Source organism: Amblyomma americanum, chromosome 5, assembly GCF_052857255.1.
Source record: "Amblyomma americanum isolate KBUSLIRL-KWMA chromosome 5, ASM5285725v1, whole genome shotgun sequence".
NCBI classification, from domain to species: Eukaryota; Metazoa; Arthropoda; class Arachnida; order Ixodida; family Ixodidae; genus Amblyomma; species Amblyomma americanum.
This window is the reverse complement of record NC_135501.1, coordinates 168,788,402-168,911,035: the sequence shown is the minus strand read 5'-3', so window position 1 is coordinate 168,911,035 and position 122,634 is coordinate 168,788,402. Positions and strand designations below refer to the sequence as shown.

Genomic DNA, 122,634 nt, shown 5'->3' with positions numbered 1-122,634 from the left:
AGCAGTGGGAGGCAGCCCCGACCAGCAATGGTCTGGAGGACCAGTGTCGCATCATCAGAGTGGTCCAGGCATCCGCCCAAGCCACCGGAGTCCTGAACTGAGGAGTCCGCCTACCTGACTCGTAGAACACTTCAATGAAATAATAAATGTTTTATCTCTCTCTTGTACCCGTTGCAATTACCGTTAGAGTATTTCTTTTCAACTTTTTTTTTTCTTTTGTCATGTACCTGTAGAAAGGAGAGGGAACCATAATGCATGTTTAAGTACACCTTAAGCTAGAATCTTCCTCTTTCGTCTTTCGCCTATTTTCTTTCTCAAAACTTCTTTCGAGGACAGCGTTGACTGCTGCATATTCTAGAAGGCTTGACAATAAAGCCTATTTTTAGTAAACAGGAGCAGGAAAAACTTTTCTGATGTTCCCCATGCGGAAGCAGTCCTTGGTTCAGGACCCCTGCAGTGGTCGCCATCTTGCTGGGTCTTCCCGCCTGCTGTCGCTCTGGAGCTGCAGTCCTTCCTCTCGTACTCTTTCGGAACACTTCGTTATCCTATAAATTGAAAAAGGCAGAAAGCCCATCCCGAGCTGCTCCTCTATTTGCTTCTCTGCAAAATTTTCAATGAACGACCAAGAATAACGAACTAGAAGGAAACTTATTTCATATTTCGCCCTGACGTGCTTTCTACACTTGGTTTAGCCGTAAGGCTGCTTTTATGATACTGAAATATGCGCTTAAGCTAAACCTGTCGTTATGATTCTACTAGAAGAGATTTCCATTTCCCGATTTCGACAAACATTTTTGGTTTTCGCCAATGGAATGAAATGTATGATCAGTAACACAGCTTAATGTAATCAGAAATAATTTTGTTTTAATGCTTACATCTGTTCACTTGGCTGAGTATATTAAAAATTACCGCCTGAGATTCGAAAGTTCGGAACATCTCACCGATTTTTATGGCCGACTTAACTAACTTGCCCCTGGCAACGCATCATCTCCTTTAAAAGTTGGGTTTTGCATCGAACAGGAAGTGTAATCCATCGCAATCAGTATGTTCACGCAGCAGCTCACGAGTCTGGGCATTACCGTCTTTTTGCAATTGCTAGAGGATATATTGTCATTTATATAGTTACGCGGTGTTCTCTATTGGCAGCCGAAAAATGGCCTGCATAATATTAATAATTATTGGTTTTCGGGAAAGTAAATGGCGCAGTATCTCTCTCATATATCGCAGGACACCTAAACCGCGCCGTAAGTGAAGGGATAAAGGAGCCAGTGAAAGAAGAAAGGAACAAAGAGGTGCCGTAGTGGAGGGCTCCGGAATAATTTCGACCACCTGGGGATCTTTAATGTGCACTGACATCGCACAGCACACGGGCGCCATAGCGTTTTGCTTCAATAAAAACGCAGCCGCCGAGGTCGGGTTCACACCCCGGAAACTCCGAAAATGGCATGCACAAAATAGTAATTTCGAAAATTCAAAATTATTTTTTATTTTTGCTTTCAGCCCTCTTCTGACTCTTTCCTGAAAATGGCATGCACAACATAGTGATTTTTACGAAAGAGCGTCACCCATTCGAGTCACGTCACGTCACAGAATAGCGTCACGGAATCGCGTCGCGTCGCGTCACTCAGCGTCACGGAATCGCGACGAGTGATGTGTGTGACGGATGCGGTGCAGTGGAAACACTAGAACACCTGCTTCTTCACTGTGCCGCGTTCACCGATGCTCCTCGCGATATGCTTGGGGCCTATAGGGCGCTGGGCATACTACCAGACTCCCTCAAGACGCTATTGTGGCCGCAAGGCACTGCGCGCACCCGTGAGCGAACCTTGGTGAGCCTCTCTGCATTCCTCGAACAGACGGGCTTGACGTCCCGTCTGTTCTCCGCCAGGTAGTTACACGTAGTGACGAACCGCTCTGCGAGTTCTACCTTGAATGATTAACAACTGGACGCCCCACTCCAGTTGTAGTCAACACAGTGCTGTGCGCGTGTTTTTATTGCTCCATCATGAACTAATCACGCGCACAACCTGGACACATTTCGTATTGTGTAAATAGTTTGTGTATATTACTTCACCCCTATCCTCTCTTCCTGTCCCCTCACCTCTTTCATTTCATTTCTCCATTCTGCCTGCTATCCTTTATTTCTGCTGCCCCAGCTCAGGTGCTTCAGTATCTATGACAGATGCCGGGGATAGCAAAAATCGTTTCCTTCCTTTTTATTATTATTTTAATAAAAAAACACTTACTACTACTACTCAGGAAAAAGTAAGAGGGCTGAAAGTAAAAATAAAAACCAATTTTGAATTTTCATCTTTCGCACGCGCCAAAATATGAGGGTTGCAGCTTAGCCTGTAAATTACTCACACCAAAGATTAGAGAGCGTTACCTGTAATTAGTTTATAGTGGACGGTACATTGAACGATACAGCCAAACCACTAAAAACCTAATGGTACGCTTTAACTTTCATGAAGAAGGTGCTTAAATTTTGAAAGTGCGGGTTGTCGAAATTATTCCGTAGCCCTCACTCTAGGCGCTATACCTCCACGACGGCACCTCTTTCTGCCTTTCATCTTTCATTCCCTCCTTTATCCATTACCTTACGGAGCGGTTCCGGTGTCCACCGAGATATGTGAAACAGTTACTGCGCCACTTGCTTTCCTCACAAACCAATTTTCAATTTAAATTTCACCTACAGCAAGGGTTATAATGTTTAAAAGGTATGAACCGTCAGTGGTGTCCCCCTCATCCGCTAAGGATGCAGCGCAGCTATCGTGAAGGGATGAAGCAGTTCAAAATGTTGGCATCCTTGCACGCGTCTTCATGTCAGGAGGGCAGTGTCAAAGGCTGCAAAGGTAGGAAAACGCGTGAAAGCAGCGTCCGCGTTGCTGTCTCCACTATCTCCATGAACTGCCTCTTGTAATGTGTGAATGTGGAAGCCCTGGGTGTATTCTTTGCGTGCGAGTGAGCGGATGTGTAGCTGGAAAGTGTACACCAGCCCGGACTTGACACTGAGCCGCAACCTTGCGGCTATTACGTGGAACACAACACATCACACATAAGGGAGCGATCATTACATCCTCTCCGTTACAGTACCGTACAAACAAAGAACGACCCTTCACCTAACACAAACTCACCAACTGAGATGCGGTACGCGCCGCACTGGCGGCCCTTTCCTGACGCTCCCATCACAGACATCGACCAGTGGGTGGCATCACTCATGAACGATGTCTCCGCACACACTCGAACCTTTGAGACCACACCAGATGTGCCCAACCTCGACACCCGCCTGACCCACCTATGTGAGGCCCACCATAGCATCCTAAAGCGCTCGAAAGGGCAATAGCTCAATCGGACCATTAAAAAACGGCTAGCCGCACTGCAAACACCAATTACTGGGCACTCTGAGGAGCCCTTCCGATCCAACTGGGGACAGATTTGCGATCGTATGGCTGGCAAGCTGTCCCCCAAACGCATTTAACAACTCCTCCGTCACTTAATTGACCCCACGCAATCCAAAACAACCACACAGCACCACGTCACACGCCTTATACACAGGACCAACCTCTCTACTGACGCACTCATCGACATACTTAGGAACACACATACAACTCCCGGTACCTCAAGCCCCTGCCCCCCTATGCCGGCACTCCGGATGCCAATCTCGACGCGGAGATTACGGAAGCAGAAGTCAGAGCGGCCCTCCTGACTCTCCGCTCTAACTCCACTCCAAGAATTGACTGTATCTCCGATAGCATGCTCCGCAATTTGGACGATCAGTCAATTGCTCAGCTCACAGGGTACTTCAACACATGCTGGCAGGAGGGCACCCTTCCGCAATCCCGGCGTCACGCCAAAATCTTATTCATACCCAAGCCCCACAATCCCCTCACACATGCAAATCTTCATCCCATCTCACTAAAATCATGCCTGGGCAAGCTTTTGGAGCATGTCGCACTCGCCCCACTCACACAACATATGGCGGAGCTGGCCCCCTACCCGCACAGCATGTTGGGCTTCCGTCCCTACCTGTCGGGCACAGGCGCTTTGCTCCCGCTCACACAGGATATTTTCGACCTCCTCATACCGGACCACACAAAAGCTGTCCTCGCCTTGGATCTCTCCAAGGCCTTTGATCGCCTAGACCGTCAATCGATCATGGCGACGCTCTCCCCCTTGAACATAGGTGAATGTATGTACACCTATATTCCAGCATTCCTTACTAACCGCACAGCCAAAATTCACTTCGGTCCCCAGACATCCCGCCCATACACCCTTAGTGGGGTTAATTTGGCACCCCCCAGGGATCTGTCCTTTCCCCTTTTCTCTTCAATGTCACTCTCATCCCCCTTGCCCGCAAACAACAAACCATCCCTCACCTTCGGCATACACTCTATGCTGACGATATCACTCTATGCACCACCCATGACAGTGATGGAGAGAATACTCTGCAGTCGGCCGCTACACTCACCCAAACACATGCGCGGAGTATCGGACTCTCATGCTCTACGGAGAAGTCGGCGCTCCTCAAACTCCGCCCCACAACCCGAAACTGCCCCACAGACCCCATAACCATGACACTGAAAAACCTTTACATCCCGGAGGTACACGCACTCCGGGGACCAGGCCTCCACATCCAGAAACACGAAAAAAACTATCACCATCCACACACTCAAGCAGACGGCGGTGTCGATATCCCACTTAATCCGCCGACTTTATGGACACCACCGGGGCATGAAGGAGCATGACCTAAGTCGTCTCATTCATGCCTATGTCCTCACCGCTTCCTCTTCACGCTTCCCTACCTGAAACTCCGGGGCACAGAAATCTCCACTCTGGATGCCATGATCCGAACAGCATTTAAGACAGCACTGCACCTACTCCTAAATACTTCAACAGAAAAACTCCTCCAGTTAGGCCTACACAACACGATAGGTGAGCTTATTGAGGCCCACCGACAGACACAATACATACGTCTCGCGAGAACCACCACCGGCAGAGACATCCTACACAACTCGGTATCAGGATACCAGCCAAGGATCCCACACAGCTCCATTTCCCCCACCACATTCACCGCGAACTACTTATTCAACCTTTCCCCAAAACATGCACCCCACCTACAACAAACCCCGCCGCAGAGCTCGCGCGCGGGCGCTCCACAAACACTATGGCAAGGAACCAGATGCCGTGCGGTTGGATGCCGCATGCACAGGCGAGGACACGGTTTCAGCCATCATGAACCCTTCCCTGCAACCGATTGCCACTCTTCACATATCCCCCACTGCCACTTCAGAGTTGGCTGAAGAGGCCGCCATTGCCCTAGCCATCACGCGCACGGAGGCCTGGTATATACTATCGAACTCTAAAACTGTCATACTAAATTTTGCTCGCCGGGGAGTTCACGTCCCTGCATTTCGCATACTGAACTCCCTCGCCGCACACCCACTCGCTGCCCACTCCGGGAATCAAAGAAACGAGGCTGCCAACGCTCTAGCCCGATGTTCTCTCAACCGGGCACCGGCGGCCTCCGATCTAGGGCTCTCACGGGAGCGCATGCATTCATTCAGGGGACTGACACCGGCCTGCAAAGCCGAGTGCCGGCTGTATCCCCCACCCCATCCCTCCCTCGACAATTATCACCAGACACTTTGGAAGCGGCTCCAAACACGCACCTTACCCTGCCCTCAAATACGCTTTCGCTATCACCAAGTCCACACAAACCCCTCCTGTACCCTGTGCCACCAATCCAAAGCCACTCTCGATCATATTATTTTCCTTTTATTGGTCCTCGAAAACAAAAAATACAAAAAAACGTAAATGAAAGAGAGGAAGCCCGGACCAGCAACGCTTTACCGAGCGGATCCTCCCCCGCGGGGCCTGGAGCACCTTACCACTTGGGAGGCTTGGGAGACCATACTGCGCTCCGAGGACTCGGCCAAACAAGACATCGCCGCAGGCCAGGCTGTCAGCGTCATGAGCCTCCGGGACTTGAACGTTTGAGCGCAGTGGGGCCGTGCGAGGGCCTAAGGACCTGCGTGTCCTAAACTCCCATGTGTCTATAAAAGTTTTCACCACCACCACCTCTTGTAATCATATATCCAGTTCGTTTAGTTGCAGCATCGCTGAAGGAAGGAAATGAATATTTAAAGGCCACTGTACGGTAACGGTAACGGGGGAGAAGCTGGAGGCGGTGGCTTCCTGGCCTTACAGGGCTGAGCTCCAGGGGTTCTCGCCCATCTGGCTAGGGCTCCTTGTCACCGGGGGCATCTGTTGCTAAGCTGACATCGTCGCTTCAGATGACGTGGTTGTTGCGACGCGCGTCTTGTCTTTTATTCTTTCCTCGTACATCTCTTTTAACTCTCCTACTGTCTGAACGTGGCAGCGATTGTGGCTCAGCTTGAGCCATTGGGCCGGCCCGTGCTCTTTCCTTTTCATTCTTCCTGCAGTCACATCATCATCAACTGTGTAGCGTTATTGCCCGATCAGGCATCTGCCTTGATGAACGTGTTTGTTAAAAAATGCATTATTGACTATTTTTTAAAGGTCTTCAAATAGGATTCTGCCAATTGTGCCAATTGCCCAAATAATGACGGCACTCGGCACAAAATACCGCTATAAATCGTTGATCTCGAATGTTATAGCCGAACAGGTTCATAGAGCGGAACAACGCCGTCACTGGGTTGTTACGCAACCTCAGAAGGTTGCCAGCTGGGTCTTCGACATATCCTTACCAGCATGACGTAGACGTCAAGTGCTGCGAGAATATTATATGTAAAGTGGCCTATGAGAACTATAGCAACTCATTTTTTTCTGGTATCCTATGATAAAGTATGTTTGCAGTACGAGGCCATTAGTTATATCACGTTTAGTTTTGGGTCGATAATACTCGTACCATGTCATCGTGGTCATTTAGAAGGTTGGTGACGCCATTAGAGCTCTGCATTGCGCGGTGAATTACGCTTTTATTGATGAATCTTTCTAATGCTAAGTTATTGCGAAAGGTGGGTGAATCCCTCTTTTTGAATATTCATTTTTTGGATATTTTTGGATACTTTTGGATACTGATACTCAGTCTGAAAATTTATAATTATTTCTAAACGTGGAAGGCGCTGTGGGCTTTTGAAGAACATTTCAAAACGCAGCGTTACATTCTGTTATCGTCAAAAGAAGCAAATTGTATCTGGAAGCCCACATGCCAGGCATAACCGAAAGTTTTACGTGGACAAAAAATGGTGAGCGTAAGATGTTCGTTTATGTTCGTGTTGCTATGTGCGCCTATTGAGCACGAGCCGCAGTTCTAGCCTTAGTTCTTAATAATGTTGCGTGTTTTCAATCCTAACGAATTTCTAAGTTTTCGATATCGCAACACCTCATGCGCCATAGATCCACATGTATCTTCTCCATTGAATTATGTCAGCCTGAACTATGTACTAGTCGGTTTGAACACTAATAAAATAAAACTTGGTAAACGTGTCCAGCGGCGCCAACATCGATGGTGATCATAAAAATAGGCATAAACGCTTGAGACATTTTTCAATCTTTAGCTTGCCTGCAAAGTCGTCATTAGGCTATGGTTAGCTGCGAAATATCTCAATGTCGCCGCATGCACCAAGGAGTTTCTTACTATTTGCATCACTGAGATGGACGCCAATTGGTTCCTTTTCTTCTTTTTCTTCTCGACTACTGATCCGGAGTTCCCGGGTTCGAACACAACCGCGGCGGCTGCGTTTTTATGGAGGAAAAACGCTAAGGCGCCCGTGTGCTGTGCGATGTCAGTGCACGTTAAAGATCCCCAGGTGGTCGAAATTATTCCGGAGCCCTCCACTATGGCACCTCCTCCTTCCTTTCTTCTTTCACTCCCTCCCTTATCCCTTCCCTAACGGCGCGGTTCAGGTGTCCAAATATATGAGACAGATACTGCGCCGTTTCCTTTCCCCACAAAACCAATTATTATTGTTCTTTTTCTTCACTGCCACACCTGCAGGTAGTATCACTCCCAGGGCAGAACTAGTAAAGAAGAAGCAGCTCATGACCGGAGCCTCTGCCTGCTGGCGATTTCCAGGTTTCCGCGGTTCAAACCCCACTGATCATCAGCACTTAGAATATAATTGGAGCGTCCGTTCATGTAAAACCAGGCTGTGTGAGGTATCAAAGACGCCGCTGCGGTGCGGGATTCCTAGTTTGAATTTATATGTATGCAGGTGTTGGTCAACACCGACAAACCTATGTGACGCATGCGGGCACGTTGAATCTGTTGACATTTTTCTCCTCCACTGTCCAAAGTTCGCACTTAGAGAAAGATTTACCTGGAGGTCCTTCTCTCCAGGCTAGGGCTCCCGCTATCTCTGCCGGTGTTATTATCGTTTGGTGCGAGCGCCAAAGGATTTGCATTGGGCTCAATTTGTGGGATTCTCCATGATTACATAATTGCAATTGGTAGGTTGATTTGCCAACTCTTTTAAAACTGTTCGAGTTCTTATTTGTTCACCAATATGATGTCTGTTAATTTACTTTAAGTATTCTTCTGTCGTTTTTTACTGATAAAATTTTTTCAAAATCCACGCTCGGTGCTAAAAGTTTGTCGTAATCACCTATGAAAATTTCCTTGTTTATTCCACTACACCTTGGTCAATCCCCCCATGTGGGTATGTGCCATGTTTTAAGAGGAAGCAGAAGAACAAGAAGAGTCTTCTGGTTCTGCAACAACACAGCAACAACAATAACAATCCTGCCTTCTCGGTTACTGTGCGCAATCGTTTCCGCTCGCTCTCGTCTTTTGAGCGTTGTCTTCCGCCTCCAGTATACTGCGTGGCGCCGCCTTAGTTGTCGAACCAACCGACCTCACTCTTCCCTTTCACACCATATCGCAGTCATCAGCACAGGTGAGCAGGACACCTTGTTCTGTAAACTGTGTTCTCAAAGGGCCTCACATTCGACACAGTGACGACAATGTAACGCGACAATATGCCGCCATTCGACAATCTAACGCTCATACAACGACAGCGATGTTACTACATCTTCTAAGACAGCTAATGCAGACTCTTCTTCCGACCTTCGCATTGCCTTTCATAGCCATCCGCCAGAGTCCTGTCGCGTTGGGTGTTGCAGGGTACAAATATTTAATTCAGTTGCTTCCCAACAGTTGCGTCTACGATTATTGATGAACTGTACGAACCATGCTCACGCCTACGCCACACACACAGTCGCTGTCATGTCCTCTCCGCAGGGCAGTACGGAAGGTATGGGAGTTCAAGTGGTGTTTTAAATGCTGGCGATTAGCCCACCAGATTGTGTGCGTCCAGTTAGTGCGGCGGACAGATACTGTGTTGTTGACAAGTATCCCTGCAAAAGTTATAACTGCCACTTTTTCTGGAGTTCTGTCTTTGAGGTATTGTAATTTTGACTCGAGATTCGGAATGCTTCGTAATTTTCTCGGCATTTCGTCTCGAACTTCGCCGTGATTATAACGTGTTGCATACGTTAATATATGCGCCACATTAATGCGAGTTCATTTTGTCTGGTGTTTGCCCCTTGATTTCAGAACCCTCACTGAGATTCACAACTCCGGCATGCCGGTCATAGGTCCGTGCATTCCGGAGATGTCCTCTGGGTCTGGTAAGCGCAGTAGGCTGCGAGAATTTTAGCACAAGTCTACAAGCCAAAGCTGAAGGAAAGAGAACGCATAGCTGCCTTTCATTATGTGGATATATTCATGTCTTTTCATCGAAATTATAATGGGGAATATGCACCCATCCTTTTGCGTAGTCATTGATGGCTTGCTAAATATGTTCTCCCTTTTAATTCAAGACCAAAATGCTTCAAGGATATTTGTGCTGGGCACATTTTGCGCTACAAAGCTTCGTTGCCGTCGAATATAGCAGAGTACTGTAATTGGAGACACGCCTTCACTGGTAGGAAAAATGACAGGTTTTTAACTGTTACATCGAATGGCCGAGTGATAGCTATTCTTGCCTCTATTGTGATTTTGCTCTTTCTTGTCTTTTCGCTTAAATTGTTGCATCCAAGAAGGTCAGATTCCGAGGGTGGGTTAGGCCAAATATGCGGAGTGGCCCTGATCAAATTTTGAAGGCACCATCGTATTTGGAACATTCAATTTAGCCTGGATAATGATTTTGGTCCAACACCAGGAAGGTCAAATTTCGGAAGTGAAGGTTCGCCAGATTTGGAAATAGCCAAAGCCAAATTTGGCGGCCACCTTTGGATTCGGCTTATTCAAGTTAGGTTGCATATTAATTATAGTTGAAATCCCGTAAGGTTAAATTTCTGGAGCGAACGGCCAAATTTGGATATCACCCAGTCCCAATTTGGAGGTAGTCATCGAATTGGGAGCACTCAAATTAGTAATAATAATAATAATAATAATAATTGGTTTTTTGGGGAAAGGAAATGGCGCAGTATCTGTCTCATATATCGTTGGACACCTGAGCGGCGCCGTAAGAGAAGGAATATAGGAGGGAGTGAAAAAAGAAAGGAATAGGTGCCGTAGTGGAGGGCTCCGGAGTAATTTTGACCACGGATCAAGACGACCAGGAAGTCTTCATCCCCGCGAACCTCTTGGAAAGAAATAAAAGTTTTCTCTCTCTCTCTCTCTTAACGTGCACTGACATAGCACAGCACACGGGCGCCTTAGCGTTTTTCCTCCATAAAAACGCAGCCGCCGCGGTCATGTTCGAACCCGGGTACTCCGGATCAGTAGTCGAGCGCCCTAACCACTGAGCCACCGCGGCGGGCTATTCAAATTCAGTTTGATATTGATTTCGGTTAAAATCAGAAAGCAAATTTAGGGGTGGGGTGGGCCAATGTTGGTAATTACCGGGACCAAATTTCGGGACACCATCGCGTTGGCCATAGTCAAAGTCTGCTTCGGTATCTTTGTTAAGGTTGTTGCTACAAGATCGATGAATCGAAAGGTCACTTCGACGCCAAATATACACACCGACTGAAACTCGAGTTTCTGCATCGAATAGAGCCATCGCTCTAAAAACCACATTACAGATGGACCTCTGTACAGATATCAATAGTAGAGCGCGATCCGAGTACCGCTACCGTGAACTGCTTCCGCGAAGCACTCCTGTGCGTGAGCAGATCGCCCTGAGAGCGCCAAATGACGCCAGGTGCCAGTAAGCAGCGCGCAAGCATGTCGCGTCGGAAGGAATCAGCTTATGCGAACTCACAGTGCATGGAAGCGGATCCTGTAGCGGATCCCAGACTGCGCTATGCAATCTCTGTAATAAAGGTTACCAAGTCTGGCCAGCACGCGCTTTCGAGAGTACAACATCTGTGGTCATACCGAAGAAAGAAGCGACCCGCCGCGGTGGCTCAGTGGTTAGGGCGCTCGATTACTGATCCGGAGTTCTCGGGTTCGAACCCGACCGCGGCGGCTGCGTTTTTATGGAGGAAAAACGCTAAGGCGCCCGTGTGTTGTGCGATGTCAGTGCACATTAAAGATCCCCGGGTGGTCGAAATTATTCCGGAGCCCTCCACTACGGCACCTCTTCTTCCTTAAATCTTTCACTCTCTCCTTTATCCCTTCCCTTACGGCGCGGTTCAGGTGTCCAACGATATATGAGACAGATACTGCGCCATTTCATTTCCCCAAAAACCAATTACAATATATATAAGAACGAAGCCAAGACTCTTTCTGACCGTAGTCATTTAGAGATTGATATGAGACTGCTGGCTTCTTTTCCTGTCTTTTCTACTCCTATGTTCTTGTCTCCACCTGGGCTCCTGGCATATAGATGGGCTTTGCAGGGGACTCTGTCAGGCGTTGGGCAACTTTTAACATCGAGCAATAGAGAATACTTAAAAAATTCCAATTGGAAGACGTGTGCCACTCAGCACACCTTGTAAACAATGCACCGTATAGGCCTTAAGTGCGCTGTCTGTGAACGCTGCATCCCGCGGCAAACATTCGAGGACTGCGTGAGAGCAATGGTTTAATTGCACTGACTCCTCTGTTGTCTGGGTTGCAGGTGTTGCTTACAGCGAATTTCTCTTGGTCTCGTGTAAGCATTATTACCACACCTTACCTATTGGGCCACAGCAGCAGCCTGACTTCTGTATAGATAACCTTATATAAATCACCTGAGATGGAACACGTATCGATAATATTTATTCAGATTTAGAAAGTATATGATCAGTGACGCACCAGCTGAAGAATGCTACCACACGCGTTAAACTCCAGCATTTACATTTTAAGGCCTAGTTTAGAATGTGCATGCGTTCTGTGGGACATTTTTGCTATATCTAAGACGATCATCGCGAAAATTGAGAGGCGTGTAGCGTCTTTCGTTTATACTAATTATGGTCACACTATTTCTTCTGTGCTAAAGACATCTATCGGAATTCACTATCCAACTCAGGCGGAAGACGTTGGACTTAAAATTGTTACTTTTCCTGCTTGATCAGACCTTGATGCTTGACCCTAATTCATGAGTACGGCCTCTTACCACTACACGGACCTGAAATTCTCATCCACGGTCTCTAGCCCACGACTTCACGCATGATGGCTTGTAAAAATTCCCCTTTTTTCCGCAATGTAGTGGGCTAATGGAATGTCATACCACCAGCCAATTCTCTCAAGTCGTTACAGAACGTTCAGGCTTTGTCAGATGCTTGTCTGCAGCCGCCACAATTCAACGCGCTTCTTATTTGACAACTCTAGTTTGTATTCGCATAATCCAAGTCTTCTGTATGTGTTAATTTTCCGCACTGTTACCAAATTCGTTAGTGTGTTTTGTGGGGTTCTCTTTCTGTGGCTTCTTTTTAAGCGGAAAATCATTTTAGCTTCCATTCGTTGAATATTAAGACTTGAATATTCCGGAAACCGCGACGAACTTTAAGCCGAACACGAGAGATAGCTTTGCTGCAAACATTAGCCCGAACCTATCCAAGTGGCTGAGCATCCGCCTCGCATGCGGGAGGTGCGGGGTTCGATTCCCTGTACCGCCGGGTGCCAACCGGTGAAACAATCGGTACAAGCTTTCCCCTGGTCTCGTGCTCGCTTTCATTAGGGTGAAATGCTTGGGAAATGGTTCTTTGAACCCACCTTGAGAAGTCTAAAATACATTACGTCATGGCGCTCTTTGGCCACAGATGCCCTTGCGCCATAAAAATCCATAATAATCGTCCTGAAATATTCACAAACTACCCATCCCAATGGTACCGACTAGATAAAAACTTATTCCCGAGCGGGATTACAAGAAACGCCGGTGCAAATACAGCAGTTACATTTCCCCGACGTATTACACCACTAGGTCCTCGTTGCCATCTCTGGCGCTGCACGTGCGATATCATATCATCATCATCATCATCATCATAATCAGCCCTACTACACCCACTGCAGGGCAAAGGCCTCTCCCATGTCTCTCCAATTAACCCTATCCTTTGCCAGCTGCATCCACCCTTTGCCTGCAAACTTCTTAATCTCATCCGCCCATCTAACCTTCTGCCGCCCCCTGCTACGCTTACTTTCTCTTGGAACCCACTCCGTTACCCTTAAAGACCAGCGGTTATCTTGCCTTCGCATTACATGCCCTGCCCAAGCCCATTTCTTTCTCTTGATTTCGACTAGGATGTCATTAACCCGTGTTTGTTCCCTCACCCACTCTGGCCGCTTCCGATCTCTTAACGCTACACCTATCATTTTTCTTTCCATGGCTCGCTGCGTTGTCCTTAACTTAAGCTGAACTCTTTTCGTTAGCCTCCACGTTTCTGCCCCGTAGGTGAGTACCGGTAAGATTATGCTGTTGTACACTTTCCTCTTGAGGGAAATTGGTAAACTGCCACTCATGATCTGCGAGAATTTGCCATATGCGCTCCACCCCATTCTTATCCTTCTATTTATCTCCCTCTCATGATCCGGATCAGCTGTCACTACCTGCCCTAAGTAGACGTATTCCGGCACCATTTCTAGGCTCTCTCTGCCAATTGTGAACTGTTGTTCCCTTGCTAGGCTGTTTAACATTACCTTGGTTTTCTGCATGTTAATTTTTAGACCCATCGATCTGCTCTGCCTGTCTAACTCGTTGATCATGATTTGCAGTTCACCTCCTGAGTGACTCAGCAAGGCAATGTCATCAGCAAATCTCAGATTATTTAGGTATTCTCCATTTATTCTTATTCCCAACTCTTCCCAATTCAGGCCTCGAAATACCTCCTGCAAACATGCGGTGAACAGCATTGGCGAGATCGTGTCTCCTTGCCTGACGCCCTTCCTTATTGGAATTTTATTGCTGACTTTATGGAGGACTATAGTAGCTGTGCAGTTGCTATATATATCTTCCAGTATTTTGACATAAGGCTCGTCTACCCCCTGATTACGCAATGCCTGTATGACTGCTGAGGTTTCCACTGAGTCGAATGCTTTCTCGTAATCAATGAAAGCTATATATAGAGGTTGGTTATATTCTGCGCATTTCTCTATCACCTGATTGATAGTGTGAATATGATCTATTGTAGAATATCCTTTACGAAAGCCTGCCTGATCATTTGGTTGATTAAAGTCTAACGTTACCCTGACTCTATTAGCGATCATCTTAGTAAATACTTTGTAGGCAACGGATAGTAAGCTGATCGGCCTGTAATTTTTCAAGTCCTTGGCGTCTCCCTTCTTATGAATTAAGATAATGTTTGCATTCTTCCAAGCTTCTGGTACAGTCGAGGTCATAAGGCATTGCGTATACAGGGTGGCTAGTTTCTCTAGCACGATGTCCCCTCCATCCTTCAACAGATCTGCTGTTACCTGATCCTCCCCAGCTGCTTTTCCCCTTTTCATTGCTTCTAAGGCTTTCTTTACTTCATCTTTCGTAACTGTCGGGATGACGTATTGCTGTGCACTGCTTTCTTTCTCATTAGCGCTCTGATTACATTGGCTACTGTACAGGTCTGTGTAGAACTCTTCGGCTACGTTAACTATCTTATCCATATTGCTAATGACATTGCCCTGCTTGTCTCTTAATGCATACATCTGGTTTTTACCTATGCCTAGTTTCCTCTTCACTGTTTTTAGGCTACCTCCGTTCTTTATAGCATGCTCGATTCTCTCCATATTAAACTTCCTTATGTCGGCTACCTTGCGCTTATTTATTAACTTTGATAGCTCCGTTAGTTCTATTCTATCGGTAGTGTTAGATGCCTTCATGTTTTGGCGCTTCTTAATCAGATCTTTCGTCACCTGAGATAGCTTCCCGGTATCTTTTCGAACTGTCCTACCGCCTACTTCTACTGCGCACTCCGTAATTATTGATGTCAGGTTATCGTGCATTGAATGAACATCAAGATCATCTTCCTCAGTTAAAGCCGAGTATCTGTTTTGCAGCGCTATCCTAAACTCCTGTGCTTTCCCTCTTACGGCTAACTCGTTAATGGTCTTCATCTTCGCTAGCTTCTTCCGTTCCCTCTTCAAGTCTAAGCTAATTCTAGACCTTACCATTCTATGGTCGCTGCAACGCACCCTTCCGAGGACGGCCACATCCTTAATGATGCCAGGTTTAGTGCATAGTATGAAGTCGATTTCATTTTTAATCTCACCATTGGGGCTCTTCCAGGTCCACTTCCTGTTTTCTCGTTTGCGGAAGAAGGTATTCATGATCCGTAAATTATTTCTATCCGCGAATTCGACTAATAACTCTCCCCTGCTATTTCTAGAGCCTATCCCATAGTCACCTACCGCGTGGTCGTCAGCCTGCTTCTTGCCCACCTTCGCATTGAAGTCACCCATCAGTACAGTGTACTGCGATTTTACTTTATTCATTGCTGATTCTACGTCCTCATAGAAGCTTTCAACGGCCTGGTCATCATGGCTGGATGTGGGTGCGTAGGCCTGCACCACTTTCAGCTTGTACCTCCTATTCAGCCTAATTGCTATAGCTGCTACCCTCTCGTTAATACTGTAGAACTCCTCTACGTTGCCAGCTATATCCTTATTAATGAGGAAACCCACACCTAGTTCTCGTCTATCCTCTAACCCGCGATAGCACAGTATGTGTCCGTCCTTTAGTACTGTATACGCCTCACCGGTCCTCCTAACTTCGCTAAGCCCTATCACATCCCATTTAATTCCCGCTAGTTCCTCGAACAGCACTGCTAGGCTAGCCTCACTAGCTAAAGTTCTAGCGTTAAACGTTGCCAGGTTCAGATTCCAATGGCGGCCTGTCCGGCGGCCTGCGATATCATATAGTAATTACTTTTATCCCATTTTTCGCCCACCACCAACATTTGCGAAAGCCGCTAAAGAAATCATGATAAGCGCTTACCGGGAAGTGAAACGTGGAGCGACTGTCTAACTCTGGGTTGACACCTAAACAACGCATGTAGGGAGGGAATTAAAAAGGGAAAGAAAGAGGCGCCGTTGGGATGGGTTGGCATCTTGACTTCTATCAGCCTCCATGAATTGCCAGCGCGCTGTTTTGGCTTCTTTAACATAAAGCTCTAAACGAGAAACTTTTTTTCTCCGCTCGTTCGCGTTCCGGGGGAAAATAACAACACCATGGCTTCCTGCACTGAGTTGATTTCGCGTGGTTGTGCGAATAATTTAGCGCCTAATTGCTGCCATTGAAGCCTTTAGTCAGAAGAGGAGAGTGTTACTTTTAAGTGTGCAGAGAATGTCTGGTATCCGCCATTCTATATGGCATGCTCTGTGATTCCCACGTGCGCTGAAGACACGAACTAAGCCCTACACAAACCATGCCCAACTTGAATCGTGCAGGGGGGCCTCCGAGTACAATACGTTCATCACGGGCATCGCCACCTTTGTGCTGCTCGTCGGAGTTGTCACCCTGGCCGCTTTCGTCCTCGTTTCAACGCTGGGTTGGTGAGAACGTCGATGCGAAAGATGCGAATATCACCCACTGAGAGCTTGTGACGGTCGCCATGTAAATATAAGCCTCGACTTCATCTTTTTCTGTGTAAACGGCATTTTTTTATTGATCTCCTAACGTAGAGTAGCCGTCCTACGAATCATAGGCTTAGTTATTAGCGCGGGAAATATTCATCATAACAGCACTGGGCGAAGTACATGAACGAAAAATTCACTGACTAATAAACTGATGCACCTATATACATACCATATAGATAATCATGATGTTAACTATGCATACAGAGGTATGAACGTAGTGCATGTGCCATATTGACGGTCGACACATAAAGACATGTTTTGAACACAACACTAGGGTAGCTTGCTCACGGTAATTAGTGTCACTGCTTAATTAAATGTTATCTATTCACAAAGAAATGTAGTCTATTCACAGATCATTGCTTCATTCACGAAAAATGAATGTTTTTCTAGCCGGAAAAAAGGCTTAGCGAATAGGCGATGAACTATAACGGCCTGACGTTTTGCAGATGACGGCAGCGTTTACAGCGATGATGTCGAAAGCAACCAGGAAGGCAAAGAGGACAGTTTCAAAAACATTGGCGCCACCAGCCGACGATGTACCACACCTCGGCGCTTGCGCAACAGGCCGAACATCTGACGAGGCGGCGGCGATAAGGTGCCCTATGGAGGAGGGAAAAAATTGGTGCCTCATCCACCAGAGCATTCTGCGTGCTCCACTCCTCTTTCTCGCTCGTATGAACTACAAATACACCGGCTGTATATTTTACGCCTTCCGCTACGACAGGCTTGTTATGATGAGATAGGGTATTCTACACACATAAAGCGTCTTCATTACGGTGCCCCATATAAATGGCGCCATAATCAGTCGTGCGACCCAATACTCTCATGATCAATGAGTTTCGCGACCTTTCGTACCATTGCAAACCTGACTCGGCTTCATTGCATCCATTAAGCCCGTACACTTGACCACGGCCGCCTAGCATATGACCCCCATGAAAAATCAGCCCTTCACAGCTCCCGCTAAAACCGCCTCACATTAAGTGAACGCCATTTCACTTTTGCTGCGTTTGCGTTTACGTGTGAGGCCTACACCAATCAGCACCCCTAAAGCATCGGAGCTGGTCAGGGCACCTTCCGAGCAAGCTCAGGATATGGAAGCCTGCTCAAAGTATGTTCGGGCGGTTGCCGGAAACGCATTCCCCGATAAAAATGTACCTTAGCTACGAGCCTCCACTCACCGCTACCCTCCAACACTTATGAAATCGTCTATAGATTGTTTATAGACATCATATGAACCTTATTGCATTTCTATAGATGTTTCTTTTTGTCTATTCGTAGTTTATAGACTGCTATTGAAAAACGTATATTATAAGTGTACGGCCATAAATCTATAAATAGTCTGTAGACTCTGTATTGGTATTCATTGCCTGTAGGCTAGTCTAAAGGATTTGTCTATAGGAAATCTATAGATTTTGTCGATAAAAGTTTATGTTGAATCTACGGACTGTCCGAAGAAATTTTTGTAAGTTAAAAGCCTCCATACTCCAGAGCGCACGCCACACCGGACCGAAAAATCGACGGGAAAATGCGAAGACTCAAAGGTAACGCCATCAATGTAAAAGTGGAATACACAACCAATACTGCTAAGCATATCTCTCGCATCACATCGCATGGTCACAATCACTGTTCTTTTTTTTTTCTCCAAGCCGAGTGCTTCCTATGACAAGCATAAAATCGCACGTGCTGTAGATACTAGGAAGCAAGGAACTCCAGCTTCAGGTTTGGTTTGTTGCGGAGTCAGCTAAAAATGGTTTATCTTTTATAGCCCGCCTCCAGAGCACCAGGCAAGGGGAAAGCTTGTACCCACTGCATCCTCGGTAGGTACCCGGCGGCACTGGGGATCGAACCCCATACCTCCCCCGTGTGAGGTGGTCTGAGCATCCGCCTCGCATGTGGGAGGTGCGGGGTTCGGTCCCCAGTTCCGCCGGGTACCCACCGGTGATACAATGGGTACAAGCTTTCCCCTGGCCTGGTGTTTGGCTTTTCTAGTATGAAATGCTTTGAAAATGTGTCTTTGACCTCCTCTTGAGAGGTCGATAATACCTGATGCCATGCTGCTCTTTGGCCATAGATGTCTTTGCGCCATAAAAATTCATAATCATCATAAGAGCCGGCCTTTAGTGTCTCCGGCTGGAAGTTCACCAGTCCCGATATTTCAATATTCCCCATATTTTGTATAGTAGTATCCGTCTGTGTAGAAATTATTCGCTTCCTCAGCACTCAACTGAAGGACTGCAAACAGCAACAGCAACCTGCCTCATTGGTCGGGCATCATACATGCAACGTGCTGTACCCTCTACTGATGAACCCGAAACAAATGACACGAAGCAGAAAGCGCGAACTGGTGATGATGGATTCTCATTTTTATAGAGAAACAAAGCGTACCGCGCTGTTAGAAGTTCCAGAGTTACTAATTAAAAAAATCGGAGTATGCTAAGATGGGTTAAAATGCTAGAAAGTTAAAAATAAAAAACAAATAAGGAGATGAAACAAATAACAAAACACAAAAACCAAAAGCGCTGGCGATGGAAAAAATACATTCACCGCAGGATCCCATCGACTCGCCGCGGTGGCTCATTGGTTAGGGCGCTCGGCTACTGATCCGGAGTTCCCCGGTTCGAACCCGACCGCGGCGGCTGCGTTTTTATGGAGGAAAAACGCCAAGGCGCCCGTGTGCTGTGCGAAGTCAGTGCACGTTAAAGATCCCCAGGTTGCCGAAATTATTCCGGAGCCCTCCACTACGGCACCTCTTTCTTGCTTTCTTCTTTCACTCCCTCCTTTATCCCTTCCCTTACGGCGCGGTTCAGGTTTCCACCGAAATATGAGACAGATACTGCGCCATTTACTTTCCCCAAAAAACAATTGTTATTATTATTATTACATCGGCCCATCATAAGGTGATTTTACATCCCCATTTCATCGTTGTCCTTTTTATACAACACGCTGTGTTAACTGCAGCTGTAGGCCGAGGCTCAAACATTGGTCAAAAATATCGTCTTTGTACTGAACAATAGTTTCGCAAACTATTGTTCTTCAAGTCCAGATGGGACAACGCATCTCCTTTGTAAAATCAGCTAGGCCTTGCATGCTTCCATGCACAGCACGCCCATGCTGCGCTAGTGATAGCCAGGAGCTAACGTAAGATCGGAATCAACCGTATTCGATTTCGAATTCCCTAAATTTCGATCGTTTTTGTGAACCTAAGTCATGTTTACAACGACAAGCGTGGAACTCACGAGTGTATAAAATGTGTGTGTAGATTTTTTCACACTTAGAGGGAACACGGGTTGTTTGGTGCACCTCAAACATTTTGTAAGGGATATTTATTTTTGTATTTTTCTAAGTGGGCGTGAGCGCAGAAAGCATTTTATGGGACAGATTCTGCACCACGTAGAAACAGTAGCTGGCCGAGGTCATCAAGGGACACCATATCAACGCACGCTTTACTTTTCTTTCATTATTCACGTAAAATTGTTCCCATTGAGTTATGTGTTGTCCTTCAATGGGCGGCCCACAGATGGCACTAGTTGGAGACGTCCATGAAAGCTGCGTCTGAACCCGGCGTCCGAACCAACGATTATTATCAGTTACAGCAAAGCGAAAGACAGAAGTTCGATCCCTGACGCGGCGGTCGAATTTCGATAGAGACGAAATTCTTGAGGCCCCTGTACTCTGCGATGTCAATGTACGTTAAAGAATCCCAGCTGGTCGAAATTTTCGGAGCCCCTCACTACGGCGTCCCTCATAGTCTGAGTCTATTTGGGATATTAAATTCCTATAAACCAAACCAGTTACAGCACAGCATGGAGTACCCGAGTTTGAACGCGACCGCCGCGTATCGAAGGACGCGAAAAGCAAAAGGCACGACATGGTTTACGCAAAAAGCGTACAGGCGCAAAAAGATGGAGACAGCACACACACAAGACAAGACTGGCGCCAACTTCCAACTAAGTTTATTCATGGAAAAAAAACCCTTAACAACCACACGAGCAGGCAAAGATAAAAGCGGAACAAATACATGCATTGATGTATAATGGCGGTGACATAACAAAAGCAAACGTGCAAAATGACCCATCAATGATCATATCGCTGATAATGAACAACTAAGGAAACTAATCTTTTTTTTTCTGACAACGAGACATATGGCTTGCTTATGCAAATATGACCCCTCTGCTTGATGTAGTAAGCTTCGATGATTTCCTTGATGATTTCGTTCGATGATTTCGTAGTTTCCTTAGTGGTTCATTATCAGCGATATAATCATTGTTTGGTCATTTTGCACGTGTGCTTTTGTTATGTCACTGCTTGTATTTACCAATGCTTGTATGTGTTCTGCTTTTATCTTTGCCTGCTCGTGTGGTTATTAAAGGGTTTTTTCCATGAATAAACATAGTTGGAAGATGGCGCCAGTCCTGTCTTGTGTGTGTGCTGTCTCCGTCATTTTGCGCCTGTATGCTTTTTGCGTAAACCATGTCGTGCTACAACCAACTAGCTCAAATCAAAGGCTTGCTGCAAAGTATTTCTTCTCCATTGAGCACTGTCCTGTCTTCCTCTCATAACCACACTGCAATTTCTATACGTGCGTGAACCCCATTGCTGCAGCGACATGCCGTTCCCGCATGATGACCTACTACACAAAACGTGGACTGGTGCCTCCGGAGGTTCAAGGTATATTTAGTGTCGTACAACCATCATGGGGTCATACGAGAAGGATTCGCAAGATCCTGAAGTCTGAAGCGTGGCGTCAAAACAGGTTGTTTAATGACTGGTTGCGCATCCTGTTGGACCATGCGACGCCGGCGCATGGATTATACAAGACTACAAGCGGCTGGCGGCACAGACAACGGAATTTTTATGGCACAGGACTAGAGCAAGCTTCACCAAGGTGAAGGAGGTGCGACAGTCTTTGGCAGGTCCCAGGTTGCTTGGTGATATGGTCCTCGAACCTCGTGTGAAGTCAACGCTCGGGAAAGGCCCTAAATTCAGCTTTGAGCCTCGGTTGAACAAGCCCGAGCTTCTTGCCCTTACAAGGAAGGTGGCAAAAAGAGCAAGAGTCAAGAATGAGGACCGAGTGGCTTCGGATGCCTTGGATTGCCTGATGCATCATGTGAGTCGCAGCCGCCCTTCTTATCCTCCATTTAAGAATATCAAGGACTACCTGAGTGAAAACAACCTTGAGATACTTCAAAGCGACAAAGAAGGTGACTTTATTGTCCTTTCCGAGAAGCTATTGAAAGAGAAAGCAGTTGAAACTCTCCAGAAGCACTTCGTCACATTGCTGTTCAATCCCCCCAAGGTCAAAAACACCGCAGTAAAGTTGCTAACTGATATGATCGAATATGGAACCGCTCTAGAAATTGGTGAAGGATGCTGACAGATTTCCTGGATGTTTTTGTTTTTCGCGCAAGTCTCACATACCTGAATGCCCCTTGCGCACGATAGTTTCAGTAAAAGGGTCCTGGCAGCTGTGCGTAGGCCGTTTTCTTCAGCGCCATTGAAAGTCCCTAAAGCTAGACGTCCACTTTTCTATCCGCAGCTCTAATGAGGTAGCTCAAGAACTTAGAAATGAGTTGTCCAGAGCACAGTCGGCTTTTTCGATTGATGTTATTGACCTCTACTATTCCATCCCGCTTACCGAAATGGTCATTTCTATCAAAGAGAAGATCGCATGCACTGGCGAACTATCATTTCAGGACGAAACAGGTATGTTGGGCAGAACTGAGACTTTGGAAGCGCCAGCGGCCGTTGACAAAAGAAGACGACGACACAGTGGGTCCATCCCTGCAAATTTGTCTATCATCTACGATGACATTTATCCACGTAATGCAAAATTACTGCCTTTCTCATGGTTAAATGGTATGTTGCAGGATTATTTGCCGACCTTCAGCTCACATGTTGCAATTGCGACTAATGGCTCGGTGTGTGCAGAAAAGGCAGGTGTAGGTATTTACTCCCAGTCCCGTGACTGGTCTTTTTCTCTCCGTCTCCAAGATTTCACTCCTATCTATCTGGCTGAGTTTCTAGCAGTGGTTCTCGCTCTGCGCAAGGTACCAATTTCTTTATCAGCAGTAATAATAATTACGGACTCGTTATCTTTATGCACTTCCCTCTCGGCGTCCACTGAATCGCAGCTCTTTCGGATTCTAAAATTTCTGATCCCTCCACACATCACATCAATTCGATTTCTTTGGGTTCCTGGGCACAGGGGTCTTCTATTAAATGAATCAGCTGATGCTTTAGCAAAGGCAGCCCTGAGTGGACCGATTGTTGACCCACTTCCAACAACTGCTTACATCACGGCGGCACGCTTTCGACTGGTACACTGTAATGAACGAATTGGGCGCATCAGCGCTTACTTCCTTGGACGACTTCCAGCACCTACTGTTCCCATGGAGAAGCTCAGTCTGGCGATCGCGCAATCTTGAAGTTTCCTTCACGAGGCTTCGTTGCCGAGTGCCGCAACTAAATTTTTCCTATACAGGCCTGGTCTGGCGATCTCCCCATTGTGTCCGTATTGTGCGGAGCCGGAAACAATAGAGCACTTTCTTCTTTTTTGCCGTCGCTACTCATCGATTAGGAAGCGACTATTAGAAGTTCCAATACAGAATCTCAGTTTGCGCCTGTCTTCTGTGGTTGTTCTGTCTCTTGGCGCTTCTATGCTTGGCCATACCAATGGGAATGTTTGCTCTGCCGTTCAAAATTATCTACTAGAATCAAAACGTATACCTTCATGAGCTTTCGTCCTGCCCATCCCATTATCACCTTCTGTATTTCGGTTTTTACAACCACTTATAGTAATACCTACCCCTTCTTTGCCTAAATTTTAGTTTTTATGACCCCCCTAACCTTCTGCAACCACCTCGGCTACGAAAACAGTGCGATCCAAATTTTGGTAGGTCCTCCCATGCTTGCCACATGCAACTGGTCATTTAAATAGTCACCGCCTGGTTATGGCCAATCCCCCTTGTGGGTATGTGCCATTGTGTGAGGTCAACAACAACAACAACAAGCCGACGACGTGCCGAACGCTAAAAACGCTCCTATGTCGAGCCATAACGGGTTCCTGGTTTCTGAAGGACCTCTTGGTTGAAGGCCAGTTGACGTCTTATACTACAGCTGTGATGATTTCTTAACACTTTTAGAATTGTACCTTTCATCGACCGCCATTTTTTCCAAGCATCAGTTTCATGTTCAGCGCGATGGTGTTTGTATTGGGTCATCCCTTGCACCTATATTGAGTGACATTTATTTATGGTGTGTTGAAAAACGTGTTATTGACCGGCTTTTACTGACCTCTAACGTTGTTAGGGTATTCAGATATCTGGATGACTACCTAATTGTGCTAACCGTTCACGTAGGTTCAAAATCAAGCGCCATCCTTGAAAACATTGTCACCATTTTCAAAAATGAGTCTAAAGGGCTTCTTTTTACGCAAGAAGTTCTCGCGACAATAGCCTGCAGTTTCTTCACCTGAGACTTGTGCTTAGGCAAAATACACAAGTTTGTTGGTCCTTCAACCCCTGATCTTGCAAAGAGCTCCTCCCCTTCGGTAGTGCACATTCCAGGCTAATGAAGCGTGGAATCGTTGCGACATGCCTGAATGCATCATTGGAAAATGTTTTGAGCATGAGCTGGCACAGAGCTTTGATGCACAAAACTGAACGGATTCACCAAGCAGGGTACCCAAAACACCTTATCACTAGTATCAGTGAGAACCTTGTTAAGAAGCGCAAGCCGATGTTAAATGGTGATCAGGCCCAAAAAAACAAGGATAAAGAAAAGCAACCGACAGTGGTAATTCCCTATATTCATCGGCTTTCACACAATATAAAGGAATTAAGCAGCAGGCATAAGGTCAATGTGGTTCTTTTTGCTCCTTGCAAGAAGTCGCGCCTTTGCACCTTGAACAAAATAAGAATGGTCAGGCGTGCAAAAAGAACCACCAAACACGCGCCACTGATTGTACGGCTGACGTTGTGTACGTCGTGCCTCTAAGCTGCGGTCAGAAATACATTGTCCAGGCAGGCCAGTGCTTTAACGAAAGGGCAAGGCAGCACAAGATTGCTATAAAAAATAGTTAGGGTAGGGGAACCACATGGCCACTCACTGCAAAAGCTGCAAGTGCCGTCCGGGTTTAGAAAATACTAAATTCATTGCAAGGTCTAAAGACAGATTAGAGTGTGAAATCATCGGAACTTATTACATCAAGCAAAGGGGTCATATCTGCATAAGCAAGCCATCTGTCTCATTGTCAGAAGAAGAGATTAGTTTCCTTAGTGATTCACTATCAGCCATATAATCATTCCTTGGTCATTTTGTACGTTTACTTTTGTTTTGTCATGGCTTGTATATATCACTGCTTGTATTTGTCCTGCTTTTATCTTTGCCTGCTCGTGTGGTTAAGTTTTTTTTCCATGAATAAACTTAGTTGGAAGTTGGCGCGAGTCCTGTCTTGTGCGTCTGCTCTCTCCGTCTTTTCGTGCCTGTACGCTTTTTGCGTAAACCATGTCATGCTACAAGCAACTAGCTCAAATCAAAGCCTTACTGCAAAAGGCACCCATGTGCTGCGCGATACCAGTGCGCGTAAAAGATCCCCAGGTGGCCGAAATTATTCCGGCCCTCCACTACTGACCCACTTTCTTCCTTTCTTATCTTCTTTCACTCCCTCTTTTATCTATTCCCTTATGCCGCGGTTAGCGTGTCCACCGAGATATGTGAGAGAGCTACTGCGTGATCTCCTTTCCTCAAGTAGCAAATTTTCCTGTCCACGGGGAAGCAATCTGCCTCGGCATCACTTTCGAACTCTATAGCGCCACACCCAGAAGGTGGTGCACTTCCAAGGCCGTACTAGAGAACCTGCGCTATTGACAAAACGAAAAGTAAAATGCCCGGGCCGGCCCAATGGCCTATGCTGAGCCACAATCGCTGCCACGTGCAGACAGTAGGAGAATTAGAAATATGAGAGGAAAGATGGAAAGAAAGGACGCGCGTCGCAACCATCGCGTCATCTTAAGCGACAACGACGATTCAGCAACAGGAACTCCCGGTTACAAGGAGGCCCCGCCACATCTGCTAGAGCCCCTAGATCCCAGCCCCGAAAGGTAAGGAAGCCACCACCTCAACTCCCTAAGGCGCTTCGCACTATCGTGTCAGGAACGCCACGCGAGCTTTTCTAGTCGACTCACCCTTTCGTTAAAGCACTGGCCTGTCTGGACAATATATTCCTGACCGCAACTTAGAGGCACGACGTACACCACGTCAGCCGTACAATCAGTGGCGCGCGTGTTCGGTGGTTGTTTTTGCAAGCCTGACCATTCTTATTTTGTTCAAGGTGCAAAGGCGCGACATCTTGCAACAAGCAGAAAGAACCACATTGACCTTATGCCTGCTGATTAATTTCTTTATATCGTGTGCAAGCCGATGAATATAGGGAATTACCACTAATATTGATATTGATATTGTTCTTGCTGCCTCAATCCACGAAGCAGGATTAGTCAGCATTTGATGCAGACCGAATGACATTGAATAGAAATGAATGAGGAAACTAGGAATGTTGAGAATATTCAAGAGATTTGGACGTCAGGAATACCCGACGTGGTGAATCAGTGGTTAGGGCGCTTGGATACTGATCTGGAGTACCCGGGTTCGAACCCAACCGTGGCGGCAGCGTTTCGATGGATGCAAAACGCGTAGGCGCCGGTATGCTGTACGACGTCAGTGCACGTTAAAGATCCCCAGCTGGTCGAAATCATCCCGGAACCCTCCATTACGGTAGTACTTTCTCGCTTTCTTCTCTCAGTCTCTCCTTTGTCCTCTCCCTTATGGCGCAGTTCGGGTGTCCGCTGATATGTGAGACAGATACTGCGCCATTTCCTTTCCCGAAAAACTACTTTTCCTATTTCGTTAGGTTTCACCCGCCGCGTTGGCTCAGTGGTTAAGGCGCTCTGCTACTGATCCGGAGTACCCGGTTCGAATCTCAACGCGGCGGCCGCGCTTCGATGAGACGAAACGCAAAAGGCGGCCATGTGCTGTGCGACGTCAGTACACGTTAAATATCCCCAGGTGGTCGAAATTATTCCGGAGCCCTCCAGTACGGTACCTTTTTTCCTTTCTTCTTACGCTCCCTGCTTTATCCCTTCCCATACGGCGTGATTCTTGTGTCAGCCGAGATGTGAGACAGATACTGCGCCATTTCCTTTCCCCGAGAACAAATTTTTGCTCTACTTTTTTTTCCTTCGCGCTGAGAGAGAATGAGTGCTCGTTGCGACGAAAATGAAGTGGCAGCTCGTGCGAGTGCTCGTGCAGAGCTGCGCGTGCCGTTTCGAAGAGCGGACAGTCGGAGCCGCCGCTGGCTGACCTTCGCCCGAAGGACTTTAAGCCTGGGATCCTGAACCTGGTGAGTCCCTCGTTTTTCACGCCGTCACCCTATTCTTCTTATCTGCGCGGTGGTTCAGAGGCAGCGGTGTCCGGTTGCTGAGCACGAGTACTCGATTTAAAGCCCAGACCTGCCGGTGCCACCGAAACGCGAATGTCTCATGTGTTCTGAGCGATCTCAACGCACATTAACCCTAGGTGGGAGAAATTATAACTAAGCCCCAACAGCGGCGTCTCTTACATTGCCTGCTTTGTCCGTCTCTCTGTCCCTTCATGTGCGGTGAAGCTGGGGCCCACAACAAGAATGTGAATGTTTCTACTCCTTTGTTTAGCTCATAACAAATTTTCAAACGTTTCTCATGAAAGTGCAGGCGCCAGATGTGGAGCCAGATAGCGAGCCGGCTACTACGCGTGGCCACAAATTCTGGCACACCAGCCACCGCTTGCTTCGTTTTTGTTGTCGTGCAGGCTTCTGTTCTTTGAAATCATTATTTCTTGAGCATGGTCACTACCTCTTTATTACATCGTCATGTGCGTTCATAGCTGAAGGGATGACGACCGTACGAGAAAGCAGACACCGGAGGAAAGAGCACTTTAGCGCTCTTGGTCTTAGGGAAAGTTTCCGCGAAGCAGGGCGCGTATTCGACTTCTCTGGGTAACCGCTTCATGTTGCGTGGCGTCCGTCGCGAGTCGACTAGAAAAGGTCGCGCGGCGTTTCTGACAAGATAGCGCGAAGCGCCTTAGAGAGTTGAGGTGGTGGCTTCCTTACCTTTCGGGGCTGGGATCTAGGGACTCTAGCAGATGTGGCGGGGCCTCCTTGTAACCGGGGGTTCCTGTTCCTAAATCGTCGTTGTCGCTTCAGACGACGCGATGGTTGCGACGCGCGTCCTTTCTTTCCATCTTTCCTCTCATATTTCTCTCTCCTACTGTCTGCACGTGGCAGCGATTTTGGCTCAGCATAAGCCATTGGGCCGGCCCGGGCATTTTACTTTTCGTTTTGCAGTCGCAACAACAGCAAAGCGCCTCAGCTTTCTCCCTTCTTCGAACCGGTGGAGCTTTTGAGGGAGCGAAAGCAGGAAGAGAGAAAGATATGACGTAGTTGAGCGTTTCGACCACCAGGTGACTTTTCCAGTACACTGATATCGTGCAGACGGCGTAATAATAATAATAATAATAATAATAATAATTGGTTTTTGGTGACAGGAAATGGCGCAGTATCTGTCTCATACATCGTTGGACACCTGGACCGCGTCGTAATGAAAGGGATAAAGGAGGGAGTGAAAGAAGAGAGGAAAAAGAGGTGCCGTAGTGGAGGGCTCCGGAATAATTTCGACCACCTGGGGATCTTAAACGTGCACTGACATCGCACAGCACACGGGCGCCTTAGCGTTTACAATTTTGCATTCCACCTATATCGAAACGAGCCTCACCGGTGTGCCTCAATAACAGGGCACCTTTCCGCGCAGGCAAACTGAGCTATGGTTTAACTACTGCTGAACCTGGTTAGAGAGCAAAAGCTATGCTATGATGTATCGGGTAACTAGACGCGGCTCGGCGTGTGTAACGTTGAGTGCGTTCCGCACATTTACCGGATAGGCTGCGCGCCCGCCCTGCCACCGTGTCAGATGGCAGCTAACGGTTGATCTCGAGAAGATGATCACTCAATGAACGCTGCGGCCTTTTCTACCGCCCTCTACCGGCGAATAGATAGGCCAAAGGTCAGGTGCTGAGACACCATGGTGGACCACATATGGTAAGGCCTATAGCCAAACTTGACCTCTGGTTCACTTGAAGGTCAACTGGCAACACACGGCGAAACGGCTTTACACAGAGCAGTGAAGCTTTCGCTTCAAAATGCAAAATGATTGGTTATCAAGTAGTCGAGGGAGCAGTGATAGCCTCGTTTTTCGGCGGACACAACCGCGCGGGAGGGAAGGGAGCAAAGGCCCCTTTCTCCTGTGCGATGTCAGTGCACATTAAAGCTCCCCCAAAAGCCAAATATGCCCCGCCGCGGTGGCTCAGTGGTTAGGGCGCTCGACTACTGATCCGGAGTTCCCGCGTTCGAACCCGACCGCGGCGGCTGCGTTTTTATGGAGGAAAAACGCTAAGGCGCCCGTGTGCTGTGCGATGTCAATGCACGTTAAAGATCCCCAGGTGGTCGAAATTATTCCGGAGCCCTCCACTACGGCACCTCTTCTTCCTTTCTTCTTTCACTCCCTCCTTTATCCCTTCCCTTACGGCGCGGTTCAGGTGTCCAACGATATGAGACAGATACTGCGCCATTTCCTTTCCCCCAAAAACCAATTATATTCCAGAGCCTCCACTACGGCACATCTTCCAGCTGTTTAACTCCCACTTTCCTTTCTCTCAAGGCCTGGTTGAAGTCTCTGTCAAAGTTACTGCGCCTTCTCCTTTTCTAAGAAACAACCAACCACTACTTCTGAGCCTTGGGACGCAAGGCCGAATCCCTGCCATGGTCGCCGCGTTTCGATCAAATTATATGTTATAATTGGTTTTGGGGGGAAAGGAAATGGCGCAGTATCTGTCTCATATATCGTTGGACACCTGAACCGCGCCGTGAGAGAAGGGTAAAGGAGGGAGTGAAAGGAGAAAGGAAGAGAGAGGTGCCGTAGTGGAGGGCTCCGGAATAAGTTCGACCACCTGGAGATCTTTAACGTGCACTGACATCGCACAGCACACGGGCGCCTTAGCGTTTTTCCTCCATAAAAACGCAGCCGCCGCGGTCGGGTTCGAACCCGGGAACTCCGGATCAGTAGTCGAGCGCCCTTACCACTGATCCTCCGCGTCGGGGCGTTTCGATCAAAGCGAAACGTATGATGCCGTGTGCTGTGCGATGTGGTAAATGTGCACGTGTGGCCAGTCTTCATTCTTTCATTCCATTTTTCATCCCTTCCATCCCGGCTCGGTTCCTCGAGTCCACCGAGCAGTGAGATAGTTACTGCCTTGTTTCCTTTTCTCAAAAGCGGTTTCTGTTCCTCGAACGCGGCCGCCGCCTCCGGGACTGGACCTGTGCCCATAGTCTCGGCATCCGTAATGCATAACCGGAAACATGGCCGGGAGGTATACCTAGAATCAAACGTGCTTGCGAGTTAATCGTTTTCAGACGACCACATGCACTGGTGAATGCTGGCCGACGTCCACCAAATGTTCAAGTGAAGCCAGTTACAAGGGAGACATTTACTCTCGCATACTTACAGAAATAACGTTGCTGAGAAAATCGATGCGAGGCGTATATTTACTTACATGTAAAGCCGAACTCAGCTGAAGGAGTCGCACATGCTGGAGCTCAGAAAGTTCTGATGGCGACTTTTCCGCACCCACAAGTGGGGAGGTTATTTCAAATAACGGTTCGTGAAGACCTCGCCAGCGAAGAAAAAAAAAGAAATGGCTGTGATTAAGTCTGGTTAACCCTAGTTGAATTGCGAAAGCTTCGTTTCCTCGGTACACCGTCTACGCAGCGTCTGATTCCGACGCTCTCGAGAACTCAAGCCGGCCTCTTCCGCAGTTCAAGAGTCACTCCGGGACGTGGCACGACTTCTTTCAGCAGCATCTCAGTTACGACGCTTCTCGAGTCGCGGGGCGCATTCTTCTGGCGTCTCTTGAGCGCGTTCTCTCTTCCACGCTTCGTTCGGTCGTTTGCTGCGTCTCTTTCGCGCTCTCCATAACGACAATACACTGAGGCGAAGCGCATATATATATACATAGCACCCCCCCCCCACCCGCAAGGCAAAACGTCCTCTCCCTCTACCCCAGCGGAGCACATCTGGTGGAGCGAGTGGCAACGGCAGCGGCGTCGACGGCGGCGCCATCTGTTGGAGCGCGGCTGCGGCGTTGCTAGGCAACGGCGGCTCAAGGTCGTTCATCGGCCACGGCACACAGCATACGGCATACGGCTGAATTTCGCGATGAGCCGAAATTGCCCGCTGGCTGGCGTAGTAAAGCTTTCACTTTAAAAACCCGTGTTCACAAGCTAGCAACATTTTCGGAATTGGTGCACTGTCTCACTTCTCGGAGGACCCCTCAACCATGCCATACGGGAGGGGAGGAAGGAGTAAGAAACAGCAGAGAGAGAGAGAAAATGTGCTGAAGTGGATGTGCATCGGCGCCCCTCGCGCATATGCTCGACACAAATCAATCTCTCCTTGCAAAGCGGTCCCATTCACGAATCCAAAGAAATCAGAGTCATCGGACTCTTCATACAAAACCAGCAACGCTGCGACACAACACTCGCCAAGCTCAGGCAGGTGGGGGCCGGGTGGGCTGCATGGATCGCCAGGTTTCCAATAAGTGCGGTGGAATAACAATGCAAAGACGCCTTGCGGCTGGCGAACGCATTCGTGACCAGTCCAATGTTGTATTTGACTCACTATCTGCAGCTGCGGAAACAGTAAGAGGATGCCCTCAAGGTCATGCTCTGCAAAATCATGAAACGAGCGCTAGACCTCCTGGTCTCTACCTCAACCAGCCACTTCATGGCAATGGGGGTGGTGAAAACTTTCAGGGTGCTTCGGGAGCCCCACCTCAACAACCAATTCACTCGTCTCACAAAGACAGGGTCGGGTCGCCGCCTTCTAGCCCGTTTTCACATCCAGCACACCCAATTCACAGAGGAGAGATGCCGCCTTACTGTACATTGGAGACGCGCCCTCCACGTGCGGCCTCTCCTCACTAACATGTCCTAAGAGGACCATAATGGCAGGCGCCTGGCGCGGGAGCAAGCCTTGGACCGCCACTTTGGGAGCAAACCAAGAGTATTCTACGTGGACGCCTCCGGTCCGGACCACAGGGGATGGTACACGGCCGCGGTCGTCCACGTGGGCAAACAGTAGACGCTCTTTCTTTCAAGGCCCAGTCAGCAATTCACGCATAAGAGGTTGCCAAAGCCCTGGCAGCATCCAACTCCTCCAAATACATAATCACCGACTCGCGAGGGGCTTGTCGAAACGTCGAGCAAGGGTGACCTACTCCCCTGGCTTATCGCATCTACCGAAAGTGTAGCCGAGACTCGGATCCCGCGCACTGATCTCTCGTTTGGGCTCCAGGTCACCAAGGCTTCCCCGGAAACGAAGCACCCGACGCCGCCGCCCGCGCGCTCTCTCTCCGGGCGTTTCCCTCGGGACCCGACGATGACCAGGACTCCGATTTCAATCCGGTTTACACTTTTAAGGAAATATGCGATTACTACAAATCCACCCACCAAACTCTTCCCACCCGTGCAAAAAGCTGGGGAAAGCCAACGAACGGGTACTCCTGCGTCTGCTCACTAACACGATGCTGTGCCCGGCAACGCTAAAGCATTTCAATCCTCAATTCGACGGGTGGTGCTCCCGCTGTGGGGTGGTGTCTGAGAGCTACCACATATTGTTAGCCTGCTAGCAGAACCCATCCCTACACCCTATCCCAAACCTCACGGAGAGGACTGGGAGGAGACCCTGTCCGGCTGCTGCACCCTCGAGGCCCAGAGCGCATTAACGCAGCGCGCCCGGGCTGCTGCAACCGCCAATGGGGTGCCTGACCAGGCATCCCATCTAGTGGCTGTAAGGGCACGACCCTTCAGGTCATGACCCCCAACACCTCTTTCTATGATTGCATAAAGTTTTTCACCACCACCACCGCTACGACTGAGCTGGGAACAGGGAACAGGGCTGTAACACGCTTAACTGCCGAAAGAACGGCTGCTGCATTCATTAAAATTATTGGGCCCCTCATACTGACTGAGCTTCTTTGCGTGTTTTGACATTTACTACAGGCTCAGGGTGTTCATATCTGCGTTAGCACGGAGCTGATTCATTGCAATCATATACTGATATGTTCTTCTCAAAGGATGTTTTAATCTCCATGTTGACTGCCGTTATGACGGTCGCAATAAACTTAAACACCACTATAAGCACTGCATGTGGAGTCATGTATACGCCAGTACTTTAGTTTCCAGGGAAAATACGGTGTTTTTTAAATGTGTTCCAAGTATTTTACATGCCTGTTTTGAAGTCAGGCACGCATGCCTTTTACTTTTTTGAAAATTGAAGATTGGTTTTGGGGGAAAAGGAAATGGCGCAGTATCTGTCACGAATCTCGGCGGACACCTGAGTAAGCGAAGGAATAAAGGAGGGACTGAGATAAGAAAGGAAAAAAGATGTTGCGTAGTGGAGGTCTCCGGAATCATTTCTACCACCTGGGGACCTTTAACGTGCACTGACATCGCACAGCACACGGGCGCGTTTACGTTTCGCCTCCATCGAAACGCGGCCGCCTCGGTCGGGTTCTAGCCCGGGTACTTCGGATCAGTAGCCGAGCGCCGTAACCACTGAGCCACCACTGCGGGTCTTTTACTTCTCTCTTTTATTTCCTTTCTTTCTCTTTCTTTTTCCATTCAGTCTCGAGCTGTTTCAATGATCGTGTTTTTTTTTTGCTTTGGGCTTTTAGGGACAAGCCACCTAATGCTTGTTCTTTATATGTTAATTGCAGGTTTCGTGACTGTTCACTTCGGTATCCTATCGCTTTTGAAGCTCAGGGTTTCTCGTACAGTGCGATATTTTAAGTTTCTACCCTGCTGCATTTGCTTCCAGGCTGCAGGAGGCTTGTAAATACTATCGATAGCGTGCTTCCGTCCTTTACTCATCAGATTTATACAAATTCGATCCCACTACCTGCGTTAGAATGGAAGCTACGACCGCCATGCGACGACATCCAGAACGGGGCTGTTTTAACTCACGAGCGAACTACACACGTCTGCAAGTGTTAGCTGTAGTACTAAGTGGGTATTATAAATTAAAAGGAAAGCACACATGCCTCTCCAAATTCATGAGATCGCCCACTCTTGCATTCCACATGCGCGTAGCAGAGCAATAAGAAAATTAACTGAAAGCCAAGTAAAATTCAGTGTAAGGTGAATAACAGCGAGCATCGAATTGGCGATGTAAAGGCCAAACTCCCATCTTGCCCATCTGGCAGCCGCCTCGTCGCAAACGTAGCTTTCCTCCAACTATAAGTGGTAGTTAGAGCGTGGAGGTCTTGTTCACTGCTGTTACGTTCCTTCAGTTAGTACAAACTTCAAAAGTTTGCCCCCGTCTAAAATCTCACTACTAAATTACAAGTTAATTAGCCACGCTGAAGGTATTTTTCAACGACCCTTATCACCAGGGAGGCTAAGGTCGCTGCTGGACAGGGGTTCCTCCCATAGTTCTCTGAACGCCTGCTCTAGCCACGCTGTCCCAGCCAATTTACCTCTAAGATAACCCTATCTGACCACCTGTAGTCTCCTACTGAGTTTCTAGTTCTTGGTACTCATTTAGCTAAGCTGACAGAACGGTTTCGTCTGCAGTTTGCTTTCAACTTGTCTCTTTCCTCCCTTCTTCCCAGTCTTGAAGCGGAAGCCTGGTCAACGCTCGAATCGGCAACCTGAAGTGAAACTCAAGTTCTCTTCGCTGAACATCTAAAGGCAACTACATCAACAACCATGCCAAAAAAACGCGCGCCTTTGACCGTGCCCTGCACCAGAAGTAAAGAGGCGCCAGTTTGTCAGTTGTTTCAGCGTATCGCCGAGTACAATGAGGTTCTCTGGTACATTGACCTTGAGATAAGAGAAGAGAATGGCCTGGGAGAATTAGCCATCGCTACTGCCCCGCGAAAAGGGGTCATCTACCCGTGGGGAGACCCACCCATTGACTGCGAAAGCCTCGCCATGATTCTCCTCGGAAACGTCCTCGCCCACCATTACTGCATTGTGGCCGTGGAGCTCACTTTTGTGGTGGCCAGGAACTCTTTCCTCCTCAGGCTTCTCCAAGCCAAGCACAGCGTAAGGAGGCTGATAATCTCGGACGTACCGTACTGTGAAGCAAACGCGCTTGAGGCCTTGGAGAACCTTACAATCCCCTCAGACCAAATTGATTCAGACGCCACAGAACAATACTTATGCTTCTCCATCAGATCGCCACTGCTTGTACTTCCTCAACAGGATGGCAGCATCGCCCTTTCTACGCTCGATGTCGCTGATCTAGAATTGAGCACCGTATGCAAACGGCAGTTCATTGACTTGCTTTTACAGAACGACACAATCAGTGATCTGACCGTTGGAGATTGCGTGTTCACTTACGGATATAAGGACCTCCTGCTCGGCTTCGTCGTCTACCTGGCGCAGGAACCCTCGGCGCTCAAGAAGTTGACAGTACGAACTCCTGAGGCCAGCAGGCGTGCACTGGAGTCTCTGGTCGAGGCCACTGCAGCGACGACGACACTGGAAGAGTTGGTCGTCGACATAGATATCTACGATGTCGAAGACAAAGCCCTCTTTGCCGAAATTATCGCCCGGAACTGCACTCTGCGTACGTTAAGTGTTACCTGGGCAAGAAACTGCATCGTGTCCACTCTCCTCTATGGTGTCGAACTTGGCACCGGAGACGCGGCTACACGGGTCGAACCCTGGCTGTTAGCGCTCCCAGAAAACACCACACTCTTAACGCTTTCCGTAGACCTCTTGGGTTTCTCAGAAGAAGAGTGCTGCGCGTTCTTTCGTGCCATGGCACTCAACAAATCCCTTAAAAAAGTCTCCATAGGCTATCTTCCAGCATGCGCTGGCCTTAAAGAGATATGCGAAATTATTCGTGATTCCCGCTTGGCGAAGGTAGTTCGCATACAAGATCACCACGTGAGCATCAGTAGCCTCCCCATGCTTCCCAAATGTCCCGAGGTGACATCGCTCACCATCAGCTCTCTGCATCTAGACAACTTGGAGATCCTTCGTCGATCCTTCGCGATCCTCGCTACCTGCAGCCACGTCACTTCCCTCCGTTTATGCGTGCAATACTGCTTTTTGGATGGGATCCAAGCCTTGATGGCTGCCTACATAGCGCATGCGCGCACACTGAAGGACATAAAAGTACAAGTCTACATCGACATGCAGGAGCGCGAGGACCAGCGGCACGACCCTGACAACGAGAAGCTCCTTGTGAACGCGCTGGCATCGAATCTTGGCCTAACCAGAATCACAATCGAAGAGCTGCCTCTGAGCGAAGACAACTCCAAGTTTTTCGCGAAAGCTGTTATCAACAGCCAAAACATCTCCGAGCTCTCGTTCGCGGTGCTCAGCCGCGATAGCAACAATGCCTTCTTGAAGACGCTGGTATCGGGCATCGAAAGCAATCGAAGCCTGCTCCGCGTTAACCTTCCAAGTTGCAAAGGCCGTGACGCAGAACTCGTGGTCATCCGGAACGTCACCAGGCGCAACGCGAGCCTCGTCACCAGAGCAGTCCGCTTCGTGATGGGTGACCACGATCCTTACAACGCGCGCGCGGTCGAGCTCGTCTCGGGACATGAAAGGGTCCTCAGCATCGTTCAAGAAAATGCTGGCGTGGAAGCCACGGAAGCGGCGACGATGGTCAGGCGCGCCTTGGGGCTTCAGTGTTTGACGGGGCTTGACGAATACATGAAGCTGACAGGTGTGGTCAAGCGCCATGTGGTGTGCATTGGTAGACGCGGCGACGCAGTGCAGCTCGACGAACTGAGCTTCGACTGCTGGCTTCATGTGCGGAAGTTCCTGATTGTGGCTGATGTTGCAGGAACTGACTGTCCTGTGAAGTTGTGATCGGTTTGCAGGTTGTCTGGACCATCATTGTGCAGTCCTCTTCTTTTACTGAGCAGCTTAAAATTACAGCTTCTTTGCCTTGTCTCATTATGCGATTTTTTGTGAATGAATCTAAGTATCTCGTAGAAAACTGTCGCAGCACGCTTCACTTCCTTGATTGCATGTTTTAAATTAGTCGTGCCAACAAATCCGCATAGCTTTCAGTATGCAGAAGAATAATATGCTAATAAACTAATATAAACTAGTTGCACACTAAGCATATTTTTCTGTGTATTCTTTTTCACATCACCATTAACGGAATTCCTGTTCACGGCGTTGTCCTTAAGCTGAACTCTATTTGTTAGCCTCCAAGTTTCTGCCCCGTAGGGGGAGCACCGGTAAGATACAGCTGTTGTACACTTTTCTCTTGATGGAAATTGGTAAACTGCCATTCATGATTTGCTAATAAACTAATATAAACTAGTTGCACACTAAGCATATTTTTCTGTGTATTCTTTTTCACATCACCATTAACGGAATTCCTGTTCACGGCGTTGTCCTTAAGCTGAACTCTGTTAGCCTCCAAGTTTCTGCCCCGTAGGGGGAGCACCGGTAAGATACAGCTGTTGTACACTTTTCTCTTGAGGGAAATTGGTAAACTGCCATTCATGATTTGAAAGAACCTTCCATGTGCGCTTCATCCCATTCTTATCCTTTAGTTATTTTCCTCTCATGATCCGGATCAGCTGTCACTACCTGCCCTAAGTAGACATTCATTTACCGCTTCCAGGCCCTCGCTGCCAATTGTGAACTGCTGTTCTCTTGCTAGACTGTTGAACATTACTTTGGTTTTCTGCATGTTAATTTTTAGACCCACTGTTCTGCTCTACCTGTATAAATCGTTTATCATGCTTTGCAGTTGATCTTCGGAGTGACTGAACAAGGCAAAGTCATCTGCGAATCGCAGATTAGTTAGGTATTCTCCATAACGCTTATTCCCAACTGTTCCCAATTCAGGCCTCAGAATACCTCCTGTAAACAGGCGGTGAATAGCATAGGCGAGATCGTGTCTCCTTGACTGACGTCCTTCCTTATTGGAATGTTATTGCTGACTTTGTGGAGGACTATGGTAGCTGTGATGTTGCTGTATATACCTTCCAGTATTTTGACATAAGGCTCTTCTACACCCTGATTATGCATGCCTGTATGACAACGCAGCGAGCCATGGAAAAAAATGGTAGGTGTAACGTTAAGAGACCGGAAGCGGGCTGAGTGGATGAGGAATCAAACGCGGGTTAATGACATCCTAGTCGAAATCAAGAGGGAAAAATGGGCATGGGCAGGGCATTTAATGCGAAGCCAAGGTACTTAAGAGTAACGGAGTGGGCTCCAAGAGAAAGTAAGCTTAGCAGGGTGCGGCAGAAGGTTAGGTGGGTGGATGAGAGAAGTTTGCAGGCAAAGGGTCGATGCAGCTGGCAATGGTCAGGGTCAATTGGTGACATGGGAGAGGCCTTTTCCCTTCAGTGGGTGTAGTGAAGCTTATGATGATGATGATGTTCGCGGCTCCAAATTGTGAAGAAAAAAATGAAAGCTTCCCTAGACATTGGCAGATTAGCTCTATGCTGGTTTGTTTACGCCTTAATTTTATCATTATTCCTGACTGCAATAATATTGACATCGTGATCAGCTCCCACGAGCCTCTCTTTGTTCCTGTCTTTTAAAAGCGCGTGTGTATCAGGGTTATGCAAGCTTGGGATACCCTGCTCCCTGATTCTAGCTTATCTCAGTGCCGCCTTAAGGAACATTAGGTATGAAAATATATTCTTCTTGTACCCGTTGTAATTATCGTTAAGATTGTTTCTTTTCAACTTATTATTTTGCCATGTGCCTGCAGAATGTACAGTGAACCATATCGTATTTTTAAGTACACCCTAAGATAAATAAAAGTTGTTGCTATCCTACACCTTAAGCTAGAACCTAACTTTTTCTTCTTTCGCCTATTTTTCTCCCCAAAAATTCTTTCGGGCCCAGCGTTGACTGCTGCAAATGCTATATATAAGGCTTGACAATAAAGCCTATCTTTAGTGAAGAGCAGCAGGAAAAACTTTTCTCATGTTTCCCGTGCGGGAGGAGCCTTTGGTCCAGAACCGCTGAAGCGGTCGCCATCTTGCTGGGCCTTTCCGCCTGCTGTCGCTCTGGAGCTGCACTCATGCACTTGTAATCTTCCGGAACACTTCGTTATCTTATAAACTGAAAAAGGAAGAAATGCCATCCCGAACTCTGCTCTGTTTGAATCACTACAAAATTTTCAATGAGCGACCAACGATGACGAACTAGAAACTTTGATATTTCGCGCTTTGACACACCCGAAGCGCACAAGTTGTCCACCTGGTGTGCTTTTTACTCTCAGCGGCATGGGTAGGCAGTGGCCGGCTCGACGCACAACTAACTGCTCGTCCACTGCTTTGATAATAATAAGAATAATTGGTTTTGGAGAAAAGGAAATGGCGCCGTATCTGTCTCATATATCATTGGACACCTGAACCGCGCCGTAAGGGAAGAGATAAGGAGGGAGTGAAAGAATAAAGGAAGAAAGAGGTGCCGTAATGGAGGGCTCCGGAATAATTTCGACCACCTGGGGATCTTTAACGTGCAATGACATCGCACAACACATGGGCTCCTTAACGTTTTTTCTTGATAAAAACGCAGCCGCCGCGGTCGGGTTCGAACCCGGGCACTCCGGATCAGTAGCCGAGCGCCCTAACTGAGTCTGTGAAACGAGTGCTCTCTAACGCCAAAGGTCACTGCCGTATGTATTGTGATCTACCGTTCGTTTATTGCTATGATTGTTCATCCCTCCAGCAGCGCTGCACCGTACTACGATGTGCTGTTTTGTCGTTGTGCTGTTTATTCCCTGCGGTCTCCTTTCGTGGTGTATGTTTCTTGCTGTGCCATTTTGTCCCTGTGCAGTCTTGTCTCCGTGCCGTTTTTTCCCTGTGCTGTTTTTCACCATGCTGTTTTTTCTCTGTGCTGTTTTTCCCTGTGCTGTTTTTCGCCATGCTGTTTTTTCTCTGTGCTGTTTTGCCGCCATGCTCTTTTATCGGGAGCTGTCATTTCATAGCGCCCGTGCATAGGCTGCCTGCAAGAAAGGAAAACATTCCTGATATCATGATACGTTTTTCTTGTCTTGCAACCAAAAAGCAGTGGACCGAGCAGAAAACACTTCTAAGTACTAAGGTTCCCGGCGTCCATTTCGTTGACAATCTAACTCCTCTGAACAATAATTTGCTGTGGTTGGCAAGGTCATAGAAACTTTAGCATTCCTATAAGTCTGTTTGGCAAAAAAGGCTGAATTTTTGTGCGAGAGGAAGAATGCCACACTGCTATCTCCTGATCAAGACTGAAGATGACTTGGCGAAAATTGCGTGAGCATGCCACATGTCCTCAGATTCTGTTGTATTTTTTTCTTTTTCATGGCTGCTCATACCCCTAACCGGGGTTATTATAGCGCTATCACTTTCGTCAATTTCATGGAAAAGCAACCAAGGCATAAAACTGTCTGGTTTTTTTTTCATCTTAACGCAAGAAGCTTGCGAAACAAACATCTTGAAGTGTGTGCGCACCGGACAACGTTAAATCGTGAATTTTTTTTTACTGGCATTCTCAGAAACTTTGTTTTTATGATGAACAAGACACAGTAATGCTTGATGGTCATAATTATGAATAACTGGGTCGCCGTAACCGACGAGAGGTGGCGGTGTAGCTTTTTACATTAGCAGTCTGCACATCTACAGAGTCATTAAAGAGTGTTCTGCTATTAAGGACAAGTGTAAATCTCTTACAGTCAAGTATAAAGCTTTTATAGTAGCTGTTGTATACCGGCCACCTTTAACATTCCTGTCTACATTTTTTATACTTTTTGAAGAGGTTTGTGTGCATTTGCAATCTCTTCGGTGCCCAATAGTAATTATGGGTGACCAATATTAATCTGCTTTCTCCTGATTTGTGCTGCAGTAAGTTCAAGGATTTAATATACTTGACCAGTCTGATTAATGTCATTCACATACCCACTCGTGTAACCATAGCTGGCCAGACCTTAAAAGATTTGTCTGACCAGGAGCCACGTTGATAACGTGCGCTCTGGAGTTTTGTCAAAAGGGACAAGTGACCACATGCCAATATTTTGCTTCCCGCCCATCACTCCTCAAAAACGAGCATTTCAGGCAACCCTGTCACGATATGTGTCAGTACAGGTGGTATAGCACGTTGTCATGACCTTTTGTATAATGTAACCTTGGAAAATCTCTTAAGTGCTGACCATCCCAATGATGCATACAATTCTCTTTCTTACTGAGGTCAGTCAACAGTATTGTGAAGCTTTCCCTATAAAAGTCATTAGGAAATCCAAGAAAGCAAGATAACATTGGATTACTCATGAATTATTACTTAGGTTAAATGCCCGAAATGAACTGTTCAATATGTTCATTAAGACTAGAGATATCAGCAAACTGTTAGAATATAAAAACTGAGAAATAAATCAAGTGGGGATATAAAGAAAGCCCGCAGAGCGTATTATATATGAACAAGTTTACTGCAGTGTATAATTGCCCTCAAACGTCAAGAGCCTTGTTCAACTCAATTCTTTGCTAGAAAAGTGACACTGTACCACAGGAGTTAGTCGTGGATGGCGCAGTCAACAATGGGGTATCATTGGCGAACGAATTTAACCGCCGTTTTCTTAAGTCTGTTGCGTCTCGCAGTAGCTCAGCTAGTTCACCCATACATCTAAGCACTAATGAAATAGACACTGTCTGTTTGTCCCCGAATACACCAGGTGAGATAAAAACAGCGATAAAAAATATGCAGGAATATTCTACTTGTGGCTACGATGAAATTTCTGTCCGTCCAGGGAAAGCAGCAACTGACATTCTTTCCTTGCCCTTTTCCCATATTTGCAACAATGTAATGAGGCATAGAATATTCCAAGACAACATGAAAATTACCGTGTCTGCGCTCTACATAGCGTGTATCAAAAACGATCTCGCAACTACAGACCTATCTGTGTATTACCTCCATTTGGGAAGGTTTAGGTTTAATAGGGTTGGACGTCCCCAAGTGACTCAGGCTATGAGAGACGCCGTAGTGAAGGGCTCCTAGAATTTCGACCACCTAAGGTTCTTTAACGTGCACTGACATCGCACAGTACACAGGCCTCTAGAATTCCAACTCCATCGAAATTCGACCGCCGCGGCCGGGATCGAAACCGCGTCTTTCTGGCCAGCAGCCGAGCGCCATAACCACTCAGCCACCGCGGCGGCTGTGTGCTTGGGAAGGCTCCCGAGTATGTAATAACAGACTTTACAGCTTCTTATCAAAAAAGGACATCATAGAGAAACAGCAGTATGGTTTTCATAAAGGAAAGGCAGTTGAATTCGCTTTGCTGAATGTTAAAGAAAAAATGGTAACTGATGTAGAAAATCAAATTTACACTGTAGGCCTATTCTTGTATTTCAAGAAAGCTTTTGATTCGATTAAACATGATAAATTATGCAGTAAACTCTGTAACTGTAGTATTCGTGGAATTGCGCTTGACTTAAAAGCTACTTACATAACCGCTATTAATTCGTAAACATTAACAACTTCCCATCATCCTCAGAGCTAGTAGAGTATAGCGTACACCAGGGATCCATACTGGGTCCCCTTATATTTGTTTTGTATATCAATGACATTGTATCTATAACTGTAACACCTGAAATAATCTGACACGCCAATGACGCCAACATTTTTATCAGGGCTGAGACCTAACGAGTATATTAACCGATGGCAATATATGGCTGGCAAAACTATCGAACTTGTTATCTCACAATCAGTTAGTTCTGAACACAGATAACTCCAGCTATATGATATTTAGAGCGAACCATAAGGTGGCATACTCTAGCCTAAGGTTGGAATTTCAGGGAGAAACAATAACACTAGTGACGAAGCCAAAATTTTTTAAAAGAGTTGAATGTTGGGCTAGTTGGATTTATGACAAGTTATACATATTTTTAGCACAACCAGGACAACAACACAAAGAACAGAGACAACCACGAGAGCTAAGTTGCAACTGATTTATTGAGGTAACTACGACAGTATAAAACCGCAGGCGTGCGCAGGTGCAGCCTAAAGTGACACTTGGAAACTGCCAAAAGAAAAGTCATCGCACTAGACGTGATAGCAAATTCATTTAAGCGTTGTACAAGGCAACTGAGATTTCACTCACGCAATCTGATCCACATTTCCTTGTAAAGAAATGCCTCTAAGGTTTCACGAGCGGTTTTTTTTTATTACTTCTTCCTAGGACTGACATGCAACAGAAACGCGGTTCACAAGCTCTGGAAGCAATGCAGTGATCAACAAGATTCGTGCGCTCCCAATTAGCCAGGTCTCTTTCATGCTCCCTGAGTCGGTCGTTAACGCAACGCCCCGTCTGGCCGATTTACACTTTACCACAAAACAGAGGAATCTTATAATCTGTGTTCAAGGCGCAATTAACAAAACGTTTTTTGTGGTTTTTTTGACAGCCCTTTTTTTGTATTAGCATGTGATGAGACCGCAAAGTTGAGCGCGTTTCCTGGGGGCTGAAAACACCACCGGCACGTCAAACCGATCTGCCACCTTTTTTAAGTTGTGGGTGACCTTGTGGTTGCCGGGAACCACTTTCGGTCTATGTTGCCTGTTCAGGGGCTTCATGCACGTTCCGGGCTTCATTTTCTTCAGCAACATTTTCACCGCCGACGCCACGACCGACCCAGGGTAGCCAGCTGAAAACAGCCTACCCAAATGATGATCGAAACTTGCTTGCTATTCATGAACACACGATCTCCGCCGAGCGCATTCCTGGCAGAGAGTTACAATGCCTCTCTTAACAAATTTAGAATGGGCAGGACTGTAAGGTACGAGCTCTTTTTGTGCCCGAAAGGAATACGCCTAACAAATATGCCTTTCCTTGAGTATTAACCTTAGGTCTAAGAACTGGACAATGCCTTCCTACTGAAGCCCATAAGTAAATGTTAGTCCTTTTCCAAGAACTTTCAAATCATCGAGAACAGACATCTCTGTTTGCTCATTTGAAATTTAACATTTTTTGTTCAATAGAATTAAAAAGTCGTCCGTATAACGAAAAACTTTAGGGACTTTGTCATTGTTAAAATGATTAAAACGATCTGTAAAGAGCGATCGATGTAAGATAAAAAGATGCACAAAACCGATGCAATGCACGATTCTATAAAAATAACTTTCTTTAGCAGATAAAACTGGTTGCCAAATTTAATAAAAGTGCTAAAAAGATAAAAGTCTAAATGGGCTATAAAATTATTCATCGTCATGCCTGCTGCATTTCGGAATGCAACAGCGCCATTTTCATCCATGCAGTCTTTGACGGCAGCGAAAAGTTAAGGATGAGGCACACCATAAAAGAGCTCTTCCACATCGATAGAGAAGGCATAATTTATATCACTGTGATCTTGAAAGAAACGAACAACCTCAGTTGAATTCTTTACCATTAAGGGGTCACTTATATCGAGGACATTCAAAACTTTTAAAAGGAATTTACTAACACAGTGTTGCCACATGCCACCTTCGTTCACAATGGTACGAAACGGAGTATCCAGTTTGTGTGTCTTAACGCTAAGGAAAACATGCAATGCACCACTTTCACTAGCAGTAATATCTCTTGCAAGTCTCTGAAGATCTAAACGCTTGCAAAACACGACTGATTAAGTCTTAATTCTAGTTTGCCCCTTTTTCAAACGAGTGAAGTTCTTGTTAACGGCCAATGTAGCTTTTTCATTGTACATGGACCTAGGCAAGGCAACAAAGCCTCCCATCTTATCTGCCTGCAAAAGGCAGAGGTCATTTTGCTTAAAGAATTTCACCACCTTCTGCAAACGATCCTAAGCACCATTAGGTTCAGTCTCTTTTACATTCTTGGCAAGGCCGTCTACACCGTCCAAGAGACACCGTTCCTGGTCTTCCTGAGAAGCCTTCTTCGCTATCCTCCTATTCAAGGCTGTGAGCTCGTGGGGAGGAGCGGAAGGCTCCAGCCCGAACTTGGTACCCTTCTCAAGAAGGCTTGTAATGTTTGGAGGAATAGAAGCACCACCCATGACGATGAGAATCTAGTGGTACCACAACCTACGATGGATTCTTTGAGCCTTGGAGAAACCTAAGAAGCCTTAACACCGAAGGGGAGGCCTGAACTGGAGAGCTTGAACTGGAGACCGTGAACTGACATCGCACATAATAATAATAATGATTGGTTTTGGGGGAAAAGAAATGCTGCAGTATCTGTCTCATATATCGTTGGACACCTGAACCACGCCGTAAGGGAAGAGGGAAAGGAGGGAGTGAAAGAAGAAAGGAAGAAAGAGGTGCCGTAGTGGAGGGCTCCAGAATAATTTCGACGACCTGGGGATCTGTAACATGCACTGACATCGCACAGCACACGAGCGCCTTAGCGTTTTTCCTCCATAAAAGCGCAGCCGCAGCGGTCGGGTTCGAACCCGGGAACTCCGGATCAGTAGCTGAGCGCTCTAACCACTGAGCCACCGCGGCGGGTGACATCGCACAGCAAAACTGAAAATTGAAAATTGGTTTTCGAGGAAGGGAAATGATGCAGTAATTGTCTCGCATCTCGGCGGGCACCGGAACGTCGCCATAAAGGAAGGAAGGAAGGAAGGAAGGAAGGAAGGAAGGAAGGAAGGAAGGAAGGAAGGAAGGAAGGAAGGAAGGAAGGAAGGAAGGAAGGAAGGAAGGAAGGAAGGAAGGAAGGAAGGAAGGAAGGAAGGAACGAACGAACGAACGAACGAACGAACGAAGGAATGTGGAAGTATAAGAAGAAAGAGAGAAAGAAGCGCCGTATGGGAGGGCTCCGGGATATTTTCGACCATCTGGGGATTTTGAACTGGAAATCTTAAACTGGAGATCCTTAACTGACATCGCAAAGCCAAATTAAAAATTGAAAATTGTTTTTTGAGGGAAAGGAAATGGCGCAGTATCTGTCTCACATATTGGAGGACACCTGAACCGTGCCGTAAGGAAAGGAATAAAGGAGAGAGTGAAAAAAGAAAGAAAGAAATAGGTGTCGTAGTGGAGGGCTCCGGAATAATTTCGACCTCCTGGGGATCTTTAACGTGCACTGACATCGCACAGCTCACGGGCGCATTTTGAGTCTCGCCTCCATCGAAACGCGACCGCCACGGTCGGGTTTGAACCCGGGAACTGAAGCTCAGTAGCTGAGTGCCCGAACCACTGATCCACCGCGGCGAGTAGGAATAGATTGTCTTTTCCCGATTTCGACAGCAAACTTCTGATTCAGGGCAGTGGAATAAAATGCGTTAGCAGCAAGATAGCTTAATTGAAAATTTATATGATCAGAACTGGCTCTGCGGTCAATTCTACCAGGCCGAGAAAATCAGAAAGACATTTTGTTTCTGCACTTACCATACCTTGTCACTAGGCTGGGTATATTCAAAATTACCGCTGGAGTTTCGAAACTTCAATACATCCCACCGATTTTTATGGCCCACGTAACTAGTCCCTGGGTATGCAGTAACCCTTTACAAGTTGGATTTTGCAGTGAACAAGAAGTGTAATCTATCGCAATCAATATGGTCATGCTCTGACATGCCGGGCGCTGTAGTCTTTTTCACAATTGCAAGAGGAAATATCCCCATTTAGTCACGCGGTGCTCTCTAAACTCTCTAATAGCAACCGACAAATGGCACAAAATAGCGATTTTCAGGAAAGACCCAGATTGGTGTATGGCTGTTCAACGTCCCAAAGCGACTAAGGCTATGAGGGACGCGAAATAGCCAGAGCAATGCTGAAAGTAAAAAAACAAAAAAAAATTTCTATTCTAATTTTTCGCGGGTGGTAAAATATGAGGCTTCCACCTTAACTATTTGGTCCCTTCCTTGTTTGGCTTCAAGATGTTGCACTGTTTTACAAGAACCATGTCTGACCAACTCGCCCCCCAGTTCATGTTGCCCGCTTAACCTGTGAATTGCTCGCAGCTCACAGCAAAGATGAGAGGGCGTAACCTGCAAATAGCTCATAGCAGCGGTAAAATTAAAGGTACAACGTAACTTGTAAAAAGCTTATGGTGCACTGTAACCCTAAAAAGTGAAGGCGCATAAAATTAGAAATGTGCACCTAAAGCAGGGGTTATCGTGTCTAAAGGGCATCGACCGTCGATGATGCCCCCCTTATGCGCTAGGCCCGCAACGCAGCTATCCTGGAGGGATGAAGCAGGTCAAATGTTGGCATTCTTGCACGCGTCTTGTCAGGCGGCTGGTGTAGAAGGCTGCAAAGGTAGTAAAACGGGTTGAAGCGGCGTCCTGTCGTCGCTCTCTCGATGAACTGCCTGTTGTAATCATATATCCAGTACGTCTTGTTACAGCATCGCCAAAGGAAAGATATGAATGTTTAAACTCGTCTGTACAGTAACGCTGCACTGTTATTGCCCAGTCATGCTTCTGCCTTGTTGAGCGTGTTTGCTAAAAGATGTTGTATGGGCTATTTTGTGAAGGTCCTGGAATTGGATTCTCCACTTTGGGCTTTGCCCGAATAGCATCGGCACTCGCCGCAAAATAAAAACGGTTATAAATGGTTGAACTCGAATGTTATAGCCAAACAGGTTCAGAGGAACCAAGCGGTCGCTATGTTGTGCTGCAAACCCAGGAGGTTGTCAACTGGGTGTTCGGCGTATCTTTCCCAGCATGGAATAAGCGTATCCGTCAAGTGCTACCAGATAAATGGATGTAAGATGGCCCGTGAAAAGTAGCAATTCAGATTGTCTGGTATCCTATGATAAAGTATGTTTGCAATAGAAGCACATGAAACTGCGTCTTATCACTTTCAGTTTTGGCCCAATAATATTTTGTTAACGTGGTCATCTCGAAGAATGGTGACGTCGTTGGAGCTCTTCATTGCGCGATAAATTATGCTTTCACTGATGAATATTTCTAACGCTAAATTTTTGCGAATAGTTGAGTCATTCTCTTTTTGGATGATCTGATACTCAGTCTCAAAAATTAATAATAATTCCTACACGGGGAAAACGCTCTGGGCTTTTCAAAAACATTTCAAAACATAATGTTACGTTATCGTCAAAAGAAGAAAGTTGGATCTACAGGCCCACATAACAGGCATAACCGAAAACTTTTACATAGAAAAAATATTGATGAGCGCAAGATGTTCGTTCATGTGCGTGTTCCTATGTGCGCCTATTGAGCACAAGCCACAGTTCTAGCCCTGAGTTCTTAAACAATTCTGTTACGTGTTTTCGATCGAGATGACAACTAAGCTTTCAATATCGAAACACCTTGTGTGCCATATATCCCCAAATATATTGTCACCGACAAACCTAGCAGGACGCGGGAAGCAGAGCCGTTTACTGGGGCGAGGCTTTCTGAACAGCCGCGCTCATTCGAGACAGAAGAAGACGTTCGGCCACGCGCTGGGAGACAGGTTCGGCCACCAGGGGGCGCCGGCTGAATTTCAGCGGTGTGGCAATATTTACCTTTGAATTATGCCAGCCTGAACGCTCTACTGGTCTGCTGACTCTGTTTTTCACGACACGAGGACGATTCCTAGGTGAAAAATAGGTAATTTCTCCAACAGCGACGATTTCGATAATGATCATAAAAATAGGCATAACCGCTCAAGACATTCTTCAAACTTCAGCATGTCTGCATTGTCGTCGTTAGGCTACACCAACCTCTTAAATATCTCAATGTCACCGTATGCACCAAGGAATTTCATACTATATGTTGGTTTTGTGTGTTTGCCTCTGACAACATGGCACATACCCACGAGGGGGGATTGGACAAGGTTTGGTGAGGAATCCAATGAATTGTGATCGAAATAATGCCAAGGTTAACCGGGAAGTAAGCGTGTATAAATGACGCTGACAATTCTCTTTTTTTTTTAAACATCGAATATTCCATTAGAAAATCAGCTAAGATTTCTAAAGAGAGCAAGCTCTCAAGGCTTTTGAAAAAGATTTCGAAACGTACCATTGCTTTCTGCTGTTATGCTATTTGCATCAATGAGATGGAGGCCAATTGTTGTTGTTTACCTCAGTAAACAACAACAACAATTGCATCCTTTTCTTCTTTTTCCTCACTGCTGCACCTCTAGGTCGGCTCACTGCCAGGCAGAACCGGTGAAGAAGAAGAACCTCATGACCGGAGCCGTTCCTGTCAGGCCTGCCTTCTCGGTTATTGTTCGCGATCGTTCCGCTCCGCTTTTGTCTTTTGAGCGTTGTCTTCCGCCTCCAGTGTACTCCGTGACACCGCCTTCATTGCCGAACCTACCGGCCTCGCTCTTCCCTCTCACGCCACATCGCAGTCACCACTACACCACAGGTGAGCTGAACACCTTGTTCTGTAAACTGTGTTCTCGAAGTGTCCCTAGCTCGAGAATGAAATGCAACGCTTACGCCACGACAGCAATGTAGCTTCGCTTTCTGTAACGCCGCCTCTGGTATTGTAGTGTACAAGTATTTAATTCAGTATTTTCCCAACGGTTCTCTACCATACGTGACGAACTGTACGAACCATGCTTACACATACGCCACACAGGCAGTCGCTACCATGTCCTCGCTCTGGGGCACTACGGAAAGTATGGGAGTTCTAGTGCTGTTTTAAATACTAATGATTCGTACACTGTAGATTTTCTGCTTCTAGATTAGTGCGGCCGACAGATACCATGTTGTTCGCAACTATCCTTGTAATATTAAAACTAGCACTTTTCCTGGAGTTCTTTCAGCTATTATTGTAAACTTGAGTCACAATTGAGAATGCTTCGTAATTTTCTTAACATTTCCTTTCGAACTGCGCCATGATCAAGACATGTTGCATACATTAATATATGTGCCACATTAAAGCGAGTTTATTGTCTGGTGTTTGCCACTTGATTTCAGGATTCTACCGGAATTCAAGTCCAATATGCCGGTCATCGTTCCCTTCAATCAAGATGCGTCCACTGAGTCCGGTAAGCGTAGCATGCGGCGAGCATTTTAACACAAGCGCAAAAGTTTAAGATTAAAGAAAGAACGCACAGCCGTCCTTCATTATATTGATATATCCATGACTGCATCGAATGTAGATTCATGTAATGGGGATCATGCACACATACTTTTTGAGTAGTCATTGGTGGCTTTTTAAATATGTTCTCCCTTTTAAGTGAAGTCCAAACTGCTGCAAGGATAGTTTTGCTGGGCAGTTTCGGCACGCTAAACTTCATTGCCGTCGAACGTAGCAAAGTGCTCTAATCGGAAAGATGCTTTCATGCACTGGTAGAAAAAATGACAGGGGTTTAACTCTGTTACAATGAATTCTCGAGCGATAGTTGTTCTTTCTTTTATGATTTCGCTCTTTCTTATCTCTTGGCTCAACTCGTTCAAACCAAGAAGCTCAAATTTCGAGGGTGGGGTAGGCCAAATTTTAGAATTGGTCCGGGTATACTTTGGAGGTCATCGTCATATTGGGCACATTCAAATTAACTTAGATATCGATTTTGCTCCAAATTCGGGAAGGTCAAATTTCGGGAGGGGGGTGCACGAAATTTGAAAATGTCAGAGGCAGGGGGGGGGGGGGGGGGGGGGCAGGTCACTGCGAACATCGAGCAATAGCGAATTCTTGAAAAATTCCAATTGGAAGATGTGTTCCTCTCAGCAGACCTTGAAAACAATGCACCGTATAGGCCTTAAGTGCGCTGTCTGTGAACGCTGCATCATCCCGGGGCAACCATTCGAGGACTGCGTGAGAGAAATGGTTTCACTGCATTGACACCTCTGTTTTCTGTTTTGCAGGTGTTGCTTACAGCGAATTTCCCTTGGTCTCGGGTAAGCAGTTTTACCCCACCTTACCTACTAGGCCACGGCAGCAGCGTTATTTCTATATAAATAACCTTATATAAATCACCTGAGTTGCAACACACGTATCGACAATATTTATTCAGATTTAGAAAGTATATGTTCAGTGATGCACCAGCTGAATAATGCTCGCACGCTTGTTAAACTCCAGTATGTACAACATTTTGAGGCTTAGTTTAGAATGTGCATGCCTTCTGTGGGACTTTCATACTATATCTAAGGCAATCCTTAAGACACTTCAGAGGCGTGTAGCGTCTTTTGTTTATACTAATTATGGTCACACGATTTCTTCTTCTGTACTAAAGACTGCTATCGCAATTCACTATCCAACTCATGTGGAAGACCTTTACCTGAAATTGTTATTTTTTCCTACTCGATCACAAGCTGATGCTTGACCCTAATACGTGAGTACGGCCTCTTACCACCGCACAGAATTTACATCCACGGTCTCTAGCCCGCGACTTTACTAATGCTGGCTTGTTAATAATAATAATTGGTTTTTGGGGAAAGGAAATGGCGCAGTATCTGTCTCATATATCGTTAGACACCTGAACCGCGCCGTAAGGGAAGGGACAAGGGAAGGAGTGAAAGAAGAAGGGGAGAAGGAGGTGCCGTAGTGGAGGGCTCCGGAATAATTTCGACCACCTGGGGATCTTTAACATGCACTGACATCGCACAGAACAGGGCTTGTTGAAATTCTCCTTTTTTCCCCCAAGGCAGTCCACATTTAGAATTTCATACCAGTCATATTCTCTCAAGTCGTCAGAGAAACTAGAATGGAATTTTCAGCGTTTGTCAAATGCCTCTCTGCTGCAGCCACGATTGAACGCGTTTTTTATGTAACAACTCTACTTTATGTTCACATCATTCTAGTCTCCTTTACCTATTATTTCTCCGCGGTGTTGGCGAATTCGTTACTGGCTTTTGTGGAGCTCTGTTTGTCTGGCTTCTTTTTAAGCGGTACATCCTTTGACCTTCCATTCCTTGAATATGAAGGGTGAATCTTCCAGAAACCGCAAAGAACCTGATGCCGAACACGAGAGAGAGATTTACAGCAAACATGAGGCCGAACCTACTCGAAATATCCAGAAATTAACCATTCCAATTGTATCTACTAGATAAAAACTTATTCCCGAGGGGATTACAAGAAACGCAGGTGCAAATACAGCAGCTGCATTTCCCTGACGTGTTACACCGCTCGTCCCTCGTCGCTGCCTCTGGCGCTGCACGTACGATATCGTAGTCTTCACTTTTATCCGATTTTAAGGCCAAAACCTTTAATGGTTCATGCTGGCGACACTGTCCGTCCGTCCCGCTCTTCAGCAACTCGATAAGAAAAAAGCTTTGTGCACGATGGCATTCGAACCACCATCCTTCCGTTCCGCTGACGAGCGTGCTAACGACTACACTACTTCCTTTTTTTGCATGTCTTTATTGCCTGTTTCAACGGTCCCTGCCAACGCATATGCAGTTCTCCTTGTCTATGACGCTGGAGACTGTTTGCAGATTGTCGTCGAATCAGACGGATGCCTCCGAAACGCCCTCGAGTGTCTCCAGCATTTAAGATTCACAAACAATTGTGTACTTAGTCAACACCTTAACCGCACATCAATGACCCAAACAGCAACACCACGCTAAAGCATTCGCCTCACCACTCTAGGTCAACAAAGTGCCGCCCTGAATATTTTTTGCCCACCGCCAACATTTGCGAAAGCCGCTAAAGTAATCATTATAAGAGTTTATCGGGAAATGATAGGTGAAGCGACTAACTCTAGGCTGACACCTAAACAACGCATGTAGGGAGGGAGTTAAAAAGGGAGAGAAAGAGGCGCCGTAGGGATGGGTTGACATCTTGACTTCTATCAGCCACCTCCAAGAATTGCCAGTGCGTGGTTTTGGCTTCTTCAGCATAAAGCTCTGAACGAGCAAACTTTCTTCCCCACTCGTTCGCGTTCCGGGGGAAAATAAAACGCCACGGCTTCCTGCACTGAGTTGATTTCGCGCGTTTGTGGGAATAATTTAGCGCCAAATTACTTACTGCCTTTAAAACTCGTTCTGTGGGACCTTCTTACTATATCTAAACCAATCCATGAAAAACTTCAGGAGCGCCTTTCATTTATTATAATTATGGTCGCACTAATTATTCTGTACTAAAGACAGCTATCGCAATTCACTATCCAAATAAGGCGGGAGACCTTGCACTTGAAACTTGTTTTTGACACTCGATCATAAAGTAATGCTCGAACCACTCATGAATAGTGGTCGACCGGTGGGTACCCTTATCCAAGGGATGTACTTGTTTTCGTACTGCTTCTCATAGGGCTAATGCTGCTTTTCTCCTATTTCAGCGAATGAACTAGGGTAAGCATTGTCTTGACATCTGAAATGAATCGACGCAGGGAAGTACGTTCTTTTCGTGACTATGTATTTGGGCGTTACCGATCTATGGCGGTCACAGGGTGCAGTTATGCAACACAGTGTCGAAGAAGGCATCTAATTGTCCTTCACTGGTAGCCGGCAGGAGAGGGCACTGCAAGCGTTCTTCCTTTTATCGGTAGAAACGGTAGTTGCGAAACAAATGAGCGTGCAGTACCGTAGCACATCACAATCTCCGAGAGCACGCCAGTTCAGTTCATGCGACAAAGTGTTCTAGCTTGTTAGTAAGCTCACGCAAAAAGTCCCTAAACAAGTGGTGCAACGCTTGACTAGCTTTCCCGTAATAACCTGCACTGCTTCTGGCAAAGTGCCTTCTTAGTGCGATTCTCTCATAATCAGCTGCGTAGAAAGAAGCTTGGATTCAGTGTACCTCTTCGCGCAGCCCCAATGTAGTCAGCTACGCCGCTGCAAATACTAAAAATGACTCGGGCCGGTTTCCCTTAAGAAACAGTGACGGCGGTGGCGGTAAGCCTGATGAAAAAGGTTAGGGCCAGTGGACCCTCTGGCATGGAAGCCGAAAAAGGCCACGTTAAGGTCAAGGCGAGCAGTCATAACTCACTTGCACCAGCTACAGCACCGGCTAAGAAAGTTGTTGTGCACGTAAAAAAAGATGTCAAAGAAGAAAATAACGCAGCCGGCTTAAACAACTACCAGTGCAAGATCGTCTTCTGCAAAACATGTAACGTATATCGTATTCTGCTTTCCTGCGGGAAAAGTTATGTCGGCCGGCCGGAACGCTGCCTAAACGCCCGACTCCGAGAGCACTGCGAACCGTTTGATTCGATAGCGGGGGTGGATTTCTAGGCAAACATTGCAGCCGTTGTGTGTGCCAACATTTGAAGCTACATGTGTGCTTGGCAGGGGAGGCATGCCGTTACGACGTAAAATTTGAGGCTACTTCCACATTAGTAGGGAAGATGATAATTACGTCGACGCACATTCAAATCCTTCGTCTCACAAAGAACCGAAGTATGTAAATGCAGTCTTCCACATATGGCAAAATAACGGTTGTCTTTTCTTTCTTTCTTTAGGTGGGGGGAGATGTTTTCTTCTTACTGCTGTTGCAGTAACACTGGCATTTGGGGGAAATAATAATAATAACAATAATAATAATAATAATTGGTTTTGAGGAAAGGAAATGGCGCAGTATCTGTCTCATATATCGTTGGACACTTGAACCGCGCCGTAAGGGAAGGGATAAAGGAGGGAGTGAAAGGAGAAAGAAGTTCCGTAGTTAAGAGCTCCGGAATAATTTCGACCTCCTGGGGATTTTTAGCGTGCACTGCCATCGCACAGCACTCGGGCGCCATAGCTTTTTCCCTCCATAAAAACGCAGCCGCCGCGGTCGGGTTCGAACCCGGGAACTCCGGATCAGTAGCCGAGTGCGCTAACCACAGCCACCGCGGCGGGTTTGGGGGAAATGCCGGCGTTGTTTTCAGTTCAGTTAAGTTTCTCACCATAAAGGCCCCCTTTGTTGAGAGAGGGGGGGGGGGGGGTATTACATAAGAGGTGGGATTTTATTAAAATGAGCAAACAAGCAGTGAATATTATTTAGCACTGCAGGTGGCGGTTACACGTTCTTGAAAGGTGGACGATGAAGCAATGTTGACGATGTCACATGGTAGCCCGTCCCAGTCCGTTGCTGCTCGAAAGAAAAATGAAGTCAAAAGGTGGCAGTATGCGGTGGCAGCCGGGCAACTTGTAGGGGATGGTGTGGTGAGGTATGCGTGCAGCGGCTGTGATATATGGTGAAGGCTCTATGCGAAGCCCTGACGTTCATAAGCACCACCTATCAGCCAACTCACTATAGCACCCCACAAGACGGGAGGACGCCGTATTCAACTCCATTCAAAGTTTCAAGCCTTTAGTCAGAAGAGGAGTTTGTTAGTTTTAAGTGTGCAGAGAATGTGTGGTATCCGCCAATATATTTCATGCTCTGTGTTTCCTACGGGCTCTGAAGACACGAGCTAAGATCAACACAAACCATGCCCGACGCGAATCGTGCAGGGGGGCCTCCGAGTACAAGACATTCATCACGGGCATCGCCATCTTTGTGCTGTTCGTCGGAGTTGTCGCCCTGGCCGCTGTCGTCCTCGTTGCAACGCTGGGTGGGTGAGAACGTCGATGCGAAAGATCCAGTGTAAATTTCAAAAAGAAGCGAGCTGGTCACTCATCTCCAATATCACCCACCGAGAGCTTGGGACGGTCGCCATGTATATATAAGCCTCGTCTTCATCTTTTTCTGTGTAAACGGCATTTTTTATTGATCTTCCCCTAACGTAGAGTAGCCGTCCAATGAATTATAGGCTTAGTTATTAGCGCGGGAAATGTTCATCATAACAGCAATGGGTGAAGTACATGAACGAAAAGTCAATTTACTAATAAACGGATGCACCTATATACAACCTTTGTCCGTAAAGTTCCCAGACTGATTTATTTTATTCTTTAGAAATGATTCCCCAAAAGAAATGTTCGTGCGTATGTGTAGCGGCATCTTTTCGGGCTAACCTGAGCTATTTATGTTAATTGCTGTGGCAGTCGCTAGACGGCACTACATGTAGAAAATTACGTTGTCAGTAGTCATTTCCGCTATCGACTGTGAGTGAATGTGGAAAGATGGACGTCCACCTCGAACATCCTGTAAACATAAACTTCTGTGTGAAGCTTGGCAAGACAGCTACACCGACGTGTGAGTTCCTTCGTGACGCTTGCGGCAACGAGACATTATCGCGGGCGCGAGTTTTCCAGTGGCACAACAGGATCGTTTCGGGGAGAACATCGGTGGAAAACGACACAAGGCAGGGGTGTCCTTCAACCTCAGAGAATGAGAACAACGTGGCTCGGATCAGAGAAGTATTACAGCAAGACCGCACCATTAAAAGTACACATGTAATAAGATGCTCTCTACATTAGTAAGACAGCATGCCACCAAATTTTGCGTGAGGACTTGAGGAAACGAAAACTGAATGCCAGACGTGTGCCACACTTCCTCACACAGGAACAGAAGGACACACGGTCAACAGTGAGCGCTGATTTGCTCTCCGAGGCAGAGAAGGATGCTGCATTCGTCGACAGCATCATTGCTGAAGACGAAGCATGGTGTTTTCAATACAATCATCAAACAAAGAGGCAGAGCGCGAATGGCGGTCCACAAGCTGTCCGGCAGCGAGAAAGGTGCGGCGACAGAAGACCAAAACATAGGCGATGCTGATAGTTTTTTACTGAGGCCAGAGGTGTCATACGCCACGAGTTTGTCCCACAAGGGCAGACGGCGAATCAGGAGTTTTATATCCGCGTATTCCAACGCATGCGTGATGCACTGCGACGCCGTCGCCCTGACTTATGGGCATCTGGACCATGGAGCCTTCTCCACGATAACGCAAGGCCGTACACTGCTCTCAGCGTGACAAAAGTTTTCGCCAAGCACAGCATTACCGCACTTCCCCATCCACATAATCGCCTGACCTCTTCCCATGCGATTTTTTCCTGTTTCCTCATTCGAAGAGAGCTTAAAAGGTCGCTGGATGGAGAGTGTGGAGTCCATTAAAGACACCACGACAAAGGAGCTGACAGCCCTGCCAAAAGAATTGTTTTCCAACTGTTTCAAAGACCTCAAGAAGCGTTGGAAGCTGTGTATAGACTGCAAGAGGAACTATTTCGAAAGGGTGCTGCACAAATTATTTTAATGCTAAACGCATTTTTTTTAATAGACGCAGTCTCGGAACTTTACAGACAGAGGCTTTGCATACCATATTGATAATCATGATGTTCACTGAGCATACAGTGGTATGAACTTAGTATATACGTGCCATAATGATGATCGAAAATGAAACAGAAGTTTTGAACACAACCCATGGCATCTTATTCTCGGTAACTGGTGTCACTCCTCCATTATAGGTCGTGTCTATTAACAGAGAAACACCATCCACACCACGTTATGACGACCACGTTGTAGACGCTTGGCAGAACGTGTATATTGTGCGCCATTGGTGAATCTGTCACACCTACGCAAAGTCTTCATGACTGCGTTACCTGGGTTGCATTCAGCAGTCTCGTTGACATGACAGAAGCAGTTCTCTGCTTTTTTTGTCGCGAAGACGCAAAGACTGAGCGTTGCTGCAAAGGGTTTGTACACATGACAACGATGTTGTCATTCCTGTAATGCGAAGGAATGTTCTGTAGCATTCTGAGGGTATGGTTGTTCTCGTCTTCAACTGTGAAATTAACTGCCTTCCCTGAGGCATAGGAATTCGGCAAATAACCAACATGTCAAAAGACGATACCTCGCCCTCCATTACCGTTGCTTCATTCGCGAAAATACAACGTTTTGTCATCCGGAAAAAATGCTTAGCGAATATGTTTTGATTTATAATGGCCTGGTGTTATGCAGATGACGGCAGAGTTTACAGCGATGACGTCGGGAGCAACCCAGAAGGCAAAGACGACAGCTTCAGGGACAGTGGCGCCACCAGCCGACGACGTGCCACACCTCGACGCTTGCGCAACAGGCCGAACGTCGGAGGAGGCGGCGGCGTTAAGGTGCCCCATGGAGGAGGGAAAGAATTGGCGCCCCTTCCACCACAGTTGATGCCCGGTGCGTCAGTCCTTTTTCTCGCTCGTATGAGCTAAAAATAGACCGGCTGTATCTTTTACGTCTTCAGCTACGACAGGCTTGTTATGCTGAGATAGCATCTTTTAACACCACAAGCATCTTCCTGACGGGGCCAGCAAAAGTGATGCCCTAATCTGTCGGTAGACCCATTGTTCCCATGATCAATGAATTGCACAACCATTCATGCCGTTGGATAACCTTAGTCGACTTCATCTTATCCATCAAGCCTGTACACATGACCACGGTTGCCTAGCATATGACCCCATGACACACCACTCTTTTACTGCTCATGCTAAAACCGCCTTATATTACGTGAACACCATTTTGTTTTTGCTGCGTTAGCTTATGACTCTATTTCGGCGAAAAATCCGAGGTCTGCGTGTACGTGTGAAGCCTACACCAGTCAGCACCCCTAGAGCATCGGAACGGGTCAGGGCACCTTCCGAGCAAGCTGAAGACCCGGAAGCACGCTCAGAGCATGTTCCGGTGGTTACCGGAGGTGCTTTCCCCAGTAAAAATGCACCTTAGCGACGAGCCTCCACCCAGTGCTATACCCTCCAACTCTTATAAAACGATCTGTCGATTGTCTATAGACTTCATATGAACTTTATTGCCTTCCTATAGATATTTCTTTTTGTCTATTCATAGTATATAGACTGCCATTGAAAAACGTCTACTAAAAGTGTACGGCCATCAATCTGTAGATAGTCCATAGACTCTCAATAGGTTTTCATTGCCTGTAGACTAGCCCATAAAATTTGTCTATAGAAAGTCTATAGATTTTATAGATAAAAGTCAATGGAGAGTCTACGGACTGTCCAAAGAAATCTTGCAAGTGAAAAGCCTCCATGCGCCATAGTGCCCGCCGCAGCGGACCGAAAAATCGCCGGAAAAAGTCAAAGGAGAAGACGCAAAGGGAACGCCATCAGTGTAAAAGTGGAATACACAACCAGTACTGCTAAGCACATCGGTCGCATCGCATCCTATGATCGCAATCGCCTGTGCATTTTTTTATTTTTTCCAAGCCGAGTGCTTCCCGTGACAAAGCATAAAAGCGCAAGGGCTGTACAAACTAGGAAGCAAAGAATGCCGGCTTCAGGTTTGGTTTGTAGCGGAGTCTGCAAAAAAAAATGTTTTATTCTTCAGAGCCGGCCTTTAGTGTCACCGGCTAGAAGCTCACCAGTCCCGATATTTCAATATTCCCTATATTTTGTATAATAGTATCCGTCTGTGTAGAGATTATTCGCTTGCTCAGAACTCAACTGGTCGACTGCAATCGGCAGCAGCAACCTGCCAGATTGGTCGCCCATCATGCATGCAACGCGCTATGCACTCTAGTGACGAGCCCGAAACAAAATATTAAATGACACGACTCACAAAGCGCGAACTGACAATTCTTTATTGGTGATAAAGGCTTCCCATTTTTATGCAGGAAAAACACGGGTCGCGCTGTTAGAACCAGACCTATGAATTGTAAAAAGCTGGGAATGCTAAAAAGAAATAACAATATTGGAAAGAAATAAACTCAACCCAAAGCAGCCAAAACGCTGGCGATGGATAAAAATTCACCGCAGGATCCCATCGGCCCATGGTAAGGTGATTTTTCATCACCATTTCATCGTTTCCTTTCCATGCAAAACACTGCGCAAACGGCAGCTGGAGCTCGAGGCGCAGACATTGGTTAAAATATCGCCTTTGTGCTGAAGAACAGTTTCGCAAAAGAGATCTCGAGTCCAGGTGGGACAACGCATCTTCTTTGTAAAATCAGCTAGGCTAGACACACCCACGCTGCGCTAGTGATAGCAAGGAGCTTACATGAAATCGGAATCAACGTTATTCGATTTCGAATTCCCGAAATTTTCATCCTTCTTGTGCGCCTAAATGATCTTTAAATCCATAAGCGTGGAACTCACAAACGTATAAAATGAGTGTACAAATTGTGTCCCACTTATATGGAACACGGGAACGCGGAGCGCCCACGGAGCGCCAATGACTCCATCGCCGCCACACATAGCAGCCGATTGGCGCAAGCAAAGGTCAACCTAGCTGGAGGGGGTGTTGTTAAACGCACTGCCGATCCGCGGAACATGTACCTGTGCTGCCGTGTTCCTTCTAAACGTGAAACAGTCTGTACAAGGACAGAATAAAAATATTCAGAGGGACGCCTGATTACACTGTGTTGGCAATAGCTGCTCATGACTTTAGCGGACGTGACGTCACGTCCGGTCTGGTGACGACACTTCCTTCCCAAACAGTGAGCGAATTTTGTGACCGAAGGTACAATTTCTTTCCCGGTCAGGCTTCTAAACCTGTCGGACTAAAAGATATCTGGGTCAAGTTACCTCGGTTCGAGCATCAGTGACTTGCGCATAAACGCTGCCGCCGCGGTCGGGCTCGAACCCGGGTACCCCAGATCAGTAGCGCTCGGCTACTGATCCGGAGTACCAGGGTTCGAACCCGACCGCGGCGGCCGCGTTTCGATGGAGGCGAAACACTAAGGCACCCATGTGCTGTGGGATGTCAGTGCACGTTCAAGATCCCCAGGTGGTCGAAATTATTCCGAAGCCCTCCACTACGGCACCTGGTGGTGGTAGTGGTTTTATTAAAAATAATAGTAAAAAGGAAGGAAAAGATTTTTGCTAGCCCCGGCATCTGCCATCGATAGTGAAGCACCTGAGCTGGGGCAGCGGAAATAAAGGACATCAGGCAGAATGAAGAAATGAAATGAAAGAGGTGAGGGGACAGGAATAGAGGACAGGGCACCTGTTTCTTCCTTTCTTCTCTTAGTCCCTCCTTTATTGCTTCCCTTAAGGCACAGTTCCTTTCCCCAAATAATAATAATAATTGGTTTTTAGGGAAAGGAAATGGCGCAGTATCTGTCTCATATATCGTTGGACACCTGAACCGCGCCGTAAGAGAAGGTATGAAGGAGGGAGTGAAAGGAGAAAGGAAGAGAGAGGTGCCGTAGTGGAGGGCTCCGGATTAATTTCGACCACCTGGGGATCTTTAACGTGCACTAACATCACACAGCACACCGGCGCCTCAGAGTTTTGCCTCCATAAAAACGCAACCGCCGCGGTCGAGTTTGCACCCGGGAACGCCGGCTCAGTAGCCGAGCGCCCTAACCACTGAGCCACCGCGGCGGGTTTTCCCCAAAAGCCAATTTTCAATTTTTTCATGTCGTACCTACTCAAACGCAAGGCTCGTTCATCCTGCAGTGTCCGCAGTGAACAAGAAGGAACAGGTGTTGCTGCCGGACGGTGTGGATGCGGACCGTGTTGCCGCAGACCTCCTCAACTCTGCGCTGGACTGGAGCTACTCTCCGTGTTCGAATTTTTATGACTTTGTGTGCAGTAAATTCAACGGTCCCCTCATCGACGTCCTATCCACTGTGAGTGTGTGCTGCCTTTATAGTAGAGAAAGTTCAACGTCCTTGCCGAGCAGCCGTTCGTATATATATTAATGAAGGGCGTCTCAACCATTCTGGCGCGATAGCGTGGAATGTCCCGCACACCGTAGTTGTTAGCATCTCGAAAAAATCGGGATCGGTCGCAGCGATCGTGACGTCACAATGACATGACCTCGCGTGGGTATTTGAAACACCCCACAAAGAAGACAGTACAACCGTGATAACATCACCAGAAAATTCCTAATTGATTGACTTGGTCTGGAGGTCATTTCACCACCAATGCGTAATGTCTCTGAACAAAGAGAAGCGAATGCGCTAAAATCGGCGAGCCGAGACTCGAGCCGCTGCCCCTTCAATCCGGAGCTGTAGCACTCGTGAAAAACTTTTTTTCTTCATTGCCCGTTTCGACAACGTCCACTAAGAAGCGTTCGTTCGACTTGATATAGAGGGGCCTTGCGTGCCTTAGGCTAAGTAAAAAAAGAAACAGGTGAATGAAAATAAAATTAATAAAATAATGAACAGTGTCGGCATCTGCGAAGTGATATGCAACGTTATATGCAACGTGATATGCAACGTGACATGCACTCAGAGTCGCTCAAGAGGAACCAATAAAGTTGTTCTGTCATACCCTTCAACCGGAGCTTAATTGGTCGATTTTTTTCTTCTCTTAACCCCGACTGTTGCTAGCTGGTGAACTGAATATCAAGTTTTCTTTATTAAGTTTATTTCCACTCGTCTACATTCGAAACTGAGAGAGTATCATTTGGTGTACCAAGAGTGTTTTTTTATTGGGCCCCTACTGTTCTAATACATCTGCAATTTGCCAACCATACTGCTTTTAAAATATGCTAATCTGCAGACAATAGTCAAGTGTCTAACGCTGTAAGTCCTGAGGGTGACAACCAACTGAACGCTACCTGTTCAGCATTTTACATATGGTGTGATACGTGGCAAACCATAATCAATTTGGGTAAATCTGTCTGCATGTGATTATTTCCGTAGTGTATGCGTTTCAGTTGCTGATAGAACTGTAACGCTTTGCAACGTGCAATCGAACTCGAATATTTAGGTGGTTGTTCTTCTCGCTGGCCGAAACGCTTCAACACATTGTGGACAAATGGAACGAGAAGGCTCAGACTCTAAAGGGAACTGTGACGGACGGACGGAGGAGCGTGCGGACAAAGCGCGGCAGCAAGTCAAGCCACGTATACTCATCCTCATTGTGTACCTAAACAGCCGCACGTCGCGCACGGGTACACATCTCCTAATGTAGTATTTTCCCCTCTGTAATTGAACGCTGGAATTTCCTCTGACCTCTCATTTATGCAAATTGCCTATGCTTCCATCTACACACTGATTTTCGTTGCCATATCGTGAGCTAACCTAGGATGACGGTGCTTCCACGGCATGGTCTTACCACTGGAATTGTCTTTTTAACGCAATAGCGTTAAGGAGCTCGTGTCGCAAAAAAGCCGGTGTCGTCGGCGTTGGCGTCTTTGGCCGTGAGCGAAAAATAGCGCATCTCGATGGACACCTGAACCGCGCTGTAAGGGAAGGGATTTTAACGCGACAGCGTTAAGGACTGACGACTGACTGACTGACTGACTGACTGACTGACTGACTGTTTGATTGATTGAGTGATTGATTGATTGATCGGTCGATTTTTCGTTCCCTTACGGCGCGATCCAGGTGTCCAGTGAGAAATGTGAGAGAGGCGTCATTTCCTTTCCCTAAAAGCAATTGTTCATTTCATTTTCCGCCCCTTACGGCCCGGTTCGGGTGTCCGCCGAGATATGTGAGAGACAGGCGTCCTTTCCTTAAATTGTCCAACGGGCCACGCGTCGCGCCGAACGGGCGATGGCGTTCCGTGTACTCCTCGGCAACGCTGCGACGCGCTGTCGCGTCACACTCTTAAAGACGAAGTTTCAGCGGCCTCCAATTTTTTTTTCCTATCAGAGCAACTACCACACTCGGGAAGAAAGCAAAGCCATGCTCTACAGCCTCCACGTCCCGGGAAGAAACCAGCGCGCTGTCGAGAAGGCTGCCGGCTTGTACCAGGCCTGCGTGCGCCTCGGGTCCAGCCACGAAAACTCTGAGGTTTGGTTCCCCTATAGCTGTGTGCAACGTAGCTTGTTCAGCACAATATAAAGTTCGATAAAAAAAATGTCGGACACCAAAAAATAAAGTGGAGAAGCAGAACAAACACGCAGAACTTCGGAATCTCACTGCAAAGTACAGACTCATATCTCATTTCAAACTGTTGATCAAGACGTGTTCAACATTCTCGGAGAAAAATTTTGAAAATTGAGGCATTGCAAAACTCTGTTATAGAAATGTCTTTCTATAAAAAAATCTTTCTTTTAAAGTGTTTCCATCGATCGCATCGAACAGTTAAGAGTGCCTTAGAAAACCAATGGACAACGCTTTTCACTATAGCAAAAACGTTATTAGCAAAAAAAAAACACAAGACTGCCGTCAGGTGATCTCCGGGTATATGCAGTGTTGCTGTCTGAAAAAAATTCCGTTCTTAAACGGTTTCCCGCTCAAACATGCTTTGAGCAGAATTGTTATGTATGATTCTGGGAACGGTGTTTTAGGAACAGTATATATATATATATATATATATATATATATATATATATATATATATATATATATATATATATATATATATATATATATATATATATATATATATATATATATATATATATATTGGTTACCTCTCGCCGAGAACATACGCTATAGAGTACTAACGTTCGGTTATATATGGTTTAACGTCCCAAAGCCATAATAATAATAATAATTGGTTTTGGGGGAAAGGAAATGGCGCAGTATCTGTCTCATATATCGTTGGACACCTGAACCGCGCCATAAGGGAAGGGTAAAGGGGGGAGTGAAAGAAGAAAGGAACAAAGAGGTGCCGTAGTGGAGGGCTCCGGAATAATTTCGACCACCTGGGGATCTTTACGAGGGACGCTTTAATGAAGGGCTCTGAAATTATTCAGGAGCCTTCCATTACGACATCCACCATAATCTATGTATCGCAAGAACGTTAAACCCTACACCGCAGCGTTACTCTTTTTAACGACTGCTCCCGTCATAAGATATAGGACCCATTTTCCTTTTTGTCCTCATACTACATGCCTTGTTTCTACGAGAATAAACACCAATCAGTTACTCAGTTCATAACGCATGGGTTTGACGCCCTCTCATGTCCAGGTGGAGTCGCTCAGGTCTTTCCTCAGCGCCCTCGGACTCGACGCAGCCGACTTTCCCGAAGACCCCAACTTCGACATTCCTGACCGCATCACGCGACTGTCCCTGGAATACGGCTTCTCGACTTTCGTCAGGTTCGGCTACACCAGGAGGCCCCATATCGCCAAGAAAGTCTTAGACGTACGTATCCTTCCCCGCTGTAGTATACGAACGGCCGTTCAAACGTCGCACAGGGAGACTGTTGGAGATCGAGTCCGGAACACGAGTCCCTACACTAATTACTTTAGTTTAATCAGAGCACAGGTCCCGCAAACAGTGCATTGAGTAAAGCCTGATCTGGCAGTGCAGTAAGAAAGGTGAGAACTACTAAAAGGGATTAGACTCAAGAAAGTGAGCACAAAGATATTGCAGTGCTTGTGCGCCATTGGGGGGGGGGGTGGGGGGAGGGGGGGGGTCAATTGAGTTAAATTCTGGTCGAATTCCTTAAGCAATACGGATGAAATGCACCGCTGAAAGATTGGAGAAGAATGAGAGAGAATAATAGCACAGTTGGCAACTGAACTTACTCAGGAAACTCTGTCAAGAAAAAAATGGCTCATTCCTAGAGACTTGTGCAGTAGCTACAAAATGCTAGGAACGGTGAGCAGAAATCAATTAAAACTTGTATCTCATAAGGAAAATAAAATGTGACAAAAATTAAATAATATAGACGTATTCGATTTGGAATGAATATAGAAATCACGCATGGAGCTAACCATTCCAACCACATGGATCTGTCAAGAAAAAAATGGCGCATTCCTAGAGACTTGTGCAGCAGCAATGAAATGCTAGGAACGGTGACCAGAAATCACTTAAAACTTGCAACTCATATGCAAGATAAATAACGAAAAAATAAAATAGACGCATTCGATTTTGAGTGAATATAGAAATTACGCATGGTGCTAACCATTCCAACCTCATGCGTAATTTCTAACTTCGCTCGAAATCGAATGCGCCTATTTGATTTTTTTTTTTGTAATTCATCTTCCTTGCGAGAGATAAGCTTTGACTGATTTCTGGTCACCGCTACTAGCAATTTATTCCACCTGCACAAGTCGCTGGGATTGCGCCATTGTTTTCTTGACAAGGATGACCAAGTACGTTCAGTTGCCAACTGTAGTCTCATTCCTTCTCATTCTTCGACAATCTATGGATTTCGAGCGAAGTTGGAAATTACGCATGGGGCTAACATTTAACCCGCCGCGGTGGATCAGTAGCCGAACGCTCTGACCACTGAGCTACGCAGCTAATTGAAACACGCAGCTAATTCGATGGCATGCGCGGTCTTCCACAGATGCAAATCCATACGCTTGACGAGGAGTGGATGGAGAATAACCACCACAATTACGACAATGCGAGCTTGGCTCGGCTCTACGAGGACTACGTGCGCCTTTACGAGCCGAGTTTGGATGCTGCTGCTTTAGTCTCTCGCGTCATCCGAAGCGAGTTCATAGGCAAGTACACCATGACTGTGCAGTAACACCACTGTTAAAAGCAATTTCATTTGATCGCATTGTTTAGCGCTGGAACAATGCTAACGAAGTGTGCAAAGAGTAACCCTTCGTGTTGGCGCAGATTTAAATAAAAGTAGTTTCTAACTCAGTCCAGTCTTAGAGGAGGCATACATTTTCAAAGGAAAGCTCAGCCGACTCGGACGGTCAGCAGTAGCCGAGGAGGAGCTCAATCGATAGACAGCTCGGACAGGAAACCGTGGTAATACAGTGTGCCTTCGGGTTTTGGTTCGCTTTGCGCTTGTTTGATTTTTCTTTTATACCAGTATGCCCGCGCTCAGGTAGATATTAATGAGCAATTAGTTCCGGTAGTCAACAGTGTAAAGGAAAGGAATATACGGTGGAATATATGGTGGAATATATGGCGTATAAAGGGTGTCGCTTCCCTTAATATGCAGCCTTCTCGAGCTCGTCCAAAAGAATAGCTGCAAGTCAGGTTTTTTTCTCCTATTTACAACATAACCGCGGCCGATGGCGACTCCGTCCCCATGGTTGGTAGAAACCGGAAACTTTTCATAATGGAGACAAGTTTCGCAGCATGAATAAAACGCACACAGAAGACAAGGAACAAACAAGACAGGACTGTGCTGCACTTCCAACTGATTTTATGTGAAAAAGCTCGACATTTAAATGTATTCAGTTATCATGAGGTGAAACCTAATCACAATCATTCAAAAAAGCCATTTCATTCTCCAGCAATGACAGTGAAGGCGTGCTGACGCAACTGTCACCGGCTTAAACATAGGTTTGCATGCAAACCTATATTTAAGAAGGCGCAGTTTCTGGGTCGCGCCAAGGACAAGCTTCAGCGTGAAATTATCGAAGTCTTTTTTATTAGGAAAGCCGGTGACAATTGCGTCAGCACGCCTTCACTGTCATTGCTGGAGAAAGAAAAGTTTTTTTTGGATGATTGTGATTAGGTTTCACCTCATGATAACTGAATGTATTTAAATGTCGAGCTTTTTCACATAAAATCAGTTGGAAGTGCAACACAGTCCTGTCTTGTTTGTTCCTTGTCTTCTGTGTGCGTTTTATTCATGCTGCGAAACTTGTCTCTATTATGAATAGCAATCAACGAGCCCAAACCACCGTGTTACTTCAACGGAAACTTTTGCTTTCATCGCTGTCCATTGAGTGCACTCCATCTCAGAAGTCGTTTACAACGCTGTGAAGGCTTCAGCGAACTGAGCCAATCAGAAAAGGCGTGCGTAACAAAACGTGTTCCTCCGCTCTCCTCACCCCGCCAAAGGTGGCTCCATCTCTGAGAAGTAAAGAGCACCAGTGTCCTCCGCGCAGCAGGAGGCTGACTCGGCGGACGGCATGTTTACGAATGGTGGCCCACCATTTCGCACAGCTCTGTTTGCGCGGACTTTCTCTCTAATTTAACCAGTGAATCAAACGCTCACTGTACTTACAAAACGCGGTCCCTAACTACATTTTCAATGACTGCAGTAAGTGTATTTAAGAAACTGTCAGAACACTGCTCAAATATTTGAGGGACTATTTGTTTTCTTCCTTGGCCCTGATTGGACTAGTCGGCCCTACGTTTCTGTTTCGGCCACGCTTCTGCCATGCGGGTGATGTTCATGACGCAGTGGCTGCTCTCTGAAATGGGCCATGGTCACCTTATTCAACGTGGAGATGCGAGCGGCGATGCCGATGTCGCTGGCGACTCTTCGCGCCTTAGACGATGCCTGTGATGACCCCGTTTTCTTCTATGGGGAACGGTATCGACATTGTAGCATCCAGTCATCGATACCTACCATTTTCGAAACATATGCTTATCGAAAAAACTGCCACGTCTTGTTGTCGCGGTCCTCATCTTTAATAGTGCTGGCTCTGAGTCGCTCTCCCTCGCAAATTTTGTGCACATTGCAATTCTCACAACCAATTCGGGTAAATAGCCTAAATGTACACTGGGGATCAAACTCAGCACCTCCCGAATGCAAGGCGGATGCACTGCGACAAGGTCACAGCTTGGGTTAAATCGCATGTTTTTTTTTGTTCCTTTCGTTTCATGTTGTGCTTTCATTACAGGCGGTTTCATAGAAATGTATGTCGTTAATATGCCTCCGTTTTTGTGTTTTGTTATTGCATAATATATCACCACGGACGTGCTTTATTCCTTCCCGCACCTCCCTATCCCGCCAACCTCAGCGCCATGTAATACTCAACCCAGGACCTTTAAGAGACAATAAAGTATGATGATTAGCACGCATTCCTCTTTCTTTTTGGGCAGTGCGACGGGCCATAGAAAAGGTGCGCACATACCAGCGAACCGTGTCGACGCTCGTGAACGAACTTGGAAAGTTTACGAGAGGTTACGTCTCAAAAGGTACGTATACACCTCGCCTCGTACTATAGGTCCCATTGTGAAGCATAACACGCAACGTGTGTTCGAAGCTCCCGCCATAAAGCAACGTTATCCTGTCTTTGATAACACTGGGTAAATTTGGCCGAGAGTGAAAGTAGTACGGTTCCCTGCGTTTTCTACGCGTTATTTTCGTTTTTTTTTTGTACAGTGCGTTCACCTCAGTCACCTTCTGAGTCATACAGATGGAGAGGTGGGATGTATGGTACATGGTGAGGGTCTTAACTAGCGCATCATACTTTTCAGATATTCACTTCCTACTGGACTCTTCGCAGTTACTTCGCAGGAATGAGGGTTTCGAGAAAATGCGTGTAAGCCTTATCGATTTTCAAAGCCCCTTTAAATTGGTTTTTTTTTAAACAATGTCATCTGTCTCATCTTTTATTAATAACCGAGACAGAAGAAAACGCTGCCCACTATCGTATGAGCATCGTTAACGGCCGCTGGATATGAACTAAATGACTTCCGTTTTTATTCGATTCTGTTCGATTGCTGCTAACATTTCCTATCACTCAAAACTTATTGCACACTTGTTTTCTACTGCGCAGTTCAACCCTTGGTTTTTTTCTCCATATACCTACATTGTGGGCAGCCGCTCTGCTTGTAGTCACAAGTAGACTAAAATAATTAAGGTACAGGAATGCCTACTAAAAAATTAAGACGAAAGACGAAGATGGCGCGTTCGTCTCAACTGTCGTCTTTGTAGTTCATCTCAATTCCTTACAGTGATCTTCTTGGGCCTTCAAGCAGAGCGGTAGTCTGGTATGATCCAGTCTAACTAGGCCACACCGTTACATACTGTAACTCAATTTCGCTTGATCCCCTAAGGAAATCCTGCATGCATGAAGAAACAACTGCGTAATCGAACGATAAGAGAATACTGACAATTTTTCTTGTTTTCGATTATTCAGAAATGTACGTCACCAGCAGGCACGCCTATTTATGTGCAGTAGAGTCCTTAAGCAACCCCAAGCTTATTTCGGCGAGGTTTCGTGGCTCAAAGACTACACCCCTATTCGGACAGACCGGTGCATGACGGTTCTTCATTTGTCTTCCTCAAAACAAGAGTTGCACTTGCGCTTCAGAAGCGTCTCACCCGGTCTTAGGTGCTACGAGTATTCGTAACGAAGATAGTGAGTGACTTTTATCTTATTCCTCTCGTGATGTGTATTCCACACAGAACACAACCAAAGGTTCGACTGAAAAATGCACACGCGATCATGCGATGTGATGTGACAAATCTGTGTTAGCCGTATTTGCTGTACGTCCAGCTTTTACATTGGTCCCTTTACAAAGATTCTTTAAATTTGATATCAGCGTAGCTTTATCGTCCCGCTACAGCTCGTGCTGCTTGTGGGTAAACGTTTTGGAAGATGGGGATGGATAGATAGTTGGGTGGTGGTTGAGCTTCCGTGTAGTGTAGTTGGGTGGATGGATGGAGGTTGTAGGTTCGTCGAAGAGAGACACATTTAATCGATGCGTGCCCGGAGGCTCACCGACCGGAAGGTACTCCGGAAGAGGCACCTTCTGGGCCCGGAAAGTTCGTGGTAGGTGCCGAATACGCTAAGGGCGCTGGGGTGGCGGCTTCACATACACACGCATACGTGCGCGTGCACGCGCGTACACATGCGCAGACCACGGCTTTACCTTGATGGTTTATGGTTTATGGGGGTTTAAAGTCCCAAAGCGACTCAGGCTATGAGGGACGCCGTAATGAAGGGCTCCGGAAATTTCGACCACCTGAGGTTCTTTAACGTGCACTGACATCGCATAGCACACGGGCCTCTAGAACTTCGCCCCCATCGAAATTCGACTTCCGCGGCCGGGATCGAACCCGCATCTTTGGGGCCGTCAGCCGAGCGCCATAACCACTGAGCCACCGCGACGGCGGCTCTACCTTGAAAGGGGACGCTTCTACCAACGCAATCACACCAACGGCGGGAACTTCAGCCACAACAAGATGCGCTACGTTGTTCCCGTACCTACAGAGTTAGCTTCAACGTTTCGAGACCACTCCGCCCGCGTGTTCGGTTGACGTGGAGACAATAATGCCAGCTGCTTCGCATATGCGTACTGTGAGCTCAGCAATGAGATCAATAATGCTACCTCAATTTCGAGCCTGTTTACGCATATCCATGTTTGCTGCCAAGTGCTTTCCGAGCATTTTTATCAGTGAAAGATTTTATTTGTAAATACAAAGAATATATGTCAAGCCATACACTGTAGTTGAATTAATGGTATTAATGGTGCTGAAACAGTTGACAGCCCTGGTTTCATTATTGGGCTGTTTGTGTACACTTTCTTGGTCAGCAGTACTGACAACCGTGCAATATGACTCTCTACCTAGGCTGTACGTGAGAAATTTTCTTAACAGCAAAAAATATTGATGGTTATATAATCCCGCTGTCTCTTCTAGGCCGCTGGGAAGAATTGATCACGCAATATACGCGTAACTTGTTTACGGCTACGGACACGGTCGTGCTGTGGGACAACCCGGGGGATATCGTGGTGCTGCTCATGGATAAGAATCGCATGGCACCCGAAGACTCTCGGCTGCTGATGGCCTGGAGTCTGCTCCACCAACTCCTGCCCCTGGCCCACGGTCAGGCCATGATTACGCTGGCCTTGAGCCAGTACAGACTCCAAGATCCCATCGGAGACTTCTGCTTGGAATCCGTCCGCGGCATCATGTCCTTGCCCATCACAAAACACTACCTCCGCTATCGTACGTATTACCTGAGTCTAAGGTTTGCAGCTATAGTGAAGTTTCGTACATACGCATAGTGAAACATCGTAAGCACGGAAGATCACAAGGAAGGGGGTTTGGTGAAATCCGACGCTGGTGCTTTTCGTGTCTCTATAGTTTCACTATGCTTGCTTGAATGGCCTGCAACTCGCAATCTTATGTGTGCTTGTGTGCAAATGATGATTTATGTCGTACGCGCAGGTCAAACGCACCAAGAATAGTGACGCATTTATGCATGATTACTTGTCTCCAATGCTTCTAAATCGCCAGCCAGCAAGGAGTTGCAGTATGCAAGCTGTAGCTCCCGCATATCGCAATCCTGTGTGTCCCCAATGCCGTCAAACTGTGCATTTCAGAATCGAATAGGCATGGGCATGTCGGTAACTCAACGTTACACGGAGAACATAATGCAGAAGCGCGAGACAATGAGGACGAGACAAGCAACCGCTGTAGAAGAACAATTTTTGTCCACACAGTACAGTTCGCTGCAGTATATTGTGACCGAACGACAGAAATTCTTCTCGTGACAACAAGATTTTCTGTAGTATTCTCCAGTTCCTTGCCGTAACGACAGAAGCAGTTCCGTCACGACAACTCCGTAATACGACAGAAAAATATGTCGTAGCGACAGGACGACAGAAAATATCGTCGGGCATTGGTACCAGCTCTGTCGTATTTTTTCATTGGGGCAGGACAAGCGCTACTCGTGTTTTTGCGCTGTGTTTACTATGCAACTCTGGCATTGACTCTTGGCAGCCTTCATTGCTGCAGGAGCGCTCTTCCAATGCCCTAACCGGTTTTTTTTTTTTACGTCTCGAACGCACCTCACCCCTGTCCAATGGCTTCCGACCCTCTGCTAGCCGAAAGCAGTATCTGTACCCATCATGCCAAGCTTTCTTGCACATAATCAACCTCGTTTCCTGGCCGCCGGAAGATAGCACCACGTAGTTTAATGGGGACATTGTAAACTTTCACTTTTGAGAAAACTAGAGTGTCCGGGGAAATTCTGCGTGAACATGGTGATTACCATGGCCGACATTTCCCCCATCGCTGCGAAACCAGGCCGATGAAAGGCTTTATTCACTCACGCTTTTTCCAGCGGCATAGAAAAACAATGGTATATATAGAAGATTCGAAATTCTCGCGGCGATTTGGATTGTTCAGCGACACAAGGCCCGTAGGGGCAGCCATACTAAATCTAAGCGTCTATCCTGATGTCAAGGGCTTGGAAGAGCTCGGACCGAACTAATGTATTACAACAAGCAAAGGAAGAAGTTGTCACATTGATGGATGGAACGATAAGTTTCAGAGAAAGAGAGAGACAGAAGACGTCTATTTTCTCTACAAGGAGTGCTGTGTCTCGAGGTCTATTGGGTGGGACCCCTGGTCCAGGTACGGAGGCCTCAGCTGTGCAGCGAGCTTGGTTGATCAGCTTGCGGCTGATCTTCACGGCTAGTGCTGGTCAGTGCAGCATCCCACTGACTTTATTTGGGTTGTCTATATTTTCCACTGCCTTTGTTTGTTGGCAGGGTCATGTGATGTGACATAACGTAGCAGATTAGCTGCATTCCGGACATTTCCCATTGAATGCGTAGGTTCATGTACATACGTGCCTGTCTGCAGCTGGCACCTTGCTGCAGATTGTGTTCTGTTGATTTCCGCGTGCGGTTGCGGGTATCGTTCCGGTGCCACTCGGCACTCTTCTAGGATACAAACGTGCACATGGGGGATGGGGGATAGTTTTTGTAACCGCACACGCTTACATGCCACACACCGAAAACACAAAAAATGTGAGCGCGGGCCCTGGGTAGGGGCCCGTCAGCACTTTCAGGTCATGCTTCTGCAAAATATAAGTGTCATGTGAGCTAATGTAAGCAAAAAAGTAAGGAGCTTATTTTTTCATGCTTATGCGATAGGAGCCGAATTAAAGCCAAAAAATTATCGGTCCTATTCGCATATACAGTCGATCTTCACTTAGCTAAGCGGTTAATAGGTAAATGATGGATAAAACGCAGGACTGGCTATTGCACTTGGAAACTCCCATAGAAGCACATCTATTTGATGTCTCATTTTTAGGAGGTAGAAAATTTTCTACGAAGTGATATCGCGAACCTCTATCGAGCCTCACTGGTCATTTCATGCTAAATACGTCGGATGGTGAGGTGTAGGGAGGGCCTTTGACGTCACTATAGCGGGGTTCAATTGTATGAGTAGCCAGGTGCTGTTAAGTTCATACTAGGACAATAATTATGAAGAGTGAGTGAGATGTGCTGCCATGGCTCAGATTCAAAACAGATAGTTTTATTTCTCAATATATAAGCTGGTAGGAGTACCTGGGCCAAAAGCTGCTCGGGACAGCTGGACGAAGCCCAGGCGAAGAATACAGGGTAGAGTGTGATGAATATACAGACACAGCAGGATACACAGGACAACAAAACCGATGCGCTCTCACATGTGACCGAAAACCCGGTTGTGTGCAATCGCTATGGAACCTGTTCGCGCCGGTGGAAGAACCAGATCGCTTGCCGCTAGAAAATAGAAAACCCAAACTCAAGTCTGGCCGCGGATGTCTGGAAGCAGCGGCGGCTCGCACGCTCACCTCTAGTGCGGCCGTGGCGGGGCTGCTTCGTGTGCTAGCTCGGCCCCATTTCACGAGGTGGCATTTTCGCCATTCCAGAAACGGTCCCGCCGAAACACTAGGGCAGTAGGAAGTGTTCTGTCGTGGGCTGTCATAAGAGTACGCATAACGACAAGGTGTGAGAATACCTGTACAATTCTCCTGTACCTGTACCTGTACAATAAGAGTACCTGTACAATACCTATACCTGTACAATTCTCGGCAAAGTGCTAGGCGCTTTCGGCAGAGCACAATAAGAAACATATGTCCGCAGCATGTCACATGAGAAGGCGCACATTTTTACTCTCTACTTCTGGTTCGCACCTGGGCTTCATCGGGAATATTCCTGGAGGCTGGACATACTGTAAATATAGGCTAAAGAAATTTGTTCAAATATTTTCTAATACAAGACCATGCAATGCTCTCAGTCTGCGTTCCTGGCCGGGCTTATCATGTCCAGCTTTCTCGGGAAAAATTTCTGAAAATTAGAAAATTGTAAGATATACTGTCGTGGAAATATTGAAGATAATTTTTCATTATTCTGATATGTAGCAAAATCATTCTTTTAAAGCGTTTCCATTGATCGTATTGAACAGCTAACACTGCCAGAGAAAAGCAATGGGAAACGGTTTTGACGACAGAAAAAACGCGAACAGAAAAAAAATACAAGACTGCCGTCGGGTGATCTGCGGATATTGTTATAGTGAAATCTTACATTATATAAAAAAATTGCGTTCATAAAATACTTCCTTCTCAAAAATGTTTTTGTCCAGAATTGCTGGGTATGTTACACAAATTCATCCGGCACATTATAGTGAGGCGTGCCTGTGGCTCAGCACTTAGGGTTGAAACTGAACACCATGATCGCGCAGAAATTTTTGTGTCTAAAGCCAATAACCTCAAGAACGCAAACTTCAAGCCCTGCGTTAGAACCGAAATTGATGAGGATAGCACTCCGCCTAGCATCTCGGAGCTTGAATTTCAGATGCCTCGCTAAATAAAGACAGAAGTTAGGTGAGGGGCGGCTTTTCCCAGCTCAAGAACGCAGCGGATTTTCCCCGTCAAAGAACTCCCTTCCAGAAAATGACGTCGGGCGATTCTCATGATCCTGATAGCGCGACAATGCAGAGAGCGCCGCTACAATGGAGAGAGGGCTCTATCCGCGACCATATAGAAGGAAGGGATTTTCCCCTTTCATCTACCACTGCCTGCTTCGTCATACTATCAGGGTCATGGCAATCGCCCGACGCCATTGGCTTAAAGGGAGTCCTCTGACCGGGAAAATCCGCTGCGTTCTTCAGTTGTGTACGACTCTAGTCAATCAGTAATGATCCATCGGATGGAGCTCACATGTCCGTTGTACTTTTACATGTAGCCGCATTTTTTCGCCGGGGAAATCGGTTCCGCACCAATATCATTTTAAGCCTCGATTTCCTCCCGATTATGAGCAGTGGCAACGGATTCCGCTCTCTCTTGACGCTGAATACTTTTGTTTAAATGTAATATCTCAGTATTTCAATTCGGGACTCATCCTTTGGGGGCATGTCCCGGCGATGGAGTGAGCGTGCTGGTTTCTTTTTTGCATGCGGTTCGTACACCACGGCTTCTCTTCTTCTCTTACGGGCGTGCTGCTGAGCAGTCGTTCCACCTAGTGCGGTGGAGGAGGCCAGACAAGTGGTGGGAGACTTGAAAGAAACCCTGCTGGAGAAGATCAAGAACTCAGATTGGATCAAGGATACCATGTGGTGCCTGATGTTTGGGAAGGCCAGGAACATGCGCCTCATCACAGGCTACCCCAAAGAGTTCGCCACTGAGAGTCTTGTGGAAAACTTCTACGGTGAGCATTCAACAATGCACTCACCATGGTCCTGTTTCTTCCTTTTGTGTGTTGATGAGGCGCAGGTTGTATACCGGCTGTTCGAGTCACTCATTTCACACCCTATGTGGGTAGTCTGAAAACTAACTTGTAATTTTCTTGATTAATTTGACTTCATATGACGGATTAGTTTGCATCAAACACCCATACTGAGAATTTAAGACCTGCCGAGCGCTGACCATCTCTTTGACTGCTGACTTAGTAAACGAGGTCCGTCTGTCATTTCTATCTGACTGCACCATCTGGCCCGTTCCTCTTCCAAACCCACTGAGAGATTATTTCTAAGAACGAAACCGCTTCATACATGAATACTTCTAAATGGCTATCCTCCGACTAATCTTGAAAGCGCACATAAACTGATGAATTGGAGACACAAAACTCGGACAGAATTTCTGGAAATACTGCTTCAACAAAGAGTGGGCGCAAGAGCTTGGGTAGCATAGAATCTCAGCATACGGATTCACACCTCCTCATATGCTTTCGCTGGGCCGGGCAAACTAAGACACAGTTTCCCATTCATGAAGCCTTCGGCACTCGTCACCGAAGTCACATGCGTCACTGCAGACGTATGTGCGGGTGCTACACAGACAAAACTGTAGATGTCGTCATGTGTTGCCACATAAAGTGTTGGAGCTATACTGACCAGCTGTAATAATGCCAGGTAGTTGTGACGGCAGTCCGGCAGTCAAGAAGACACCGAAAAGGCTTCCAAAATAAGCTATGGGGAACCTGCGCTGCCAAGGTGGCACTGCAGTTGTTCCATTCGGTGACTCCAAACTGCTTTTGTCAGCCGCTTGGGCCGCAGCAAACGCGAGAACACATTCTGCGCGATTAGATAACTGCGTTTGGCTGACAGCATTCATTGCCTAGCTTCTCTCGGCGTAGCCCAGATAGCTGATGCACGGCACGTGCGCATTCGACAAAGCGCGGAGGCTCACGCCAATAAGCGCCTGAAGGTGGCGCGGAAAAGTAGTAATCGTACTACCCAAAACTGCTTGCTCTTCTCGCTAGGCAGTGTGTTATGGCGCTGCAATCGGCACCGGAAACTTCAGCGCAAGTTCCCCACTGGAGCTGGCTCGAGCCCTCAATGAACTGAATGACTCGGCGGCGACGGAATCAACAAGCGTGCTCGGCGGTCGTCGAACAGAATCCGCACCGCTCTCGGCCGCGCCCAATTTAAAGCCATCCGAGAAGCTTCGAGATAAAGCGCCAAAAGCAGCTACAAAAATCTAGAACAAGGTAGAAGCGGTTGTGCGGCTACGATCATTCGAGATAAAACTGTTCGCATCTAGCGTCAGAAAGTGATAAGTGACAAACTAAAGTACAAGGCTTCGGTGCAATATAACGGTTTTTTTATTCTACTCATTCTTTGTTTGTGATTGGCTCAAGCACGCTCTGCACCTCGTTCAGTCTTTGTCATTGGCTCAAGACAAGCCGTGGCAGGAACATGGCGTCGCTTTAGATGCTCAGGTATTACGTCGAGCGAAAGAAAGAAACCAAATTAAAAATGAAATAAAATGAAGGGAAACTGTTTAATGAGAACTGTCCTGATATCAATTATAACATCCCCGGTTTGGCAATGTGTCCATTTCAAGCATACCTGCAGCAGTTTTGTTAAACGCGGTGAACAATTAACAAAAGCACTTTTTTTTCTTTCTTCACTGACATTGCTGAAGCGGGTTTCCCGACAACTGGCCCCTCGGATTTCTTCACTCCGTATTTTGAGTCGCACCGTATCCTGACGACCCGCTTTCATACCGAGAATGTTACCGACAACTTCACGACAGGCGTGGCCACCGCTTTCTACAATGGAGGCAGAAACAAAGTCATCATACTTCCCGACCTTCTCAAGCCACCGGTATTCATTCACGGTGGTCCGGCTGCAATAAACTACGGAGGTCTGGGGCAGGTACGACTGTAATTAACACCTCTTTTTGCGCTAGTTGGTGCATACTTGAATTGGAGAAAAAAATAGCGCCAAAGCATGCACACCTCAAGAAAGAACGAAGACGAGACACAAGCGCAATTCAAGTACAACGGTAAATTGTGGCCGCATACTAGAATGAACTCGACGCGCACTAGTGCCTAAGAAAAATCTATTTATCACGCGGCACCATTGCTAGTTCTCTCACGTCCTCTGACGAATGAAGGACGATTGTCTTAAACTCTGCTAAGGACATATAATCTAAGCCAATTTTATTTCACAAACCATCTTTGAAAGACTAAGCCGCATCATCTTCTCTGAAAACCATCCTTCAGGGCAAAGTTTGTACACTGTTAGCAAACGGTTATCTTTATCGAGATTTAAAAGTCAACTGGAAACAAAATGAGTTCCGTTCCTCATTGTGTTCCAGTTGTCAATTAGGGGGGCATAAACTAAGCATGACCTAATTCTATTCCCGCCTTAAAATGCGTTTTTCGGTCTGTTTGCTAACATAAAACTACGTGTAGGCCCACGTTAGACGCATTTATTTTCTACTGACTTTTGCAAACAACGGCCGAGTTTATAATGTAAAAAATATTCCGCCACAAGAGAACAATATTTACTTTCTAATTACATTCAATTTAATTTCGAGCAGAGTTTCTAATTTCAGTACAAAGCGAGTGCTTCCTCTACTTCGATCATCAAGAATGCAAAGAAGCAACCAACTATAACAATCTGTGCAGCACTGAAGAAAATTTTGCGTTCGCGTATTGTTACCGACTTGCTAACTACAAAAATCCAGAAGACGCAGTTCTTGACCTCACAGTCGTCACCTCACACATCTCTTGTACCGCATTCCCACGGACAGCCAGGTCGGAGCCGGCTGTAGCTTTCGTTCGAATTAAAACACGTTTGTGACAGCGACAGCGCCGCCTATTAAGCAGGGCACTTCACTTCCTGAATGCGAATGTTTACATGTGTCAATTTACGGCTTCATTTTCGCCTTGTCTTGACCTAGATAACGACTTGCGCTGCAAAAAAAAGCTTGATATATAAAGTGTACAGCTTACCTAAACGTTTTAGGCAAGTTATAAGCCTAATATATCTTGTGCAACGCAAAGTTTCACAACAGCGGCGACAGCTTTAACGCCAAGGGCGAACGTGACCAACGGGAACCGTCACTGTAAATTCCTTTTACTGTATATTTGTGCCTCAATGCTGAACATTGGATGAACAATGATTTTCATTCATTCTCTCAGCTACGCGCTTCACATTCCCCGGCATTTTTACCTTACTTTACTAATGGTTCTCTTTACTAATGGTTTTGCGGTCTTGTGACGTTGCGGCGCGCAGGCTGTCGGCCACGAAATGATGCATGGATTCGACGTTGGCAACATCGAGTTCTCCTACCAGAACAGTAAGCGCGATCTGCAAAGGACATGGACTATGCGGGAATACAACAAAAAGGTGCTCTGCCTTCGCGCTTCGTACCAACGGGTACGTATAGTCCTCGTGCATCTTCTATGTCGCAATTGGTTTTTGGTTTTTTGGGGAAAGGAAATGACGCAGTATCTGTCTCATATATCGTTGGACACCTGAACCGCGCCGTAAGGGAAGGGATACAGGAGGGAGTGAAAGAAGAAAGAGGTGCCGTAGTGGAGGGCTCCGGAATAATTTCGACCGCCTGGGCATCTCTTAACGTGCACTGACATCGCACAGTACACAGGCACCTTATCGTTTTGCCTCCATAAAAACGCAGCCGCCGCGGTCGGGTTCGAACACGGGAACTCCGGATCAGAAGTCGAGCGCCCTAACCACTGAGCCACTGCGGTGGGTCGTACCGATACGAGTTTGGTGCAATTTGCACGTGTTTGCTCTTCAAGGTAGCGCAGATCAAGCTACTACGTGAGCGCCAATAAGTTTTAATTTCCTAATAAGTGAGGTTACATCCTCCTTTTGTGTCTAGTTCTTGAGGTACCCAATTTCTTTAGCAGTATTGTGTTTTGTGATCGATTCGCATGTATCCTCATCGGCTAAGAATCAAGATTCATGTGTCAGTGCTTACACTGCGTACTTTGACCGTGAAATAAGGTGCGTGCTATTCAGTAACACTGGAAGAAGCTCCAGTAACAATAAACGAAGCATTACCCCGCATGTTATACAAGCTATTTATTTGCTCCCCTTGTAGTATGAAGTCATGTTGTGGGGGAAAATTTTATTTAATGGCGAAGATTTCAAGCACAGTATATATCATAATGTTTTCTTTAGCCCTAGCGGTTACGTTTGCTTGACAATGACCCTATTATTCCATTTGGGGCTAGCACACAAAAAAAAATGCAGGAAATGCAAAAGATACGCACGCAGAAAGTGCTCCAGACTCGCGTACTGTAACAGCCAGCTGAGACAACAGCGCTCATATCAGAGTCTCCAGAGCCGTACAGACTCCTTCCGTATGTACACCAAGCAGAGTTTCATCACTTCTAGACCCTCTTTGGTATCAGTACCGCGTTGGGGTCTTGGAAAAAGCTGAAAGTTGGCGCTCCATGGCCCGCCCTTATATCTGCTTGGTTTCTGACTGCGCTCATGTTTTAAGCAATCAAGACCAACTTACCCGGACGTTTACACACCTTGAAACAAATTATGCACGATGGCATGCATGAAATTATCATCACAGGGTGGTGACAGCAGTCAGGGAAGTATTCGTCAGCGACAGAGACGCAGGCTTGTGGGGAACTTGGGCGGTGTGTTCTTTTTTGTTGTTGTTGGGCATAGTTCTGCCCCGAATGACCAATACGATAATTCAGCGGTGGAGATGTCAGAAGTACGCAATCAGAAGACGTTTTGATTAGAACGCCAGTCGCGCTTCGCCGTGGCTGAAAATGACGCTAACTGCTAACTTTACTGATGAATGTGAGATTTCAAACATGAGCTACACGCCTCCATAAACTCCTCGAACGATCGCGGTTATTGCAGATGCTAACGCGAGTTGCTCATGATAATGATCTTCCCAGAGTGGTGTAGTCATGTCCAGCGAGCGGGTGGCTGAAAACCTTCAGGGCGCGTGGCGACAATAAAAGGCACATTGGGAAAACAAATATGAAAATCTTCTCAGCAGCGTCTCACCTCCACTGTTCTTCGGGTCTGCACACAAAGCAAGAAAAGACTATAAGCCACAGTGGTTAACAAGTTGTCCTTAACTGCGTTCCCACAACCAGTAATCACTCTCTGACAGTTCCAGCTGCCAAGGAGTTTAAATGACTCCGCAGCTTCCCGCTGTTGCGAGCCTCGTAGCTCAGGTAAACCTTCGAGGTGTTAAATCCTACATACCATACCATTGCACCCAAAGACAAATTACAAAAGGGCGATAACCATAGTTAATATCGGCGTGGACTAACCGTTCGACGGGAGGAGTAAGTGGCGCAGTTAGTCCCATTTTATTCGTTCTCCGCTTATTGTGGACTCTCCAAATGTAGGCGGAGACACACTCACGCGCGAGGACCCTGGACGAGCACATCGACTCGGAGGGCTTCGCCGACTTCGCGGGCGTCCTGCTTGCGTATGAGGCGTACAGGCGCCTACCGGACCACGTGCTCTCGAGGGCTGTGCCACATGTCGGGCTCAACGCAGACCAGTTATTCTTCGTGTTTCATTGCCTCAAGTGGTGCTCGACGACTTCCGAGCGGCGTCGCGACCCGGCCTCGCCATATTGGCGCAGCCGCTCTCGCTGCATCGTGCCCCTGCAGAATATGCCGGAGTTCGCGAAGGCGTTTTACTGCAAACAGGGGGATCTTATGAATCCGGCAGAAAGGTGCTCTTTCTGGTAAAGCCCTGAGGCCGAAATAAACGCTTCACGTTGTATTACTCGCATCGGTTAAACGTCATCTGCTTTACTTAACCACAGCCGTGGTTGCGGCTAACCTCACATTAATTGTGTTTGGGACGCCTATGAGCAGTTCTTACTATACACGGTGTTCATTTTTCTTCGAAATAATCCAATGCACCGCCCTTATTTTATTTTTATTTTTTTTTGCTGAATTACTTTTCAACGAGGACACTTGCAATGTTTCTCGAGGTTAGCGATAAAAAATTTGTAAAAAATAAACTTGGTCACACATGACTATGAAACTTTCTTCATTTAAATGAAAGACATCGCGCCTTCATAGGTTCTAAAATTAGCTCATTTTGTTTTTTTTTTTTTTTCAATAGAAAACACGGAAGAAAGTACAAGAAATGAAATCTGAAATTCTTTATCAAATTTTATGTTCTCTCTGTAGTTATTCCAAATATTTTTCTAAGCAGTCCAGAAGGTAATGAGCTGCTAAAAATGTTTCAGACGTCAAAAAACGTAAGGCCTGTAATTAAAAGCCAGAATTTCAAAATTTTGCTTTTTTAGGCACATTCACTCCTCAATTTATAGTGAGGTGGCCATAATAAAATTATTAATTGAGCCTAGTAAGTTGCCCAGTACCATTCAATGGCATTTATTTCTGAAAGATTTATCAGAATGGGTTTTTTTTTTAACCGAGAAAACGATTTTGAAAGTTGACTCCTTGAGTTCAACCTCGCCGTTGCTCGATGCTTGCTCTATCACTACAGTGCACGCTAGAGCCGACGTCAAGAGGGCACACGAGCAACACTACACGGTGCTCCAAGTGGATGCTCCTGATATCTCGGTGCTCAAAGATCGGCTAGCGCGTTCATTCACATTTCGTCCCTTTTAACTCTTGAGTCGCCGACTATGACTAAGTCCAGCATGAAGCGTTGAGAGAGATAAAGGCTTGACGGGTTGAAACCCGCGTATTCCCGCGTAGCGCTCTTGTAAAGCGCCTAGTTATAAAGTTTAGCTTTATTTTCTTTAATAATTTCTTCGGGCATCCAGAGGGCTATGTCACGCTTGATAGGTGTCTGCGCCCATGAATACTTCATCTTCCTGCCAAGTGCTTCACAGTCCCACCAACGATGTCGCAAACACTCCTGCCCTGTGAGGTGGCGAAAACATTCTATTCTGCTAGAAAATTGAAACCGCTCTTCTCGGAGCGGTTTTAACTCTGATTGCTCAGACCGCAGAGTGCGAATCCTGGCCGAAGGGCAGCTCAGCACTCTTTACGTTGAGGAACAAAGGTCATTCTGCTTGAGCTCAAACTGGGCAAACAGGGCAAAAAGGGGCAACGAATTTTCTTTGAAATGCTGATATTGAGAGATTTGCCGCTAGCCTTCGCAGCTTCGAGGCTGAGCTGATGAAGATGTTGCTGCGATTATTCATTGTTCAGGTCATTCCAGTATAGAGAAACGCTTGATACTGCTGTTCCCCGTAGTAGGAGCGCACTACCGATCCCACATTAACTCTCCACGAAGAGAACCATAAAATAAGGCGCCTCGCTAAAAATAGCATCTTTAGTAAAACATTAAGAAGTTGGATTGCGCGAATAAGTCAAGGACAGGAGACATAGGAATGAAAACTACATCACGGCACCAACTGTATTATGCTACTGTTCTTGTATTATTCTTGCAGTCCTACCTTTTAATGAAATGAATCAACTATCCTGCAAGAACTTTCTACTGGAGCACATCGGTAAAATAACGCACTCTACACAAGGGTGCTTTAACGCTTGTACGTGGGTGCTCGAGTAAGGGGCATCTCGCAGATGTATTTCTGCAGCCTCCCGCCGAATTGTCTCCAGCGTCGGATGTAGGCGTACAGGGCATCCCCAGGACACTTTCTGCAGTTGCCGTCTCTGTGGCCGTGCAGTGTGTAGTTCGGACGGATCTTGCCCTGCGGAGAGCGGCGGACATTAGACTGTGAATGCTGGCCCAGGGGATGGCCTCAACTGGAGTGAGAAAGCGTTGGCTATTGCAACGATAGTTGTCATAAAAAGACAGGCGTCCATTGAGCCCGTATACTCTACAGAGCTGTTCTTGCTCCGGGAGACCTCGTACCACAGCATTCAAACCGCCAAATGGCACGTATGTCTTCCTAGTACAAGGAAGGGACACTGGATACTCCAACAAGCTGCTCTAAAACCAATCGGCCTTCATATCATTACGCCTCCTTCCCCGCTCCCAGACAGCCTCCAAATCGCCCCCATTTCGATAAACGTTGCAGACGATACCAGCCAAGGCAGACGTTTTGCTCGCGTTAACAATAATGGTCGCCCTCTTCATGCGACAATCGTCTCTGCAGACGCATCGCGAACTCACGTCGGAGCAGCAGCTTATTCAATTGCGAATGTGCAACCAGGTAGTGACGCACATGCATGCTCCTTAAACTGATCGCCCTCTACACCGACCCCACTGACCCTCTCGAGAATTAACATGTTCAGGACCTCTCCACAGCATCACTAAACCCTCAGGATATACCATATAGACCGATTCTATACAGGCTATACGCGCAGTTGATAGGTGTCGAACTCCTGTACGGCTATGGGATTACCTTCAAGATGCTCTCAGCAAACTACTTCGCCACACTGCGACACTGAGGTAGATTTCTGATCACGCTGGAACCCCAGGCAATGAGGCGGTGCATCGCCTCTTCCGCGAGGTTCAAAACCGGACGCCTGGGATTCCCGGTCCTTATGCACGCACGTCTGACACTACTCTCCGCTAAAAACATGAAATAAATGTTTACTATGACAACATTAGACAAAACACTTCGTACACTTCATGTTGCGGACAAATCAATCACCACTACGCGACAACGCATTCTTCGAGACGCATAAACCTGAATACAGTCCTTACTCGTTCCTGTTCTTATATCCACCGTGCGAAACTCCACCGCATGCCCGAAATCTTTGCTAATTCAAAACATTCTCGTTTCTCCTGCCCCGTTGCTATTCAGTCCCCTCACTTTCCATACCCTACTCTCCCAACTTAGCGTCCTCGGCTAACCTTAGACCAGCCGACGGGATAGTGGTTTTGGTGACCCAAGACATCCTCGACGCTTAATATTTATTTGAAATAAATCTCTCGGTCGTCTTAGGTCATCTGGACGATATTAACTGCCTAATCTTCTATTCATAACGGCATATGCGCAGTCTATTTCATAAGTTATCGCGGTGAACGCGCGGGCATACGCAGTGAACGCATTGAAAAAGCTCCCCGCACTTTGATGTTATCCAGGTAAGTTTAGATCTGCATTATTACCCATGCCAGGTCTGCTAGCTAGTTCACAAAAGCGCCAAAATCAATCTCTGCGTTAAGAAGAAAACATGCCATTTTAAAACAAAACTACATCTGTTTTGTTCACTGACCCATGCGGGCGGAATGGGCTTAGATCACCATGGCTTTTACTCGCTTCTACGCAAGACCACTGAGAGGTGAAAATCGAAAATCCGAGGAGTCGAGGCAGCAGTTATACAAAACACCGTTGGCAGCCAAAGCCGAGCCGTCAGGTGATCGAAAGTTTTTAGACCTGTGCACATTCACATCACTACAACAGTAATCAGCCCATAGAACTGCCTTATCGTTACTGTAGAAGGTGCAGAGACCTTCCTGCTGTCATGAGCAGGTTGGAAACACAGCACTCCGGACAGTCAAAGCTCATGCCAGGGCCAACCTTCAGCATGGCAGTACTGCTATTTCCAACATAAACACTCTTTTGTTTGGTCTAGGTGGGACTGTCATGCACCTCCTGCAAATACAGAAGCCATTCAAGGGACGCTGAGGACAACAAGACTCAAATTATTGTTCTAAGTAAAATTGATTCTACGGCTATTTATTGCTATGTGTGAATTTTTCCGGCCGCAAAGAACGCCTTTATTTACGAGAAAATTCTATTTAAGAAGATTCCCGCAAGTCGAATCGACTCAGTCTCGTGATGCCATTGCCACAAAAGGATGGGCTGCAACCGTTTTGTAATGAATGTGATGCAGCGTATCCTGAGGGGTGCGCGCTAAAAATCGGTGTCAAAGCAAGCAGTTTACCTTCGAAATCAGTCGATGATGGCGACACCCTATTTCAGTTTAGGTCTCTTTTTTTTGGCATTTGAAACCTCCATTCAGATGAGAGCGGTGTCCGTTCATGCTTAGACCGTGATACTTATCGACACTGGCCAGCTTCTCTACGTCCTTAGTATCCCTTTTAAAGTTTTCGGATTCATAGTGTCATGGGCCATCGTCTTAGTACCCATAATATCATTGGTTGATCCGGAGAGTACGTAGGACCTACAATATACAGACCATCGGAAAAGAGGACAAGACAAAAGCACAGTGGTTTCATCGAATAATTACATGTACAGCATGAGCATGACATCTAACCTCGCCCATAAAAAAGTCTAGCTTTTTAGAATGTGGATTACCTGTATTACACACCCTAGAGTTTCTCTAGTACATTCCCTCCCAAGCTAGGTTTCCTCAAGCCACAACCTCAGATCACAATTCTGATATGCCTCAGCTTAGTCTGTAGCGAATACACTCCTCTGCCCTGTTCCAATGCATTCAAACTCACTGACTGACCAGAATGAACACTTCGCTGAATCGTACCAGGGCGACTCCACACTGCAGAAGCTTCTTCAAGGCCCACAGTGCCCTTGGGGTCGGCAGGTGTCGCGAGAAGTCGCCGATGACGGCAGCAGCGAGCGCCTCATTGTTGTGTTCTTTAGTGTGCTTTCCGACGACGTCCCAGCCTCGGGACACGTACACCAGTCCGTCACCCCCAATGAGAAAATTGTAGCCAAGGTCGTACCAGCCTGGACAAACACGTGCGACATGGAAGAAACAAGAACAGAGCATAATGGGTTAGCGAAGAAGATCGACATAAAGATACCCTCCCTGAGATCAAGAACTAAACCTCAGTGAGACGGCGAGTTCAGCTAGTTGGTACATATTGCCTGTGAATAACAGCGCAGAGACAAGGGACAAAGGAAGCAGACAGGACCAAAAACAGGAAATGGGCATGACCTGGCGTGTTCGCGTCATGCAAAACGGTGGGCAGATCGCAAATTTTTCCTTGGGGTAAGGGAGTGGATTTCAAGGAAAAGCATACGTAGCGGGGGGCGACAGAGTCGGCTAGGTAGAGGAAGTAAAAACGCTTCCTACAATGAAGTGGCGGTCACCGGCTGAGGACATGCATGGTTAATTGGAGATCAATCCGAGAGACCTTGATCCTGCGGGGTACGTAGTCGTGATGATGATAATCCCGACCACGACAATGGTTTTTCCGGAGAATATCTCTCATGCAACTATCCCTCTAAATTACTCCCAAATTCTTCGCCTTATTTCTAGGAGGGAATGGAAGCAACGAACCATTACGAAAACATCAGTCCTTTCTTGAAACTGCCCACTCAACAGACCACGCAGGAACAGAAGATACTCAAGTCATCAGAGCGTACAGTTGTCTTCGTGTTTAGTGCTCCGATATGCATGCTGCCGTACCACTGCGGCGTCGCCATGAGCTATGGTTTTGAACCTCTCTGATTAAGCTTCGGCTGTATCTACACCAGGTATCACCTCTCACTGCGCTTAGCAAAAGCGCCATCATCGCCTCCATTACCATCGCCATTCCTCCAGAGAAGTACGTCTTTGTTGACATGCACCATACACTCGGACAGCATCGTTGGCTTAGTTCGAGAATGAAAGGTCAGATCAATAGATTTAATATTCCCAACGAATACGTGTCCTCTCAGGATTAATACAGAGTTCCAGTTAAGTGTACAGTGCTTCACGATGAGGTCTCCGCGCTTAGCAAGCAGGTAGAATACACGTTTAAGAAGGCCACGGCACGTGTATCTCTGGTGTCCATGTGAAAGTTCTGCCAGTGCCGCATCCTCTCCGAGCACGTCCAGAAGTTGAAGCACTCCGGACCTTCCGTGTGGTGAACGAAGAACCGTGGCACGGGTTGAACTTTCAGCCATTCCTGGTTCCTGGGTGGCCGGGCACCCCATGCGAAACGAGGCACGAACCGGATGCCGGAACAGGCCATCAGCACACGGATTTTCGACTCGGGTAGCCACTGATGTCCCCACAAGTCTGCGAGCCCTGGTTCCAGTTGGCACAGATAAGAAGGCATGGAAATTATAACTGCAATCTTCACCTCATTGTACTGAAGAAGGGCTGTTGATGCTATACAGACCACTGTAGAGTACACTGCAAAAAGCACGCTACAACAAAAAGGTACAGCCATGGACAAACTGACCTGAAATGACGAGGCAAAGACCAAAAACTGTGGACAGCACTGATTAGCCGCGGGGACCAGAAATGACAACGAGATTAGCACCTAGCTGGCGTAAGAGAACCGAAAAGCACGCTAGGATCAGCGTAATCGTTAGGCTAGCATAGGAGTTTGCCTTTGTGGTTCCTTGCTTTGCATTCCAGCGACCAATGCCTGATTGCTTCCTTATATCAGAGGTTTTTTTGTGTTCTGCTTCTCTCACTCAGATCCCCAAGTCTACCTGTAGAAGCGTTAGCACCACAGGGAGACTGCATTCGAAAGCAAACGCTGCCAGCGCTTTGATGCGTTGTTCATCTCGCTGCTGATTCATTGTGTTGTTGTTTTTGTTGTTGCCTCAAAAGAGATTTACATTCTCGTAGCTGCACGGATTCGCGTGAACTTTTTTATCTTCCCTCCGTCGTTTCGGGTTAGCTTGTCCATGACTCTACTTTTCTATGGGCACAGATTACCACGCCACAGTTGTGGCTGCCGTAATGCATTCGAGCGCTTTCATTGGTCGGAGATAGATGACCAGTGACTTTCCATTGCACACCTGCATAGACATTAGGTCAATGTAAGCGTCGGTAGGTTAATTGTACTTGATTAAAGAAATATCTTTAATACACTGGCGTATGACAAGGAATGTGGTCGGAATTGGGTTACATAGACGGATAAGAAGTGTAACTACAGTAATGTGGGGATGATGAATTCCACTGTGTGAAAGGGCAGCTTTAGCCAATAAACGCCATGACGCAAGGCATTTTGGTTGCACAAGGCAGGGTAACGACCCTTCGATACATTTATTTCATCTTCTTAGAAAGTTGAACGAGACTGGCAGCAGACAAAGACAGGTAATGCTGAGACACGTAAGTTTTTCGACCCTTGTTCAGAAAGTGACAACGAAGTTTGGCCCCTCCCTCCCTCTCTCTTACCTGGTGTCGCATTCTGCAGCACAACTCCGACGAGAAGAACGCTGAATACAAGTCCGCTATAGCCATGCATGCAGAGTCGCCACGTCACAACGTGCGCCTTACCCGTTCGCAGCTTCGCTACCGCTCTGCTAGTTTCACGCAGGGCTGGCATTCGTACAATGGAAACACAGGAAGAAACACTCTGTCTGATCGAATGCAGCTTCTACGAGCGCACGAAACAATGCCGCTGCATAGTAGTGAAGGTTGCACTCCAGGCTCGGGTGAAATCTCTTTCATCTTTCGTGTTCTGTGAGTTCTATTTTGTAATCACTTCGCCGCTTATTTTTTTCCTCAAACTGTTATTTGGTGCTTTTTGGAGCAGTTATTTAATTATGTACTTTGGAGGTAGCATGATGTCTCGCTTCTTATGCCGGAATTGTTTCCTTTGTCATTATTGTTTGCATCTCAATCCCTTATGTGTACAGAAGAGAAGATGGATCCTATTCTTTGTCATGTGCTGTCTAAATTGCGTCATCTTTCCGCGAGAGACTAATCTTTCGCTCAAGGCCATCATTCCTCCTCTTTCTCTCCACGGCTGTCCGGAAAGTAGTGCTCGTATTTATTTATTTATTTATTTATTTATTTATTTATTTATTTATTTATTTATTTATTTATTTATTTATTTATTTATTTCTACAAATCCTTTCCAAGACTAATTTACCTGTGGAGACACTCCATGCATCGTGAAGAAAAATGTACAGAACGAAGCGCAAGAAAAAGGTTAAACAAGTAAAATCTATATTTTAGGTGCCACACAAACGATCGTAAAACAGAGGTCAAAACTCATCTGGCGAGGCTGCGGACACAACGTTAGCACATAGCTGATACCATTTGTGTGCGGTCAACAGTAAAAACAAATGTTTGAAGCAATCTTTAGCGGCATTGAATTATCCAAGAAACCCAGTGTGCTTGTTTCGTATTACGCGTGATGTGCATGCTTTAATATAATGCTGTTTGTTATTTCGAGCCGTGACATTTATAATAATATAACAAAGATATGAACTGCAAGAACGACATAACTGTTTACGCTTCCGCCGAACACGAAGAACCGGCGGATTTGCTCAATTGTACAACGAAAAGAGTGCAAGTTTCCTCCTGAAGCCGGGATGGTGTGAGGCGTAATGCAAGTTTTTGTGCTCATTCTGCTTCCTGAATTAACACTTCGTTCTTCAGGTTCCACACCTCGCGCAAGTCCTCCAGCCATGGACGCACCAGTGTTTTGTAGGCGGTTAAATTTACTTCCGAAAAGTTCTCTTGAGCCTGCGTACACCTGATTTGGCACAATTGGCACAATTGGCAGGGAGGTGCTGGAAGTGGTAAAGGAATACGTCTACTTAGGGCAGGTAGTGACAGCTGATCCGGATCATGAGAGGGAAATAACTAGAAGGATAAGAATGGGGTGGAGCACATATGGCAGGTTCTCTCAGATCATGAATAGCAGTTTACCAGTATCCCTCAAGAGGAAAGTGTACAACAGATGTATCTTACCGGTACTCGCCTACGGGGCAGAAACGTGGAGGCTAATGAAAAGGGTTCAGCTTAAGTTAATGACAACGCAGCGAGCCATGGAAAGAAAAATGGTAGGGGTAACGTTAAGAGACCGGAAGCGGGCAGAGTGGTTGAGGGAACAAACGCGGGTTAATGACATCCTAGTCGAAATCAAGAGGAAGAAATGGGCTTGGGCAGGGCATGTAATGCGAAGGCAAGGTAACCGCTGGCCCTTAAGGGTAACGGAGTGGATTTCAAGAGAAGGCAAGCATAGCAGGGGGGGGGGGGGGGGGGGGGGGCAGAAGGTTAGGTGGGCGGATGAGATTAAGATGTTTGCGGGCGTAGGGTGGGCGCAGCTGGCAAAGGACAGGGTTCATTGTAGAGACATGGGAGAGGCCTGTGCCCAGCATTGGGTGTAGTCAGGCTGATGATGGTGAATTTCCTTTCACTTCAAGCAAATTTTAATTTGCTCTTGAGGTAGCTTATCCTCTCATTAGCTTTACTGTTGAATGACCTCTAGCTCAGGATTGAAATAATAGTTGCACCAACGTACCTGTAATCACCTGCACGTCGAAGCAAATTTCCTTGTACCGAATAACCAAACTGTAATGGTTGGTATCTGTGTGATTTGGTGAAGCGTGTTGTTTTATTTTGAGCTAAGGACAACTGCCACTGTTATCACCGATCATTTATTATTCCAAGCACTAATTTAGCCAAATTTTGTCCTATTACTGTCTGACTTTCAGTGTAAGTCATGCAGCCAGCCAACGAGAGCGTCCGGGCAGCGATATGGTCCGAACATTTGCGGTCTGGTCCGCTATTAATGCGCAGACACTTAAACTCATAGAAAAGAAGTTTAATTCATGTACAAACATTACACGTAAACAATGCACACAGGGGGGAACGCGAAAGCATCTTAATGGTGTCTGCCGAAGTTTTATCCAGAGTTCATGGAGATTGTACAGATTGTACACAGTAGCAGGGGAAGAAAATACTGGGGACTATGTATGTTACTAAACTTTTCTTTTTTTACAGACTAGAGCTAAACATATGGAAAGCTTGTACATTTTAACAGGTTGTTCTCCCATTCGTCCGGCCTTGTCCTTCCACCCCGTAGAAACTCTTCCGTAGACGTTTTCCTTCACGACAGTAGCCAACCAGCTTGACTGCAATCGTTATCGCGCCTTTGTTGCCCCGTGATCGACGCAAGATCAAGAAAGAGTTCGGCTTGAACCATATTCTTAAAAAAAAAAATCTAGGTACTTCTTTTCGTAGCCGAGGGGCTCTGCTTTCGTGAACGTTAATCGCTGTAGGGTGAAGCTAGGCACAGCCGCACCACTCACCACGATTGTACTTCCGTTTCACAGGGAACCAAAAGATCCACGAAATAAGGCTACGCGAGAGAAATACTAGTTTCGGAGAACACGAACACGAGCGCTCTAAGCAACCGCGCTTGCACCCCCGGACATGGGAGCAGGCGTAGTAGGAGGCGTCTCGCAGATGTACTTCTGCAGCCTCCCGCCGAAGTGTCTCCAGCGTCGGATGTAGGCGTACAGGGTGTCCCCGGGACACGTTCTGCAGTTGGCGTCCCGGTGGCCGTGTAGTGTGTAGTTCGGACTGATCTTGCCCTGCAAAGAGCGACAGACATACTCCAGCTCGTTTATCTTTAGACTGTGAATGCAAGCAAGGGTAATTACCGCAATCAAAGCTGGGCGGGTTTGCGTTTTACAGGGATACCGGTTCAATGAAGAGAGAGGCACTGACTGAAACATGTGCTGAATTTACTTCTCGATTTTTTTTCTAAGACTAGATTTCTTATACTGGTAAACTACGCTGTTCCATGTTATACAACTAACAAGTGAGGTTTACAATTCCAGGTTTTGTTCCCTCTTCTCAGCATGCCTTTGTGGAAATATGTGGGGACAAACCTTTCGCCCCGCCCGCACTCCCACTCCGCGGATGCAGCGTTCCCGCTCGCTAACCGCGGAGGGGTTCTTGCTCGAGGGACAAAGGGAAGGGACGACACAGCGTGAACACTCATATGCTATTTATTACACTTGCAATCAATACACAGAGCGGGCCAGCTAGCTACAAAACATCAACGAGGCATTCCTCGGAAATAGAAGGCTACGTAAGAAGGACTTCCGACTTATCGGCTGGGGCAGGGGCGCGACTTCGGAGGTATCGGCGGCGAACATTTGTATGCGCCGATAATTGCGGACGGGTTTTCCCGTGCGCGCTGCATTCTTGGGGCAAAGCCATTCCCTAGCATTTGCTGGGGAAGGCGGTCAGAGCGCGCGTTTGCTGCGCTCGCTTCTCTGCCTGGAACCAGAAGTCCAGCGGCAAGGCACAACGGATCCCCGTGCGCCTGCCGCGGAAGGTGACGGGAGCATGCGGCTCCAACCGCTCACGACGCTGGCCGGATCCCGAAGGGCTCTCTCCGGTTCCGCAGAATTCCGCGTAACCTACGAGGTGGCGCTCCCGTCGCCGTTCCCTTTACCCATGAGGGAGACTTCCCTCCTCGCCCAGCCGGTGGCTGTCCGTCCCGACGGCCGACGATGAAGATGGGCCGCATCGAAATGGAGGGAGGAAACAGGTTCTCCACACCTTCTGTCAAGGCTAAGGCTCAGCGGTAGAGCGTTGATCGACGTTCCAGCCCGCCTTCAACTTTTCATGTTCATGCTTAAAATTTAAGTCACATTAGGCTAAACATTCTAGCTTCTCTCGCCTGCCTTACGTCCCTGTCCTTTCCTTGCTAAGTGCTAATGTGGATTAGATGCCCTACTTTTTCAACTTTTTAGTTCAGGCGTCCCTGAGCACAGCTGTAACTCCTCGATTATGTGACCACGTCAGAGAAAACACAATTGGTTGACTGCCTTTGCCATAACTTCCCCCGCACCTGCAACGAAAAATACAATAGCTATTTCAACAACCTTTCAAATCTATAGCTATTTCCTAGAAATCTCAGCAGAATAACGCCGCAGTAGCTTAGCCAGACCGGCGAATAGAGGGGGAGGGGGGAGAGAAGAGTGTAGGGGGAGCAAAAAGGCACAAGAGCATACAAGCTTCCAATACCGTCGAAATCAAGAAATGCATGTCACTAAAAAAGGTAGTAGGGTTTTAACGTAGTTAAAACTCGTTTGCGTGCAAATGCATGCGTTTTTATTTCTGCATCGGCTGTTGCTATGCTAGGTTTGGCCAAGGTCACCCTGAAGATCACCCTCCCATTGGCTACAGCTGGCGCGACGCTCCTTCGAACTTACCCGAGCAGCTTCAAATTAGCTACACCTTGCGCGACGCTCCACCAAACTAACCCGAGTCCCTCCGAGGCTTCACGCAAGATTCTTGGATGGGACCATGCTAAGGAGCGCTTTCCCACTAGAAGGCGGTTCATTATTACCGCATATAACGCGTCTCATTCTCCCCTGTGCTTTTTTTTACTGGGGAACCCTTCATATAGAAACATATGTCGTTCATTTCACGGTATTGACTAAATAAAATTCCCCGCGACCAACGGCCTTCGTCCATGGAGAAATCAGGGAAACACGTATACCGCCCCATGAGTTTCCCGGACGTCAGGACGAAAATTCTGGATTAAAAGAGTCAAAATGTTTAAGTTCTAGGAGTAAATCTCTACCCTCGGGGACGACTTCTCTACCCCCCCCCCCCCCCCCCCCCGTCAAAAAACCGGTCATGGGATCGCGAAGTTGCGGCGTCACGAAATTTTCCATTCCTATAAGCGTGCTGTAACTACTACCACTAGCACCACAGCTGCTGCAGCTGCGACTGCTAATAGTTTTACAGCTACGGCGGCGTCGCCATGAACAATGAATAATCTGGAAGAAGAGCTGTGGGCTAAACTCTAAACCTGAATACGCCTATAAGGGAAATAAAAAAGGGGAGTAAGCTCTCCTCTAGCACCCTTCCATTTTAGAAAAGGAAGTGCCCAAGAGAACAGTTTACTCCCTTTTTACTATTTTCTGTTTATAGTGTAGTCATCGCGAGCAGAAATCTGCTAGCTAGACGCAACAGAGTTGAAAATGCATAAATGTGAAGGTTCGCCTGTTGTAATGAACACGCCAGTCCACTGTTTACGATAATAAGATAGAGTACATTTGTATTAAGTAGATTTGCAATTACTCATTATTTGTAATATTGAGTAATTACTCAATAGCATCCAATCAAGAGCAGCCATACGGCGACAAAGGAAAGCTTTACAGCCGTTTCAGAGAGCCTTCCTAGATTAAGAAAAATTTGCCCTGGTCAGCTGTAAAGCAGTCACGTCTTGCTCGTAGCACCGCAGAAACGGACAACGAGCCGTCAGACGTTTGATCCTAAAAATACGCTTATTAATCCTCAGCATGAAAGGCATTTAGCTACCATGCTCGGCAGTCTGTGCCAAACGTCGTCCTTAAAGGGACCCTGAAATTATTTTGATGGAGATATTGTGAAGCAATATATAAGGAGAGGTGGTCTTTGTGAGTACTCACGTCAAATTTGAAAGCTCTGCGTGTAGCCTATAATTTAAAAACAATTTTTAGAACTTGCTGCTAGCAGGCGATTAGGGCGACACCTCGCCGCCAGTTCTTAGCCGCCCTTACCCCCCCCCCCCCTCCCCTTGACGTAGAGCGGGAAATGTGGTAATGCTCCGAATTGACGTAGGCGAGATGAGGCGCGATGGGTGCAGTTTCTTAATTTATTTTTTTCTGGGACATGGGCGTCTCTTATTTGAGGGAGGAGAACATTTTTAATCACCGATATCATCAGTGTTAATATAGCTAGCTTAGGAATTTTTAATGTACGATGACTAGGGGTGGAATGCCGATCACCCGAGCGCTCATCCTAACCTCAGTAAATTAATTTCATGATTCCTTTAAACTGCGGCGAAGTTCACACACAAACCAATGGATTTAGGTCGCTTTAGCGAGCCTTTAGGCGGAGTTTTCTCAGAGCGTCCTCTAGCTAGCACTAATTTCCTTGTGTCAAACTAGCCTACCTTTCTGCACATTACAAATTGGGTACATTTTTAAGCGAACTAGTGAACACAGAAAAAAAAATAGTTCAGAAAATGTGAGCTTGGTAGCACTCCACTGCCGCCATTTTTTTTTTTTGCTGATAGATTTTGCCACAAGTAGTTATGTCTAACTTTTTTTGTATTTTTTGCATTGTGCGCATATTCGAACAACAAAATAGTTCCACGATCCCTAGGGTGTCGATTTCATAAATGCAGGTGGTTTAATATCACACTCTCCGAATATTTGGCAGTTTGCGCGGAATCTGGTACTACGTGCGGTAAAAAAGAAGCTATGTTTTTTTTTTTCATTGAAAAGTAAACGGATTGGCTTTCTAGCGCCTGGTTATGCTATTGAGGCCTTAAATTACTTGTTTTATATCTAAATGATAATTGGCGCATCAAAGGATAAAGGGACAGTCCCGGTGGGTAACCCACCGGTGATACAATGGGTACAAGCTTGGCCCTGGCACGGTGCTTGGCTTATCCGGGGTGAAATGATTAGGAAATGGGTCTTTGACCCCACCTGGGAGTAAACGATAAAGACCCTGTGTCATGCCGTCTTTAAAACCCTGACCTTGCGTCATTCAAAAGTCATCATCATCATCAAAGGTTTAATTTACATTGAAACCAACGCCTCGAATGACAAAAATTTCTGTCCGAAGAATATTGCTACGGTTGTGCTTGTGCTTGGAACGCTCGTGCTTGGTGCGCTCGCGCTTGGAACGCGAAGAGGACGAAGTGCGTTTCTGCTGCTGGGCTTCGCGTGCCCGGTTGTTCGGCTGCGTGGCTGTAAGCTGTTTCCCTGTAAATATATTTTTCCCTTTTGGTGTGCACATCTTCACGTTACATTATTGGTGGAGGTGCTGGGTACAGCCACAGCAAGCCCGGAACTTCGCAGCGGTCGTCAGCTCGCCGGCTCTTCAACCATGACCAGCGAAGGGGCCGCTCCGTCGGCGTCCGCCAACCCGGCGTTCATCATTGCCCATCCGAGAGATCCTGGGACCTTCAACGGAACGGACGGCGTCGACGTGGAGGACTGGCTCGCAATGTACGAGCGTTCCAAGCACAAGCACGACCGTAGCATAATGCTACGGTTGTGCTTGTGCTTGGAACGCTCGTGCTTGGTGCGCTCCAGTGTCGATCAGAGCGGTAACAGGGACCCCGTCCACGTCGACGTTAAGGATGTTCCGATGAGCATGAAGAGTTAAAGGAGGGTTTTCTGGTCGGGTCGTCAGAGCAGCATCACCCCCAGACGCTGCAGCCATCAGTTTTCCGACCGGGAGCGGGCATATGGGGCCGGCGACGAAGGGCGGCGAGGTCGGGGCGATGGAGATCGACGGCGCTGAGGTGACGACGAACGGTTGGTAAGCGGGGTCTGAGCGTTGTGGCCAGAAGAGGTCGTTTCCGAGGGCGAGGGAGAGCGGCGGGAATATGCAGAACCCGGCGGGTAGCGGCTGTAGGTCGAGGACGGACGGCTTCGGCAGTGTCGAGATATGTGGCCAACTCGGGAGCAGTTAAAGCAGATGGGCCTGTCATCAGGTGTTCTCCATTCATCTGGATTGCGGCTGCGTCGAGGGTAGTATGCACGTTCAGAACCGAGCTCCGGGGACATGCGGCGAGCATATGGGGCACTAACTGAGCAAACAGGTTGAATCCCAAGATTGGCAAATTCTTTGCGAACGACAGCCTGCAGGTATAAGGGATACTGCTGGAGTACTGTCTGTTGCGGGTGGATGAATCTACTTCTTGGCGCACAAGTCGTGTCAGGCTCTCAGATGTCGGCAGACGGCTCGGTGGAGTCGAGTCTACACAGGACGATGTCGCAGTCGTATTCGGCAACCGCGTGAACTGCGGAGAAATTCGGCGGCTCTTCGCTTGTTCGAACCGGCGGCATTCCTTGATGATTGCTTCAACCGTTCCGCAGTCCTTGTATACAAGAAGGTTAAAGGCGTCATCTGCGATGCCTTTGAGCACGTGACCTACTTTGTCGCACTCTGACATAGTGGCGTCGACTTTCATGCAGAGAGCTAATATGTCCTGAATGTATGATACATAGGACTCTGTGGACGTTTGTGCACGGCATGCGGGCTCCTTCTTCGCAGCGAGCTGACGCCCGAATGGCTTACCAAACAGGTCACAAAGCACAACCGTAGCAATATTCATGTGCGAGCAGAAAATGGCATTCACCTCAGCCAGACGACTATATTGTCGACGCCCAGGCGCCGGTTCATCAATACGGTCACGTGTTAGCGACGACCACCTTTTGCCTTATTTTCCCTGTGTTTCTCACAGAGGTTCGACGCCGCAACCGAGAAGAGCTCGACAGATGTGCAGGAGCAGCTTCATACGGCAGCGCACGAAGGCAGCTTGCTAAAGCCGAGGCAGAAAAGCTGTCGAACATCGCTTTGAATACGCTCGTAACCCAGCTGGCTTAGGTCCCTCAAAGAGCGCGCTACATGCTGCTCTTGCACAGCATTCGTGCTGACTCGGCCGCGGTACATACCGCATTTTTTTTTATTGTATTGCAGGTCATGTGGTTTTGCGCACTGAGAGCAATTTGTGGACTTGTGGCGCCATTTGTCGGGAAAGACCAGAACTAGAAAAGCGAAGGCAGCGCTGTGGTGACCCGCAGGTGAAAGCGGCTGTTTTGAAACATCCATTTTGTCTACTACTGTGGACTGACAAAGTAATCGAGGGATATGTACCGTCGATCACTTAACGCGAACTCTTAGCACCAAGCTCTTTCCGACGAATAAGATGTTTTACAATCAATCAATCAATCTGGACAAAAGGCGAGCGCAATGTTCCTGCTTCACTCAACGCCAAACACGCTAAGTGTAGCGGCACGGTTGGCCCTTGCTGCTGCTGTCCGAGTTTGTATGCAGTCTTCGCTTCGCGGGAGCTGTCGAAATTCATGCAGCGCAAAGCAAACAGTCATTGATTGGGAGGGGACACGCAAAACAATATCTACGGCTAGCCACCAGCTGTGCGGCTGAAAATCAGATCAAGCAGTTAAGGCATTAAAAAATAATCACAAAAACTGTTAAAAAGCTTAAGAGTCAGTATCAAAGATATCAAGTCAAAAGCATCACTTTGCCCGACAATACAAAATATTGCTTATGGTCAACAGCTAGTATTTTCAGCTGGCTTTCCTGAACGCATAAACTACAATCAGTTTTTCTGTTTTCATTTTTTCTCTCCTCACAAAATTTAGTTCAAGTTTGGCAAGTACTGAGATTCTTTATCCCAAAGTCGTTAGATTCCGGCCGTGGCGGCCGTATACTGATGGAGACTAATGACAGAAACATTTCTATTCAGTGCGATGTCAGCGCACTATAAAGAACCTCACGTTGTTTATAAAATAATGCGGAGTTATCCATTACAGTGTCCCTCATAAACTGTGTGCCATGGCCGATGTGCTTGTGTTACTGCATAATTACAAGATTATTCCAGTCGGTAACCTTTCGAGGGAAATAGGAACACTTAAAGATATTAACTCGTGCGTTTAGAGGTGTTGCCATAAAATCGTGTCGTTCTCTTGTGTTCTAACCAGAGGAATACGATATAATGTTGGATGCATCGATACTGTACTGACCTTTGATTAACTGCACAAAAAATCCTAAACGACGGATGCGGTTTCTGTCAGAGTCTGAAAGCAAACCACTTTCAATAAGGATGTGAGTGATTCATGTACAACCATATGCGCTATAAATAAACCTCAATATTTACTCTTAGGCACTCTCTAATTCAGCAGTGTCAGTTTTAGTGAAGGAATGCCATATTTTATTCTAGCGTGGGGCGAATGATAAGGTATCATGTGAGACCACGTACACTAGGTAAGGCGGAATTCAAAGCATGTCGAAGGAAAAATTGTTTGTGCAGTGATTTTTCTGTGATATTATCAGTGTGTTGTCCACGAGAGGCTAATACAGATCTGAACCACTAAACACGTGTAGCTGGTTACCTCGTAAAGGCAAAAATATTTAGCAGAATAATTAAATACAACAGGTTTTTTTTTCCTGTGTTATACGCATACACGCTATTTTTTTTTTCGTAATTAACACATATTTGCCATCAGCCACATTAAAATTCAATGCAGCTGACAATGTCGTGAAAAGCTCCTGTAGCCTGCGCTTCGCGGATCTTCGCGTATATGCCAGGTGCGCCCCATGAGCAATTTCTTCTATTTATTACGCAGCGTTAAAATGCGGCCCTCTTGTTGTGATTTACGAGATTTTAGCTCTAAATCAGCCCGCAGAGAACCCAGGGCAGCAGTCTTTCAATGCACTCTTTAATAAAGCACATCCGCTATATCGCGACGATCCGTGCTTAGAGACTCTCACTTCTACACAATACGTTTCCCGCAAATGATCGATGGCCTTTTTTCTTTCTTGCAAAAAAAGCAACGCTCTTCTTTTCAAAAAATATTTCTACATTGTCTGGCGTATGAAAGTGTTGAAAGGTTGTTTTATTACTAGCGAGCCGACTTGCTGGCAAAGACTTTCTTGTTGGCACTAGCGGGTTACTGATCTTGCTGTTCTCCATCATAACTGAGTACCCGACGTTCTCCACCTTGTCGGGCTTTGAATCGCCAGAATTGTGAATCCAGAACAATTGCTAGCCACAAACAGTTATGAGCAGCGTACTGTCGTTCCTTTTAACGCGATAATAATAATACTGGGGGGCAGTAGATGCAAAGAATAGCCCCACCACAAATATCTTTCTTACTGAGACTTTGGCAGTCTCACTATTTTACTTTTTGCATTACAAATTGTTTTAAATTTAGATTTTTATATTACCGAACTTCCTTGCTGCACCTGCTCTTTTTATTTTTACTCAGCTTTAACACGTTCAGTGCTGCTGCACTTTTCCCAGCCTTGTGCGTCGTGACTCAGCGGCGGGGCGCCCTTAAATCACTTAAATTTTCTTAATTGTGACGTCACCTACCAGTGAGACTCTTGGAACTGCCAACAGATGGCAATAGCAACTTGGCGCGTGACACATTTTACGCTAGATTGTGGCGGTATCCATCTGGATGTCGATGCAGGCACATTCACTCGCCCAGACTCCCTTGAGAATAGAAATAACAAAGATGAGGTGAATGAATTTGCGGGAAGGTTAGCAAAAAGCGATTGGAAGATTAGCGACTCAAAAGGCAGGGCGTTGATGTCAGGTTAAAAGTTCTGGATTAAAACTGACTTTAAAGAAAAGGGATGAAATTTATAGACAATAAAGCTAAGTCTGACTGGCAACTTAAAAATATAAATACAAAAGGCCCAGCATGGTGGTAAATGCCGCCATCCTGTTTACAATGAAGCACTTTCATACATACATCCATCCATCCATGTGTTTTTTGCTGCCTCCACGAAAAATCTGAGCTGTCCCATGGCATCACCACGCGAATCAGTATCGTGGTCCCACAGCATGAATACGCGACATGAACCACCACTGACCCTCGACGTAGTTAACATATTAAACACTTTGCCTTAATTTCCATACCTAAGCTGCCTGCATTCTCTCCATAGGCTCAAGTTGACATCCTCGATTTTTATTTCCTTGCTTCTAGCTTTTCGTGTTGCTTTATTAATTGTTACTAGCGTTAAGCTTAACTACCTAGTTTTCCAGCATATCTTGCCCGCTTACCCCTTCTTTTCGAAGAACCTCATGTGAGTCGAGTGCATTACTTTTTCCCTTTTTCTGCTTAGTCATCACTGAGCACAGCTGTAGCTCATCGATTAAGCTACCACGTCGGTGTGAAAACAAGTGGTTGACTGGCTGGGTCACAAGTGCGTTCGCATGTGCGGCGCAAAATTTTGCGATTTGTTTTTTCGCTCGATGTATTTTAAACTTAGCTGCGCACATCCTCTCATTCAAGGAAACAATGCCTCGCTGACCTTCATAGGTACAACGAGCTTCTACAGGCGCGCAGTTCAGGCTTTTCTTGGCGTGCTTTGAAAACACTGCTCCGAACATTTGGCGGTCGGAAAATGGCCTGTGACGTATTCAGCCTAGAATGTTCGTAAACATTTCGTCGCATACGTTCTCGTGGATAGCCGTGCCGGCAAGTACTCACAAAAAGATCTGATCATCTTTTCGCATTCAAAGAACCTTTGTTAATATACGATTTGTTTCTTAATCGTTTGGTTTACTGTATTTCTTTCATTGGGTGCAGCTAACAGGCTCCAAGGAACCCTGAGAATTGTAGCCCTCTGAATAAAATAAATATATATTTGTTCTGCACTACTGAGGACAAACAAAAAGCTACTAAATTATGTGCAGTCATAAACGCGTGCATCAAACAGACATGTACGCGAGAACTTCACATATGGGAAAATCGTTCGTTTAGAAAAAAAGAAATGTCGTCGGCTCAAAATTAGTACAGATGTATTGCTACAAAATAACAACTTTGGAACACGGTGGAATAAGAACATAACCTTTTTCTCAAGTCCTCCTTTGAAGATATATATACGTGACACTTTGATGACGCAGCTGCGCATTTTAGTCAGACTCTGCAGCTGATTGCTGCACGAATAGAAATCCTCAACTGTGCTCCGCTAATATTTTTCACAGCGGGCGTAACGGCATGGGCATCGTGTTCTACGTGAATCTCGGTAGATAGCAGGTGCGTAAGCGAATGCAAAATTGGCTACTTACAAATTAGATTTGCATACGGGAGTACAGATAAAGTACAGTACAGGACAGGACAGTACAGTACAGTACAGTACAGTACAGATTCGAATACGACAGTGAAGAAGATGAATTCACGTGGTGCGTACGGTAATATCAAACCCATACATCGCTTATTGCGCCATAAGTGACATTAAATGCGTTATGGATGCAGGGCATCTCGTCAAGCAGATAGTCACTTGGAAACAGTTAACTGAATTATAGGTCGTTCTTGCTCAAATGTCCCAGGTGTGACGCGCGGTCATCTCGGAATAGTCTGAAAATTTCATGGTCTTTTGTGCAGGGGGCGAAGAGGGAGGGAGGGTAATAATACTTCACTAAGCAATTTCTTCTGGGCGGAACAAAAGCAAATTGGTCTTTTGACAAGCCTTGAAAGTTTATGGCTGGGTAAAAACAAGTCCTCCAAAGAAAATGTTTGAAACATACTCGCAACGCTTCAATATACGTATTTGTTTTTTCGCGACCAAATCAGTTCAGAAATTTTGGTTTTAGTCTGTTTTAAATGGCCAGTTTAATGCCTCCAAAGAGCAGCCATTTCGGAAATTCCTCGGGATATATTCTGTTCCTTTCCTGGCTTCTCGTACTATTTTGCGGCGTTTGCAACTCGTCGAACTCAAGAAAAATTTGGCTGCTGGTAGTAGCCAGGCATGTTCCCGAAAAAAACTAATAAATTAAGAAACACCTTTGTCATATTTGGCTTCTGGTAAATCTGATAATAAATATTTGGCATTCTGATCAATCCCGCCTAAAGGTATCTCCTTCACACTCCTCTGTGTTCTTCTCATGCATCGTAACTGGTTGGCCCAAGTGAACACTTGGCTGTACCGTACCAGGGCTACTCCGCAGTCCAGAAGCCTCTTTAGTGCCCAAGCCGCTCTCGGGGTCGGCAGGTGTCGCGAGAAGTCGCCGATGAAAGACGCCGCCAGGGCGTCGCTATTGTGTCCCTTGGTGTGTGCGCCGGAGCGGTCCCAGCCTCGGGCAACGTACACCCGACCGTCGCCCCCGATGAGGAAGCTGTAGCCGAGGTCGTCCCAGCCTGGACAAAGACACGCGAGATGGAATTCTGTGTTGCTATTTATACTCCGTTTTTATGCCTTTTTGCTGCGAGCAAAGGAGCAGCTAAATGGGCCTGAAAGCAGCACTTAGACGTCGCGACGAACGATTAGTCCGTGGGAAAAGCCTAAATGTCGTTGATTGTTTTATTTTTTATTTAAAACATATTGCAGTCATTGAAGGCCAAGCATGGAGGGCAATACAGGTCACAAGAAAAATGCATTTCAGCGCCACCACTGGCAAGAAATCACAATATATAAAACGAACAGGGTGCAGTGCAAATACATGATATACGGTAGAAAGGGGATAACATGAATCAACAGTCAGTGAAGCAAAAAAAAATCATCCCAGTGTTTTTCGTACACTTTCTTCAAAAACTGTTACATTATCAGCAGAAAAAGCATCTCTTGGAAGTGCATTCCACCTGGTGACAGTGCGTGTCTTTTTAAACCTATAGTCGGATACAAGTCAAGGAGAAAGCGGCTTTTCCCCCTCATAGGACCCCTTCCAAGCAATAGCATCGGCTGATTCTCTTGACCCTTCAAGCGAGAATAGCACAAGAATGCAGAGTGTGGCGTGACAGTGCAGAGAGGGGACTATACCCTTTCATCTCAGACTCCTTGTATTGTCACGATAGCAGTTTCGTGAGAATCGGTCGACGCCATTGGCTGGAAAGTAGTCCTTTGACGGGAACAACCCGCTTTTTCTTTACTTGAATCCAACTATTGTCTCTAAGAGAGTCATAGTTGCCTTCCTGGGCCACATGTCTGCAGATGGCACTCAATCGGGAGCAACAGCTGCCCGACCCATATGTCCCTTACACCTCTGCAACATGTCGGCAACATTGTGGTTAGGGCGCAGGCTAACAATATTACGACATACCACGACACCAGCCCCGTTTATCCTGGAAGAAGAGAAATGTCGCTCCAAGAACACGTAGACATTTAACCATACACCACGAATAAGCCGCTACCGCCCCGTCCTTTTCCCCCGACTGCCGACTCTGAGTCTTAGATCCAAAATGGCGCATACTCACTGGCGGGCTAGTGAATATACGGTAATGGTGAGTTCCCATACCTCAGAAGACGTTCAAGCCATCGCAGAGTAGTGATGTCATTGAGGTTCTCGTTCTTATATACATGCTGCTTTGCCATAACGAAGACGCCTTCCGCACTGGATCTTGAAGAAGACACCCACGCAGGCGCTCATCCATTTGGTACTCATAGCCAGAGATTATTTCATCTTTCCCACAAACACATACGCTAGCTCTTTTCGGAGTTACAAGAGAGTTTCAGTTAGAAAGCTCTTAGAATGTTTCGTGATGACGCCCCCGAGTTGAACAGATGAGAGGCACCCCGGACAAGAAGGTCATCGAATGCAAACCTCTTGTGTCCATGTGGAAATTCTGCCAGTGCCGCATCCTCTCCGAGCACGTCCAGTAGTTGAAGCACTCCGGTCCTAACGTGTGGTGTACGAAGAACCGCGGCACGGGTTGAACTTTAAGCCGTTCCTGGTTCTTGGGTGGACGCGCACCCCAGCCGGAGCGGGGCACGAACTGGATACCAGAGCAGGCCAGCATCACCCGGAGTTTGTACCCTGGCATCCACTGGCGTCCCCACAGGCCTGCGAGCCCTGGCTCAAGCAGAGGGTATTGAAGGACAGCTCCGTGAGAATGAGAACTGGAACAACCTCGTTGTAACAAAGCGTGTACGAACTGTGGAACATTTAATGGCGGCTACATCTTACGGTTCATAAATTGCACAGTCACGTTCGCAGGAAAAAAAAATTTACCGTAGAAAACATACTTCCCGCATTCATCATGTATCAGAAATCAGTGCATATCGGTGTGTACCGTCCGAAAGGTCTCATCGAAGGCTATTCAGTGGCTTGACTTCGGCTGCTGATTTTAAGTTATTGCTCCCCGCGGCTCTCGCAAGCTTAATCTAAGTTCCCTAGCTTGATCTAAAGCTTAACCTTGGTCGGGTGTGTGGCGCCCTCTCTGTTTCGAGCTAGGCGCTAAAGCAACAAAATGTAGATTTCTATGGGCACGGAAGATGACGCCACCGTCGTGGCGGCCACCAATCTTTCTGTGTTCGTGCATTTTCTCCGGACATCGATGAATTACTGCTAATGTTTCGTTGCAACTACAGATGACCCTAATAGCTAACACCAGGTTTAAAGGAAACTGCCTGCACAATAATTATCAGAAGGCCGTCAGGCCGCCAGGCCCCTCGAGGCTGACGGCTGTGTATACACGCACGAAAACACGATTTGCTTGTCTCACATGCGTATGGCAAAAATGATATAAATGTGAATGCCATAGCAATAGTAAAAAAAATTATTGTGGCAGAAATGCCATAAGCCATAGAAAGTGAGTATTCAGTAAACGCGTTGAATGCGTGTCTTTGCCAGAAGTAACCAGGCCGAATGGTTTGCTTCTCAGCTATAAACTGGAGCAATTATGTTACCCCTCGAGCTAGAAATCTCTATAAGGTAAGGAGAACACTTGCCCTGGCCATTGAAGACCTTTTGATCATTAGGGAAGCTGTAAGGACTTCACAATACTAGTGAGAAGCAAACCATGAAACCTGGTTACTTTTGGTAGACTGCACATGTCTCACGCCGCTTCAGAGTGAGAGCAGAGAGCAAAATGGCCGCTTATTTTTGCAACGTGAGCTCAGCATTGTGCGCACTCTGTGACAATAGTGATGTCATCAGTCTTATCCATACAGTGACATATTGGGCGACGTAGGAAGGGCACTGGAAGCGTGCGACGGCCGTCGTTGAAACGAGAGGATGCAATGTTCCGTGAATGATGCCTCCACTTGTTTACTTCCTGGGTGTAAGGTTCGACGTTCGGACCGCAGCGTGCTGAAAGGAACCAGCATGAGCGGTATCTATATCTGTACGCTCTGGAGCTTAAGAACATTCAACTATTTTCGACGGTGTTCCTCTCTACTCGGGCCTGCGACGCGTATGCGGCACAGGCTGAGCACACGTAATGATGTTCATGGAATCCGGACCTTCTGGAAAACAAGCGAAACTTGTTTGACCTTTATAAAGTACTTTACGGTATTCGGTGTCTATATTCAAAGGAACTGAAATGATAACCTCAAGGAGCATGCATAGCCTTGACTTTACCTTACAGTCGAAGTATAATGAAGTATTTTGTTGTTTTTTTTATGTTCCACGTTCCCTCTTTCCCTTTCAGTTGCGGTGCGTAGACCATACCACAACCGCCATGGAAGCTGCCGAAGTTCATCCTCACCGCTTTCATCATAAAAGGTGAGTCAGAACGGTTATGAAAATTTTAAGTTCGTTACAGCCCCATTTATGTTATTTTAATGGGTTGATGTATTGACCGCCATAGCAATTGCACCTTCTTATAGCGGAATGATGACTTAACGTCCCGAAGCGACACGTAGGGTATTAGGGACGCCGTAGTGGAGGACTCCAGATTAATTGAGACCACTTCGGGGCATTTAACGTGCACTTCATCGCAGAGCACACACGCGTTGTTTTTCATTTCGACAACAAAATGCGGCCCCCGCGGCAGGCATTCGACACTGCGAGATTGGATCAGCAGTCGAACGCTTTAGCTAAGGAGCCACCTGGGCGGGTTATTTTTACTTCTGTATTACAATGACTGAAAATTACCGTCGTCAGCATCCTAACGATGCCTATACTGCAGGACGAAGGCCTCTCTCATATCCCTCCAATTAACCCTGTTCTGTGCCTACTTATTTAACTAGTTGTATATCTCTCCAGTCCTAGGGGATGTCCCCTCTGTATTCCGTTGTTGGTGGAAGCGATATGTGCAGATCCTCGAGGACTCGTCTATCAGCTTTGGTCGTTGATAACCGCATTATTTGGCTTGATTGGTGAGCTTCGAGTAGTTCTTCCGGCGTGTTATGCATTCCAAGGTGGAGAAGGTGATCAATGGGCGTGTTGGTGGGGAGTCCAAGCGCCTTCTTGATGGCTGCTCTGACTACTGCGTCTAATTTCTTCTTGTCGCCCTGCCGCAGTTTGCGGTAGGGTACTACATTTGTTATTCGGCTAATGACGAAAGCCTGTACCAGGCGCAATGTCTCCTTTTCCGAGAGTCCACCGTGATTGCCAGATACCCTGTCAATCATCCTACTGATTTGCTCGAAAAAAAAATTAAGAACGACGTCATGGCGGAGGCAGTGTTTTCGCCCACAGCGCTATTTCGCATATTTGCAATGACGCATGAACCGAAATATACAAGACACAGTGAATATATTTTGCGCGCTTAAAGCAAATGTAAGAAAGAGTATGTCGGCCTATTGCGACCTTGTTAGGGAGTTAGCGCTTCCTAGGAGAAATTTCGAAAACATCGAAACTGTCAGGGGAGGCTATTTTCATGAATGTTTTCTCCGCCACTATACAGAACATCTCCCTTAAATTAGCTGACTAGACAAAAGCGCATAGAAGTGCTAAAGAAGCATATCGACTTTCCTTGTTATACGTATCCCGAATAGCGCACACAAAACACTGTCTCAAATCTGCCATTTTTTTAATATAGTAGTCTTTTTCAAAAATGTAAAAAAGGAACCTCTAATTTCTTTAGAATTTAAGAAACAAGTGTCAGGAGGAGGTGAAAAAGAATATAAAAAAATATAGCATTATGTTTTTCTTTTTTTTTCAAGAATTCTGTCAAAGCTCAAAACATGTAGTCTCTCGAGCATCACCAGATTCGTCTGAATGGAAATGCAAAAGCAGCAAATACACCACCCGCTGCTCAAAATGTTCTCCATATGCCGAGACTGGTGCCTATACAGTCAGAAGGGAGCATACTTAATTACACTATTATGCATTATTCATTGTGCATCACTGCATTTTTATATTGTCTCTCCGAGTGTGGGCAACAACTGGGAGTGCGGCCACTTTGATTATCGAGCGTTCGCTGCAGAACATAAAGCAAAATGCGTGTACGAGCACCATGACCAGTGCGTGGCATCCGACGCTAGTTACGCCGTACGATTGCATTATAACCTCATTCAGTCATCGGGCCTCAGACACCTTAATTTTATTCCCTACGCTTTATAAAAGGTGAGGAAAGCTGCTTGACAAAGGACCTCGCCCTCTTTCACAATCGACGAAATGTCAACGTCGAGGCGAATAGCAACAAGAATGTTAAAAACGGAAGTTTATTTTAACAAAACACACTTCGGGCAAGCACGAACGTAACAATGTATGTTTTCAAAGTGCACAAATTCCTCCTATGCTGACTGCTGATGAAGCACCTATTACTGGAGTACCGGATGGGTTAGAGTGGTAACCAAGCTCAATTCATCAGGCCGATCATCGCAATGGCCTCGATATGCGCAACGGACACAGTGATTTTCCTGTTGCCTTCTACGTCGAGGACAATTTTCTTTCGTGTTCACAACTGCCAACATAAATCTGACAAAACATAGCGAGGGATTATCTGTTTCCTCCTCACCTGGAGTCGCGGTCTGAAGCATAATTCCGATGAGGAGAACCACGAAGACAAGCCCGCGAGCCATGCCGAATTCCCACATCCTCCCAAGAACGTCCGGGCGCGTGTTATTCTTTCTGGACCTCGCTATCACATCGCCAAATGCTCTCGGGCGGCTCGGGTTCGCGCATCGTGCAGACCGCAAGCAGCTTTGCCAGTATGATGTATTGCCTCTTCTAGGTACCCTTCTATGCACGCAGGGAACAATGCGTCTGCGTAATACTGAAGGGAAAACTCCAGTTGCGATGAAACATCCCCTCTACCCCCACTCTCTACGAGCTCCACTTTGTCTGCCTCCTCTCCCCTTATTCGTTTCTTAAAGCTGTCGTCATATCTTTTTGAAGCAATTATTTTGTTCTGTAGTGTGCCGAGGCCGGCATGCTGTCTCTCTAGTTCGGCCTGCTTCGCTTCCTTGTTATTACTGTGCGAGTCCTCAAGCATGGCTATACGCTGGAACGGGGCCAGATCCTCTTACTTGTCAGGTGTCGTTCCGCTTGTCACCTCTCCACGAGCGACCGATTTGTGCTCAAGGCCGCCATTCCGCCCCCCCTTTCTCTCTATTTTCTGTTTTGCGCATGACGTAACACGCAAGTGACGATGCGCAACAAGCAAATCGCATGACAGGGAGGAAAGCTGAGTCTTCCGTTTTTTGAGCATCTGAGTTCGTTTCAGTACTTTTTATTCCATAGAAATATTGCAATATTTTGAAAACTCTGGCTAATCCAGCTAATTTCGGGACATTTTAACTGGGCTAATCTTATCGGAGAGGTTCGCTGCTTTACAGTCTGGAAACGCGTATTTTCTTGTCTGGTTATATCGGGGCTAAGCTGATATGTAGTAAGTCGAGCACGCCTATAACGAACTTGACGATCACGCGGATCGCGTTCGTTGTATTCGAACTTCGTAGTAAGTGGACTTCCCCCATTAAAACGAAAAGTGCAAAGTCAGGAAAATGTTGCGTCGATTTCTTGAAAAAGTCCTTTATATATATATATCTGCTTCTTGATGCAGGGTCAATAACAGCGCTTTCCAAGCTCTCCAGAGTGGTCATCTGCTTCTCGCCGAGATAATTTCTGCCTACGAGCTGCTTCAAAGACGCAGTATTGCTAAATATGATACGAGCGCTCATGACGACTAGTGGCAAGTCGGCGTCCGCGTCTCTTATCCTGGACAAAGTTGTACGAACACAGCGACGACGCTAGTGCAACGCGCATGCGCGCAGAACGTACCCCTCCGCTGCTTACGTCCGGCAGGACTGCAAAAGTTGGAGAACCGGTAGGAGAACGGACTTCACGTGACCGGATGTGCCACCAAGTATGGAGGGAAAAAAAACTCAGGAGGGAGCGTCCGGGCGATGACCCTGAAGCCTAGTCATAAAAAGTAAAAAGAAGAGAGTCAGTCCGCCCACGTGATCACACCACGTGAGAGCGTGCGGTGATATCCATCACTGCTGTTCGTACGCATGCGCGGTCCAGCGCAGCACGCTGTCTGCAGAACATCCCGCGCAGTCAGTCGCGCAGACGCGCGCTCTAAAACACACCGGCACCAAAGCAATGGGGAAAAGGGGGAGGGAGCGACTTCATGAGCACTTGGCTTGCGAAGGCTGGCCGCGTGACGTCATGCTCCCGCCTGAGCTTTTTTTTTTTCCCCCTTTGCCGCAAAGGCATACCATGTGAGTGGTAGAGAAAGTTATCAGATCGCTGCCATGGGGAACTTGCGCTGAAGATTGCGGTGCCGATTGCAGCGCCATAACACACTGCCTAGCGAGAAGAGCAAGCAGTTTTGGGTAGTGCTATTAGTACTTTTCCGTGCCACCTTCAGGCGCTTATTGGCGTTAGCCTCCGCGCTCTGTCGAAGGCGCACGTGCCGTGCGTCAGCTATCTGGGCTACGCCGAGAGAAGCTAGGCAATGAATGCTGTCAGTCAAACGCGGGTATCTAATCGCGCAGAATGTGTTCTCGCGTTTGCAGCGTCCCAAGCGGCTGACAAAAGCAGTTTTGAGTCACCGAATGGAACAATTGCAGTGCCACCTTGGCAGCGCAGGTTCCCCATAGGCTTACCATCGACCGCGTGCAGTTGCTTCGCTTTCAACACCCCCCCCCCCCCCCCCCCTGTCACGCACGCAGCGTGCTCCTGCTTCCACTTGAGGCCAACCGGCACACGTGCACACACCAGTTGACACAGCAGCCCGTCGGCGCGCGCTTGGCCGCTGTTTCAATGCTGTATTTTCATTGCTTTTTTGAGGTCGACTCGTCGTTCTCGAAAGGGGGCGACCGTGCCACGGGAGCTAAAAAACGCTTTTCGGACTGAGCGCTGCCGAAAGCCCGTGTTCTTTGCCTAAGGGGCTTAACTCACCGTGCCTCATCGTTCGCTGCAACCTGGTTATGCTGCCAAAGTCATTCGCTGCACCTGAGACGCAGTGCCATTGCTCTAATACATATTTTGATGGTAGCGCCACTTTCGTTCGCAATAAGCGGGCGTTCGTTATGATTGCTGACGTTATAAGTGGGCTTGACTACTTGTATGTAGTCGTAGTAGTAGTAAACTACTATAGGGTTAGTACTAGCAGACATAATAACATAATGTAGTGTGGGTTGATAAAAGAGAAATAAAATTAGTATTGAGTGACGGTAAGATGAGGCCTAAACAAATAGGTCCCCGCCCGCACCATTGCTGCATCACAGGTGGTAAGTACTAGCAGTTGTAGTTGTAATCGCTATTATTTCTGTTTCATATTAAAGAGAAGGCAGTTCAGCATGAATTTACAGTCTGTGATTTTAAAGGTTAACTGCGCTTGCTGGGACGTGGTTTTTGGTTTATCTGTTTTGGAGTAATAACTGCGTCTGGCCGCGTTGTTCGAATCGTAGCAGTACGGAAGCATTGTGTCCGTCGTAAGATAAAGCTCAATGACGTCCCTACTCTAGAGGAGCACGGTGCCATTCTGACCATTAAAAATGGAGCATTGCGGCGTAAACCTTACAGTCAACGAAGACGAACAATTTTCAGTCACTTGATTCAGGCGCGTGGCCGACTGTCATGGAAAGTGTGCCCTCGAGTGTATGCGCAGAAGGTGAACCGTGAACTCTTTCGCTTTCTTCATCCCAGTGAAAGGGGGCGCCAGAACACGGTAGGAAATGTTGTGTTTTATCATTCGATGTTGCACGCACTCAACTTATTCAACTTGAAGGTTCCCCCGTGTGTTGGTTTGCCCTTTCTTGAATTTGTTCCTTACGCTGACCAAGTCTAGCTGTCTTGGACAACCCTTTTAATTGTTAAGCAACATACTCCTGAGAATGGTCTAATTTTCCGATGAGCAGCAAAATCTTGCTTTTAAAGCTTGTCAGGCACACATACCGAGTAGTTAAGACGGCCACAAAAAACCAACGGTGTGAATTTTTTTACAATAAATAGCAGAAAATTAGAACCGTGCTAAAGGAAAGGAAGACGGCGGGAGAATCTGCCCGTACACCGGGTGTTGCACCTCAGATGTTTTGCAGCTTTTACAAATGGGCTCTCTTAGTTAGAAGACCATTTTTTTTTTGCATAACATTATCAGTGGTCTAGAGCATCAGAAAACAGCTAAGATGGGCTAACCAGGAGGCCTGTTAACAAATATTCAATAGTTAACTTTCTAACTATTACCGTTAATCTCCTTTATTTATTGTGAGGCATGTAGACACCGTAACCAATATCCATCAGTTTTTAGAATTTCGAAAACGCAGTTACCCTCGGCGCTGTGGCCCAACGCATTTTGCTTACATCGTGCCAAAACAAATGCACTTCCGAGAATCTTTCAGACAAAGAAACCCCTCCAGTGCATCCCAGTGCGAAGCAGTGGGAGAGTGTGCTCTCCAGCGGCAACCCAATCCTCCAAAGAGGATTGATCATCCATGCCCAGCGAGCGGCCAAACTTAGCGGTGCCCTGGAATAGGGGCGGCGACCTCTGCAAGACGAACGGAGACATCTGCTTGAAGACGAAGACCTCTGTCTGACCGAAAGACCTTTTTAGAGCAATAAAGTGTATCTTATCCTATCCTATCCTTTCCTCCAGTTATACAAACCGTCCAAATAGCCAAAATTTGTTGTGCCACAGTAACGGCGTTTTCTAAATCCTAAAAACAGATATGGATATTGCTTGCGCTGGGCTACACGCTTCGACAATTGAGGTGGCTAACAGTAAAAGTTAAAAAGTTAGATTTTCACTATTAGTTAAACCGTCTACTAGGTAGCAAGTTTTTGCTATTGTGCTGCGCTGCACCGCTGACAGTGTTATGCTGAAAAAGAAGTGGTAGGGTTTTAACATAGCTAAACAGAGTAGGCGTGCGAAAGCATGTTTTTAGCCTGATTGACTCATGGTTTTGCTTTGCTGGGTCGTCAGCATTTCTGTAGACGATATTTGAGTCAGGTTAAGCTCTGACTATAGCATCGCCTTGCTAAGTCACTCGGGAGATGAACTGCAAAGCATGATCAATAAGTTAGACATGATTTGAAGGTGTTTAACGTTCCAAAGCGACTCAGGCTATGAGTTAGACGGGCAGAGCAGAAAGGTTGGTTTAAAATTTAATATGCAAAGAGCTGATCCCGCGCCGCAGGCGGAAGCCGATGGAGACGATGAAGATGATGTGCAATGCACAGCGCGAGTGTGTTGCAGTTTAAGAGGTGAGATCGGCTGCACGGATAGCATAGTGATATTGGGCCTGCACATCATTTGGAGATCCAGGATGGCAGACTTGCGGACATTGAAGAAAGTATTTTCGTGAATCTGTTGGAAGAGTTATTGAAGGCCACAAGATACAAGACCCAGTGCCTGAGCGGGATCCAAGAATGGAAGCTTTGTTGTACGTGCGCGAATTTTAATGTGCGCGCGTAACCCCAAGTGCGGTTGACGTAGTTTTAGCATTTGGGTTGTGTTGTTCGCGTGGATTGGTTTGCAAATGACGTGTTGAAGTCCGCAATGAACAAAAAAAGCGGCGATAGCACAGTGCCCTCGTGCAGTGGCCAGCAAAGCTAATCTGTTCACGCCGCCGTGGGTTCAAAACTCGGTCGCTGCAGTATTTATTTTATTTCTGCACGCGTTGTTGCTATGCTAGGTTTTGCCGAGGTCACCTTCAAGGTTAAGATTCGCACAAACTCAGTGAGCCGATTAGGCTTCGTGAAGTATTGTTTTCGCGCTGAAAGCAGTAGTGTAACACAAAAACCCTGTTTTTAAAAATTGCAGATGTTATGTGAAAACCCTTTATTGATTGTTATGGTTTAATCTTTCGATACAAGAAAAAATGCCTCCATATGAATAACTTCGCGATTAAGAATTCGCTTGTACCGAATTTCCGGGTATGAAAGTACCATAAAGTCGTCTTTGCGCGCAGACATTTTCTCCACCCCGTATACATACAACAGGATTTTTTTTTTAAGTTCACGGGACTGTTACGAGCTTCAAACACGAATGATCCCGCGTTAGCTGGCTTTTGATGGTGAAGGCACGGAGATATTTTAGAATTTATATATTCGAAGAATAGGCCACCCAAGCGGTGGCATATCACCCGTCTGTTAGATGAGGGGTGCTGGCCGGCACATTTCTGGCGGTGGGTGCCGGCTATGGACTTTAGAACGCCAGCAAAGGCGCAAAAACAGATGAAGGAGCTATGAACAGTTAACGCTGTAAAATTCAGATTTCGGCTCTTACCGGCCTCTGGGACGCAATAGTCCCGAAGCCTGGATCGCAAGTACATCCTTACTGCGACCAGAACAACTCTCCAATGACTCATTTGCTCTGGTCATGACACGGTCATGTAGTGTCGGAGTGATCACGTCTTTCAGTTTTTGGCTGCGACCAGCGTGTTACCACTGCTGCTACAACGACGCCGGTATAGTACCAAGGAAACCTTCCAATGGGGCGCTATCTTTTGCGCAAATAATAGCTTGAACTTGATCGGCGCCTTGGCCAACCTGCCTATACCGTGACAGACCAGTCCGAGGTCACCTTGACCATCCAGGAGCACCTTCCTCTTCAAAGCTTGGTGGAAGATATGCGTTGCACCCCACAATGCTCCCCATGACGTCATACAGAAGCATCCCTTATTAACAGTGAACTCAGCCCGTGTGCAGTTGGAAAAGCCGGCGGTTCCTTTCGCAGCGAGGTTTTAGCGGGAATACCGCTTGTTGCTATGAGCGGTGTGGCGTAGAACACGTATTAGAGCCCGCATGTTGTTTCCGAGGCTACCCATGGTATATAACGAATCCACCCGTTTCTTCTTCCTGTTCGCGATGATGCATGATCCCTTCTTGGGCTGGGGAACCCTTAGCTTCATTTTTTTCTTCAAAACTGGTTCCCCGCTGCTTTGTCCTGTCCAAACAATCAAAACTACTGTCTTTGTCTTCCGAACTCAGTTTGGACGCCGTATGACGCCAATTGTCCGCCGTTACAGAATGTACAGCTGTTCTGCGTTCATGTATTTACCACGGCCCACGCTCTTTCTGACACTACCAGCCATCAGATATTTTCCTCAGAGCCACTTGCAATGTCTTGCTCTCACCCTACACCTTCTGATCTCCTTCTTCAAGCTAAATAACGTCCTCGTGTAGCCATGAGTATTGGAACCTACCTCTTTGACACTATAGCCTATATGTACAGGTGTTCCTGCTTCGAATGTTGCTACTAGAAGACGCCTGGGTCCGTGTAGTCACCACTAGAGATGTAAAATTTCATGAAATTTTGAGGCGCTTGAAAAAAGCTTGTTTTATTTCATGTTTTTTTTTTCAGAAAAAAAACGAAAAAAAGCCATTACGCAAAGAGCTGTACAATGAACAACATGTTTATTTCTTGAACATTGAAACGAATATAATTCTTATATTTTTGCACGCCAAAAGTCCCAACCGAGCTTCCTGGTTGAACATCTACACGCAATTTCACAACAGGACGTTCTGACCGACCGTCACCGATATACCAATATGAGTCCGTGTCCGACTGATTTCCACCAGACAGGCCCATGCTTCGCTGTGCAGCGCACAAATCCTTCCTGGCATTTAGATTAGTACGCACGTATACAAGTTTTTGCACTCGCTCCCCTGTGAGGCTGTTGCGCAGTTTAGTGTGCACATTCCCAAATTCAGACCACTTCCGTTCACATGCCGCAGAATATGGGGGAATGTGGAGTACGCGGCAGGCGAGGGAGGTCAAGGGATGGTTGGAGCAGAGTCTTTGCCACCATGTGGATGGATCCAAGTGTTTCGCGCAATCCCAAACTCCTCTTCTTCACGAAATTCGCTCGCAGGCTCTGTATTCGGCGACGTTAGAGAGCAGTTTACCGACGTCCAGCGATTGGTGCACTGCCTGGCCGAAATTCCAGTCGAACGTGACTGCAACCAGCGCGTCACCTAGGTTTTTGCCACGATACCTTGGGTCTAGGAGGTTGTCAGCGATGTGGATGGGTCGTACACAGAACTCCTCACGCTCACTGGTCACGTGCATTACTTGAGCCTCTTCTTCCTGCGTCAATGCGGTAGTTCCCAGCTACGCCACGACTTGCGTTTAATAGACTGGAAAACTTCGTAGACGTCCGGCAACAAGGCCTTGCCAGATTCAAGCGTAGTAATCGCCGAGGAGACTGGTGTCACCAGATCTAAGCAGCTTTGCAATTGCATCCAAAACACATCCTCGTTCAAGACTGCCTGCAGTATCCATTTGTTCACCTCGAGTTCTCCCATGATTACAGCCCCCTTCAGTGCCTCCTTGTTGTTGAGAAGGCTTTGTATTGATAGGGTGAAGCCACCCATCTTGTCTTGCTAGGCAGTTTGAGTGTTATGAAACTGCCTTTCCAGTAACTTGACTCCTGCTTTTGTTGGAGCGCAGCAGCAACTACGTGAGTGTTTTTCACATATTTGATTATTTTTCTGGACGTTTCGTGGACCTCTTCCAATACATTTAGGCGCATGAGGTCGTTGGGGAGCAGGTTCAACCCATGTACTGAGCAACCAATGGTTGCAATGTGCGGAAATTTCTAAAAAACATTCTTGCATGCTGCCTGCATATTGCCCGCATTATCAGTAACCAGGGCAATTACTTTGTGTGGTTGCAGAGACTCAATGACATTACTGATCCCGCTGCTGATGCAGGCCGCGGTTTGCCGATTCCTGCCTGTTTCAACCGATTTGTAAACCACAGGGGTCGGTGTTGCGATGACGAAGTTCACAATTTACTCGGTGCGAATGTTGGTCCACCCATCTGTGAGCACGGTAAGGCACGTCGAGTTGGTCAGAGCCTCCTCTACGTGAGTTTTTACTCGCTCGTACTCAGCGTCAAACAGGAGGCCGCTAAAAAGATACTGGCTAGGTGGTGTGATAGAGAGAACGGCGTGTTCGCTGTATACACAGTCCTCGCCAAAGTTTCATAAATTTTTTGTTGCATTTGAGGCGTGATTCTGTCGACAAAAGAGGAGACGCTAGCGGAATTTTTCATCGAAGAAGGTTCCAGTGAGACACTGGAGCTCTGGTACTCACTTCACGAGACCACCGAGGAACTTCCAGATGGCTTGTTTTGGGCTGCGACGTCATACACCTCCTTCACCTCTTGAGGGCCCTTTTTGCAGGGCACAAGAAATTTTTAGTGAGACGTGCAGCGTCAGGGAAGCCATGTGACGCGTCACAGTATTTCAACACGCTTGCAGCTTTTTGCCAGCAGTAAGCGAGTCACATACGTCAAAATGTTTCCACACCTGCGATCGTGGACGAACCATAGCGAAACTTGAAATACACAGCCACGCCACGGCGAAGCACAGACGGTAAAGACCAATAGTCGAAGATATAACGCTTCGGGTGCGTCGAAGCGTGAAGAAACACGACACGCTATTTGAAAATGGCAATGGCGATCCTCCACCGGTTCGGTCGCGGCCCTCCAGAGAAACTATAACTCGAGAGACTCGTTTTCGCCGCGAGTTCTGGTTTCGGTAAAGCGCCCCGATGTCGGGTTTCGGGGGGGAAAAAAATCCGTGCGGAAATTTTGGCTTTTTTCATGTTCACTCTGGTTGAAAAAAAAGAACGAAAAAAAATTGTTTTTTTCCCCAAGTTTTCAGTGTGTTTTTTTCGACCCTTCACATCTCAGACTCACCACTGGTTTAGCGCCACCTCTTCATGACCCCGTTTCCAGACACTCGTCCATTCTTTACAATACATGCAAGTGAAGCTGGAACCCAGCACCTCCTTTGCTATTTCTACAGCCTCCTCTCGCTCCGTGTTCGTGACTCTCAAGACGCTGGCCTTCGGTCTGACTGCCGTCCTGTCCTGCAACTCTGGATATTGGGTCCTCAGCATCGCTCTCTACTGACCTTCCTCCTGATGTCGGACATTCAATTCTGCATTTCATCTCTTTCCCAAATCCTGCAGAACATGCTTCAGCAATGAGGAAAATCTCGGCAGACGATAATTTCTCGTTTCTATAACCAGGTGGCCCAAGCAACTTCAAGGATCTTGGGGGTTCAGCAAGGAGTGCAGCTAAATAGTACATGCTTCTCTTAGATAACAGTGGTGCCATCTGACGAACTGAAACGAACCAAAACCTAACTAAGAGGTGACTGTGCTCCATCCCAAGATGTATTATAACTGTTTTCGAAACTGTAACTACAAATGGAATTTCTAGATTCAAGAATATTAAAAGCATCTGCGTAATTCCGGGTCAAAAAATACCGTTATGAAAGTCTGGTCACTGAACTACTCTCGTTGCAAGCCGAATCTTCAAGAAGCACCATCTTCAACTAGCTAGTTATTCAGGCAGAAAAATATAAGCAAAAAAGTTCTATCTATCTAATAGGTTCCAAAAAGTTCAAAAAAAGCAGTTTCTTCAAACACAGCCCCCAAGCATACAACACAAAAAGAAGCGTAATGTGGTTTACGTGCATAAAACAGCAACTAAAAGCAATAAATTGTCAACGCGGAATGTGTTTACAAAACAGTATTCATTGCTGGATCGAAATTTCCGAATAACTTTCTTTTTCGAAGAGTGCGCGTCTTTATTACACGTGCACATAGTGTTTATTACACGCCAGGAGCTTGGATTAAACACGCTGCCGTCTTCTCTTGCACACAATGGTCCTTTGATGCCGTATTGTAGAGAAGACATCAGTTTTGTTACATCGTCTTACACGTTGAGAAGCCCGTCCACCGCACCACTGACGGCGCAACAAGATGCCCCAGTAAACGTGTCTTCGCTCATTAATTCGCAGTTAGTAGAGACCGGCTTCTCTAGAATGAGAGAATGACTAACGTGATCAAAGTCTTCCTTACTTAATGTCGAGAGCCAGAACAATTTAAAGGGGGGGAGGGGAAGGATGATCCAGGATCTCTTCCTTAAGTTAAAGGAGGACGTCCTGTAGTAGAGAGGTCACGGTAGAAACCGAACATGGATGGAGAGAAGGCGTTGATCCTCTCAAGTAAGGGCTGTAAATGGTTCAGCGCGACGTTCTCGAGCAGTTTGCCGAAGCAAGTGGTGACAGAAATGGGCCGAAGGTTGTGGAGGTCAGGGGCCTTGCCCGGTTCGGCAATAAAGATTACCTCGGCGTGCTTCCAAATATATAGGCAGGCAGAAGCTGGGTGTCCAAGACCTTGTTGAAATATTGTGTGAACGGGTCGATGGAAGCAGCAAATTAAATTGTTATGAAGGAAACGATTTTACAGGCCATCCCGGCCCGATGCCGTGTTATGGATAAAAACTTGGACGGCGTAGGTAATTTCAGAGGTGGCGAAGGGTAGGTCGAGGTCGAGGTTGGAACTGCCTGAGTAGGCAGGGTAAGAGGTGGTGGTGGGAGCTCCGGTGAACGGGTCCTTAAGTCTTTGTGAAGAACTGCTTCCGTACTGGGATCAGCGTGAGTGATCTTCTGTGTGGTTTGAGTACATTGTCGCTTCCCGTTATTGGAATCAAGAAAACGACGGAGCAGAGCCCAAATGCGGGCTGTACCCACCGTGCTGCCAAGTCTGTCGCAAATCTGGTGTCGGTTCGAGGACGCGAGGTTGCAGGCGTTGGTTAGTATCTCCGAAGTGAGGGCGTTAATGCGGAGCTTGAGCCTGCGGTTGAGTTTTTTTGCGACGCCACCGCCGCGGAAGACTGCGACAGGCATTCAATAATTTAATAGAATTCATGAGGGATCACGAACGAAAGGATTTGCCCGACAAGGCTGGCTTTAGGGCTCACTTAGATATTATCACGTCATGGACGCAGTTAGCACATGTAGGACGGGTTGATTGGAGGAGTATGGGAGAAGTCTTTGTCCTGCAGTGGGCGTAGAAAGGCTGGTAATGATGATCAGGTGTTCACTGACACCCTCAGTTCTCTGCAACTCAAGAACCACTGCACAGCGTCGATCAAAATCTGCTAAGTCGCTTTGCATGGGACAAAAATAGGCGGTGTGACAATAGGTGAGGCTGTTGGAGAACCACTCGTTCTCCAAAGATATAGTGAACTAAGTGAACTGTCCTCAATATTTAAGCCTTTAGAGACAAATTCTTGTAGCCTCATGGGCCTATGGCAGCATTCAAGGTAGCTGGCTTTAGTGTACGCTTCAAGTTTTAATGCACTGGTAACCGTTGCTGATTACAAGGAACAGATGAATGACGCACTCTGTGTCCTTCTTGCTTCTTTGAAATCTCGTGTTTCGTAATATACGTTCAGGAGTTTCCTTCCACCCACCACGATGGCTCAGTGGCTAGGGCGCTCGGCTACTGAGCTGGAGCTTCCGGGTTCGAACCCGGCCGCGGCGGGCGCGTTTCGATGGAGACGAAACGCAAAGGCACCCGCGTGCTGTGCGATATCAGTGCACGTTAAAGATCCCCATGTGGTCGAAATTATTCCGGAGCCCCCCACTACGTCATCTCTTTCTCTCTCACGAACCCCTCCCTACAACCGATTGGCACCCTTCACATATCCCCCACTGCCACTTCGGAGGAGACTGAAGAGGCCGCCATTGCGCAAGCCCTCACGCGCACGGAGACCCGGTATATACTGCAAAAAAACAGCGCGAACAAACGGGGACTGTGTATTCTTCGTATAGTCCCCGTTTGTTCGCGCTGTTTTTTTGCATTATGTATCACCAACTCGCCCGCTTATCTATCCGGTATATACTATCGGACTCTAAAACTGTCATACTAAGTTTGCCCGCGGGAGAGTTGACGTCCCTGCATTCCGCATACTGAACTCCCTCGCCGCACACCCGCCCCGCCCCATGGAGCTCATATGGGTACCTGCCCACTCCGGGAATCCCGGAAACGAGGCTGCCAATGCTTTAGCCCGAGGTTCTCTCAACCGGGCACCGGCGGCCTCATTCATTAAGTGAACTGACGCAGGCCTGCAAAGTCCAGCGTCGGCTCTACCCCCCACCCCATCCATCCCTCGACAATTATCACCAGACACTTTGGAGGCGGCTCCAAACACGCACCTTACCCTACTGCGCTCCGAGTACCGGGCCAGGCAAGTCATCGCCACAGTCCGGGCTGCCAGCGTCTTGAGCCTCCGGGACATGAACGTTTGAGTGCAGTGGGGCCGTGCGGGGGCCTAAGGACCTGCGTGTCCTAAACTCCCCTGTGTCTAATAAAGTTGCAACCACCACTTATTTCTCTCTTCCTTATTTCACTCCCACCTTTATCCCTTACGACACGGTTCGGGTGTCCACCGAGATGTGGGACAGCTACTGCGCCATTTCCTTCCAACCCCCTCCCCCCAAAAAAAAATAATAATAATTGACTTTTAGGAAAGGAAATGGCGCAGTATCTGTCTCGTATATCCTTGGACACCTGAACCGCGCCGTAAGGGAAGGGATAAACGAGGGAATGAAAGAATGAAGGAAGAAGGAGGTGCCGTAGTGGAGGGCTCCGGAATAATTTCGACCACCTGGGGATCTTTAACGTGCACTGACCTCGCACAGCACACGGGCGCCTTAACGTTTTTCCTCCATAAAAACGCAGCCGCCGCTGTCGGGTTCGAACCCGGGGCCCAAAGAACACAGCAAGCAATTATTTTTCCTTCCAAAGGTCTTGTGTAACTTTTGAATGTTCATTGACGGTTACAACATATCACTGAATGCAGCTGCCACGGAACAGCACAACGGTGTGAGCGCACGTTAGTGGCTATGTAGTGGCTATTTATTAATAAAATAACAATGGAAGGAAAAGATCTTGCTAGCCGAGGCATCTTCCATCGAAACCTGACGCACCTGAGCTGCAACTAGCGGGGATAAAAAGACAGAGAGAGAGAAAGAAAGGGGGAGTGATAGTAAGAAAGGATAAGGGTAGGGCGGCAGTGTACAGTATTTGAACGAAAAGATCTTCGACGGAAGTCTGTCTGGTTGGGTTCTTGAGATAGTTGAGAGAAAACTGACGCCAACCAATCTTTCAAACTTTACCCAACGTTTCGGGACCAACTGGGTCCCTTCTTCAGGGGTGACTAAAGTGTGCCAGCAGCAGCAGCGGGCTGCTGCCTTCACTCTCCCTTTGTTAGCACATGGCACAGTCCACTAACGCGCGCGGAAGGGAGCGTTCCTGGAGTCGTATTCATCGCCGCCTTTGTGAGCCAGATGTGCCATGACTCCACATGTCACCTCATGAGCAGGTTTGGCTCCACGGCCAAGACGCTCACCTCCTCAAAGGCTATCCGGTGATCGGCGCGCTCGCAGTGTTCGGCGAGGGGTTTGGATTCTGAATTAACTAGCCGGATGTCATTTTTGTGTTGCCTTATTCTTTGGTGGAGGTTTTTTTGTTTCTCCGATGTATGAAGTCGGGCACTATGAGCATGGGATTTTGCAGACGACACCCGGTTGTTTTTCTCTGGGGACGTGGTCTTTCGGTCGTATTGCTTGGCGTCAGTTTTCTCTCAACTATCCCAGTATACAGTATGTACAAATACATAATATGGCGCGTCATCATAATACGCTCCAGACAAGAGAGTGGGGAAGATTTCAGAGGAAAATACCTTGGCTGGAGGGCTTGGTAAAAAGAGGACCAGGCTATGTTTTGATGTCGAAGCAAAACTCTCAACAAAGAGGAAAGACATTGAGCGTGAATATCACGTTTTTATTTACAGGCGACGGACCATCCTTAACCTTCTACTCAAGCTATTTTTGCTACCAGCAAGCGGATGTTCGCACAGAGGAATTCCCTCAGTATACGGTCGATAATGTCTTTCGCAACTGCACTTTTCGTCCCTGGCCAGCGCCTTTATCCAGTTATCAAACTAGGTTATCAGCA

At 46.8% G+C, this 122,634-nt stretch overlaps 5 protein-coding genes across 6 annotated transcripts; 3 read left to right on the top strand and 2 right to left on the bottom strand.

Annotated features, from left to right (window-relative positions):
• The first annotated feature begins 27,227 nt into the window (after positions 1-27,227).
• Positions 27,228-37,092, top strand: LOC144135252 (uncharacterized). The gene is made up of 2 exons (XM_077667984.1): positions 27,228-27,314; positions 34,673-37,092. Exon 2 carries the CDS (start codon positions 34,770-34,772, stop codon positions 36,891-36,893), a length of 2,124 nt encoding a protein of 707 aa, XP_077524110.1. The 5' UTR covers positions 27,228-27,314; positions 34,673-34,769; the 3' UTR covers positions 36,894-37,092.
• Positions 37,093-54,937: 17,845 nt separating this feature from the next.
• On the top strand, positions 54,938-72,592 carry LOC144134327 (uncharacterized). Its single transcript, XM_077667265.1, has 10 exons — positions 54,938-54,945; positions 55,237-55,337; positions 57,620-57,823; positions 61,069-61,232; positions 63,207-63,347; positions 64,473-64,649; positions 65,803-65,962; positions 68,259-68,354; positions 70,807-71,137; positions 72,529-72,592. The coding sequence occupies exons 1-10, from the start codon at positions 54,938-54,940 to the stop codon at positions 72,590-72,592; spliced, it is 1,446 nt and encodes a 481-aa protein (XP_077523391.1).
• Positions 72,593-75,295: 2,703 nt separating this feature from the next.
• LOC144134326 (neprilysin-1-like) lies at positions 75,296-81,547 on the top strand. Its single transcript, XM_077667264.1, has 5 exons — positions 75,296-75,311; positions 75,393-75,590; positions 77,306-77,538; positions 78,907-79,050; positions 81,027-81,547. Exons 1-5 carry the CDS (start codon positions 75,296-75,298, stop codon positions 81,375-81,377), a joined length of 942 nt encoding a protein of 313 aa, XP_077523390.1. The 3' UTR covers positions 81,378-81,547.
• Positions 81,548-81,955: 408 nt separating this feature from the next.
• LOC144133014 (peptidoglycan recognition protein 1-like) lies at positions 81,956-88,759 on the bottom strand. 2 transcript variants are annotated; one of them, XM_077665801.1, is made up of 4 exons: positions 88,629-88,759; positions 87,278-87,524; positions 86,004-86,238; positions 81,956-83,326 (listed from the first exon to the last, which is right to left on the bottom strand). In XM_077665801.1, the coding sequence occupies exons 1-4, from the start codon at positions 88,696-88,698 to the stop codon at positions 83,156-83,158; spliced, it is 723 nt and encodes a 240-aa protein (XP_077521927.1). In that variant the 5' UTR covers positions 88,699-88,759; the 3' UTR covers positions 81,956-83,155. The 2 variants fall into 2 exon arrangements, with proteins under 2 accessions (XP_077521927.1, XP_077521928.1); XM_077665802.1 differs by having other exon boundaries at positions 81,961-83,326; positions 86,031-86,238.
• A 2,217-nt stretch (positions 88,760-90,976) lies between these two features.
• Positions 90,977-108,599, bottom strand: LOC144133013 (peptidoglycan-recognition protein 1-like). Its single transcript, XM_077665800.1, has 4 exons — positions 108,377-108,599; positions 104,293-104,541; positions 102,687-102,892; positions 90,977-91,783 (listed from the first exon to the last, which is right to left on the bottom strand). The coding sequence occupies exons 1-4, from the start codon at positions 108,453-108,455 to the stop codon at positions 91,595-91,597; spliced, it is 723 nt and encodes a 240-aa protein (XP_077521926.1). The 5' UTR covers positions 108,456-108,599; the 3' UTR covers positions 90,977-91,594.
• Positions 108,600-122,634: the final 14,035 nt, after the last annotated feature.

Bases quoted from the DNA above. Each gene is read 5' to 3' on its own strand.
- LOC144135252 (XM_077667984.1), top strand. From the start codon at position 34,770: ATGCCAAAAAAACGCGCGCCTTTGACCGTGCCCTGCACCAGAAGTAAA.
- LOC144133013 (XM_077665800.1), bottom strand. From the start codon at position 108,455: ATGTGGGAATTCGGCATGGCTCGCGGGCTTGTCTTCGTGGTTCTCCTC. The intron at 102,893-104,292 runs GTTTGCATTCGA...GTCTTTGTCCAG, and splicing joins TTTCCACATGGACACAAGAG to GCTGGGACGACCTCGGCTAC. The intron at 91,784-102,686 runs GTACGGTACAGC...CGCTCTTTGCAG, and splicing joins TGGACTGCGGAGTAGCCCTG to GGCAAGATCAGTCCGAACTA.
- LOC144133014 (XM_077665801.1), bottom strand. From the start codon at position 88,698: ATGCATGGCTATAGCGGACTTGTATTCAGCGTTCTTCTCGTCGGAGTT. The intron at 87,525-88,628 runs GTAAGAGAGAGG...AACTGGAACCAG, and splicing joins GCTGCAGAATGCGACACCAG to GGCTCGCAGACTTGTGGGGA. The intron at 83,327-86,003 runs GTCAGTCAGTGA...CGCTCTCCGCAG, and splicing joins TCAGCGAAGTGTTCATTCTG to GGCAAGATCCGTCCGAACTA.
- LOC144134327 (XM_077667265.1), top strand. The intron at 64,650-65,802 runs GTACGTATCCTT...GGTCTTCCACAG, and splicing joins TCGCCAAGAAAGTCTTAGAC to ATGCAAATCCATACGCTTGA. The intron at 68,355-70,806 runs GTACGTATACAC...TGTCTCTTCTAG, and splicing joins GAGAGGTTACGTCTCAAAAG to GCCGCTGGGAAGAATTGATC.
- LOC144134326 (XM_077667264.1), top strand. The intron at 75,591-77,305 runs GTGAGCATTCAA...ACATTGCTGAAG, and splicing joins TCTTGTGGAAAACTTCTACG to CGGGTTTCCCGACAACTGGC. The intron at 79,051-81,026 runs GTACGTATAGTC...CTCCAAATGTAG, and splicing joins TTCGCGCTTCGTACCAACGG to GCGGAGACACACTCACGCGC.